The sequence below is a fragment of the Ischnura elegans genome, chromosome 12 (genome assembly GCF_921293095.1).
Source record: "Ischnura elegans chromosome 12, ioIscEleg1.1, whole genome shotgun sequence".
Classification (NCBI taxonomy): domain Eukaryota; kingdom Metazoa; phylum Arthropoda; class Insecta; order Odonata; family Coenagrionidae; genus Ischnura; species Ischnura elegans.
Window position 1 is genome coordinate 85,965,733 of NC_060257.1, and position 144,179 is coordinate 86,109,911.

A 144,179-nucleotide genomic window follows, 5' to 3' on the forward strand; every position below is an offset into this window, starting at 1 on the left:
TACCCTACAAAGAGGACATCGAAACGAACTGCAAAAACCTGAAATGATCCTGAACTACAACTCAACCAAGGGAGGTGTCGATTCTGTGAACCATAAGGTTGTAAATTACTCCCCTTCAAGACGAACACGAAGGTGGCCTCTATCACAATTTCTCCGGTTTATTTATATAGCTACTGTTAGCGGCCACGTGATTTCTGTAGCTAAGAATTTTGAAAAAAAATCCATCGAAGACCAAGAATGGAGTTCATGGAAGCTCTCGCATTTAGCCTTGCAGATAAACATTTCAAGTCCAGGGTGAAAAAAGGTAATCTTCCAGCAGACACATAGGCTTTTCTAGCAATGAGACTTGGGAAAATTCCTGAATTATCTGCTTCTGCATATGAACGTCAATGTAGGGCGGGTCATTGTTTTACACGTGGAAAATATAAAAATTATAATACGGTAAGTATACGAATGTTTTCTATTAATATGCAATAATCATTCCATCTGCGTCAAAAAATGTCATTTCAGAGGCAGTGATGGCCAATAAGGATGAAAAAATTGAAAAATTAATTTTGCTTGTATAGTTTGTTATTTTTAAAATTTTAATTATTGCATTAACGATTTAGCATATACATTTCCTTTTTTGTGTGTGTTTTTTTGACTTTATTCCAGATTTCCTTTTGTCTAGATTGCCGTCTGCAATTCCTTTAGAAAAATTAGTCGAGGCATTTTTCAAGAAATTTGCATATATTATATTATTTGCATTATGTGATATTTTAGTTTATAAATGAATGGGAAAAATATTTTAAGTGCTTTTATTTATTAGAAGTTACCCAAATACGTTAAAATACCCTCAAATTTGAATTTATACTTGGGAAAATCAAAAATGTAAAAGTGCGGCAAAAACCCCGCTAGCGTGCACTGGCGCTATACTTGCAGGCGCGTGCACCTAAGGGTTAAATTAACCCCAATCCTTTTGAGAACATGAAGAAAATGATAAATGCTGAGAGTTGTCAAAACTGGCATTTTTATGTGAGAGTAGTTGGTTAAATCTATTCAAAATTAATATTAAAATAAAATAAAGTAATTAAAATAGATTCATATCGGAATAGAATCTAATATTATCAAATAATTAAAATAGAATTTTAAACCTATGGCCGAAAAATTACAGCTCTATCAATAATGACTAATGTGATAAGGTGGTGATGCAGAATACCCTTTCTGGAAAGTCAAAAAATGAAGGCTACATGAATCGAAGCCCCTGTGGTGTCATTCCCCTTATAGAAGAAGAGTGACCAATCCTTATTTTTATCTGGAGAAGAAGCAAGTAAAATACGCACCATTATCGTGAGTCAACAATCCTAAGATTGATTCGACACAGCTTTCTATTCCGCTCTCCCATCTGCTAACATTTTCATAGTGTTGCATGTATTCTCTTTTACATCTTTTATAACCTCCTTTTTTATTCGGTGTCGTCCCTTGCTCTTCTTCCCTTCCACCTGTCCTTCTACGATTGTTTTCATTAGGCTATCATGCCTAATAACATGGCCAACTAAGTTGTCAAGTCTTTTGCTTAAGGTTTTTATGAGGCTTCTCTTTTCTTCCACCGTTTTTAGCACTTCCTCGTTTCTTACACGGTCCATTATGCCTTCATCAATCTTCGGTAGCAACACATTTCGAATGTTTCCACTCGTGACTTCTCGACGTCCAAGCCTTGCTCCCATATTGCATTGTTTATTTTGTGCAAAGCATCAAGAGGCATTGTCACCAAGGTGTATTCGAGTCACTGAGCGGCTTTCGTGCAGCGTAGCGCACGAGGTCTATAAGTATACATCTGCTTGGATTCCCATAGGGCAGATATGGGTTCAGATATCGCAGATGGCAGATTTTTCCGCCGCATGCAGGTCCTTGAAAATATGCCAGCTGGGTGGCGTTTTAAGCTAGGATCGAGTGTTGGTTGGATGACACACCCATCGCCGCCTTTATGCCATATGCTGGAGTATGTCCATCCTTCCATAACGTTCCATGTTCCAATCACTCATTTTTATCACATTACAGAGGGGACGCATCTCATAAGTCAAGGAATTTCACATCTTAATTCCCCTCCTCCGAGTATTGATCCCTTTTCCCTATCCCCGAAAGTCTTTACTAACCTGTCTCTATCTTACCTCTCTGAACATCAATAACAACACTTCCCATTTCTTACCACTGCTACAATTTTCCTTTAGCTTTATGTACTTGTGTTCTTTAATTTCGAGGTTTTGATTCTCGTTTTATTTTATGTACTTGATTCTCGGCATATTTTAGGTTGATGTGACTCCCGTAACATTATATGTATTTTGTTTCTTGTTATACATTATTTATTATCTTATTATTGCGCCACTGTAAATTGGCAATAATTGCTGTATGTGGGTTTTGAAATAAATAAATTCCGTCGCAGTGACTGCAATACTCTTCTGATTTACAGGTATACGGGGGTTGCTCAATTAGTAGTGCCCCACATTTTTTAGCCATTGATATACACAGATCAATGTCCTTGTTGGTGATTCACGTTCGATGTTTGTTCTCTGCGCTCGTTAAGTTTGTCACCGTTCAAGCAGAAGAAGGAACCGTTGTGCGGAGTCAAAATTGCGTCTATACACGACTCTTTTTAAAAGCAGCGTGCTGTTAATGAATTATTGTGTACAGAAGAAGGCATTGTGGTAAACATCTGCAAACGTTTGTGTGCAGTGTACGGCAATGCTGCAGCTAGTAGGAGTACTGCTGGGAATGGACAAAGAAAATTACAGCCTCGAGAGATGCAGAAACAGAGCTCTTGATCAGCCACGCTTGCCCTACAAGACAAGAGCTACCAGCGTCGTCTCACAGTTATTGTTATGACTGAGGTTGGAAAGGATTAAAATTTTACCGCTTGCCAGTAATACGTCGCGTTTAGTTAAATCGCTTTTTCTTGCATTGCATTTGTATTTAAAAATAATTTACGCGCCTGACCCAGGATAGGAACATCATGGTAAAAAGAATCAAAATTAAAAAGGCATTTACGTAAATTACTTTTATCTTCGATGGTTCCTTCGCCGTCCTCGGCAGTTAGAACTGAAGTCTCTAGTGGTGTAGGTATTATCATATCTTATGGCTTTATTTCTATGAATTTTATTACATCTTCCCTGAAAAGTGTCCGGAATTGCGTAAGTTCAACGACTGAAACAAGTCCTCTATCATGTTTAGTTCCTTTTACTATGTTTTGCTTAGCATTGGACCTTTGCGAGTATAAACGACGTCGACAATGAGTTAAAACAATAATGTTTCTTGTGTGTCCAGACCCTGTTAATTTATATTCCTCCTCTTTTCTTCTTCTTACTCATTATGCTCAAGTCAATTTTCTACTGTAAAATGCAGTAGTGGACACCCTTTCCTACGTCCAACTTATGTATTTGCTCACATTTATACTTCATGTACACCGTTAATAGTAAATTTGTCTTCTTTAATGCAGATTTTTCAAAATTAAGTTCCACTTTCCAAACCTGGTAACACTCACTCGTCTATTCTTTGTATCTTCATGGAGATAATATGTGCTATCTCCATGCAATCTGTAGACCATACATAAAAATTATATGCGCTTCCATTTAGCTCCATATCATATTATTAGGAAAAACATTTAAGCAAAGAGAAATGTACAGATTTTAACACAATCATATTTTATATTTTTTACATCGTGCACAACAATTATTTAATTTATTTGAAAAATTTGTACAAATCTTTTTTCCTTGAGGACTTATCATGTGAAAATAATTAAGAACTTAATCACTTAATATGGGTTTCAATTTTAATTAAATGATTGGTACTAAGGATGAAATTCGCTAAGAGAAAACCATTTAGCTTAGCCGATATTCGAACCCGGTATGCTACTAATTACACTATCGAGCCATCTTCTTCTAAAGCGAATGCAAGGCTGACCGAAAATCGGAATAACCGTGTTCGAATCCCGGCTATGCCAAATGATTTTTAATCGACAATTTCATCATCAGCGCAACAATGCGAGACAGAATTCAAAGTTATTTCTTTCATGCAGTGTGCAATGTCGTCCCTCGTGGTAAAAAGTGAAGTAAAAACAAAATTATGGTGGAGTGTTGGTTGAGAATCAATCCATTATATTTTGTGTAAATAAGTTTTCAGCGGTAATGTTTCCTTAGAATGTGGAGAAAACTGGTACTTAGGATGGAATATTTAAATTACTCGAATGATTCTTAAATTTTTTTCTCATCCATTTTCACTTCAGCATCATCCTTAAAAGCTGAATAGGGAAGGATTTCCCGAAACGAGTGCATCGTGGCTTCGGATAAAGGCTTTCCGTTTGGCATACTTTGAGGGATGTTGAATTGAATCGAGATTCCCATCGGAATCTTTCCGCGATACCCTTTCGACGCTAATGAGCCTTCACTTGCATCGCCAAATCACGCGCTTTCCTATAAAACGTGACCTCTTCAACCCGTTTCAGTCACTCCCTTCATTTTTTCCTTCTTTCTCTGGTCTCAGCGAAGGTAGGTTGAAGACTGCGTGCTTCAAAAGAAATACAATCCGGGTGTATTGTTGTAAAAAAACTATGCCTTCACAGGCGACACCCCTCGTGGTAAAAAGTGAAAATTAGAGTGAAAACAAAATTATGGTGCAGTGTTAATTGAGAATTAATCCTTTATATTTTGATTTAACACGTTAACTAAAACTGTTTACCTAAGTAACAGCATTTCTTTGTTTTCACTTTAAAATTGCTGTATTCCGTGGATGTGGAGTAAAGTCGTCGTCTGTCAAAATGAACTTCGTGGGTTCGAGTCCCGCCTGGGCAAGTTGCCCCCATCTAGGGCTTGGTTTTTTATGATCGTCCAAAGTTGTTATGAGTCACATTCCCTCATTTTAAAGACATTGAATACGCTAAAGCCAACTTTTTTTTTAGAGGTATCGTGAAACAGCATATGGAATGATAAATATTTGTTGGTACTGCCCACTTTCAACTCTAAACACCAGAAAGCCCGGCTGGGTCAATCTCACCCAAAAAAGAATATTTATGTTGATTATTTTGAAAGGAAGGAAACATTTAGACTCACATTTTAGTTTGGTTTACCACCGTGCAAAATTTAGGCCTGATAGTATTATTATTTTTTTTTCTCATCACTTATACCTGCCATGCCCGGATGGCTCATTTTGACCCAGACTATCAAATCCATTTGAAGACTTTCTAATTTTCCAATTGTATTCTATGTAACGGTGTGATTTGTTGTCAAAATGTTATTGTAATTTTTTTAACCTGATACCATTGAAATTCATTGTACCTCCCAAACCAATCGGATGAAAAGTGATAGGTATTCACAAATTTATGAAAGCTAGTTTCCCATAACACCAAAGAAATTAAAAAATCAACTGATTTGGGCGTTACTTGGTGGAACGATGAAATATTCATGGTGAAACAAAAACACAGTACTATTCCACAAAATTTATTTAAGCTGTCTACTAGTTTCAACATTTACACCGTCATTATCAAGACTAACTGAGCAATAGCGTACAACGCCCACCCTTATTTATCCAACAATAGTGTGAGGGAAGGAGGAGGAGGGGGGAACTAAATGATGAGGAGCATTGTTGGTTGGATTGGAGGGTCAAAAACCAGTCCAAGCTTTTCTACTTTGTGTTTTGACCCTCCAATCCAACCAAAAGTGCTCAACCAACAATGCTCCTCCTCATTTAGTTCCCCCCTCCTCCTCCTTCCCTCACACTATTGTTGGATAAATAAGGCTGGGCGTTGTTCGCTATTGCTCAGTTAGTCTTGATAATGACGGTGTAAACGTTGAAAATAGTAGACAGCTAATAATAAAAATGTTTGGAAAAATGTTTCACTAGTCTTGAAAATGGTACAGTGTAACCGAAACTAGTCGGCAATAAAGTGTGTGTTTTTGTAGAATAAGCTAAGAAATTTCCTTCCAAACATTAAATATGGAATTCTACAAAGTAAAGGCCTCAACAATTCAGTGCATAATAATAAAAAGTTTGTGGAATAGTACTGTGTTTTTGTTTCACCATGAACCAAAGAAATTGTTGAACAACTACAATTTTAATATTTTTCGTCCAATTAAATTTTCTACTACCCACCCAAATGCTTTATAAACAATATTAATAAATAAACTGGGAAGGAATTAAGTATTTTGAGTGAAATATGCAAAAATGGTCACGTGTTTCGATTGCTATACAATCAAAATCAGCTCAGTACCAGATGATGATCGTAAGGCAATTGAAACACGTGTTATGACCTTTTAAATAAAATAAGTGGGCAGTAAAATATCTTTGTTTATTAGTACGATGTATTTGTTTATCACTTGAATGCGCTGTTTTTGGAGCGATTAAGATTAAAATAAATATTACGGTGGTGATTCCGAAGATTAGTTTAACGCAGCTCCACACCCTGATCTCCTGCAATCTAACGCTTCATACTATCGTATTTAATCTCTTTTACTTCCCGAATAGACGGTTCCACGTAACGCTTTCTTGAGCTTGCTTTGCCTTTCTCCTTATCCATTTTGTCCTTCCCAGATTGTCTCCATCTGGCCCTCAGACCTCATTACGTTGCCGATTAAGTTGTTGCGTTATCTTCTTAGCGTTTTTAGGAATCTTCTCTTGTTTCCAACTCGTCTTTGGACTTCCTCGATGCTCACTTGGTTGATCCTTTTTATCTTCGTCATTTATCGATGGAACAGTGCTAGAGGGTAGAATGTGAGGTAAACGAGGAAGAGGTAGGAAGAGAATTGGATTTTTAGGTAGAACAAAGGGGAGTAGTCCTCACAGTGAACTGATGAGGGACATACATGAAGGAGGGGAGCCATAATGCTTCATAATTACCCCATAGAATTACTACGAAATAAAGCGTGCAAAGGGGAAAGGCAGACTTACGTGAGGGGCTGAGTGAATGCTGAAGGCTCATTTCATAAACAAAAAATATTTGTAAGATCCATCACAACCGTGTAAGTTCGTATTTAACTCATAAGTTGATAAAATGGATCAGAAAATTATAATATGCTACTATTTTCTAACCGATAGATTCGGAATGTTTTTTTCCACGATCAATAAGAGATCATAACGGCAGCGTTAGAATTCATAAATAGATTAGATGACTTGATTTGTAGCCTACTAACTAATGTACACCTTAATGCATGTTTCTGAATTTTCTTATTATTTACAACAGCATATTTTGTGTGTTCTACCTTTATTGGCAGATTACTTTAATGAGTAGTCGGCAAGTTTTGGCTTTGAATGAATACGGTAGCATAATTTGTTATGCTGGTAACGTAACGCATAAGGCGTGACGTTTTTTGGGCCGTGTGATGTGCATGCGTGAATCCTATTGCATGCTGACATTTGATCACGCCCTACCAAACACTCTAGAGGTGACTCGTATTATGTCGATGTAGAGACCTACCTTATTAGGTAGAAAACTCCGTTACCACGAGCGAGGAATGTGAGACCTAAGATGAAGGTGGTTGGTGAAAAACTTGAACAGGTAGAGCATTTCAAATATTTAGGCAGTACGTTATAGAAAAACGGTATGGACATTAGGAAGAGAATTGCATTAGCAAAGGAGGCGGTCATGAACAGGAAGGAGCTTCTGAGAGGATCGTTATGTAAGAGTTTAAAGAAAAGGTTAGTGAAGAGTTTGATCTGGAGTGTATCGCTTTACGGTGCGGAAACGTGGTCACTGAGGAAAGAAGACGAGAGAAGGTTGGAGGCATTCGAGATGTGGGTATGGAGAAGAATGGAGAGGGTGAAATGGACTGAGAGGAAAAGGAACGACGAAGTGCTGGATATGGTTGGCGAGGAGAGGCAGATTTTAGATGAGATACGGAGGAGACAGAATGTATGGATGGAGCGAATACTTAGTGGGGAGGGGATGTTGAAAATGGTGTTAGAGGGTAGAATGTTAGGGAAACGAAGGGGGGGGGGAGGAAAAGAATAGGATTTTTAGATAGATTGAAAGGGAGTAGGCCTTACAGTGAATTGAAGAAGGTAGCGTTGGAAGGAAAGGGAGGCTCCCAGATCACTTCTTTAGTACTCCATGGAAACCCACCTTAATCGGCAGAATACTGTAATAATCTCCCCCGAGAATGTTTTGAGTGGAATAAAATTTCTCCTGTAGCGATCCGATGGTCAAAGTGAAAGCCGGATCAATTGAATTCATCCGATGGTCATCCTGAGTACATATTGCAGTCAACGCTATTTTCAATGGAGATACTGCAGTAGCATTCGGCATGGAGCTCAGCATATTATTCACCTTTACACCTCCTGAAGGCCTTTCTCGTTCCAAACCGAGTGCCTTAAAATCAGTCTTCATTGGATGTGTGCAAACCATCCTTGAATATTGCTCTCCCATTTGGTAAACTGCTTCCCCCACCACACTAAAATTAATCAACCGTCCACTCAATTTCTTCTTAGCAATAGTTCAACATCGCATACCTCACCTCAAATTCTCTTCACGTGCCGAAATACTTCATTCACTAGGATTATTACACCCCAACCACCGCAGATTGACATTAGACATCAAATTTCTTTACCGCATCATGAATGGTTCCCTCAGAGGCAGTGATCTCCTAACATTATTTTCACTACGCATTCCAGCTCGCAAAACCCGCAATACTGAAGCTCTACACCAGCCCAATTTCCGTCTGGCAATATCTAATAAATCCCTCTTTTACCGCTAACCTTCTATTTTCAATTCACTCTCCAATACTTTTTCTTCTCTTGACACCTTTGCCTCCCGCACCAATTTTAACAACCAAGTGAAAAGACTATCTTTTTGGCACGGACCTTTTGTATGCATTGAATATGTTGATAATGGTTTCTATTTATGATAATATTTTTTTAATACATGTTTATTAATTATATTTACATAATTTATTTTGTTTATAAACCCAATGTGAAGGCCTTAGTGCTGTTTTTGGTGCCATATAAATAAATAAATAGATATATCCATTAACATGGACAAGTTAATGTATAAATTAATGAACGATAGTAATTATATTATACCACCCAAGGTAGGTGTTCATGGAGCATTTCATTGCGACAAGAAGATGCTGCCTCTGCCATCTCCGTTGCTTATTTCTTCTCATTGTGAGTGAAAGAATCTGCTTGTAAGTGAATGTGTTAACGTAAACAAAGTGATCATTGTAGTAAATTTAGTCGTTTAAAAATCATTGTTAACTTTTCCTTGTGTCATCTGCATCAATTGCGTTGATGTTAAGAACGCATTTTTATAAATATTTTGCGGAAGTAACAAAGAGTTTTTTAAATTGATAATTCGAAAAAAATATCACTACTTTGGATTCGAGCCCTACCAGAACTTCACCGCAACTAACGCACCTGTATTTCGCCTACTCGGCTACGGAGCCACGTATTAAGGAGACGTATACGGTGATACCAGATATGAATCCAGAGAGAGGAAAAGCTTCGCGTCGTACTGCGAAAGAAAACACTGCGACGACCCCATGTGGGTGTGGACGTGAATTTCTTAAGTGCATTTCATCTGCTATTTTTCCCCTTGAGTTTGACTCCCGTTTTGCTACCCCGGTCGAATCCCTGTCCGCCCTTGTCGGCTCTTAGTGGCGTGAAAACAAAGTTTGCAGCTCGCCTCACGGGCCAACCTTCCAAATTTCCACCGACTATGCCCCGTCAGTAAAACGGGACACGGGGAGTGTGTACGTTTCATTGAAGACCGTTGAAGGTTTGCAAGGGGCATTTGGCCCATCACCCCTGGCTGCCTCCCCTCTTAGCTGAAGCTTCCCTCTTCAAGTGATTAATACATCTCCTTGCTACCACGCAAGCAGGCTGAGGGTGTGAAGACATCAGCTATTGAGAAAGAAAAGGAAATACACCTTCGAAGTTCCGCCTGGCATTTATTCAACTCCTTCATAGTTCGGGGGAAAAACGAATTCCTATACTTCTCCGCTCGGAAAAATATCTCTCTTAATTAATCATTTCTGCCGGAACTGGAAACATACTGGGGTTCTAATATAATGTTCAGAAAAATTATCATTAGAGCGATCGCTTTTCGCGACGGGAAAAGTCATCGCGGTAGTGATCACTTTCGCGACGAAAAAAAATGATAGTGTGATTCAGGATTGGTAAGCCTAGCGTTGAGCCTCCGAGTCCATAGCGGCTCCCAGACTAATTCGCTTAGCACTTGGGTGACGCTTTCCGTACCTACTCCCGTATAAGATAATTAGGTACTTCGGTCTTTCATATACTTTTCTTCAGCGGTTCGTTTCTGCTAAAAAATAACATATTTTGCATCAAGACTTTTCATTTTATTTAATAATTTCTTTTCAACAAACAGTAACTCCTTAATAACGAAGCCGTAATCTCCATTAAAATGTGCATATAGGATTTTAGTTCGAATTTAGTAACAATGAGATCAACTCGGAATGATTTTTGTTGTCACTTGAAATCAAAAGTCAGGTAGTCTCTGGTGAAGCCACGAAGAAAACTCATTTTGGAAAATGGATGAGGTTATCAGTAAAATCACTCAAGCCACTCACTTAAGTCACCTTTAACATACCTGTATAAACCAACCTCATATAGCAGATAATCATTAATTGCAGTCGCTTCGCTGCTATCCAATGTCTTGCTACCTGTATAAACGACAGCCATTGAGTCATTATTGTAACAAAAAAGAATAAAATAGCAAATAATAAAAATAACAAATTTAGCAAATTATTATTTGTAGAAATAATATATATTTCCAAAAACAAAAATAGTTGCAGTAAAATCCAGACGTCGATAATTTAAGCAAAATTAATTAATTAATAAATATTAATTGGTAACTATAACTGCGATGGTGGTTGGCGTAACATGGTGAAACTCCTTCATGATGCACAAAAGTTAAGATGATACGCTGTATCGAAACCGGTCGCAATATATTTTATTTTGTGAAACAGCTAAGTGTTTTCTTAACCTTTGTGCATCGGTAACTATAACTGTATTACATTAATTACCATCCATAAACAAATCCAATTCATTTTAGGAATTTATGTCAAAATTCTGGAATCTTCTTTTTAATTATTTACTAATTCATATTTATTTTTCTATTTTATTTTATGATTGTAAAAAACATTGTTAATAACTTTTATGCTTTTCATGTATCAAAATTATGCACTCATATTACTTAATTCATAACCATTATGAAATGTTTAAATATATCTAAACGTTGGCATAAATTTGTATTCAAAATTCTTCAAGACCTTCACTCCAAGACGCTGAATCAACATTACATGACATGACATGGAGTTCAAGAGAAAGGAAAAAGTCAATTTATAAAAAATAACAATGAGTGAACCAGGGCCTGCATGAGATCTGAGGAAACCCAAGGTGGAACAAATCTTAGTTTATTTCACCGTCGCCGTTTCAGGCAAGGATAAAGAAAAAATTGAGCTTCTAGTTGTTTGTCAGTCGCTTGTGGCCTCGTTGAGAAGTCGATCGATTTGGGCGGCGCGCTCTGAGTCACCCCGCATCCAGCTCTCTGGTTGCCTGAAGTTGAGTTGAAGTCGAATGGGGAGGTGTGTTGGATTGTAGGGACCGTTTGGACACCTTCAGTGAACAGGCGTCCCGCGTACCAGTGAGGGTGGGTTTGAGTCAGTGTCGCTTTGAAGACGGTGGAAGAAGGTGCAGTCGGGGTGTTGTGTGCGTGCTGCGTGTTCGTTCGCGTCCAGATTATCGAGTCGATCTTGAAGTGTAGTATTGCGAGTCTGTATTCGGTTACCTCCATTATATTATCGTAATGCACTCAAAGCATTCTACGCTACGCTGAAATTTCGCGGCTTTTATTGGATCTCGAGTTCCCAGCTGTTTTGGCTGTCTACTGAGAGTTTCTTGACTGTTTGTAGTTTCAGGCGTTAAACATTCTCGATGTGATCATGGCATGGATTCTACGGCTTGGCAAAGCATTCTTTGAGGCTCTCCTTGGAATTTTTTTGTGCGTTGACGTACTTCAAACAACACTGCGGAATTCAGCATATCCCATGGACAGATCATCCCATCTTCGTGGGCACCTCCAAGTGGCGGTAAGTGTTCTTCATATCATGATTTTATCTTTATCGGGCTGTTGCACTCTTTTCCTCATGTTCTCGGTGCTTTCAACGGATTATGCGGACGAAAAATATCGATGAGTAGCTGGACTCGTTTAACAATTTTTCCATCCTGCATGGTTTTTGTGAAATTGCTGCTCGATCCTTAGGTTAATGTTGCTAAATCTTACCAGCCCTAAGCGGTCACATTTGATCTCCAGGTTGTGCGGTGCCGAAAAATTCGGACTAAGTTGGGAAATTTACTGAGAGTTTCGTTCAATTGAGATTGACGATAAATCAATTTTGCATGATTATAATAGACCATCTCACTGTGTTAAAAATCAGATGATGTTAAATCTACCTTATTAATAGAAATGATGCCTCATATCACGCCTCACTTGAACATACACTTATCGCTACGTACTCCTATCCAAAATTCAGTCTCTGGAAGCTGTCTGTCCTCGCCCCACATGTCCGGCACTTCGTGAACTGTAGAATAGAATCGTCATCATCATCTACGTCTATATCTACATACTACCCCGCAAGCCACGTAAAAGGCGTGTGGCAGGAGGTGTTGGGACACCAGCCGTTTACACATAAAAAGAGAATTACGATTACCATTCATTAAAGTCCTTTACCGTTCGGTGAAAAACGAATTCCCATATTAATCCATTCGGCTAAATATCTCTCTTAATGCATCGCTTCCCTCAATGATGCTCGTATCGTCATCGTCATTAGTCAATCATCCTAAGATTTGTTTGACGCAGCTCTCCATTCCTCTCTCCTGTCCGATAGCCTTTTCATAGTGACTGATTTCTTCTCTTTAGCGTTCTTTAAAACCTATTCTATGTAACTCATTGGGGACCGTCCCTTGCCCTTCTTTCCTTCCACCTGTCCTTCTACGATTGTTTTTATTCCTTGTCCTTTATAATAGTCCTTTATAATGCTCTTGGCATCACCCTTGTAGCAAATAAAAATTTCAAAGAAGTACTTGGCTTAGAAATAAAGCAATCGCTAAGTGGAAATGAAAACATAAATAAACGGTTTGTGCATGAAAATGGAGCATTGGACGGCAATTAACCGTTCAAATTATACGAATCGATGCGTGGGAAATAGGACCTGTCCTAACTTGGGTCTTTCATAATTACAAGTCCGTTGATATCGTTCACGCGAATTTACAAGAACTCGTGCTATTAAAGGAATCGCCTTTTGAGGCCTTATGAAGAATAGTATTTTCACCAGGTTTACGTCTTCCGTGAACTATGAAGATGGTTTAAGGTACCTAAGGCAAATATGATATGGATACCTTATTTATTTTCTCATAATTTATTTTAAATCATATTTTTTTAATTTTAAATATCGTCTGCATCAGAAAAATTTCATTTTTTTATTTTTTGGTATTCTCATCGCCATAAAGTATATGAATGTTGATTTCAATTACTATAGGTATTATGCTTTTTAAAGCTTCAAGGCAAGGAAAAATGTTTAGAGGCCACGTCCCATTTGTCTTTTTACACCTGATAGTGATTGTATCGCCATTGTGACATAACTTCTTCATTAACATTATATCTTCTTATTTCCTTAAGGCATTTACAATCTGTTTCTCAATTTGTTCGTGTGGCATACCTCTCCGCTTACGTTATAGTGGCTTTGCTTGGCAGGTATCACTTATATCGGGATAAATCTCATACTTTTGTACTGAATGTTATTCATAACCTTTTATGTATGTGGAGAGCTAAATTCCTAGTCTTTATTATATTATTTCCATAATAAATTGTTAGCAAATTATTTGAAGTAGTTTAAAAAAGTAACTGGAAGAAATATGTGATTTTTTCATGATGGAGAAAAACTGGTTCTAGGAATGTAACTTCGCGTGCATTAGGAAATGACAGAGAAACACTTTTTGTTTAATTTACATTCTATGAGTATTTTGAATGGAAAATTTGCAATTGCTGGAAAAAAGCAGTCCTCGTATGTCACAGAAAATAATAGCAAGATAATTGATTGTGGATATTCTTGCGACCCTTCATATAATTTTCCGACCTCTGCTGATATAGGCTGCTAAATAGTGATACTTCGAGTGGCACGGCGATTTATGTCAATTTGACATGCAATACTTATTCATTTACCAGCTGCCTTCATAAGAAACGTTTGAATGGTCAGCTTTTTCCATGGCTTCATTTGATGGGCGTTGTCGGGAGGCATTAATAAGATGGCAGGCAAAAAAGATGCTGATAAGTTTTAGCTGTCGTGGACGTAATAGCGTAGAAATCCTTTGGGCGCTGATTTCTAGATCAAAAAGAAGCTAAGGTAGCAGTATTGAAAAGGGGTACGGCCGAGGTAATTTGACTTATATTCATCGATAAAAATGTAAATAACCAATGGATGTGAGTCAGTTGATGTTTGCGTCCATCTGTCGTATGTGATCACGGCGATTGTAATTTATAATCTAGGTTTAAAGCAAATTATGTGATTCATGCGTGAAGTTCTGAGAAGCGTGCAAGACCCTTACGTTAAAATGTATTGATTCACTTAGAAACCCTTTACGGATACGATGGTCGTAAACGCAATGTTTTGGCCCCTCCTTGAAGATTGTCTATCGTCATGCCGTTGTACTGAATGCTGGTGTTTAATCAGAAGTTATGGATTGTAATTGGTTGTTGGAATTTCTCTTTAATGATTGTGGACAGTCGACGGCTATCGAAGACCATGAGCTTTCCAACTAGTTGAGCATCATCCACTAATATCTGATGTATAAAATAAAACCATCGGCAATCGATTGAGCTTCAGCTATCGACGAATACCGGCTGTAGGCCGCTCGCAAGTGAATCAGCAATCATGAAGCGATGTATTTACCATAGGTAGTTGATTTTTATCACCGGCAAATAATCGAAAATCAAGAGTAGCTGGTTGATTATTACTTTTGGTGGTGCAACCCACTGAAGTGATAACAATTGAGTGCTGGTCGCTACGCACCGCGCATATGAGCAGTTTAAACCAGGCTAAAGCTCGCTCTCAACCTTCAATTGCAAAATAGCTAAATTGGGTCTCATTTTCGAAAGTTTGGCATTTTTTGCATAGGAAAATATTGATATCCTCTGACAGGTAAACTCATAATATGCGAGATTCGGCAATCCTATTGTTGATACTCACTAAAAACTCTCGTTTGATGATGCCCTCTCTTTGCATGGTACCTCGTAGATGAAGGTATCATTGCAGCGGAACGCTGTAGATACTTCTCAAGATGTCTCATTCGCAATTTCTTGTGTTGCAACTGCGGTCAGCATCTCGGAAACAAATTGAGATGTATTCACGTGACCGTGGTAACCCGAAGCCGAAGTCGTTAGCCGAAGTTAGTAATATACAGAAAACAATTCCATGTCACTGCAAATAACTTTACTTTATTTATTTATATCACAACAAAAACAGCACTAAGGTGGGGTTTTACAGTTTCACACAAAAACAGCACATTGGGTTTATAAACAAAATATTTTTTCAATTGGTTCATAAAATTGGTGCGGGAGGCAAAGAGGTCAAGAGAGGAAGAAGTATTGGAGATTGAATTGAAAATAGAAGGTAAGCGGTAAAAGAGGGATATATGAGATATTGCCAGACGGAAATTGGGCTGGTGTAGAGATTCAGTATTGTGGGTTTTGCGAGCTGGAATGCGGAGTGAAATGGATGTTAGGAGATCGCTGGATCCGAAGGACCCATTCATGATGCAGTGAAGAAATATGATGTTGGATGACAATTGGCGGTGGTTGGAGTGTTGAGTCTATCCTAGTGAATGAAGTATTTCGGCACGTGAAGAGAATCTGAGGTGAGGTATGCGATGTCGAACTATTGCTAAGAAGAAATTAAGTGGACGGTTGATTAATTTTGGTGTGGTGGGAGAAGCAGTTGACCAAATGGGAGAGCAATATTCAAGGATGGGTTGCACACATCCAATGAAGACTGATTTTAAGGCACTCAGTTCGGATATCTCGCTCAGACGATATAGGGTCCCAACCACTGCCATAGCCTTGTTGGCAATGGTTTTTATATGTTCGTAAAAGGTTAATTTTTGGCTAAAAGTGACGCTTAAATCGGAGTGGGATAAGACAGAGGGAATGGGGTGATTATTTAAAGAATAAGTGGAGGTGATAGTGCTCTTCTTCAGCGAGAAATACATCGCAGTGGATTTTCCAGGATTCACACACAACTACCATCTATTGCACCATTTCTCTAGCGATTGAAGAGCAGTTTGTAAAATCAGGGAATCAGCCGCGTGGTTAACCCTTTTTCACTTACCTTTCTTGAAAAATTAGTGTGGGTTCATAAATCAAGGAGGTGATCCACCTCATAATCATTGTAGCTTCTTTTCCGATCCATTTTCACTCTCAGTTACTCGTAATGACCATATCATACTTCCTCTTCGCTGGTTGCGGCCGCGCCAGCAGTGCTGACCACGGTTGAGAGGCAGCCTTACGAAATAATGATATCACGGTAACCGACGCTCGTTAAAGCGATGGTCAAGGGCTACCGCAGTACGTTCGTCACGGTTATGACTGGGGTTGTGTGAGCAGGGCATTATCATTCCATTGTTCACAGATGATTGGCAAAACCACTTTGTTGATCCCCTAAATAGTCGAAGAATTTCTCATCTTCAGATTATAAAACCACTTGTCTGTTTCTACACACTTTTATTTAAACCGACCATGGTTTCGGCAACTCGTCATTACCTTCATAAAGACACGAGTTGCCGAAACCATGGTCGGTTTAAGTAAAAGTGTGTGGAAACAGACAAGTGGTTTTACTAAGCTGAATATCAAAGATTTCCACCGTTTCACGCCGGGTATTGTGTCTTTTAATTTCTCATCGATTTTAGATTTGATATTCTATTCATCGGAAAAAGTATTGGTCTGGATAATATTGAAATAAAAAATAATCTTGGCTTGCAATTGATTTGATTATTAATTCAAACACCCATAATCTTTTTTGTTGTGATAATTTATATTTTTCTGGTATCGTGCACTGATGCTGGTATTTTAGATACTTTTCTGCGCATTAATTTGCTTTGTGTTTAGATAATTTTGTTTGTCTCTGCTGCCATATCTATCTGCCGGGGGGATCGGGCAGGTGTGATCCTACTTCCAGTGCTGACTTCCAACAAGACTCTCATGTCCAGCTTCAAATCCCGGCGGTGACAGAAATTTTTCAGAGACTGCCCGATCCCTGATTGAAATTTGTGTGGAGAACATTTCAAGCGCAACACTCCGTCCGTCGGATGGGACGTTAAGTCGTGGTCCCCTCGGCGCCATTCGTTAAGAGCAGGCCAATGCCGACGTCGGGTTTCTCTCCACCCTTCCTTCCATACCCTTCCCTCATGGCGCAAATGGCCTCAGGTGTTGGTCGCTTCCTCCAATTACTATACCATGCCATGGTATAGTAATTGGAGTAACGCAACAATGAGAGCGCTCTCCTGGGGTGCCTTATTCCATTCTACAATACAATTCCTTCGCTTATTATATGATACTACTATTATTCAAGTTATTACCGATAAAGGTAGGCTTCCATTGAATATAAAAAACATAAATGTATGCATATTATTAGGGGTATTTAAATCAACTTTTCTATTTATACAATTATATATGACTAAAGGTGTCACCTATCCGTAGTGAAATTATTTAATTAAATGTGCACGCTATATTTTTGCAGATAAAATACTAATTAGTTATACGCATATAGAAGGGTCCGGTAGGAAAAAAATGTTGGAAACCGCTGATATAAAGTCATATGAGTGGTTTCATATCCAGGAAAACTTCCATTGAATACTTAATAAGCATTTCGACAGTCTCTACTATCTTTCATTCTATTTAAAAATCCTGTTCTCTTATTACTCTTCCCTTGCTAAATTAACATTATCTCCTCTAACACTGTTTTCAATATCTCCTCCCCGATAAGTACTCGCTCCATCCATACCTTCTCTCTCCAACATATCTCATATGAAAGCTACCTCTCCTCACCCACCATCTCCAGCACTTCTTCGTTCCTCCTTCTCTCCGTCCACTTCACCTTCTCCATTCCTCTCCACACCCACATCATCTTCTCTCGTCCTCCTTCCTAAGACAGCGCTACACTCAAAATGTATTCTACGCACTGTGCAAATGAATTACATAAAGCAGTGGTTCCCAACCGGTTGTGCGCGTACCCTTTAAGGGGTACTCCTTGGGGATACGCGACGAACCAGTCGGCGATACACCGAAAATAATCGGTACCTAATGGTGTACGCTATAAGCTATGAATCAATTAACCAGGAAATATGTATGCATATTATGAGGGGTATTTAAAACAACTTTTATATTTATACAATTATCTATGACTAAAGGTGTCACGTACCCGTAGTGAAATTATGTAATTATGTAATTAGATGTGCACGTTATATTTTTGGAGATAAAATACTAATTAGCTATACGCATAAAGGGAGGTCCGGGAGGAAAAAAGGTTGGGAACCGCTGATATAAAGTCATATGAGTGGTTTGGAAGCCAAGGGGTACAAGTGATTTATTTTTTCTATACACAGTTAGGTAGAGAAATTAGGTATAGAAAACAAACGAGATCAATTAGATATTTGATATATATAGTGCATTTTATTTTCCACTCGATGTCAGCACAGAACTGAGACTCCTATCCCTTAGGGCCGTATTCTTACTCGACCCAACATATCCGTCCCTACATAACAAAAGGCCCCTACATGCGTTTCTCAGTCGACCCTAGATAAGTGGTGGGGGATGATTCCGTCGTCAAGTTCTCTAAGATAACGTAGATGATGGCGCAGAGCCAGTTTTCCACTCTCGTTGCGTAATTAGGCCTAGCTGTGAAACTAAGAAAAGACGTCCGATAATTTTCGGGCGCATTGTTAGGGCAACGGCTCAAGGTAAATAAACAATCGGTGTCGTCCGCCACGTCGTCTCGGTACCTTAATTATCGCTACAAATACTCTCATATCGAGCCAAAAGTAGAACCCTATTGCCTTTAAATTACTTAAAAAGCGGTCTGTGCAAGATAGTTAAAGTCCGTAGCAAATATGATCATTGACGTGGGAATTTACGTTTCATCATCAAGGTTCGTCATTCGCTTTTACCTTCCGTAGTTAAGTTTATTATATGGTAAATAGTGGCATGAAAATTTGTTTTCTATGGTTATACGTAAACGAAGTTTCCGTTTCCCAAAAGTATACCAAGTGCCAAACGTGAAAAATATTGTTATATATTCGTAGAAACAAGGTGCTTGTATACCGCTATATTTTTCTTATAAGTTCAGTCAATTTTATATTTTACTTGGTGGCTATAAATTTGTAGCATTATTACCTTTTCGCTGTGTTACTGTACATTTTAAAATGGTTTGTGCGAGTCGTCTCCCTTTATATCCATTGTAACGTAGATTCTTTAATCGAAGTGATCAGCAGACGATATTTGTCCGCCATGTTTTTGTAGGGTGCAGGGCTGGTTCGGGTACCCTGCATCAAGTAGAGCCTGTTTAGATCCAAAAACGGCCATATGTAGGGCGAGATCGGTGTATGCAGGGGCTGATGACATATCCAGGGTCGGTTGGCCCTACAGGGTCGACTAAGAATACAGGCCTTACTTCTACTCACTTTTATCTCTTGGCAACCAATTTTTGCGTATTTCTTCAAACAATTAACTTTACCTAACTCTGCTGAGAAAAAATTCACTTGCACCCCTTGGCTTCTTAACCCCTCATAAATGCTAACATTATAAATTGGCTCTCACAAACTTGCAAACTTCCCACGGTCCCCGCTCGTGGCCGATCAACCCTTTCTTATGTGTGCAACACCACCGGCCCTTCTCTTTCGATCCCAACCGGAACTCTTCGTCAGTAAGACCGACCCTTCCCACCTCATCATTGAGCTCCTTCCTTTTCTCTTCCCTATCTCTCTCTGCGTCTTATCCCGTCACAATCTCCGCCCGACTCCTCCACTGCTTCAGTTCATCCTCCCTCCGAGGTCACAACCCCCTTCGCTCCGATCGGACCCCTTCGCACTCCTTACTAAATGCTTCTATATCTCTCAGCTGGCTTTCTCTCACCGTGACTATATCTCCCTTTCTCTCCATGCACCCTTATAATAATATTAGTAATAAAATGCCTTTGTTCGGGTGAGATTGAGACTAAGAAGTCCCCTCTTCCACCTAACCCCTCGTTAGCGTCAATGCAAACATATAAAAAAATGGTAGACAAACGTTTATAATGCAAACGATATACAATATACACTATTTGTGAAATGTCAAAAATATAAACAACTATATGTGAAAATTTCGTGTAAGAAAGATTTCTGTTTGTGGGAAAAAACGTGAGGATAAGGGTGTAGTATCCTTCAGCGAAAAAACCCACTGCAGGAAAACGCCCACACAAGAAGGGGGGCGTGAAAAACCTGCGATAACTATTCCTTATGAGGCCATATCACACTCTTCTTCATCTGCTCTTTCTCCATTACGTTAATATACCTAAAAATACGTTGTGATAATAAAGTTTTTCAGGTTACATAAATTTTAATCATGCAAGATTTACCTGCTTTTCAAATTTTGCGTCGGCATTTTCTCATATGAGGGCTGGGATGCCGACTTACAAAAAATATTGGGGGGGCCCAAACCGGTGATCTAGCCCCGGCAAATTTTATGAGTAGTGAGTTTTAAGTTTTTAAGCATTTTAGAAGAGTCATATGATCAACATTAGAACCTTGATAACTGGAATCTCGATATCTGGACACTCCGGGGAAAATCGACAAGCCTGACAAATTTTTTCCTCACGCCCATAACGGATTTTTGAGGGTGTTTGGGTCACCTCAGGCCCCATGGAGTCGGCGCCACTGTATGAGGGGGGTGAAAAGCCAAGGGGTACAAGTGGTTTTATACCTAAACCGAATTAAGGACAGAAATTATGTAAGTACGGAGAAAAAACGATGCCTACTGGATATTTAGTAGCGCAATTGATTTCCACTCGAAATCAGTGCAGAAGAGTGACTCACTCGTATCCCTTGGCAACCAAGTGTTTGTGTATTTCCTGTATCAATTTCTGTGCCTAAGTCTGTATAGAAAAACCACTTGTACCCCTTGACACTCCCCCGTGTTTATCTTTGTATATTTGATAAATCAGGTTAAAGGGGTAGGCTACTGAGTAGAGTGCTTGGGTGCTTGACGAAGGACAAGTCCGGGTTCAAATCCCGGGTTAAGCCCCCAAACGAAGATAATCATCTAGCCCTTTACCGTGAATGTGTGGTATTCGCGCGACTGTGGCCTAATCCGGTGTAAGCTCCGATCTCACATATCCTAATCAACCTTCGGGTTGGATAACTGAGTGATGTGATGGAGGATACTATTAGTAAAGTGGCATTCTGTGTTTCCTTCGAAATATTAAGCAATAACTAGGGATGGTCGGATCAGATACCTCGGATCTAAATATCCGCGGATATTGCCCTTCATCGGATATACATCGGATCCAAACTGGCGGAAGACATCGGACCTGGATCCGAAATTTTGAATAATAGCTTCAGTGAATGCAACGCCTCATAAGAGTGGAAAGAGTTCCGATTCTATCTTCGAATGCGCCGTCGCATGCGACTCTTGTCCTACTCATGAACCGTTTTGTTTGAAAGCTCTCGCAGAGGTTATGTAGCAGAATTTCAGCCGTGGAAAATGAAAATAGCAAAATACGACTGGCACATAGTGTGACTCTTCCCAGGAGATTGAGCAATCATCGACAGGAATTTGAAAATGTATTTGGATCCGAAAATATCCGATCCAAAGGATCCTGCTCCGAAAATCACGGATCCGATCCGAATCTGGATCCGAAAAGAAATCCTGGATCCGTCCATCCCTATTGATAACATAAGCTTTGAACGGGTACTACTTCTCTGGAATAGACGAAATACCACCGGTCTAGAACTAGGTGTGAGCCCTCTTAATCCTCTTTCTCCATCGATTATATTTTTATCGGTAAATGACCATCGAGTTGGACATTTATGGTCGGAATGACAATGGATGTTCATGGCATTCGGTATGGATACAGGCCATGCCGAATATAATTCATCGATGCACCTTCCAAAGGTATTTCCGCACGTTACGCACATTCCCAAGGACGAGTTGATATTTGAATAGGATACTATCCTTCATCAAAGGAAACGAAAGTCATTGATAGCGATTCGTTAGCCACCATTAGTGTATTCATAATATACAAATTATTTGGTTTTAGAAATCCCAGTTTAGACGAATGGCAATGGTCACTTTTAACCACATTTGAAAAAGGCCTGATCGGCGTCCATGCGATTCCAATTCACGTGACGTCACAGGGACCTAGTTTCTATACGAGCAGATAGGAGTTTTACATCGTCAGAGATTATAAATGCATGCATGAGGCACAGATCTCAGGGAAATATCTCTTAATAATAATCACCTATTAAAACTGCCTATGGTCGGAAAGTTTCCTTCGCTTCATAAGGTATTAATAACCCTTATTTAAGCCTAGCGCTACCTGCTAGCAGGGAACTCTGCTACCTGCTGGCTGCCTGCGTCGTATCAGCGCTCAAAGCCTCACCCTAAGGTCACCTCTCATGGCGACAGCGGGAACCAGAATGACGTCACACGGGGTTTTCCCAGCATTTATACTTGAGCGTCGCGTTTTCGCGCGCTTGAAAATTTTCGCTTTTCAATTAATCGCGAATAATAGATATCGTCATTTAAAAAATCTAAAATCGTGAAATACGTACTCCAGGAGTAATAATCTTTCATTTTGGCAATAAAAAAATAAAAGGAAACCACCCTATTCATGAACGATAAAATATGTTTAAGTATACTACTTTTCAAGGGAGGTTTGCATGACCCCAGCCTGCCTACCCTGCCAATTTGCAGATCTCTCTCCACACCTCAATACGGCCTACTTCCTTTCATTCAGTCTATAAATATAATTCTCTTCCTTCTTTTACGTAACTTAATTTCCTTAAACGCTGTATTTAGAATACCCTCCACCCTCAGTACTCGTTCTAGCCAAACCTTCATTCTCCCCCGTTTCATATTCATAAGTAATAAAACGAAGAGGTAAAGAACAAATGAAATATAATAAATTTTACAATACACTCCTTCTAAAGGTAATTTTATTAACCTTGAAATAGTTAAAGATAAGCCTTAGAAAATAAAAGAAAAAAGTCAACTATGACTTCCAAGCATCAATAAATCTTCCCTCCTATGACACGTTTTTATTTGCTTGTCGCGCCTACATTAAAAAATAAAGAATCAAATGGGAATTTTAAACTATTTTCATTCAACTAGTTTTGCCTTTACTTTTTAGAATTTCGCCATGATGGAAGTGCTTAATTTTTTCAAAAGGTCCAGCGAAACTATTTATTACCCGAACCGGTTCTGCGCTTGCAGCGATCATTTTCCAAGGTGTAACCCCCGAGTCTGAAACGGCTCTGTAAGAATTGAAACTGGTTGATTTATACCATTTATTGAAATTTTGACGAAATTTTTAGCACTCCCGTCTTAGATAATTTTGCTTTGGAGTTGTGTATAATCTTAGATTATAAGGAAAATTATTATATTTGATCTTAGCTGCTCCCAAAATTATGACTGAAGGCCTGATGACACGGTACATTAACACGTTCAAGTTAATGTACGTTTGCACGAACGATGATTTTGGTGGACCGGAACGGAACATGTACGAATGCATTAACCAAATTATAACTCGCTCTATTTTCCGTTCATGCATTCGCACAAGTTGGGTGGTTACACGGTACATTTTCGTGTTCATTCACTCGTTCATACATTTAGACATATTTACCCGTACGTGTTAATTTATCGTGTAACCAGACCTTTAAAGTGTGTATTACGATACGTAGAAATAAATTTTATGAAGCGGGCCGAAGTTCCAAAAGCGTTGGTGTCCATAATACAATTGCCCATTGATTGTAAGATGTAATTGTTCCATTCTTAAAGGAATGAAACCATGAGGAAAGCATGATTAATATTCATAACCGTACAAGAAGGATAGTAGATATTTTTTTAACACTAGAATGCCCGGGTGGGTCAATCTGACCCAAAACAGAATATTTATACTGATTATTTTGAAAGGAAGAAAAATTTTAGAGTCATATTTCACGACTTTTAACTATTTAGTTTGGTTTACTACTGTGGAAAACTTAGGCCTGATATTATAATTTGTTCTATTTTGTTCTCATCACTTACATCTGCCATGCCCGGATGGCTGGTTTTGACCCAGACTATCAAATACATTTGAAGCCTTTCTAATTTTCCAATTGTATTCTATGTAACGGTGTGATTTGTTGTCAAAATGTTATTGTAATTTTTTTCATCCTGATACCATTGAAATTCATTTTACCTCCCAAACCCATCGGATGAAAAGTGATAGGGATTCACAAATTTGTGGAAGGTAGTTTCCCATAACACCAGAGAAATTGTAGAACAACTACAATTTCAATACTTTTATCCTAATTAAATTTTCTACTACCCTCCCAAATGCTTTATAAACAATATTAATGAATAAACTGGTAAGGAATGAAGTATTTTGAATAAAATATGCAAATCTGGTCATATTGGGTCAAAATGACCCATTCGGGGAAAATAGGGTGTAAGGATTGGTCGGGAATGCTAAAGTTAAAATAAAAGAATCGGTATTGATTTAATTAGGGGTTTTAAAAGGACACATATGTGGAAATACATCATTCTCTACGTTGCACGTTCTATTACAGCACCATCAAAATTCCTATTGGAGGTAATAATAGCGCTATGATTCGCGATGTGATCGCCAGAGCTGCTATGCAGGTTGTGCTAAAAGCATTAGCATACGCTAGCACTCCTTCCCACAGCCTACGTATAACTTAGCATCTTGATCTCGGTTATAAGTTGGCTACTTGTCGCCTTTACGGCGTTCTGATGTGAATCTACCGAGGATATCGGCCTTAGCAATGGAGATCGTTGCAGAGATACCGCGATGAATGAAATTTGATGGATAACTTCCTTCCTCCTTATCTACCCTCGAGTTTCGCAGCTTGAAAGGCCTGAGGAATAGAAGCATGACCCAACGTTAGGGTCGAAACGGCCCCAAAGATATCATGAAATCGCCAGAATGACATTCAGCAACTGAAAATGAAGCATTACCTTCGTCATAATTCATTGAAGCTTCATTGAATTCATTCATTGAAGCGTTGTTCAATGCAGCCTATAAATTCTATGAAGACACTTTAGATGGGGAATATGGTGGTGTCCACTCCATCAAACTGAAATGCATAAACCTGAAAAAGGATCATTACTGTTGCATGACTCAGAATCGTTTTAGTTGGTAGATAACAACCGCTGGGCAGGAGCTAAGAGGGATGGTGCCATCGCAGTGGTCTAATGAATAGTTTTCGTGTCAAAGCACTATGCTACTCATTATAAGGTGGAAGTTATGTGTGGCTAGCTAAGGCGTTATACCTACTATGAGGCATTGCTTGGGAATGCATTTGGAAGTAATTTTAGGAACATTTTAATTGAAAAGCGAAACGTTTCAGCCAATATTTAGGAAACCATGTGGTGATAAGATCTCAAATCAATTTGATTGATAATGGAACAATGAGGTTCCTAAATATTGGCTTAAATCTTTCATATTTCATCAAAAAATCTGTTAATTCTGTAAGGTAACAACAAAAATGTATTCGGATGGAGAGATTGGAAAAGATAATTCAGTAATTCATTTTATTAATTCCTCTGGATAATCCATACAATTGGAAACTGAGCGAATAGCCTGTTCAGCGAACAATGAAATTGTAAAACTCTTGATTTCATTAAAATTACCTTAAGTAGCTAGTATTCATAAAATAAAATGTGAAAAAACTTGTGATGTAAAAGTACTTGCTGTTGTATTTGTGTATTCTGCAAAGAACCATGAATATATGTATTTTTTGTGGACGAAGTATTACTTTGCCTGCAGACCTGTGGCACTAATTAGTGCTTATCAAAAGCTTTAAGTTTCTGTGGCATGAAAAGCTTTTGTTGCCTAATTTGCAGTTTCTTCCTTAACAATAATTTGAGGACATTGTGTAAATTTATAGAAATAAGAAGTCATCCCAGAAATTAATGGGTATATTTTATGCGTCTGTCTGGGATAGGATGTAATAGATTTTGTTTTCATAGTAAAGGCACGTAAATATTCGTCAGTATTTGTGGCCACATGGCCTGGTTGAGTGCAAAATTACGGCGAAATTTAAGATCTAGAAATATTGCTCGATTTTTGACGAATTTGCTACTTTTTTTAAACGGAAGATATCATCCTCTTAGACTAGGCTCATCAATTTTAATTGTGGAGAATATTTCCTATTGGACCTTCGATAATGACAAATGGATTCAAAATTCAAAAACTATCTCGCTATAATACATAATAGTTGAAAATTTCAAGCTCTATTTCTAGCGCCCTACATTCAAGCTGTGGGATATCACCTTCTTCTAGGAAACCTTTCAATTGGAGCTAAAGATAAAGTTATAGATCGGATCTTTGGCAATGGTAAATGGGTACAAGAAGCATAGCGTTAGCGGAACCACGTTTTGTGTTTGTAGAGTTGTTGGACGATAGCATAATGGGATGGATAAAAAAATCCCGGCACGCGTGAATATATAATGTGAGATAAATAACCCGACGAGAGAATGAGTCGAGCAGAAATATTTGCTCGACTATCGGATGGAAGGGCGAAGAGAAACGACGAACTTGCGCAAAGCTAACTTGTCCTCTGCTCGTCTTATCTGCAGCTGACCATCTGTAGCCACCTTTTTTCTCTCTCTGTCTCTCTCTATCTATCTTTGTCTCTCTTCCACACCTAGCAACGCGCTGGCCTTATTACCATACATCTGTTCATTCCGTCCATCCTATTCCAGTTTTCTTATCAGCTCTTTTAAGGAAGTTCGGGCGCGGTGAAAGTAACAAGAATTTGACGAAGCTTTGGTCACATAATCTTTGAAAGGTGCACTTTCAATGATCCAAAGGAAAAAGAATTCCCATTAGCCGTTTTTGATGAATTTGACGGTAAAATTAGGCTATTTTTAGCGAAGCTGTTTGAAAATAAATGATCAAATAAGAAAGATTTTTGCGAAAAACTGCACTGGCAACATCGCATGGTATCAACAGCGAAAAACGAAAACCACTGCTCTGTCTTCGCCTAAATTATAATTAGTGATGGGTCGATTCCAAAATTTTATCGATACCGATCCCGATTCCGATTCCGATTCTGACATTTCGATTCCGATTCTACCGATACAGATTCCATCGATTCTGACACCATAAGCTCCAAGAAAAATAGGCAACAAGACAACCACTTAAAAAAATATTACTCAGTGAAAGAATCAGTTGACAAAAGCATCTTTCATATCATCACTATGTAATTAAAATATAATAGCTAAATTTCAAAACAGAGCTTTTCAAATCACTGTTGGAAACGCGGTCGTATATAAATTTGTACTTTCAAAAACTACTGGAATCGGAATCGATTTTTCAACTTGGCAAGTACTCATTTTCGATTTCGGTTCTTGGTCGAGAATCGAGGAATCGAAGAATCGAGGAATCGAACCGACTCATCACTAATTATAATATATAATATGATATAACTTTATTCCATTTATATTCGAATATATTGCATTAGAAATCACTTAAATAGTTGTGGAATATATAGGTACCCCTTATTGAATAGTTTTGGGGCCACCATCTTACACTTTTTTTACAGGTCTGGTGCAAACATACATGAAAAGTAAATTTATTCCTTTCCATTCAGTGATTTGTTATTTTACCAATTGCATTCACTTGTGATATGTCAAAAATGTACACAAGGATAGCTATCATTCTTACATAAACGCATAATTACATGCATACAATTACGCAGATATATTTGATTTCCCGGCTTTAACATACGTCTTACGTATGTATTTAAAAATAAAAACTTTTATTCATGGTTTAACACTTCAAGTCAAGGTGTGTCGTCAACAGCTCAGTGTGCAAAGGTTGGAAGCGTTGTTGATACTTGCTAAGCTGGCTGCTGTAAAAACCTTTAAAGAAATCATTTTTGACGTTTGATGGGGAGCAGAATTACATTTTATTCCTAATTATGTCTACTTTTGTTTAAATTTTTTTGGTCACTCATATCCATAAATAATAGATATCCCAAGTATATCACTTGACTTCAGCCAATGCAGCTCTTACTACCTTAATTTGCTCACCCTTTCTCCCTTCTCTCCGGCACCCCTCCACACAACATTCATCCTCAAACGTGTCCCTTCGTGCTTAAGCCAAAAACGTCGTATGAACACAAATCCTTATAACTCGCGTTGTTCCTAACCTTGTTAATTTACTATATTTGGCAAATAAATAACTATTATTATCGCAGTCAAACCAGGAAAAAAGATAATTGTAGGGCTTTGACACACACGTTGATGTAAGTCAAAAATCAATTATTTTTCAATAATTAAATAACAATTTGCGAAAATTTTGAAAGTATTGAGGGCTCCCAATATGTGCTGCTACCTGGCGTTTCCAAGTGTAACTATATGTTGTGGATTACACGCTTGTATGTATTTATAGGTAGATACAATATTTTGGAGACGATATCTTAAAATCAACAAAAATTGACTTACACCAATATGTTTCTCAGCCCTCCAATTATTTCGGCGGAGTGACTTATATTAAAGCTAAGGAGAATGGTAATAACTATTCAGACGAGGACATAGACGAATTTTTAGGGGTGGGGGATACGTGCCGCCCCCCAGATACTTAAAAGATGGACCAAATTTTTTACACGACTATCATTAGGTTTTCGTTTTGTGTATTACTTAGCCTCAGTCATATACGTTCATATTAGTTGCCTTCATATTAAAATAAAGAGAATATTTCATACAGTAATTGTTGTATCTTTTTTATCTCAAGTATGAGAGTATCGTTGCTTTTCAGACCCTTATCCCGCCCTGAAAAAATCCTGGATCAGTCCCTGAACGAGGAAGTAGGTATCATGCTCCAGATTCATGCACTGCGTCTTATCTGCGACGCGACGTAATTTATGCTTTAATGTCTATTATACGAAGGAAGAGTCGTTCTCTTCCATTACTGGTGTTTATCAGCTATCAAAATCCGATTAGAAACATCAAAAAGAACACTTGCATGGGTGAGGATTACTATTGAAAGGCTGTTGATTCACTCTGAGAATTCACTTCGCTGCTGATCGAGAGGCAAGGGGTTCAAATGAATTTTCAAAGACCTGGACTGCCTACTCTGAATGCGTGAAATTCAGTCGCATGAGGCTTAGTTCGAGTTGAGCTCTACCCTATGCAAACCAACCTTCGTGTTTAATGTTATCTCATCTACCGTGGAGTTTTTGACCAGTTGATCTCCGGGTTCTCGCCGCGTTGTTCACTGTTGTTAAAAATTATTTTACATTCTACATATTCTTGTATATTCTCGTGGAAATAAACGTTATTGGACTGAACTAAACCTGTTAATTTTTTTGATTCTTTCGTGATTTCGGGATAATATCTTTTTTATTTGTGGGGTTCTTCGGGTTTAATCACTGAGTAAACATTGTAGGTTCGAAGATTTTCCCGGCGTTGATAAAAAAAATTTCAACAGGGATCAAGGCTACAGCCTCCAAATCGCATGGAAAAGGATGCTCCGACCACCAACAATGAGAGATGGACAACCGACCAATGAGAGAGCAGCAGTGGGATGAGGAGCTGCCGCCGCGTACATAAGGCGAGAAATGTTATGCCTATAAAAAGCGGAAAATTTTCCGAGTTACCTCACCTTCGACCTGAAGACGCTGACTGCAATGTTAGCGAAACTGTTGTCGCCGAAACACAACGGACGCGGTGAAAACCCGAAGAGAATGCAGAGATCAACTGAGTAAACATTATTTGGATATCATGATCGTTCGTAAAGTAGGTCCTCTTGTTTTAGGCACATATTTCATTCTTTCCTCTCCAGGCCTCTGACACTGCCCCCACAGAGCAGCTTTTTTTAACGAGCGCAATCAAAGGCCAACGCAGCGTGGATGTTTCGACAGCCTTTTGAATTATTGCACTGGCCGTAAATCTCATTGGGCCTTCCCTTCGCCGTCGATATATCTACATACAATGAGTTCCGCTCAAACTCCCTTTCGCTCGCGTGCTATTTGCTTTACTACGGGGGACGTTTTTATTTTTTTATATTTTAATTATATCGTTCGGCGGCACCCACAGCTGTATCCCAACATCCACGTAGTCGACCTCGCTTGGAAGTTCGAAAGCTGCGCGAAAGATGGCGTGCTGCAAGGAATTTCACCGCAGGGACTGGCCAGGAAGAGAATTATCAGGGAACGTCGTCATAGTCTTCATTATTGTTTTTTCCATTGCTTTTTTGCTGGTTTAAGATGAGGTACGGGTTACACCAAACACTCTCGTCTTTTTATTACGAGTTTAAAAGTTTTCTGACAGTTCGACATGTACTTAAAATTGCTGTTTTTTATGGTAGTGAACAAGGTTTTAGGTAATATGATAATTCAGAGACAATGCATTTGGCGAGGCACTTCACCTGAGGCAGAAACAATAATTGGTATGAAGTACATTTTTTCTTTATGTATTAATCACTATTACTCTTATAACTTTCGAGTTTATGCACTTTTTAGCTGTATTAAACCAGCTGGAATTCACCTATCATGAGGGCAAATTAGGAAATAACAAAAAAAAATCCCTCTGCCCATCCTCCTGCCCTCCTTTTAAAATTTCCAATTACAAATCTTACGGCTAAGCGCTACACTTCAGTCTGCTGTTTCATCTCCCATTTCAGATGACGATCCCAAAATGACGCGTCGTATTGCAGGATAGGTCTAGCGAATGCTTTTTGTACGCGAAGTTTTTAATGTTGCTGCCGCTCTTCACCCTATGCCGGTGCGATTGAAACGGATGAATTTTTAGTGGCTTTCGGGGTCGTATGTTGATACTGTCGTATATCTGTCGCAATTTTAATCACTCTTTGCTTCACCTTGTCGGCAAGACAGTAACTGATACAGAAAAAACTCAAAGGGGGGGGGGGACGCAAAAGATATTCTGCGCTACACATACTTTTATCTTAATAAGAAATAATCAAGTTACATGCTGAGATTATTTTATTTTAACTGATTATACGCATATTCAAGGCAATGCTATGTTATGATTGAAAAAAGTTATAATTGTGGTTCTGCAATGTTCGGCAATGCGGGCAGCCCTTCAAGGGGCACCTTCCCCTTGAAATAGCTCCTCATGAAATGAGTTTATACTAACGGTAAAACTTTCCGGATTCTTTACGAAACTTTTTTTTAGGAAATTTCATCTAAAAGAAAAATATTTTTCCTGACTGCAATCCGAGCCGTAATCTTCCAAATTTGAAGGTTTTATGCGTAAAGTGTGATTTTGCTGAATCTGGGAGTAAATCCAGATTTAGGCAAACCGTTTTACATCCCGGAGTTTTCGCATTTTTAAGGTACCTGTTATTGCCAACTATGTTTACCAACCTTAATTTGTTTCATTTTATGATTGTGTGATTCTAAAATACTTTCAGAATCCATATATGGGCTCCTGAAAGTAGAATATAGCGTAGCAAGATTTTTCACTTTTATAGCAAACTAAATCTATTGCGAGGTAAATATTCAGGTCTCTTTGAAAACTACCTTCTTTGCCCTCTCGTAAATCCAAGAATATATCCATGTTTATTTTTATTGTAAATTCTTTATGAAGAAGTCAATACTTCCAAAGCTCCCAAGTTTATTTTCCCGTGTGAGTGTTTCTTTTTTTGTGTTTCTAAGTTTTGTGATATTGATTTGAACTATTTATATTACGTGCTACGTGCATCTCACTTTTCCAAAACATTGTGTATATATATTTAGCATTATATTATAAGCATTTCTCCTTCGTATAATGGAAGGATTTCTACAAATGTGTAGACGGACTATTGAGACTTGTATAGCTGTCGAAAGGTGCCTTAGTTTCCATGCTTGATGACGGTGAATTTTCATAATTACGAGGGCAATGTTTAGGAAAAATATTTCTTTCGATTGGATTCAGATTGGTGTTCCGGAGGGCGTGACTTGAAGGTGATGCACGCCCGTGCTCATTGTCTTAGAGCGCTTTCGCGTTCACCGACACCTCTCGATGCGTCTTTGCGTGCATTCCTGCGCCTCCTATCTGATCCCGCTCATCGCCGATACAATACTCGCCGGAAGATGTCCGTAGGTGTCCGGACTGTTTACCATTAACACGTGCGCGCCGCTGCGTTCGTTTCTCTTCGTGGTAGCCATAATCATGCGCGTGTACGGCTTACTTGGGTGAAGAATTAATCTTTGCCCACTCGAAAGAGGGTGGCAAAGAACGAATGAAATATGCTCTGATCTGTCCTTTTACGTTCCCTATCTTCCACAATGTGGTCAATTTACTCTGCTGGGATACATGTGAGAGGTGAATTCATAGTCGTTGCCTCAGGGATGCTAAAGCAACTGGTCCAGCCCTTGCGTCGATAACGAATGGACTAGCTGCATTTCAGTCTCCACAGACGCCTTACCGCCACCTATATTCATGCATTTGCTCCTAGGCGACACAAGATGACCACAATGTTCTATTTGTTTCTATAAAGATATTGGTTAGATAAGGATTTGTTCAATTTATAATTTTTGGGGCTACTTTTTCAAATTAGAACGACTTATTAGGCACAAACATCTATATTTTAACGACATATGACGATAATAACAAAGTTAAGTTGAAAATTTAGCTCCTTTTACTGTAAATAAGCGTTCTCGTCAGTGAAGTTACATTTTTAAGCAATTAATTATATAGTGCTCTTATATGATTGTTCATTAGATCATGACTTACCCGTCCGCGAATCCAATAAAGCTCAATTGCGATGTACACGAACTCATTAGAAATCCCATCATCAAATGAAATTAATTTTCAAATAATACCATCACCATTTTCATTTGATATGTTTAAGAATACACCCCAGCTCTGGCGTTTGGAAAGGTAAGGAATTATGGGTTGTGAGTGTAGAGGAATACTTAGTATAATAATAGTTTAGAATAATCGTAGACTAGCCTGCTATAAATTTCTAAATCTTGAAATTATTTGTCATAGAAAAAAAGAAGTGCAAAATGTAATGTAGTCCTTTCGCATTCAATTAATTTCAGTGGAATATCATTTAATTAATTATTTTCATTTGAAATATTTCAGGATGCATTCCTGACGTTGTAGAAATGTTTGAACGTAGCACTTCGAAACCTGCTCTTCATCTTATTGTACTAAGACGGGTGGGTGAGGAAACAAATGGCTGTATTATGCCTCCTGCTAACCTTTTACACTCAAAGCGTTCTTCTTATGGTCAACATATCGTAGTACGTTTGTGGAAGTCATGGAGATGTAGCATCGTCAAGCAAGAGCTTTTGAGTCCAGAATAGATCCCTTACGTTGAAAGTAATTGTTAAGGCAGGAATTTTAAACGCTACTCCTTATTGTGTCTTGAACCTGGCTGAATATGCATATTTTCCAGCTTTTTATGTAAGAACTTCAAGAGATGAAACGCTCCCGTAAATATCGGTATATCATTGATTGTAAATACCGGTCTAAAAGTAATACTTATCTTTTGAGCATGATTTAGAGATAATTTTCTATCAATTAATGCGTTACTTGAGCATAAAATCGTTGGTGATGCATCTCCTGCCGAGATTGTGGTAGCATATGGAAACTAATAGGGGTTGCATATCCCTTTGGGTAGCGATGCTTAATCTCCGACGACTTAAACAGGCAGAAGAAGAAGGGGAACGAATGAATTATGATCGGAGACAGCATTTACGCCATTAGTCTGACCTTGCGTATTATATGGTCAATTAAACTATCTGGGAATGGGCAAAAAGATGTATTTTATGGGAAAATAGATTATTTACCGTTGTTGCTAAGGAGTTCAGCCCCTGGTTGGTTCCTTCAATTACAGATACATTTAAAAAAATTGCATTGTTGACCGCTACCCCTTATCCATGCCGTGCGCTGGCTAAAGATTCATATTCTCCCATTTATTTCCTAATGCTGTAGGAGAAAATTTCTTGTTTATGAATTGGTCTAGAAATAATTGACTTTTGATAATTATGGTGTGGAACTTATTTAAAAAATATTTTGTGTGATTTTAATCAGGCAATCGTGAAATTCATCTACTATAAGGGCGTAGGGACCAGCTAATGGATGAATCATGGGTTGAAGGAAATTAATAGATGAAATACTCGTGTATGCCGCTAGTTTTTTTGCAGATAAAAATTGCCCTCTCCCCAAAATGATAACAACGTAATTTTCAAAGATGACGATTACTGATTTTGGCTTGATTATCACGGTCTAAAAATAATTTGCCGGCCTAGGTGGCGGCGGGGTAGAGTGACCTGCCCAATAAGAGGTCGCGGGTTCGAGCCTGGGGAGGTTTCCCCGATTCAGGGCATGGTTGTTCGTGTACGTTTAATTGCTAACTTTGTTGCATACCGTGATGTAAAATGGCCGATATGAGCTGTATTTGGTGGTTTGAGATTAAAATAAAGTAAATGCACATCTCTTAGCAAATTCCGTAGAATTAATATTCGTCAAGGGCAGGGGTTTCCAAAATACGACCCGCGGGCCGGATCCGGCCCGGGCACTCGTTTCAAGTAGCGCGCGATTCTCGCTCGTTTAACTCTGTGAAACGCCGCTAGGATCATTGCAGCCCTGTACTGCACGTCAAAGTCACCTTCAACTGTTCGTAAATAAGAAATATGCCACCGACTTCAGTAGACGTTGACATCGAATACTTCAGTCATCGGCAAATTTGCTATCCGGCCCGCGGGGCGATTCGGAAATTGGAATTCAGAACCGTGGCCCTAGTGGCCTAGAAAATTGGGGACCCCTGGTCTAGGAGATAACCTCCATCTTAGACGTAAAACTTTGTCCATGAAGCGATTTCTCCAAGTTTTGAAATAAGGAAAAGTCGCTGGAGGCCATATCTGGCGAATACGGTGAATTCTGTAATAATTAAAATAATGCTGTTGGGTATTGCAACTGAGTGCGCAATCTTGCATCGTCTTGTTGAAGGAAGAGCATTTTCTGTTTCGGACGGTAATAAGGACGCTTTTATTGATTTCTACGATCAACCGGTCCATTAACGATGCATAATACTCTCCTGTTATCGTTTTTCCCTTTCCCGAGTAATCGATGTGAGTTGTTCCGAATACATCCCAAAATATCATAGCCATGGCCTGACCATGGTCTAAGGTGTCATTTTAATTACATACTAGAGTTCAGTTATCTCACGTCAGGAGTAGAGGGCGGATATCTAAGGGCTGCTCATTCCTTGAGTAGCTTCTATGAACATGGCTCTTAATCTCTGTCGACTCGAACGGGTGGCAGACGGAAAGAAGTGAATGAATTATGCTTTGGGTTTGCCTTTTACGATCACGGCTTCCACATTATGGTCATTTCACGCCGCACTGGAGGAAGGGAGAGATGTATTGGTGTAATTCTTCGCCTCGCCTTTTGTAAATGAATCGGCTTCCATCATTCCCTGGTTTGTCTGTCGCTGCGCTATTCATAGGCGCGGATGAAACCCGATATCCCTCGCGTCTTTTGTTCTCCCGACCCTTTCGAGGTATTCTCCCGCTGCGATGTGACTCAATCTCGCGCCTCGCGCTCCTCAACTTTTTTTTCTCCTCATTTAGCAGCTCTCTACGAGAAAGCCGATCGTTCTCGAATTTGCACCTGCCTGTTTCTCTTTTTTTTTCCTCCTCTTTATAAAATCCACCGCCATCAGCCGCAGCGCCCGCCTCCCATGTGAGCACTTATGGCTTCGAGTTTCACAGTCTTCTCATCTCGTCTGCATTAATTTTCCCCTCCCCGCCGCTAGATTCTTCGAGGGCAGCACCGGCGGTGGATTTCCCTTTGTGTGTGATAACGCGCAGGTGTCCACGTGGTCTGGTGGATGCTTAGGAATGCAGCTCAAGATGCATACCCTCTTTCTTGAGTACCTGAGGGAGCTAAAGTGTCTACCATTGGGGTGGTTTCCTATTATTTTTTATTGCCTGAATCGAAAGATTATAACTACTGTTCTACGCATTTCACACTTTTAGATTTTTTAATGACAATATCTATTTTTCGCGATTAAATGAAAAGTGAAAATTTTTAAGCGCGCGAAAACGCGACGGCTAAGTATGAATTCTGGGAAAACTCCGTGTGACGTCGTTCTGGTTCCCGCTGCCGCCGAGTGAGATGACCTTGGGGTGAGATTATGTGAGCCACCGCGATGCTGGCTGCTAGCAGGTAGCAGAGTACCCTGCTAGCAGGTAGCGCTTGGCTTAAATAAGGATCATTAATACCTTATCAAACCAAGGAAAATTTCCGACCATAGGATGTTTTAATGGGTGATTATTAAGAGATGTTTCCCTGAGCTCTGTGCCTCATGCATGCCTTGGTAATCTCAGAAAATGTAAAACTCCTAACTACTCGTATAGAAACTAAGTCCTTGTGACGTCACGTGGAGTGGCATCGTATGGGCGCCAATCTGGCCTTTTTCAAATGCGGTTAAAATTGATCATTGCCATTTGTCTAAAATGGGATCGGTAAAACTAAATAATTTCTGTATTATGAATACACTAATGTTGGATAACGAATCGCCATCAATGTCTTTCGTTTTCTTTGATGAAGGGAACTACCCTATTTATCGTCTTTTACTGTAACTCTTGAAGAATGGCCTTTTTCACCTAATTTTAGTAACGTACATAAATAGTTAATGAGAATTATGATATGATAAAATAGGATTTCGGGGGGATTGGGTTGGTGTGGTGGCTACGGTGTTGGCTTCCCTCCCCGTGGGTTTGGGCTCATATCTAGGCGGTGGCAGAGAATATTCAAAGACTGCCTAATACCTGCTTGCATGTTGTGAGGAGGAAATTTCAACCCATGGTCCCCTTGGCGCCTTTCGTCAAGAGCAGGCTAATGCCTACGCTGGGTTTCTCTCCACCCTGCCTTACCTAACCTTCTCTCATGGCGCAAATGACCTCAGATATCGGTCGCTTCCTCCAAATGCCACACCAAAATAAGATTTCTGTTAAGGGGAGGAGGATAACATTAAGGAGATGACGTGATAACTTAGTTTTTGGCCCCATTATGAGGTATAATGGCCTAATGAAGACAATCGTAGAGGAATAAGTGGATGGGAAGAAGGGCAAGGTACGGCCCTGAATGAGTTACACTGAATAGGCTATAAAGGATAATAATATTGTAATATTGAAGAAATACGTCGTTATGAAAAGGCTATCGGATAGTAGAGAGGAATGGAGAGCTGCGTCAGACCAATCATAGGATTGTTGATTTATAATGATCATTGATATCTACATATACATACTACCCATTTAACCACCTTAATAGGCGACTGGAGTGAGGTGTTATAAAACTTTAAAAGAATTAGTTAATGACATGTGAAGTGAGTTGTTAGAGCAACAACTGATAACGTATACAAGGATTATTAAAATGAAGGTCGCTTTGTGAGAGATTTGGCTGTCTGAGTTCGACCTAGTCCTTTCTTTTTTGGAGAAATGTGAATTTCTATGCGTATACATTCCGGAAAATATCTTCGACTTCATCGTTTCCTTTTTTTCCGTCACAACTGGAAATAGTCCAGTCAATGGTCAACAGCTGTGCTAATAAAAAAATCATTGTTTCACTGTCATTGTTTCGCTATGCAGAAGTATCAATAGGTATGTATTAAAAATCTTCTATATTATTTCTACTGTATAGATACCTTTTTCTCAACTTATACGCAACCAAACTCTACAAATGAGGTACCAAAATGCACAGAATTTATCAGAGAACATGCGACGGCATATCTTACTTCCTAAATATTGCTATTGTTTCCTAAAATTGGTTTTCAAATAATTTAGAAAAAACAAAAAAAGCAAGATTAAAAGCAAAAACCGGTAAATATTCCTGACATTAACGGCGCATAAACTGATACATTTGTTCATTTGCAACAATATCTCGCATTCTTTAAATAACTTTTATCAAAATGCGGCTGATTCCACATTCAAGTCTCCTGTTCATACGTAAGTATGAGCCATCATATGCGTTTAACAGAGGATAGTGTAATTACTTCCAATGTTGTGTTTAAAGAGGTCCTCTGACCTCAATTTGTACATGAACATTCCAATTATATTTGTTCATAAGACCCTGCCTTTTTTCTCTGCATTTTAAAATTAGAAACGCGCCTATCCCTCTGAGGACCTGCATTGAAAAGAGCGCGGGAAGCCCGCATGGGAGCGGGCGCATCAGGCTCGTAACTAAAAAATGAACAACAGCAAGAAAAATTTATTTTTTAATAATCTGTCTTATCTTATTTAGCCTCACAGGCTAGAAAAGTTCGCATTAAAGGCCTTTTTTCGCGGGGATCCATCAAACAGCAATATTGAGTGTTCATATCTAGCTGTGCCTTTGAAGTGAATAACCTATCCCGGCGTCACCTGAATCCGCGACCTTCTGCTTGACTGGCGAGGACTTTACCACCACGCCAATGATTATCGAAAGAACTTAATCGTTTTGAGCATTTTTCTGCAATATTGACACATTTAAATGTATTCACTTTAGCATCTACCCTAAAATTCTCGGAAAAAAATGCGGAAATAATAGTAACCAATAGATTATTTTTAAGGAGTTAATAAGTACCTACTCTTAGCCCCCTAATATGACCATTCCCCTTCTTGCGCGTTACAGTACACAAGTTTCGACGGAGGAGAAAGACGTCTCGACAGCTTAACAGGCTACAACATTCGTCCGGATTTCGGGGGGTATGGGTTCTAAGGAAAAGTCCCGATGTAAGGCAATTTTTTTTCAGAGGAATTTTCCCACTAGTAAGAATGACTCATTTCAATGCTTATTTTAATGCTTAATGCACTGAATGGTAACGATACTGCTCTTATTTCTATCCATAATTTTTCAAATTGGGCTTTGTTTGAATTACTATTCCGTTTCCAGTGTTGAATTCATCGCAATTTCATTGATTTCAATTTTAGGGTTCCAAAGTCTGGGATGGCAGTGAAAAAGTTGTTAACATGCTCACTAAAATGAAATGCAAGCAGTTCCCGTTAATCATTTTTAAAATGGAAAGTGACGGAGTGATGAATACGGCATTAAATATTGCACAAAGCCGCCTCCAAAATAAATTGCTTTAACGCCATGTTTTCGGATTTGGTCGACCCAAATTCAAGTGTTATAGGATCGTGATGCGAGGAGTCACGACGTCTTACTATTTGGTGCACGGAATGCGGTTTTTCTTTCAACTTCCTCAGTCACCCTTCTTGTGAGTCGACACGATTGTTGACGCCTAGAAACGAATAACGCTGTGTTCTCAACGCCATGTTTTTCTTTAATCTTTTTTCCATGATTGAAAAATAGTTTCAAATTTCTTTCGCAATCACGTGAAATGCGATCAAAAATGAAATAAGCTAAAGAATGAGTTCCGTTGTTTTATTTATTTATTTTTTTAAAGATTTTCTCATTTTCGGCATTTTGAGACTTGAAGCAAGTTACCTAGTTCTAGCCTATTCGAGACTCAAATCACCGATGGCGGCGCTGAAGGCAGTGACGTAATACCAACATGGCCAACGCATCGAGGATATTATTGTGATGGTAACATAGGCGTAATAGGATGAATCGTCGAGCCACTGTAAAAATTAATGTAGAAAATATAAGGAAGATTTTTCGAAGTTTTAAGGAGGTATTTCGATTCCAAGAGGCAGCGACAAATAGCAATTAAGATTAAGGAATAATTAAATTATAGCTGAAATATCCACTACTATCTCACGGAGTTTACTGAAAGGGTTCTTGAAGACCAGAAATGCATTACTCCGATTAAAAATATTACTCTTAGCAGGATAGAAAAGAAGAAGTGCAATACGTCGGTCACCCCAAGTGCATTAAAAAAACAAATAAGCGTCCCAGTAAATGATGAATTGTAGCAATGAATGGCAACTATAAGGCATTTTACATGAGTATGAGTGCTTAAAATATATTGCTTACAAACTTATGATAGCTAATTACCCAAATTATAATTAGAAAAATCAGTAAATTCCCAGAATTACCAATGATTTGTCAACGTGGTTTCCTTAGGGAATTGCTTGGTATCCTTAGAGCTCTATTTCCGAATTCGGCCAATAGTTGGCGTATTGCTTTTCTGGATTCTCGAATACGTTGCTTTATGCCATAATGATTCCCATCCAAACTCGCCTAGCATATTGGAATCCCTGCGTGTTTTATCTTAACAACTCCTCACGAATCTGGCCGCTCTACGCTCTACTGTTTTGACTTCAGATATTAGTCCTACTTCATAAGGGTCGCACACGTTTAATGCAGCATATTCGAGGTAAGGGATGTCGCTTGACCATTTCCATTCTTCGAGAACTTGCATCACGGGCGGCCTTTTTTTTCTTCGTCTTTCCATTCGCCCTCATCACCTGTGGGATTACTCCGGGAGGGAGACCATCCCACGTGCGTTCGTGCTTTGCTTTCCCCATCTTTGCGCTTCTCAATGGCGTTTCCTTGCGGTACATAACTCCCATTTCCCTCGGTCGCATCGCGCGCACACTTTAAGGCTCCATTACGGCGGCTGGGTGCTCGATTTCTTCGCCATCCGCACCTTCCGCATTCCCAGACTGACGGAAACACGTGGATCACCCCTCCTCTCACCTGCCTGTCGGGAATCGGTCCCATGGAAACGTGGACGGCTCGCGGAGTAAATATAAACAAGAGCGATTTTCTTCCATTGCGCATGCGTCTAAGGTTTGAGGCATTTTCGAAAGCGGCGGTAACCATGGTATCAATATTTCCCATTCGTTGGTAAACGGTGTAATCAAGAAAATTAAATGATATCAATATTTTAATCTTGCTATATTGGCCGAACGGGATGACATTAGAAGGCAAGAGTGAAAGAACGCGAAACATTTTGGAAGAATAAGGATGATTCGTCAGCCTACGCCTGGCACCTGTTGGAGATGGGGCACCAAAGCAACTTCGAATCAGTAAAAATCAGTATCAGGAAAAATAGGTAATATTAAAATATTTCTAGAAAATTTGCTTTTCCTAGGTGATGATGACTTTTTGGAATTGTCGCTTTAATTATTTAAATTCATAACGAGCTTGTAAAGATACTTTAATATTTAAGATATCTTGATATTTTTTTACATTTTTGACTTTCATTTTTCGGTTACTAAACACTATTTCTTTAAGGTTAACGTGTCAACCAGCTAGTTTTAATAAACTATTTCATACATTTCTACGCGAATTTTATCATATTTCATCCTCGTGTTTCATTCTGTAAATTTAATTCCAGAACTTTGTGATTTCAATTGAAATGTGTATTTTTTGCATAGTTGTCACCGCTCTTTAAGTAGGAACAGCGATCAAAATTTCTTTGAGACATCTCTTCATTCCAGCGAGAAAGTCCCCTCCGTCGTTGGTATTCTTGACGATATTCTTTGTATCTAACCAACAGAGTTTATTTGAATTTCAGTGGAATGTAGCTACGATGAGCTCCCTATCTCATTTTAGTGCAACTTCATTCATGCTCATGAAACTCATGCTGAATTGCTCCAGCTGGGAAAGTTGGACATGCCATAATAACTATCCGGTATTCTTCATTAAAACGTCATATGCATTCAGGACCGAGTGAAATCTATGAGAACGTTTGGAGTAAATGGTGGATCAAAGGCTTCCGTCCTCATAAATTTTGTGAAACGCGGTTGAAGTTTATGGCGCAAACTCGGTTCACGATCTCTTCTACATGTGCATGGCACATACAACCTGTCATGTCCTTCGCTGAATTTTCCCACGACTTCGACTCATGTTAGAGCAAGAAATAAAATCAAATTGAGAACAGGTTACGTTTCAAGTTTACATGTTTTTCATGGGAAACACTCATTTTTAGTGTTTACTTATGATCGAGCATTTACGACCCAATGAAGGGCATGCACACTGGCCTGAATGGATGCATATCTGATGTACGTAACTTCTTTCCTAAGTGGTGGAGAGAGTATTGAAAAAATGTAATCGGGCTCAATTACACTGTCAAAGTTTTATATTCAAAGAGTGGTGCAGTTTCAGTAATTAATAGGAAGATAAAAACCAAATTTCAGGATGTTGTATTATTTTGTGGGTACATCAAAAGCGTTGTTTATAAACAAAAAATTCGCAACCAAAACCAGTTAAAGAACTGAATGAATGAAGCAATGACCAACATTAACTAAAGAATCTAAAATAAAGTTTGGACAAAATTTGAGTTCCTTTTGGCCATTTTTAGAACAACTAATGGCGCACACATTGAAATTTAATAATTACGCAAAAAACCTGCTTGAGACGGCAAATTCTTAAAATAAAAAAACACAGTGTTAGTAATTCAGTTTCAATTCAAATCGCAGAACCACACCATTATTTAATGATAAGCCTATTGTTGCCAAGAGGCGGTAAAAGTGATTACACCAGCTCTCTCTGTATATAAAAGCATTGATTCCAAAAATTGACTTATGCTCGTACCCCTGTTTATTGAACTCATTTCCGTCCAAAAGATTTCTGCTTGCGATTGTAAAGATATTGAGGTACGTATCTCCCATGGTCAATCTAAGTAATCCAGTGAAATACTCTGATGATACATCTACCTACTCGTTTCTTTCGAATACCTGGAGCCATTTCGCTACACTGTGTGATAACGAGGTCAAATTCTAATGTGGTTCATTGCTACGAGTGACTTTGATAGAAAAGATGAATCTTCAGGGCAAACAATTTTTGACGAAAGAATGCTATAAGCCATTTCATGTTTACATTTATGATTCTTCCACGTAATTTACAGATACTTAGTAGGCGTCCATACTGAATTTCCGTTTCGCATCCAAAATAATAAGCGGATTTAGTAATTGTTAACTTCAGCAACATATTGGTGACAATTCAACTGCAAAAAAGAGTGCGAATTTTATTCGGATGTAATATTTCTCCAACGTTTTCTCTATGATCGGAATTGTGGGATGTAACCATATGGCTACGGCTTGCGGAAATGAGTTAATTTATATACTACAATCAATGATTTGCATAAGGTTATTGCTGACTAAGTCACCGATCACCAGTAAGTTCCTACCCTATTTCCTTTCCTTAATAATGTTTCTCTCCTACTCTGGTTCGGTCAGGTGGCTCCAGCATCCCTCGCAGCCATTTCTCAACCGAGAGACTCCACCCACCGTAATTTCCCTTCCTCTTCGGAAGATCTTTATCTCTCGAGGTCTTCGACCGGCTTCTCTTCATTCGTTGGTTTTGCATAGTGCTTCAATCCCTCCGCTGGTAATGCAAACGCGGTGATGGAGACATGGGCTAGAAATCACGGTGGTGGTTAAACAGTTGTTGTTTATTTTTTCGGTTCTCGTCTCTCGATCAGAATTGAGGATGATCGATTGATTACTTTACTGAGATCATATCTGCCGCGGACATTAGTATGCTCTGTTGACTTTTGTTTTAATGAGCCCTGCTTGTTGCGCGTGGAGCGGTAGCCAAGTGGAAGAGGTTGATTTATGTCCAACGATTATTTAAATTAATTCTCGACGTATTTTAATATTTTTATTCCCGTCACGATGCTAAGTATGAGTTCCTCCATCTGATCGCGTGCTTTTGCATCCGCATTTAAGTGGGGACATCTGTTTTTGGAACCTATAGGGACATTACTTATAGGCTGTATTTGTTTTAGCGAACGAATGGTCAAGAGAATAATAAGAAACAATGTGCGATTTGATCATTTTTAACAGATAGCGTTGAAGTCTTAAAAAAAAGTTCGCGGTTATTTACGGAAAGATGGCAGTTATTTTAAGGGAAATCTGCCTCACTTGAAAAAGAATCTTGGGAATCAGAAGAAGAAAAGGATTGAAATGATTTTTAAAAAACAGAAAGTTTTTTTTAACATTTTTATTTTTTATATGAATTTGTTCTTTCCCGATGCATAATACTAATGTAAACTACTTGGGCTTTCCACCGGATAACCTGCTTGTAGGCCGACGATTGTATAGCTAACTCCGCTATGAGGACGATGGCAGACGTAGCTATCGAAACTTACCTTAGCTATCTTACCTACCCGGTGGAAAACCCGAGAAGATTTCAATTTTTAATTGTCCTTGCTGTATTCTTTAACAAGTATGATTTATCTATGTGTGGTTGTTGTACTAGTGGAAACATATTTCTCTGCTTCGTTCTTAAAAAACTGATGTTAATCACATGAAAAAGATAAACTTTGGTTTTTAAAAATGTCTTCTAAAAAATGCTCGAAATATGCACCTGTTGTTGAGAGTCGGAGATGACGGCCCCGAAGTGGGCATTTTCATTCTCTTTCAACCAGGGATGGCGAGTGAAACGCAAGGAAAATGCTTCGTTTCGACCCGGAGCGATAGGAAAACACGAGGCCTAGGCTTATTTTCCTTCCCGCACGATGAGGAAATCACCAAGGAGATTAGTTTCGACCCGGGACGAAACTTTACTCCCAGGAACGAAACTAAATTAATCGAAACTCCGCTGCTCATTGTTAAGTTTCGATCCCAGAAGTTAGAGTTGAGGGGGAGAAGAGGAAATAGTTTCGACGCATTTCAAGAAGGATTGTAGAGAGGTTAAAGCATTTAGCTTCGTCATATTGAGACCGAATACTACGTTGCGCATTATGAGTGGAAACCGTTCACCGTTCTCCTGTTAGAGGTAAAGATATGAGTGCCCCATGCATCTAATGGCGGTACGCCGAACCCCTACTTCATTCAACCGTACTTCGCACTCGGTGTGTGGGTCGGAGCTAAACTGCTCGAAGGTGAAGCAAGTGGTCCCTCCGGTGCGAAACATTATCGGCGTATCGTTGGAATCGTTTTGACATTAATATTGCGTTCCAATCCTTTCTCACCTATCAAAATCTTCTATTTTCGTTTCTATTACGTAACCTAACTAGTTATTTTCCTCTTGTCTTGACCTCTATTTTATAATGATTTTAAGTTCTTGGAGTCTTTCTTCTTTTTATTTATTTTTTCGATTATATTATTGTAAAAAAATATATTGCTTGCAACCTTTTATTTATGAATCAATATTGTACGATCACTTTCTTCGTTTAAAGCCCTGAGGATGGTTTAAAATAAACCGAAACGTATGCAAATCACTTTTGAATTATTTAGCCTGAACTCCAACACCTTAAGATCATTATTAAACCTAACTGGCATCCAAGCTTCATTCTCCGGGAGATGAAAAGCTTATGTTTTACTTTTAGTGTAGCTAATAGTTTTTTGGAAGAACTTTTTTTCATTCTACAGGGTGTTTCAGAAGGTAGTCAACAATTGAGGGGTTGAGGGGCCAAGGGGTACAAGTGATTTCTTTTTTCTATGCTCAATTAGACACAGAAATTAGTTATAGGAAAAAAACGAGATCCACTAGATATTTAGTAGTGAATAGGATACTTTCCTTCATCAAAGAAAAGGAAAGACATTGATTGCGATTCGTTACCCACCATAAGTGTATTCATAATATACAAATTATTTGGTTTTACAAATCCCAGTTCAGACGAATGGCAATGGTCAATTATAACCGCATTTGAAAAAGGCCAGATTGGCGCCCATGCCATGCCACTCCACGTGACGTCACAGGGACCTAGTTTCTATACGAGTAGATATGAGTTTTACATCGTCTGAGATTACCAATGCATGCATGAGGCACAGAGCTCAGGGAAACATGTCTTAATAATCACCTATTAAAACTGCCTAAGGTCGGAAAGTTTCCCTCGTTTGATAAGGTATTAATAATCCTTATTCAAGCCAAGCGCTACCTACTAGCAGGGTACTCTGCTACCTGCTAGCAGCCAGCATCGTAGCGGCGCACAATATCCTCGACCCAAGGTCACCTCCTTCCATCAAGAATATAACATAAAATGTCGAAAAGGCGGGATACCCAAAAAAAACCGTTTAAATTATAACTGCAAAGTGTATCCAAACATTTTTGGCGTTGCCATAGCACAGTAACTAAGGAGTTGCACCCCCATGTTTATAGGACAAAAATATGCTCAAAATTGTCTCCCCAATCAATTCCTGAAATATTGCAGACTATTCCTCAAACACCCTGTATTTTATTTTTATTATGAATGAGGAGATAATCGAAAAGCCATAACTGAAGAAATATGGGGCTTCGACTGATATTTTCTACTGTGGGCGTGATCTTCATGTTGACTAGAATCGTAACCAGATGTTCTACCCTAATGCTTTTCGACGAGTTGTGGCGGCACTAAATTTTCAATTCTCATTTCAGGCTCCTCAAGCAACGCAACGTTAACGTCAAAAAGCCCTCGTGGTAACGCAGCTACGTGGGAGGCTGCGCAGGTGCTGCCATCTATCCAGCTGTGCGGAACCCCGCGGTGAGTACCGCCTCCGAAATATATATATTCTCCCGCTCGATGGAATAGTTATTACTCGGTGGCTGTCAGTCCAGATACTGGTGGTCGAAATATAGCCTCAGAGATTGCTTCCTTAGAAAGAGTTATGTGTGCTGTGGAGTCAATAGCTCCGAATTTTATGGGATATTAATTGTTCGATCACTCATCGGTCATCAACTTGTACAACATATGTAGCCGGAACGAATAGGATATAGAGAGTATATTTTTATAGGGCATTTAGGGTTTGGCGGCGACGCTGTGTGAAATCTCCGACAAGATCTTTAACATGCCTTTTACGGCCCTAGCGAAAATATCTGTGGGAAATCGGTGAGTAAAATTGAAGTACTAGGCGATGGGTGCTCGGGAAAAAAGGGCATTTATTTTTCGTTAGCTGAAAATATAAACTTTATGTTTGTAATGTTTTTTTAAGTCTACAATTTAAGTGGTAAGCTAAAGAGGATTATGACGAATATTTCTCGGGTGTTCAGCCAGGTTAATGCTTTCATGTAAGCCGACGTTTCGGGAAACGACTTGTCTCTCAACCTTAAGGCCGTGCTACTTTATGGATGCCCAATTTTTAAAAGTAACACAGCCTTGAGGATGAGAGACAAGTCGTCTCCCGAAACGTCGGCTTATACACAAGTATTAATCTGGCTGAGAACCCGAGAAATATGCGTCACAAGTATTCACCAGGAAAAATTGAAATCGTATAAAGAGGATTAATCTCACTTGATCACTGGTTTGACAACTTGGCGAATTTATTGCAATTTAAAATGTACGATGTCATTTAAAGTGTTCAGGGTACATATAACGGGCAATCGTCTACGTAAGTCTTACACAAAAATGACAATTTACCGTGGGGAAACTATTGGATGGACTTCACTACGGTAAACCATTGGATCCTTCTTAGAGCTGATGGAACCCCTACTAAAAATGCTGGGTTATTACCAAATTCACACTTCTGTGGCGGTTTCCGGGAATGCTACTTCCCCGCTAGTGACCACCAAAGCCCACGCGCGCAATCCAGATGTTATTCTTTTTGCGAGGCCGCCTACAAATTTTGCCCTTAACAGCTCTGCGTTGCGAAAACAAATGAAAGGCAAAAAGCGTCGGCTCCTAAAAATCGGCCTAATCATCTTATGATTTCGAGACAAACGCACAATACATATGTTGTTTTGTGCATTTTTACGAAGTTTCATTTCTTAAATATTCTTCTTAACTGTAAATAGCATTTGAAGTCAATATGGCTACCATAAAGTCGATAATAATGGATGTATTGATGGCCCTTGCCTATGCATTATTATGATCTTTGAATATTATTTCCTAACTCGCAATATTCGAACCTAATTACAAACACTCAGTGAGCATGAGTAACGTGGAATGTTATCAGGATTATTTACTTATGATAACAGTTGTTCAAACAGATTGTCATTGTCATATTATCTAAAAAGCTTGAACTGAGCAGATCATGAGGGCACAATTATTAGATATTAATTGGAATTTAAACGACCGTAGTCACCAGCAAGGAGGTCTCACACTGTATTTAGCTTGTGATATCATTGATGGGTATATGCTATGCTAATCTATGCTCCTCAATGATTGCAATCTAATTTAGGGTTTACATTTTTCTTATGTTTAGGAAAGATACGAAATATCTATGCTTAACACTTCAAAATAATGGTAAATAATGAAATAAACAGCATTTGTCACTCCCATTAGATCTAATCTTGCATATACCTAAGCTTCCCATAAAAAAACACGAATTCGAAATCGTCGGCGTACTGCCGCCTTCACGCAAAGAAAACTCCACAGGTTCAATTTTACTGCGACGACGCAGCCAGCTGGAGACGTGACGTCATCAATTCTCAAAGAGGGGCTCTGATTGGCTCGCTAGCCGCGGCGTCAACGCAACGCCGAACTGTGAAGGCACCCTTATTCTTTGCGAGGCTGCAGTGACCTCGCTAAGATAATCTGGGTTGAAACTTCAAGTCCTTCGCAGAGCTAACAACCTCAATTTGTATTCTCAATCACACTCACTCAAACCCTTTACTCACAGATACAGGAGGACACTTATTTCCCTTACAGAGAGCTTTGTCAATAGTTACACGAAAACACAATAGGGTAGTTTCCTTCGTCAAAGAAAACGAAAGGTATTGATTGCGTTTCCTTACCCACCATTAGTGTATTCATAATATACAAATTATTTGGTTTTAGAAACACCGGCTTAGACGAATGGCAATGGTCAATTTTAACCACATTTGAAAAAGGCCAGATTGGCGCCCATGCCATGCCACTCCACGTGACGTCAAAGGGACCTAGTTTCTATACGAGTAGATAGGAGTTCTACATTGTCTGAGATTACCAATGCGTGCATGAGGCACAGACTTCAGGAAAACATCTCTTAATAATCACCTATTAAAACTGCCTAAGGTCGGAAAGTTTCCTTCGTTTGATAAGGTATTAATAATCCATAATTAAGCCAAGCGCTGCCTACTAGCTGGGTACTCTGATACCTGCTAGCAGCCTGCATCGTATCAGTGCTCAAAGCCTCGCCCCTAGGTCACCTCATTTTGCGGCCGTGGGAACCACAATGACGTCACACGGGCTTTTCCCGGCATTCATACTTAGCCGTCGCGTTTTCGCGCGCTGAAAATTTTCACTTTTCATTTAATGGCAAAAAATAGATATCGTCATTTAAAAATCTGAAAATATGAAATACGTACTCCAGGAGTAATAATCTTTCGATTTAGGCAATAAAAAATAATTGGAAACCACCCTAATAGGGTGTTTTTACACAAAATGACGAGCGCCAGAATCGGATGCTCGTATTTATTCAGCGAGCTGAAGGAAAGGAATTCACTCGCAATACCATGATTTGAGTGCAACAATGGTAAATATTGAAAACGGTCTATTAGACGTTTATTGAAGATATTTAGATGACAGTACTTTTCTTTGAAATTAGTTATGCGAGGGTAAATGCAAAAATGATACGGTCGGTTAAGCGGAAATGATTCTTGTTCTTCCTGTGGTCTTAATCTACAGAATTGTAGTCTGCAATGGACTCGTACTCTAACGCAGGGTTGCAGCTAGGAATTAATGCTAGGAGGGGGGGTTTAGGTGCAACTAATACCGGGGAGAGTGAGGGTATGGAATACCCACCAGGATAAGCGGTTAAGGAGCGAAATTAATTAATTGCGGAATTTTAAGATAAATGGTTCAAAATGGGGAGTTTTACGGCTTTCTGAGGGATATTTTATTAATTCTTACACTATTCTATTAGTAATATCAATCCAATCAAGTGAATTGGATTAAACTTAAAAATTTCTCTGAGCTTTGGGGGGGGGTTTATCCCCCAAACCCCCCCCCCCTTGCCGCGCCACTGCTCTAACACCTACATCTTCATAATACCCTGCGAGTCGCCTCTAGGGTGTTTGGCAGGGGGTGACAAATCACCAACATGCAGCATGCAAGAGGACCGCCACATTTATACCGCACGGTCATAGAAATATTACGCATACTAGCAAAAATATACAACTTATTCATTAAAAAAACTGATGGTTAGTCATTCCTAGAGCAAATACATGCATAGTTAGGACTATGAAAAAGATGCAATGAGTGATCCTAGCGAGCGACGCCATTAATCCTATCAATTGAGACTATCCTTAATAGTTCGAGGGATGAATGATATTTTAAATATTCTGTTTTGCAGTCTATTTCTTTTATTTTATTCTCATGATCACGTCTACTATAATACGATGGTATACTAAGGATGTTATTCACGTCGTCTGAGAAAAAAATCTTCTTCGAATTTCCCAAGTACAAATAATGCCTATACTTCGATCTACGCTCCTGTAAAGATTCCCATCCTAATTCGTGTAACATACTGGAAACGCTGCACTTTTTGTCGTAACATGTCCATCTATTTCCATTCTCTCTCGCGATTTGACCCAGTAAACCTATCCCACCCTCCCCTATCGCACCCTCCCCTATCGCGTCCAAACCCCCTCTTTCCACAACACCTATCTCCAAATTCCCACCCTTGGCTTCTCAACCACACTCCCTCCCTTATCGCAGTCTCCTCTCTCTCCCGACCAATCAAATCACTCGCCTTTTCAGCGCTGGGTGTGGCGTGGCCAAGCATCCCTTCGTTCTCCCTTCCCCAAACATCGCTGCCTGTGCAGCCACCATTTCTCCGCGAGGCCCCTTCACACCCTAAAGGCAATGAGATGGATGTCACCCTCTGGGTAAACCGAAACGCGATGGGATGAAGTCGCTCTGGTCTATTTTCTAGGGACCCTTTTATCAGACCTTGTTGTATCTGCAATTGGATCTTTATTCGGATCGTCAATCGTTATATTTTCTCAGACCAGTCTCTTTGTTCCACGAATGGCTCGGGAAATATTTGATAATCCTCCATATTTTTCATTTGTATCTCGCTCATTTGCTTTTGAAAAATTACCCACTCCGAAGCTCTAATAAGGGGATATAACTTTATTTTCGAAGCTTTTTCTCAGGAGTTGACCGTAACATGGTTTATAATTAGTGGAACTTACCTTACAAAGAAACCTAAATGCATACTTTTATTCCTGATATCTGATTTATGCTGTTTTCGTTGTATGCATTTTATCTGTCCATTTTATCAGACAGCAAAAATTCTATGACTGAGGCATCTTTGTCATTTTTTTATAACTATTTCAGGTTAGATAACAGGGATAAATGATTTGTCATCCCATAATATTATTAAGACATCTTCCGAAACGTTAGCGAGGGAAAAACTTATCATATTCCTCTGAGCAAACATTGAAATACCAGACTGATACAAAAAAGGATATTTTTTGCCTAAACGGGTATTCCTTACATTACGTTACGCGAACAGGTCAAGTGGACTGCGCGGTGTCAAAAAGCAAGTTTCTCCACTTCTTCTGGCCACACACTTCCGCCCAATCATTCCGGACTTCCATTCGCTGAAGACCGTGTATCATGTTATCCATTTACCTTTTCGTCGGTCTCATGAAGGCGTTGAAATTCAAGCTGGCCAATTATACAAACGTTTTATGCTTACTAACGCGTGAGTATGGCGATAATTAATGTCGCATTAACTCCGGGAAATATAGAAAATGTATTTTCCACTATGAAGTTTAGGACAGGTGATTAGATTCTTCGAGATTTTAGTGCGTACTACTTGTAAAACTCACAGGACCGGTCCCATAGCGCGAGGGATGATATGTTTAAAGACATTTCAATGCTAATTTATCCGTGAAAGGCAACTGCACAGAAATATTGGATAGAAAATGAAGGCAGGGAAAAGTAAAGCATTTAGAGGAATGAAACAGCTCTTAATAATTTTGGAACGAATTACTCGGATATTTGAATGGAGTGAATACAGATACCATATGTAATATTGTTGACTCTTATTTAACCTTTTCGTGAGTGCTTTCGTTACTCCAGATTATGTTAATATTGTGTAAGTTTTTTATTTTGTCCCTTTGATATTTTTGTATTTGAGCTCATATTATTGAAACTAGTCAACGATTAAAGGTTAAGTTGCAGAAAGCAAATTTTGATATTTTTCCTAACTTAAAATAAAATACTACAAAGTTAAGGCTTCAAAAATTCAGTGAATCAACTTATTTATTATTTGGAATTTGAGGAATCACTGTAGGTGAACATAGAAGCATTCAGAATAATCTGTGAAACCAATTTACATTCAATTGAAAGGGCCTCAGGCCGTTTCTTTCTGGCCGCAGGGAACTTCCTTGCAAGCTTTTCGATGGGTAATTATATCGTTAACGAATCAGCCTTGAAAAGCGCCGCAGTGACTCGACCACTTCTCTCTTTCAGTGACGAGAAGGGAATAGGATGTGAATGCCTTTCGATCGAAGGCAAACGTTCTCGAATTCCATTCAGTAACATTTTTCCATTAATAACGTTCTTATCGGTTCTCCCTTTTGTTAACTCGCCGATGGCGGGGAATTTTACTCGCCCGTTAACTCGACTCGTCTGTCGTGGTCACGAAAATTCAATCAGTGCTCGACCCCAATTATCCCATAAAGAATTACGGTCGTGCCGCCTAATGAGGATAAGATTATCCATCCTCTCATCGGCTCGGGCATTATATAAGGCGGATCGTGATCTCTACGTCAATGCTAACCGATTAACGGGAATGGAGAATATTCTCTCTCTTCGTAAGGCTAAAGAAATCACGTTATTATTCTACATAGCCCATTGGAGTTCCAATTATAGAATGTCTGTTTAACAAAGCTGAGATTTATCGTCGCGCTGACGACTGTCTTCATTCCGAAGGATCGCTCATCGCTCCATTCATTGACGGAGCGTGACCAATCATGCGATGCATTTCCTCAAGTATTTCCGTAATCGTGCGAAAAGGGACGATTTTTCTCTCGACGAGGCGATGCCTATACCTACGCTCCGTAAGTAGAAAACCAATCGGGTGAATTACCCAGCCGCTACGAACAGGTCCGTTAGTTTCGTTCAGGATTTTACGACCACTTTGAGGTAAACATCGCGAAGCGTCTGAAAACCTGGACGTGTATCCGTAGACTTACGAGACTCGCTCAATGCGACGTTCGATGTATTGGAGGATGGAAGGTATCGCTTGAGTGTATTTCCATGTCGGTTTTGAAAATTCAGCCAGCGATCATTTGGCCTTGAGGGAAAGCTGTAAATCAATCCCTATAAGTGATTAATAAAAAAAGGATAGGCATTTATAATTCAATATGTTATCTTCTGCAAGGAGCTTCCGATGCTCTTTGCATGTATCTCAGGCTTGAACCGAGCTACTGGAATTGACGTTTTCGCCGGCTTTACGGCTGTTATGTCAATCTAAGCTTCTTTTCGATTTATGATATGGTTTCTGTTTAGTTAATTAATTAATATCACGATAGATTAAATGTTAAGTCTACAACCAATTGTCAATTGCTCTACATTTAGCCCTGGAGGGATATGAATTCATTCGCATGGACTTAAGATTTTAGTCATTGTATTGCAATGAATACTTACGTGCAAAGAGAGTATTTCATTTAAATGTTGGAATCGATGTGCACCATGATTTTTTTAAATGTATTGTCTGTAAAATTTAATGTAATGTCCTAAAAAGACTGTTATCCCGCAATGAGTTGACACTATACAGGGTTTATTGCGACATCAAGCGGGCTAAATTTTGTCGTCCAACCAATTGTGCAACATTGTTAATTTAAAAAGAGTTTTTAAGTTCTTTGCGTTCCTTATCGTCAAAAGTATGGGTAAGCAGGGTTTCATTAGAGGGGTGAGTATCATTTTTTATCTTACAAGGGACTTATTTGATCTTGAAACATAGGCAATAGTGGACCATTTCCCCTTGTTAGCAGCACCAATCCATGCTACTTCTTGCATAAATTGCGTTTGAAATCACATACGATTATTACTTTTTCAACTGGATAGTTCATTTTTTCAACAATTTTCTTCGACACTCGTATTAAAATACTAGTACCCAGGTATTAAAATAATTAGGCTGGGAACTTCAAGAAGTAGAAGGCTGCGCGCTGGACTTAGACTGCTTGAACAATGAAAATACGCATATGTTCTAGACGGACAGGGATTGCATAATATTTGATACCTAATATATTTATAGATCCGGCAGTAAAATGATTTAAGAGGGATATTTTTTGCCAAACGGATAGTTCTAAGAATTCGTATTTCCCCCGAACAATTAAGAACTTTAATATATGCTAAGTGGAACTTGGTTCCATTCATTCCAAGCATTCCCTTTTTATTTGTGAACGGCTAGTTTTCTAACATTCCCCGGCACTCACCTTATGATGTGACTTGCGGGGTTGGAAGTAGATAGTTCGCCATGTCAACGATCCGTATTGTCCGTCGGATTAGATATGCCTCCAGAGTGTTTGCTTTGCTTCCTGATTCTATCTTTCTTCCTTAAATTTTACCACCTGCGGGTACCTGTTTTTATTTTTAGCCTGAAGGTTTTAAGGTGGTAGCTTCGTCACCTCCTCTGACGCTATTAAAGTCAGCTCATGTTGCCTGCGATATATTTTGATGATCCCTCCCGGAGATACGGTTAGTTATGTGGGCAGTATGCTGTTCAGCTTCCTCGTTGCCCACCACCTCCACCTACTGTACCATATATGCTTCATTGACTATAAAATAATATTGCTTGGTGATCAAGTACTAATATGCAAACTTTTCTGACCGAGGGCCTAGGACGTCACATATTACTCCAATCCCAACTGAGCCACCGAGTTCTTCGCTCTAATAAAAATAATTTTTGGTTTCAAATATAAGATAAACGTCTTGGGTGGAACCATTGTCTCTTATCAACATGGCTTACTTTGAGGTAAGATTTCAGGTTCTCTTTTTGATAGGGACCTTGTAATTTCTCTCTTTAATAAAATTTGCGGAATACAAATGCGATCATTGTTAATTGCGCCTTGTTAGTCAATAGGTTGAACACGTAGGAAGTGCAGTATCTTTTGTGATATTAGAATCAAAGTTCGCGAGATATGTATTGCAAGCACGTAGCCAGATATTGTCTAATGGGGGAGCTTCAGGGGTATGTGAGGTATGACGTTTATGTCCAAGTCGCTCATTGGAAAAACCTTGCATGTAATAAATCAGCTATATTGATGGCTAAGTTTTAACAACACATATCTCAAATTGGGCAGGTTTGACACAGATATCTCAAACAAAGTGTAATAACACTAAAAAAATAAAATATAAGGAAATAACACTCTTTGCTAGACAATGAATGCTTCTTTATCAGTTTTACGAACTTTTGGTTTTTAATGTCAGTCTAAAATCAAAAATATTAATCGTTTTTTGCTCTACCAAAAAGTTGCTAATTATGAGATACGTGTTGCTAGAACTTAGCCATCGATATATTGCTTTTTTGCAATGCTTAGAGATAAATTCATCGTTTTATATTGGCGGGCTTCATGAAAAGATTTAATTACATCGAGAAATAGAGTGAATAAGAATACGTACATCTGTAATTGCAGGTAGAAAGGGTATAATTGCGGGGTTGGGGGGAGACTGTAGCTATGGTGGGCATGGGGGTTGAAGTCTGTAGCTATTCTTCAGGCCCGAGTTGAAATATAAGTCGGGGTGCATTGAACTAGAAGTTTCTGTTGCTAGCGCTTCGTCGGCACCTCCGGCACAATTATTGTCAGTCAACGAATCCCACGATACATTTTTAACGAGCCACGATGAGTTACGGAGTGGTGTTGAGGGAATCTGCTGCGGAACTTTCTCGTTGCCCGTCACCTACGCCTAATTCTCCATAGGAGAAGTAATTTGAGCGTAGTATGTACGCAGTATGTAGAACGAATGGGTATTCTCCCACGGCGTGGATGCATTCACGAAAAATCCTTCAACATTTTGTCAGCAATGGGGCTAGTCAGCACTATTAAAGATTATTATTTTCTTTGTGTTTCCATCTTTCCATCGATATCTTCTAAAAGACATCTTACCTCAAATTGGAGTATTCAAATATTTCATGAATTATTTCCATCCCTGTGAAGGTCCTTTTTTCTCTATGAAGCCATTTACTAAAAGATCGTAAGCTTTCCCGGTGAATACTATAAATGAAATTTTCTCGGTTTTGACGCCGGGTAGGGCTGTATTAGGTCAAGGTTTCGATGAGAAACTCTTCATTGCTCAAACTCTTCTTAAATTCTCATCAACTCTTCATTACGGATGACGACGATGGAATTTCTCAACGAAACGTTGGCATTAAATAGTCTTACTCGGTGCCAAACCCGAGAAAATTTTATCACGTTATATATTATATTACATTATATTGTATATCATATCATATTATATTATACGAGGGACGTTTTTTTCAACCTCCGACAGCTTAGCAAAAACACCATACAAGCAACAGGCGGGTACTGCGTAAGTAGGGCAATTACACGTCCTCCGCACCACACGCTCAAGTCATTTCTGACCGTAAGTTGTTAGTTTAAGGTTAGCAGCCATCTCATTAATTACACGATTATTTTATATTATATTATATCTGTTCATTGAAGAGGGATAGAAATCTCGGAAGGCAGCAATGCCGGAGTAATTCGAAACATGCTTCATGCTAGCCTGCATTCACCGGTAAAATGCAATAAAAAATAATTTACAAATGTATTCCTCCTCTTCCAATATACAAAGCACTCCACTTTCGTAGCGATGAGTGCACATAAACTCCCATCATTCCCGTTGCAGCCCACGGAGAAGCTGGCAATTGGAGAACGTGGGGGCGGGGGGAAGGAATATTTTTCTCCCGACTGTCTTGTCTTCCCTCGCTCACGATGCGATCCGTGAAGAATCGTTATGATTTGTTTGTCTTGGGAGAGCGGCGGCTGGGGAGGCGGGGATTTCGTATTAGCGGAAGAAACGGAGTTTTTCTCGGGTGGGAAAACAGCCGCGGTGGGCGCGCGATATTATTATGATTTTCGAGCCGATATATATCTTCGTTAAGTGCTGAAAAAGATCGAGCGTGCAGCGTGGTCGTCATTTTTTCTTTTAAAGCGCTCGCTCCGTTACCTTTCCTTCTGTCTCGGCTTGAGCGGTTTTCTCGGCTCTTCCTCGCTTTGGCCGTCGTGAGCCTTCGCTCCCATTTCGCAATTAGCATGCACCCTGCAGCGTGGGGTCGGACGCCCCGAAGTGATTTTTTATTTTTATTTCACTCTCCCCTGAGTTGATGCTGTGTGTCTTTTGTTTCCGTATTTTGATGGTGAAAGCTGTGCACCTCTTTGCTTTTCAAGGGGAAATCTTCGCACCGTAGCCATTGGCGAAACGAAGGGGTTAACCCCTTCAGTATAACCCAATGTTACTTCTAAGCAACATCAAAAATGTTTCAACTCTCAGCTATATTTAGGAGATATCTTAACTAAACATTATTTAGTAGAGTAAATTTTAATGACGAAATATTTAGCTGCCAGGATAATAATCATTGAGTGTAAAATTTTCAAGTTTTCAAAATGAAAAATCTTGAAATTTGATTTCTCCCAGAAACAGCTCTGGGTTTGAAAGGGTTAAAAGTAGGGATGGACGGATCCAGGATTTCTTTCGGATCCGGATTCGGATCGGATCCTTGATTGTCGGAGCCGGATCTTTCGGATCGGATATTTTCGGATCAAAATGCATTTTCATATTCCTGCTATTAAACGAAATAATTATTCAAGTTCATTCGGGGTACATACAATAAAATGATTGCTTTTTAGATTTTCATGCACATTTTAATATTTTTATAAATTAAAAACCATTTTTATAGGCTTTCATGTTGTTTTTTAAAAACATCTTTAAATGCTCAGGACCTAAACTGTTACGCTTGGGTTTGGAAATGAAAATAGGACAAATCTTCGGATAAACCACTGACCAGTGACGTAGCGAGAGGGGGAAGTCCGGACCCCCCCGAAATATAAAAACACAATGACTTTCCTTCATAAAAGGAAACAAAATTTTGAAAAATTCTTAAAAAAATAGCTTTCTCTGGTAAATAAAGTTTTTTTTTCGATTATGAAGGGTGTTAAAATTAGTTTGAAACCTACTTTGTACCCTGTTGTTTAAAAATTTTCCCTCCTGGTTTTGGAACTCCCCCTAACGAAATTCCTGGTTACCCGCCATCGACTGAATTCAAATTTTTCCTCACGCACGTATCCCCCGAATTTTGTCACTTTCTCATCGCATGCCGACTTGTGTTTCACCCGAAAATGCTTCGGTATGGTGAGGCGGATTTAGCAATTCCGTTGCATTCACTGAAGCTAATAAGTATTTAAAATTTCGGATCCAGATCCGATGTCTTCCGCGACTTTGGATCCGATGTATCCGATGAAGGGCAATCCGAGGATATTTGGATCCGAGGTATCCGATCCGACCATCCCTAGTTAAAAGTTATAAAAATACTTCCCCTATTAAATAGTATTTTGAAAACGCATAATGAACCCCGTGTACGCCGTCATGCTCCCGGTTCCTTAGTAATATACACCAAGGATGAAGTTCGTCATGAAAAAAAATATGGGTGACTTAACCGGGATTCGAACCAGTAACTCGTGACCATCAATCAGGAGATCCGGGTTCGAATGCCGGTTAAGACCAATTTTTTCTTCATGGCAAGCTTCAGCCTTGGTGTATGTAATTCAAGTATTTTATTGGGCATAGTATTTTTCCAGCGAATAGATTCCATTCATGAGAAAATGCGTTTATAATTTATGCTGATCGTACGAAGGTAATTTTTCGGAGTAATATATGATTCTTTTAAGGATCAATCCTTGAGATTTAAAAAGGGTACCTAGATGGGAATAACTCCGATATACATTATATATATGCTCATATTTACCGTGGGAAAAAGTAGAATGCCAATTCAAATGAAACACCATCTGACCGCAAAAAAATATTAATCACTCCATTTCAATCTATCTCAGTATCTTCAAGCAAAGTTTCTACGTTAAAAAAGAGTTAGATATTATTTTTTATGCTTTCTTTTGTCGGTGCTTGAGATCACTAAACACAATTATATCTGCAGTTTTTCCGTCGTATGTTAGACTCAAGAATTCCATTACTTCTCCTTACGTACTGTCGATAATTGCTTAATTTGCGATCAGCTAAGTAAATCTCGCAAAGCTTATTATTGCGTCGGAAATATTTGCTATATTTGAGATTCATTTCTGTTACATTATTTGCTTTCCATCCTCATAGAATGTATTATTAGAATTATTTTACGCGAATTTCATCTTCTCTCTTTCATATATACCGTCAACCGAATACATCGTCATAAATACTATATGTTCATACTGGGTTTAAATTGAATGCCTCTCTGACGCTACGGACACATCCTAATATTCTGTTTAACTGATCGTTGCTGTATTGCTGTATTGCTCTCTACCAACAAAAGTTTTAACATAGCTCCCGGTTCAGTACGTTCATAACATATTTGCAGACACATGTCATTACTTTATTGTGCTCTTATGCTAAATTTTATGACATTGAAATTATACTTTGAGTAAAGACTGCAAGAACAAAACTAATCCTATACGTAATGGTATTCCCACAGTATATATATCTATAACGAAGTATTAAGGGTACGGTGCATAGGCATCATAAGAAAATTAACTTCGGGAATATATGGTGAGCTGAAATTACTTCCACTTAAGCTGATGCGTTTGCCAATGAAATGGCGTCAGTAATTACCTCCGCAGTGTGTAGTATATTTTAGAAATCAACTGAGTGCATTCCGAAATTTTAATCTTTCTCCCGCAGTAATAGAGGTGCTTCTGAATCTATTTCACGCGGAATGACTTTTGTAGTTCGAATAGTGATTTGTGTTAGCGGATACCTAAGCATGTATTTAAGGGATTTAAGCTGGTATATGATAATATATTGAATCCTTAAATGAAAAAATATCTCTAACAGTAAGAAGTTATTTTCTATAGGCCATTTCTCAAAGAAATACCGCGATCAATTAAGTGGATAAGTGTAATCTTCAGGACTTAAATTTTATGATTTTTCCTAGGATAAATGTGGTCCATGTGTAGGTAAAAAGTAACTGTGTGAATATTAATGAGTGTTCATATCCGTTCGCTGTTGACCCGAAAAACAAAGTCCTCTCCGATGATTCCTTCAATTTATTTTGTTCATTTCACGTAAATTTGACCTTGCGAGTATCTTGGGTCACTAATTTTGGCCTTCGACAAATCGCCTTCATATGATTAGAAAAAGAAAATCTGAAAGTCTTTTTGGGATGCATGCAACGGTTTACAAGGTATTGCAAAACTGATTCTTACGAAAGCTTCTTCGTTTTAGAGGTTCTATCTTCAGATACAAGAGAGATGGACAAGCATGCATTGACTAATTTGTGATGTGGTTAAATCTACATATCGTACGATAACATACAGATTTATATAATGCTATCGTGCATTTATTTATAAATTTCCTTTAACCCTTATTCGCTTTCTTACTAATGGATCAAAAAGGATCAAATTCTGCTCTTTCAAAAAAGCATGCAGTCTTGTAGGAATGTCTATGAAAAAAATAACTATTACAATAAAAGACTCGTTCATTTATTGTCGGTGATGAAGTCATTTCATTGATTTGTTTCATAAAATGATGAGTGCTGTATATTTTTCTTTAAATAGGTGTCTTCTTGAAGCAATACTACTGCATATCGATGACTTTGATACAATTAGAACTCTTGTTAATGTTGATTTCGAATCACTGCATAACGACGACTTAGAACTTTTCCTCAGAGTTAAATTTGAACTGTAGCATCTTTCGCTGCTGTTTTCAGCAATATTTAAACTAACCTACTTGTGAATTTATATTGGAACCGTCTTAGTATAAATATTTTTTGTTTTTAATTATCAATGATGAATTTTACATTCATTTTGATTTAAATATTTTTGTTGCCTGCTACTGCCTTGAACACTTTTTTCAGAGCTGAGTTTGAGCAATTTCTTTTTGATCGCTTATTTATTGCAGGCATTAGACATTATTTAAATCGCATTTGCTTACAGAGTGAATGGATTACTATAATAGAAAAAGGGTGGCACTTTGCATACCGTTTAGGACTTAATTTTCTCTGCTTGTCTAAGCATCTAATTTATTGATGGAGATTATTGATGATGCCTGAAGTTGTTTGAATCGCCGAATAGAATCGCGGACGTTCATTAGATTTTGTAATTCTCGTTGACTAGAGGCCGAGAAGCTTCATCTTGATTGGTGCTGCTATCTAGCGTATCATTTATGAACGCTTGAATCTCGTCTCGCGTCAACTTTCTCTCACTTTATGAACTGGAGGCACTGGGAATGGTGGCGATCTTTATACTATGAATCCAAAATTTTAACAAAAGGAGTTTTCAATCTCTATCTCCTGCTGTAATCCTGCGTTTTGCACAAATAGATAAAGGATTCCTGCTAGCTATGATTGGCTTTTGTTCTTAATTTGCGCCTGAAGATGATAATAATTAATTGAAGCCCGGGTCGCGCTCTGATAAAAAATAAGTGGTATAAGTAATTGTCTGATATCCAGGAAAACATATAAAGCATGCATTGACTAATTTGTAATGTGGTTAAATCTATATATCGTACGATAACATACAGATTTATATAATGTTATCGTGCAATTTATTTATAAGTCTCCTATAACCTTTATTCGCATTCTTACTAATGGATCAAAAATGATCAAAGTATCCTCTTCCAAAAAAGCATGTAGTCTTGTAGGAATGTCTATGAAAAAGTCTACAGTGTGTTTTTGCGTTTTTCACAAATACATAAGGGATTCCTGTAAGTAATGCTTGGCTAATGGTATCATTTCTGCATATTTACCTATAGTAACGGTGTCTCTCCAACTTAATCCTCACTGTCACAGCTATGTATTCTGCTAAGTAAAAGGAGGAAATCGGAGTTAATTCATTAGTGTTTCCGCTGTTCTTGTTCACGTGTGAGAATTAAATATTTCAAGAGGCCACCGATAGTGTCTGAATAGTGTTTATTTAAGAAAAACTGTTTAGTTTTACGTTATACACCGCGGTCATTGATATGATTGAATTTTGGTCCAGGTTTTTAGGCCCACTTTGCAATGCCTATCCTTCATAACCATGGGAAGAGTAAGAAAATATCACATTGTTTCGTAGGGTATTTTCTAATCACACTAATAATGCCTCATTATGTAGTTAATCATTAATTAGAACTTGAAAATATCGATCAATGCAGTTTCAGGTACAAAACGAATGACATAACTTAGGAGGAACTATATGTCTAGAATTTTACGAAAGATTTAACGCCAGTATAATAATGCTGCGCTTAATTTTTCCTATTTTCTTTTCGGCCCATTCCCGTAAATTTCATGCCTGTGGCTAAAATATAAGTTAAATTTACGCCCTCTGTCATGAGTCATTACCACTCCAATTACCCTGTGAATATCGCACCTTTAGGACAGGTGGGCCAGTCCCATTCCTTACTGGGCCACCTCGCACATCGAGGTCTTTGTCTGGCGTTTTCGGAGGATTCATACGGCATTTGAACGTGAAACCACTCGATCAGCAGCCTAGCATTCTACCCTCTGAGCTACCATGTTCCCCTCTGGTATTACATACAAAGTGATCTTTTAGCACTCAATATGTGGTTTTCGGCAAATCATATGCTGTTAAGTGAAAAAACGAAATATATCATGTTTAGTATGAGTGAATCTATCTCAAACAAAAATAAAGTATACTATCATTGTGCCAGTTGTATAAAAGATAATGTTACTTCCTATGAAAAATGTATTTCGATCGAACAGGTTAGTTACATAAAATATTTAGGCATATACTTTGACCAAAATTGTAATAAATAAATTAAAATCAGAAATGATTTCTATTGCCAGAAAATTCTACTTCCTCAGATACATATGCCCTGATCAGTGTTAATAATGGTATATTATGCTCTTGTTAATTCAAGATTGCAATTCGGAATAACCTGCTGGGGTGGAGCATATCTTACCAACATTAAACCATTGATAGTGGCGCAAAAAAGGGTTATAACGCGATCGTATAGGAAAAGCCACTCATTCCCTCTTTTCAGAAAATTAGATAACTTCCCATTAAGGCATCTATTTATTTATTAAGTCCTTAGAGTTTTCTATAACCGTAGCGGTGAAAAGGCCAGACCACAAACTTATTACATCAGCTCTTGGAGGAACTTTAATACACCCAGGCCGACGACTGAAATATATAGACAATCATATCAATACTTGGGGCCAAAATGATTTAGTTTGTTGCCAAAAAATGTGGCAAAAAAGGAGAAGAGATGGGGTTTTACATCCGCAATTAAAAAATGGCTTATGCAGTATGAGGAAGTAGATTTTCTGCTAAGAAAGGTGGTATAAAACGTTTTCAAATAAAGGTTTATTGTATGTAATTCTTATGCGATATGTGAGAAAATTAGTTATACATGTGTAAATTACTGTAAATTCACAATCGAATGCAATTGTTAAGAAAACAAATCACTCAATTAAACGAAATAAATGCATTTTTTATCTGTTTTAGCACCAGTCATGTTCTAAACAGTGTATGATGGTAGCCCCAAAACTATTCCACAAAGGGGTACCCATATATTCCACAATTATTACAGTTTTTTTCGATGTAATGTATTTGAATATGAGTGGAATAAAATTATATTATTATTATTATTATTATTATATTACTATATTCATGCGTAATTTCCATCGAAATATGAAACCAAAAGGGTCAATTATTTTCTTGAATGGACGTGATGTGAGCGATAGGTTTTGTCAGGAAGATGGTTTACAAATAACTTTAATTTTTAATTGGGTTGGCCGGCAGACTTAAATGGTTCGGGGGATACTGCTCTATATGGCTCGGTAAGCCTTGCGGAAGAAATAGGTTGAAGTTTGAATCACCTGAAAAGTTTTTAAACTAAAAGATTAGCAAGGTGTGATGGGCAACTCTTAAGGAAAGCCGTATCACGTCTTCAGAAGCATCTTCCACTTTCTCTCAAGTAATGAATCCTCGCGCCACGAGAGAAAATGATTGTTATCGTCGCACTGACCCAGTTCCGGATTTTTATTCCTCATCGTGATCTGATCGTGAACGATAATTTTTTTGGTCCTTTCGGCGAGTGGACGATTGCTATCGGAAAAAGTGGTTGAAATATTTCTTTGCTTGTTATATAATCAATCTATATTCGTCTATATCGTCTACCTCTATTCGTCTATTACATAATATTCGTCTATAACATATAAATTACCGATCATCTGGACATCATCTTCCTTCAGTCACCTCTCAGAAGGATTTAGGGGTTATTTTTGACTCTAAGCTGCTCTTTCGTGAGCACATCAAATCCATTTCCACCCGCGCTATGCCTTTGGTGGGTATGATGTATCGCCACAGTGAGGTGTTGGATTTAATTGCTCTACGCACCTTATTCTTTTCCTTTGTCTCTCCGGTCCTGGAATACTGCAGCCAAATCTGGTCTACGGCCCCACCTTCTTCATTAAAGCTCCTAGAACGTCCTTTGAATTTTTTTCTTTCTCTTGTCCGCTACCACCAATTGCCTTTTCGTAACTTCTCCCTCAATGAGATTAGATCCTCTTTTGGCATTGCTACTTCAGCTGATCGCCGTATCCTCAATGACCGGAGACTCTTCTTAAATATCATTAATGGCAAATACAGATCATCTGACCTTCTTTCTTTTTTCCGCTTCGTGTTCCTTCGCGCACGACGAGGTCGAGTGACCTATTTCATTGTTTCACCCCCCGCCTTTCTGTCTCTAAACGTTCTTTTCTATTCAGACTTCCTTCTTCCATTAACTCCTATGCCAAATGTGTTCCAAATTTTGATCCTTTTTTTCATCCCTCATCCATCTTGCACCATCACTATCGTAAAGCTCCCCCTATTCCTCACACCTACCGATGAAATTTACTATTCTTTGTCATTTATTTGTAAATACTGTTGAATATTTTTTCTTCTTTATTGGTTACGTTGCTTAATATTATTAAATTGTTTCTCCTGTTATTGTGGTCCTCTGTAATTGGCCTCGTACTGTTTTTGGACTGGATTAAATAAATAAGTATTTAATCTATCTATTCTCGTAATATGGTCGTTCATTTGCTGCACTACAACCTTAGATTGGTGTCCTGAAGCCATCCATGTCTACCTTTAAGTCTTTAACGCCCGTCATTCACCGTTAAATTTGTAAATCATGTTTTTAAATCGAATACTTATATGTAAATGAGCCTTTTTAGGGAAATTCTGATTGCAGAGATGGAAAAATAAGGTTTGTGTCATGATCTACGAAATAGCGCATTTTGTTTTCCAATGGCATTATGTCTCAGGTCTCAGGTGGGCACTGTTGTCATACGCGTAGGCATAGGAATCCGAAATAAAGCGAAATTGGGACTTTTCGTTTGAGACATCTCTCCAGTTCTGAGTACCTACTTCAGTTGCCGATGTGGAGGATCCAATTTTATCAGATATGATGTTTTTTTCCGGGTTTTATGTAATAAATGGCGTGTTAGTTATGTACCTTAGAGTACAATCCGGAAAAACAAATGAAAACTATTGATGAGGCTTTTCTTGATCGTGCCATGTAAATGTGGGTGAAACTGGGTCAATTCAGCTTAATAAAACCACTTGTCTTTCAACTCTCTTAAAAAAAAAAAACTTAAAGCATGTAAGCTACGCAATACTAAGCAAACTTCATTACATATTTGCCTAAAGCAGAAATGTGTCGTTAGAAAGGTGCGGTTAAATAACATACGGATGATAAAAGACAGCAGTATATCAATTCAATCGCATAATTGCAACACACTATGAAAAAATAACGGCAAAAAAACAAATATTTAAAGGAATAAAAATTAATGCCGAGGCGATTTAAAAATTAGGATAAAAAAGGGTAGCAGTCTGTTTCGTCTCATGCATAAAAAAAGATACGGACAGGCCTCGCACGGAGATTTATTTTTTTCAAATAAAATCGTTCCGCTAATTAGAGAAAGCGTTTCGACATCTTCCAATTAAGCTACAGGTATGTAATTTGAAAACAGGATTAATATGGAAAACACTATCATTAAGATTTTCAATAGATTAATCGATAAAACGGCCACGGAGGTCCTCAAAGAATTCTAGAGCGGTCCGATTTTATCGTCCATAGAGGGCAAAAAGTTATGTGAGCAAGAAGGCAATTTAAAAACATTCTGGTACCAAGTGTTGGAAATATAGAAGTAACCCATTTAGATGTACACAAAAAATGGACCGTGAGGCAAAAACGAAGAGTTTTAAGATTATCAAACGAAATAATGCTCATTACGATGGACACATCCCATTTAGTTGCGCAAAAGTTGCTGATAAAGGTGGATACCACGATGTGGGAAGAGCATTATACGGAAAGCGGACTGAATAAATTACAAAGGGAGGCTGCGCGTTTTGTCAAAAACAGATACGGGCGTACAGACAGTGTTACCCAGATGTTAAGCGAATTAGGCTGGGAGCCATTGGAGACTCAGAGGCTGCGCGCTAGGCTTAGATTGTTTGAACAATTGAGAATGGATATCTTTAAGAGTGACACAGAGAACATAATATTAGAGCCACACTATATTTCCAGGTCCGATAGAAGCGATAAATTAAGAGAGATGTTTTGCCGAACGGATAGATATGGGAATTCGTTTTCCCCCGAACTATAAAGGACTTTAATAAACGCTAGTCCCAACCTCGTTAGAGCACTTCATTTTTTTTTCTAGCTGTAAATGGCTGGTGTCCTAACACCCCCTGCCACACGCCTTTTACGCGGCTTGCGGGGTATCATGTAGATGTAGATGTAGATGAAGGGATGCAATATCAGTACGGAGGTAATATACTGTATAAAAAGTGGTTGAAATTACAGCTCACATAAGTTGCGATGCAAACACAAGAGGTATTCCGTAGATAATTAATTTCAATTTGTGTTTCCATCTCCATAAATTTTCCAGAAACTTACGAGCTATTATCATGAATATAAACTGAATTTTCACGTTGACAGCAGCGGAGAAGTCAGGAATGGAAGCATTCGAAATGTGATGCTACCGAAAAATGACGAAGATAAAATGGACCGACCGATTAAGTAATGATAAGCTGAAAAGACTGGGAGAATTGAGAAATCTTCTAAATATCTTAGGGACAACTTGGTTGGTCACATTATGAGGCATGATGGTCTGATGAAGACAATCGTTGAAAGACAGGTGGAAGGGAAGAAGGGTAAGGGACGGCCCCGAATGAGTTACATGGGACAGGTTATAAAGGATGCAAAAGAAAAGAAATTCGTCGCTATGAAAATTTTAGCGGAAAGGAATGGAGAGCTGCGTCAAACCAATCTTAGGATTTGTTGACTAATGATGATGATGATAAAATACATGCTTGCACGAAATTACGTCGCTTTTGTTTGAACATACGTTTCCAAAGCATTGTTAACAGAAGAGTTAAATTGATTTCCCAAAGAAATCAATTGTTCAGGAGAACACTGGCATAGCTGACCCAACACTCAGCAATCAACCTACCATAGTAACCAAATCCTTCTTGGGGGAGGAAAGGTGGAAATTAAGACAACTTGCTTTTTAGTCAAACTGAAATCTCTACATAAAATCACGGAAGTACTGGAACTGCGGCAAAAAACTGCTCGTGAGCGTTGGGGAAAAATGGAGCTATCGAAACTTGGTTAAGACTAACCTTCACTCATCGAAAATTGGACTAGTACTTGGAATTGGACCTCCCTACACTCATCAATAAAAGTATTCATCAGTCCCATTTCACCGAAAACTAATTAGAATATTTTACGCCACATTCGGTCTGTGTTTCAGAGAGGCTTAATCAACTAGCAGCTTGAGCAAATATTATTCTGTGCTTCCAGCGGTGTAATTGAAGATAACCGTAATACTTGACCTAGTTTAAAAGATACACTGTCCGGCGTGATGCTGTGGAAATCTTTGATATTCAGCTTAGAAAAATTACTTGTCTGTTTCCACACATTTTTATCTAAACCGGCCATGGTTTCGGCAACTGTCCTTGATACCAAAAATGAACGTCCATGATATGTCCAAAACGACCTCGATAATGGCACCAGTTGGCGCCTTTGTTGCTAATATAATTGACACAGTTAATCCATATTAATTTTCTCAGTGATGCGAACGTAACTCTTTCGTAATCTTCGCTAGCGTGTGAAATCGTGAGATCATAAAAATCATAAAGTGACGTCAGGCATTCAAGATATTCTTTTGATATTTATCATAATGGTTCGAAAACACTTAATGACTGCGGTTGCTATGTTTTGATTGTGAAATTAGCTATCCATATTCTCAGAAAAAAAGATGCGCTAATCACAGCGTGTTATGTCATCTGCGAATTTTGGTGATTGATATCGATTTATTCTCAGTTATGTAAATATTTAGGGTGAAATATAGAATTTACCACCATTCCATTAAAGATACCTTATCAGCGATAGATAATGTAATCTATCTGCTTTATATACTATTTTTCCAAAATGGAGAAGATGAGTCAATAATTTACGTGTTGTCGTTCATGTTAGCTATCGCTTTCTCAGATCATCTGTTTCTTCTTGATTTTTATTTTGCCATATTTCTTCCAAACTCTTTAACTTTTCCTGCCATGTTCTCACTGTATAGCTTCGATCAATGACTTCGTTTTTGTTAGTTTTTTCCAATTGCGGAAGATTTGGAACCTAATATCATCTTCCATCAGCACTTAAAAATCATTAAATTATGCTCAAATCTTCAAACGGTGATTTTTGATGTTGGATGCCATGTAAGAACGTAAATTTTTCGTAATTTCGAGTAGTGCAAAAAGTAATAATGCAAAGTCATATTTGAAATGGAGCAGATATATTTTAGAAGTAGCGAAGAATTGAGAAGAGTGTGATTTATTTACTTTTTCGTCTTCACTGGGTTTCCATATATTTCATCATGGCAAGTCACGTTCATTTCCTTTAAAGATTGTCAGCCATTTTTGTCTTTGGTACGTCATATGTTCCACGAGGACACTCGAACAATCACTTTATCATTCACCGTTGTATCAAAAAAATCTTTGAAATGGGTCAAAAATGAATATATTTTGAAAGCAGCGTTAACTTTTTTAATAGGAAAAATAGTATGTGATTCATTTCCTATTTCCTCTTCACCGGGCTAAGGTTTCCATTAAAATTTCATCCTGGCAAGTCACGTTGTTTTTCCTTAAAGATCGTCAACCATGTATGCCCATGGTGGGTACGTCATGCTCGCCCTGAAGAGCTTCGAACAATGACTTAGTTATCCGTTGTCCGTGCACTTTTTTCTTTTACATATTCCCGATGAGGCGAAGACGCACTCGCGACGGCGTAAATTACGCCTATTCTCTCTCTTTGAGTCCGCGACAGCTTTTCTCCCACACAGTCTCCGGAGCAGTTACCCCCTCCGCCGAGAGATGGAGCGAAGGAGGGGAGTGTGGGGGAGAAATATGCGTTATGTATGCATGCATGTAATATCGAGATGGGAAGGAGGATTTATGACAGCATGCGGTCACATATTTTGGCGCCGCATTGAAGCGAGCGAGGGTTTTTTGCCAAGGTTTCTTCCGCGTGTGGGAGGCGTGATCTCATGTGTGGACGTGCTCAACTCTTTTTGACGCCGTCTCCCCCGTACGTTCGGATTTTTTTTTCCTCTCTCTCTCTTCTTCCTCGAGACGTTTTCTTCTCATTCCACCAAACTCGCTTCATTCCGCTGCAGGGCCGGCGCTCCCCTTTTAAAAGCCCTGACACAACTTCTTCTACTCCTTCCAACTCCCTTCTCTGGACCATCGTATCTCAACCCGGAAGTTTTCTTTCCGATATGCTGCGCTGGCTCTGAGACGGATCGGCTTCGGAGGATAATTATAAGGATGATTAACAAAGGTCTTTTAATATCCTGTACTCTAGAATGCCCGACTGGGTCAAATTGACCCAATAGAGAATATTTATGTTGATAATTTTTGAGCGATGAAAATTTTTAGCCTCACATTCCTTGACTCTTAATTACTTTAATGGATTTACCTCTGTGCAAAATTTGGGTCTGAAATTATTATTTTTTCAACCTGGAAAATGAAACCTTTTTCAAATGGAAAGGTTGTTTTTAATTTATTTCAGTAGGTACTATTGTTTAATTGGAGTAGTGTTAACTTGTTTTCTGTCTTCTTAACTATGACTCTTCAATTTTAAGTGACAATTTTGCAATCGAAGGTATGTAATTCAATTTTTTATCCATGGGAAAATAACGGGCGCGTAAAATAAATAAGCCACTATGGATTTTTGTATCATAAATGTTATTGCAAACTTGTTTTAAACATGATGCCATTGAAATTAATTGTAGCTCCCAAATCCTTCAAAGAAAAAGAGATTGACTTTCACAAATTTGTGGGAAATAGTTTCCCATAATTCCTTAGGAACTGTTGAAAAATTAATATTTTTATGTTTTTCGTCATTCTATTTTTTCTAATTTCTCTCCAGATACTTTCTAAATAATATGAATGAAAAATCTGTGAAGAAATACAGTTTTTGAGGTAAATATGTAACCCTAGTCATCTCGGGTAAAATTGACCCACTTGGGCATAATAGGGTGTATGGTTTGGTCGGGCATGCTACTGTTAAGCAGAAGACGGGAAAATTTATTTCCCCAAATTATGAGGCATGATGGCCTGATGTTAATAATCCCAAAAGGACAGTGTGAACGAAACCCTTGGGGCGGGCTCGCGGGTTACACTCCTGGGGCAGGGTCTATAAGCGCGAGCTTTTTACCTCTGCACCCAGAAGGGGGAGGACAGGAAGGAGAAGGGAAGGCGGCGCCGCCCGCGATGGGAGCCCGACGACGCGACACCTCCTGGGCTACACAAACAACCGTGCTCTGCACCGCGGAAACCTACCCAGGCAGGACTTGAACCCGCGACCTCTTTTTTGGCAGGGGAGAGTGTTACCCTTCCGCCACCGAGGCTGGCAAAAAGTTTTAGGATGGAGGGCGCACCGGGGTGTCCCGGTGCAGGTCCAGCACGGCCCTGGTCCCAGCACAAAAATAATTTCCATGATGAGTTTTGAGGATCTTGCTCTGGGCCAATACCATCGCATAACGCATGAGTCGTTCTGGGCTTGCGAAACTCGAGACTGACCCCTCAAAAGCGAGTCAAGTCATAAAGAAATGGGTTAAAATAAAATTTTTGGCGCCAGTGGTCTGTATTAATTTTGAAATCAACTCCCTCAGTGCTTATCTTGAAACGTTTTCTTTCGCAGCGAGAATTGTTAGTATCGGAGGTTTTCGGGTATAGCTGCGTATTACCAGAGAGGAGTATTACGCTTTCTCGATATTACGCTTTGTTAAGCGAGATTCCGCGGCCATTACAGGTCGCATCATTATGCGATGAATTTGATCATTAGGGTTATGACTTTTTTGTAACCCTATGTTTCTGTGCTATGAATTGATTAACATTTGTTCAAAAGTAAAGATAAATACCTCATTTCTATTTAGTTTTTGAGAAAGGTCACCCACAACCCAAAAAAAACTATTTTTACCTTTATAACGTGTGAGGTGAAGAAATCATTTAGCAGCAGTTTTTTAATTTAAATTACAAATGAAATTATAATGATGCAGTTTTATAACACTTATGTAGTAACGCACATCTGTCCAGTGGCGGAGCGAGGGGAGAGCTCCGAGGGGTCCGGACCAACCCCCCCCCCACCGAAATACAAAACACAATTATTTCCCTTCATAAAAGAAAACAAAATATTGGAAAATCACGAATTTACAAAAGATTTCTTAGACGAATGAAGTTTTTTTGATTATAAAAAGTGTTAAAAGTAGTTTAAAACCCTCTGCTTTGAATCCTTATTTTCAAAAATTCCCCCCCCCCCTGGTTTCGGACCCCCCTCCGAAAGTAATTCATAGCTACCCCACTGGATCTGCCCAACTGTATAGATAAATCTTCAAATTTTGAGAAGCGGGGCTCTTTTTTCTGGTAAAAGAATAAATGACAAAAGAGCTGGTATTGCTCGGGAATTCCACCTGGCGTTAATTAAATTGGGTATTTTCTGAAACTTTACTTCAGGAAATCTTCCAGTTTCTTCATAAAAACGGAAAACCCGAGGTTAATGGAATGGGCATTTCATATCATCACGTCACCCCGATGATTCAGTAATCTATTCTTTACCATTGTTGAAATTTATTTTTAGCTGCTCATAATTATTTACTAGTTTCGGAATACATGGATATTCAATGTTGGGAGATGTCTCGTTTTCTCCAATTTTATTATCCATTAATAAGCGAAGGACTCGATCAAGAATATGGTGCTGACAGGAAATGAATTGTGGCTTTTCTAGTTTTTTTTTCAGCAATTATTGAATAACAACTCCATTCCTTCTTTCAGTATTCACATTTTTAGTGTCCGAAACAATCATCTTTACACTTCTCAATGAAATTTTCCATTTTTTTCCATTCCAATATAGTTGCGAATCCGTTTACGTAAATGATGGAAGAAGTAACTTATGCAGTCAGTGGTTACAACACCTTTTAAGTCTTATCAAAATCGTCGAATTCAATGCTTTATTAGTTGATGCAGCCTCAACTGACGTCCCATACCGGTCATTTCTCAAAAATTTATCCCTTACTACCTACTCATCCTCTTATTTGAATTTTGTATTTTTACCCGGAATTTTTTCTTTCTGCCGCGCTGCAAAGATCTCATGATCTCGCATCTCAAGATCTCATTATTTGTTTTCAAGCATTAAGTGAGTAAAGATTTTCGTATCGTATTTGCTTGTTTACAGTAGCTTTTCATTTGATAGCCTTCCGGGCTTTCTTCCGTGTTTGTCCATTTTTCTGGACAATATTTCGCCAAGGCTCCAGTTGTATTGTAAAATCTCCGCGGCCTACTGTCCAAATCTCCTAGGAAGCCTACATGTAAAATTCCAATCCATAGACCTAATTAATTTTGCTATATACTTACTTTTTGTAAAATTTTTACGTTACTGGACCATTCATCGGTAAACTATTTACGTTTTTCTGCATTGAACCCTCATCTTAATGTTTTAAGGCAGCATTTCCTTAAAAAGCGACGCACTTGAATATTCTTAAGGCATGGAACTTCTCCATATTTTCGCATCTTAGCCTTGTACACATGCCTCGAGGAAGAGCCGTGCCAAGTCGCGGGCGTCCATGACACATAAATAATAACAATCGCCTCCTCCTATAGTCGGTGATGCATTTGGAGCTGGAGGGCGCAGTGTGCGACAAACGCCCTCTACACCCCCCTCCCATCACCTCAAGAGAATGCTCGAACGAGACCTCCACCTGCCCACACCCTCTCCCCTCCCCCCTTCCCATGATGCCCTCACTCAGCCAATAACTGACGTGCGCCGTGCGTGTGCGATTCCGCCGTCGAAGGGTTTTTTTTTCAAGGCTCAGTGGGATTGCGTGGAATAGGGGGAGACTGGAGAGGGAGTAACTGTCCCCGTAAAGACTTCTTGTTTACACGACTTCGACCCTTAGGTCCGTCCATCACAAAATAAACATCACCCGCTTATATCTCGCGCGCAAAGTGGTAAGCTCTTCTTTTCTGCGTCTTCTCCTCTCCTACTATGAGCACACATCTTTTCAGCTTGATCGGATTTATATTCTCGTGATTACCTCCTGTAAAACGCTAGATTGCAATCTATAAGGATCATTGATCGTCGTAATTACGGGTAGTAATTAGGGATGGACGGATCCAGGATTTTTATCGGATCCGGATTCGGATCGGATATTTTCGGATCCAAATGCATTTTCAAATTCCTGATGCTGAGATTTCCCCGATGATTGTTCAATCTCTTGGGAAGAGTCACGCTATGTGCCAGTCGTATTTTGCCTTTTTTATTTTCCACGACAGAAATTCCCCTTAGTAACCTCTGCGAGAGTTTTCTAACAAAACGGTTCATGAGTAGGACAAGAATCGCATGCGACGGCGCATTCGAAGAGAGAATCGGAACTCTTTCCGCATGCATTCACTGAAGCTATTATTTAAAAATTCGCATCCAGATCCGATGTCTTCCACGACTTTGGATCCGATGTATCCGATGAAGGGATCCAAATATCCGCGGATATTTGGATCCGAAGTATCCGGTCCGACCATCCCAAGTAGTATTTATTTAAAAAAATTTCTTCATTTACGATAATATTATTTGACATATTCATCAAATATAACTCTTTTATTTATTTTTCATTGCAAGTGAGCAAATTTTTACCATTCAGTTCGCAAAAAAAATTAAAATTATCTGATGTCACGTCGCTCCAGTTTCCCCTGCTATAACCTGATCACTCGCCACTCACTATGGCAGATATGTTGTTTATTTCCATTCAAAATGTAATTAAGAATGTCAAATTCATGCATCTGCTAACTAATACATCGAAATGGTTATACGTAATATATTTTAGTGATTTCCCAGGTAAAACACTCGTTACTGCTACAAATAAAATAAAACCCCAAACTCGTCATTTATGACTGGTGTTATTTTCTTTTAGGTATACAGGCGATAGCAATCCTTTTCTCTGTGAAAAATGAAATTATATTTTAACGGAATTCGTGCAATAAAAAAATCAATAAAAGTCAGCAAAAATTAAGACGGCAGAAAAAAATCTAGGCAATTTAATTAAGAAGAGATTACCCATCAAAATGAAGGGTCTGGTCCTTCTAGTGTTAAAACGTAACCAATAAGCTTCCAATTTTCTAGGCGTGTCCAGTTGCGGAAAAAATTAACGCAATGCAAAATGGCGTCGGAATGCGATCAGCTCAGGAACAAAACGTTCGTCTTCCAAAAATCTTTTCTCGTAATATTCTCACACATCCGGGAATTTTCAAACTTCATACCCCTTGAACAGGGGAAGTATGCGTCTCAGTATGGTAAGGCGTAAAAGACCTAAATAAGAGTTTTTCCTCCGATTTTCCAGAATTATGATTTCGCCCACCTCCCACCTAGAATGGAGTTAACTCTCTACGGGAAATCCTTGAACATAGCCGACATATTGGGAATTGAAACTGCTTGAGAACGCAATTGTTTCTGTGGGGGAGTGGTTAAAGTACCACGCAACGGATCAGAGGTTCTTAGGATAATACCTTGGTCGCCGATGGTTGTGTGATGATCACAAAAAGTGGACATTTTTCTGATCTTGAAAACTTCGCACAACTTAATATGAAATCCGTAATATGTCACATGACCATTCAATTCTTGAGCCCTTATTTCTTGAAACATCTTACCTTGCAAAAACATTTTGGCAGTTGACGTTGGGGTGAAATATGATCACTTTTTGCATAGTTTTGTGGGAAAATTACGGAGAAAATTTTTTGGATGACGGACGGCTTCAAATATTTCATGAACTGGACGCATTCGAACACAAATGAGGTTTGCGGTAATTTCATCCGCCATTGTGCTGAAAATGACGATTTATTTATTTTGTGAAATCTTGGCCCATAAATAATAACTTTTTTTTAACTCTTAACAATTTAAAATCTATCTATGCATGGAAACAACGACAGGAATACAGAGGCAAATAAATGCACCCTGTGCAGACCACGAATACAATAGAGACTATTCACTTCAACAATAATGTCAATATGATACACGAGTAGTACTATAACGTAGAGATGCAGATTTTTGCGGGCTTCAATCCGACTTGGTCCATTTCTTCGGTCAAAAGATCTATCCGGTTTCTTTAGTTCCCTGCATTACTTACACAACTTTATTTAGCCCTTAATCAACAGACATCACAGAAAATATTGTTGGTATTTGTGGAAATTTTAGGAAAGTCGAGGAAAAACTCTTGCATGATGCAAGTTGACTTGAAACAACGCGTCCTTAATATGCGATGCGGACATTAACTTTTCACGGTATTTCCATTTTCTCCGAGAAAAAAGAAATGCTTGAACTGCCTTCGTCTTTATTTTGTCAAATTTTTACTAAATTTTTTATCGTTTTTATCTTCCCATTTTTGACTTCGTTTTTCTATCATTTTCACTTTAATATTTCCAGTTATTACTTTATTCAACCCCTCTAATTCACAAAATGCTTTATCTTTTTATAATTTTTTTTACCTGAATTTCCACGAAAGTGTATTTCTTCTTTTTTATGAATAGTTTCGTCTGTATTTTTCCCTTATTTTTTAACCGTCTCCCGTTCCACCAGCGTCATCGTGAGAGTAAAACCATTTCCCACACCTCCACGCGTGTCATTCCGTGGTATCGGCGCTCATAAAGCGGAGACCCCACCACTGTCACTTTGCGCGCGCGCTCACGGGTCTTCGCTTTCTCGGGGGCATATGCACGTGTAATCGTGGTCATATCTGAGTGTCGGGGCGTGCGGGATTGAAGCCATGCCATTCCTTACCTCCTCCTCCACCGCCGCACACTCGAGTCGTCTGTGGTTACACTTCATCTACCCGCTGCGGGCGATTCCACTTCCGACGGTGACAGTCTGGTTATCCAGCACAAGATGGCGGGACGAGTAACAATGATGGGTCATTTAGCACGTTTTTTAGGTCACAAAACACACATTTTATGGTTTTTAAGCAGCACGTGCGTCGTGAAGTCCTTGGCATGAATTTCAAGCACAGAGGCAGTTATCACTATGTATAAGCGCGCACAATTACCGTTCTTATCAACGACGATGATATGAATTGATGATTTTTACAAGATGGAGGCAGTTGTTAAGATAATGGGTAAATTAGAAAATAATTTAGTAGTGGTGTGTACCTGAATCAATTAAGGGTCACATAGGCATCAGTGTAGAAAACCATTTATGTCGTAAATTTCATCACACAAGCATTTATTCAACGTAATGTTTCTTATAAAATTTGTAATTTCTGCCTTAGGTTGAAAAATAAAGTAGAACTATTTAGCAAAGGCAATTAAGCAATAAATTCGCATTGCAAATAAATGCGAAATATTACGTGCACCTATTTAAATTGTTTTTGTTGGTTCAATCCGTTATTAAACGACGTGTAATGTTTTTAAGCTTTCATTTCGTCTCTATGGATTATGAAATTGGAGTCTTTTTGATCACTTCGTCGCTGTTGCGATTTGCGAGTCGTCTGCGGTTACGCTTTAAGAATCCGCTGCGGGCGTTACCTCTCCCGCCGGTGACAGTCTTGTTATCTTGCCCAAGATGAGGGTAGTGGAAACAATAATGGACCACGAAGCTTGTACTTTATAGTTTTCTTGTACCCTACGTCGTAAAGTACAAGGACTGGATATCAAACTGTTGAAGTATAGTTACCACAATGCTCATTGATAATATGATAATTAGGACATGACATATTTTGATAATTTACTCAAGATTGCGGGGGTGAAAAATAGTGATGGGATTCCATATCCGGGATATCCATTCTCTGCCCTTTTTATTGTTTTTTGTCGCCTGACGACCACATAAAAAAAGTATTTCCGGGCATATTTGTAGAGAAATTGCACTCGGAAATCTAAATTTTTATATAGGTCATAACATCGATCTTAATACATGTATTAGAAAACATTGGTTAAGGCTTCATTATATTTGTCGCTTTTACAAAAACTGCTGGTAAAATTTTTGTTAAATATCCAATTATTAAGATTAAAATTCAACTTAGGCATTTCACTTGACTACTTTAGCGAACGAAAGAAGGCGTGGAATATGGACAGTAAGCCTTGAGGTAAATGTCTATGTTAATGATCCCATTCAAAATTTATATTTTAGTTTCCATATGATTACAAATTGTACTTTTTGATTTGGTTTGATTGATTAGGTTGCATTTATTCAAAGTGCTTATATTGTTTTTTGCCAGAAGTGGAAATATGCCGAGTGGATGTGACAAAAATAAATATAATTTTAGGAGTGAGTCATTCATTTACAGTAGCAAACAGACCTAGGTTAACATTACATAAATGCTGTTTTCTTTACATGGGGCCAAAGTTCTTTAATTTTCTGCCCGCTAAAATAAAATAAAATAAATCCTCAAATGTAATGTTAGGACTTGCTAAAGACTGGCTTTTCTCGCAAGAAATAGCTGAAACTTTTTTTTTGACGTTATTTATTTTAAAACACTCATTGTACATTTACTGCATTATTATTTTTTTATTGGCATACACTTTTGTTATTTGATGGTGGCTCAATTCTGGTCCTATGACCTTGGAGACCACCTAAAGCTCCATCTCTATTTTATTTTTGTAATTGGATATAAAAAGTAAATGTAGGAGTAAATAAAGTATTATTATTATTTTACATAATGGGTGCCACAATTAATGGCTATAATTGAAAATTACTTTTTTATCTCTCGGCGTATCCTTCATCTGTTGTCATATTTTATTTTCTGCATGCGCGATGAAGACATTGCAACGTGCTCCTTACCACTCACGGTTGCCAGGCATCTTTATTTATTTTTTAGCCAGGAGTGGAAGGTTTTAAAGAGATGGGCCAGTGACACATGCGCCTTGTTTTTTCTCACCTCTCCCGATAGTTTTTTCTCCGTTTTATCTTCCACATATACCGCATACCATCCACGTTGATGTTTCCGAGAGCTTCCAAGTATTGTCTCAGAGGCATTGGGTTACCTTCTCGAGATGTCGGGCGTCATTACTCCATCATAATCGTTGTCATCTTAGCATGCAAATGCAAACGAGGGAGAGACGGAGGTGGTGATATGGGTGGTGTATGCGTTATTAAGAGATCACGGTGTCAGGAGCTTCGTGTCGCGCTTGGTGCAAATGCGTGCGAGGAAAAATTCCACTCTTAGGTGGAAAAAAAATTAGAAGTTTCCCGGATATCAGACAATTACTTATACCACTTATTTTTTATCGGAGCGCGACCCGGGTTTCAATGATTTATCATCATCTTCAGGCGCAAAATATGAAAACTTATGCCACTCTAAGGAGACTGATCATTAAATGCAAGGATCAGATAGACCAATTGGATAGGTGTGGAGTATATTCATTGAAATGTAACGATTGCAATGGTGTATACGTGGGACAGACTGCAAGAAGTTTTGAAATCAGGTAGAAAGAACATTTAAGTGCTTACAAACATAACAAATATGAGAAAAGTACTTTTGCTAAACACTTAATAGGCAACTGCCATAAGAGCGATTTTAAAATGAATATTTTAAAATTTTGCAATGACTGCCGTGAACTGGACTCTAGGGAGCAGTTAGAAATTTTGAAAAAATTTGAAAGTCAGGACAGTACTCTTAAAAATGAATACTTTTTTCCCCTATTCTGGCGTCCGTTTTAAAATTCATTAAGTAACTAGGTAATAATACTATTATAAACAAATCATAATTTGTGCCTGAAGATGATGATAATTCATTGAAATCCGGATCGCGCTCCGATAAAAATAAGTGGTATAAGTAAATGTCTGATATCTAGGAAACTTTTAATTGAATACCACAAGGTAAAGCAAGAGTTAGTGAATTTTGGAAAAAAAAAATAGGTTTAGGTACTCTAACACAATGCGCTGCACGCGATGTCGAGTCAATTTTCCTTCAGTCGAGTCGTTAAATTTGCTTCTAAATCGACCTCATGATGTGAAAAAATGGACGTGGAACATTTCGAAAGAAGGCGATCCTATTTCTCGGAAAAAATTGCGTAGCATTAGCCGGTTCATGGCTTCGATGGGGTAGCTTATCCTGTTCGTGACTTTTATTTCTGAAACTGGCTCACGAAAGTGATGAGCTACCGGATGGGTGACTCAAGAATTCTTGAAGTGCTTTGAAGATCGCTCGTTTTCTGAGGATGTAAAGGAATACGACTTGCTAGTTGCAAAAGGTTTGAAGGTGAAATTCTTTTCTGATGATTTGAAACGTTGCGAAATTTTTCGCGCGTCCTCATTGAAAATTGCTGGCAAATCCGGATGAAAACTTCCATATCGTTGATTAATATGAGACAAAATTACTGCAGAGAAACATTGGTCTTGAATAGTTTGAAAATATACGGTTTTTTTCCTTAAAATTTACTATTCCATCTACCCATTAATGAATCCTAATGAATGACGTACTATGGGATTGAAACTATTCGAAATCTTCCTTTTCTCGTGTTCAGTAATTTGCATAGTCTTTCTTGATTTCTTCCTACTCATTGTCAATTTGAGTTTATCTCGTATCATTGATTGCATCTTTGGCTAAGTGTGCTACGTGTGCTGAATCTGATGGATTTTAATCATCCCAAGGATGAAATTCCTCATGAAAATGTAATTGGCTTCGTCTAGATTCAAAACCGTATTTCTTAATTTCCCGTCAGGTATGCTACCAGTTACACCACAAATCTATTTTATTTCAGGTAATATCTCAGGCTAGGTTTTACCGAAAAATGTGTTGATGTTAAAAGTCCACACTATGGCTAAGACAAAGGGCATGCTTACTAAGCCAATGTCGGTGAAATAAACCCAACTTTGCCGCTATCCTATGGCGGAAATATTTTATAGCACTTCATAAAAAACTTAAATGTATTTTTTGCTGAATTTTTTTCTCAGAAATTTCAGTAAAAAATCTTTACTGCCCGTGATGGTGTAGACTTTGAAAAAAATAGAGGCCTTATTTTTCCGTTTTCCAACATTCCATTACTGCTCGATTTTAGGAGTATCACTACTTAACTATATCGCTTATATTGAAACTTGAAGTTAATTTCGACATTCGCAGCTTCCGTGGAATTGCTATCAAGCATTCTTTGCCCGGTAGGGCTGTAGGTGTGGTTCATACCGTAGCCACCGAGAGACAAGGCCTGAGCAACCAGCCGTGACGTCACGACGAGAAGGGTTAGATTATTGCCACTCGTCGTTCGCTTGAACGATCCCAACTGGAGTGAACGTAATTATTTCTAATTAGATAGTAGAATTCCTTCGCATTTACTTTGCTACGTTAAAATATTTACCACACATATTTCAGGTTTACTTTATTCAGCTCTTAACGTCCTTATATATTTACGATTGCAAACTAAACCACCGAAAGTAAGCAAACGCAATGCTCGAACTTCTTGTTCAATAACACATTTTTGCTGCGGGGAATCCTTTGAAAAGCAACAGCTCATTAGTTTTCTCCAAATATATGATAAGTTATTCCACGAGACGTTAATAATACGTTTTAAAATCTGATCGGAATGAAGTAGCTGGCAAAGGCTTTAACCAAAATTCCCAGTATTTCACTCCAGTTGCTTTAGACATCTCACTTACTTGACGAGCTCCTCTCCGAAATTGATTATCTGGATACCATGGACCTGTTTAAAAATAAAAGTCATAGGGGAGTGGAGGTGATGCATAAATAAGGATGTCAACAGTTGCGTATTAAAATGTTTATTATTATCATCAAAACTCGAGTGTAATTGTACACATCACAGAGGACATTCTCAAATGCGACTGCACACATTTCCCTGGTACTTTTACTTTTAAGCAGAAGTTGAGAGATAGAGAGAGAGAGAGAAGAATTGCACTAAATATCTACATATCTGTGGAATAGTCAGGCTTGTTAACAGATTTCAAGGACAGGTGTTCGCCATTAAAGTAATAACAGGGATCACTGTCTGGCATGACAGATTTTCAGTAATCAGAGGAATGACTAAGGAGTCACTGCTATATCTACCACAAGAGGCAGATCAAAACATTTGGGAGAAAGTCTCACCTCAGATTCCAACATTATAAACATTCTTGCGTAAGCTAAACTTCCCTAGTTTTAAAATTGGAACTTTTTCAAAATTAACACTAACATTGCGTGCCTAGTTTGCCACAACAGAGAGCTAAATTCAAGGTATGGAGTTGAGGATAATGTGTTCGGAACAAGTATGCAGTCATGCTTATGAACCACTGTCCAAACATTTCACAAATCAAGAAACTGAACTTTTCTCCAAGATTCACTAAGCTTGAAATAATATTCTGTCGGTCGTATGTCTCCTTCACCCTAATGCTTTCCTCCACCGCCTCTTCCAATGCAGAAAATTCCTTCACCTTTCTTCGTTTGCCTGGGCTCTCCCGTATGCTTGCCTGAGAAGACAGGTAGATGGGGTAATAGGGAAGTTAGGATGTCACAGCGTCTCAGTCGTGACCATTTCAATGGTGCGGAAAGTAATCTCGCTGTCCTCTCATCATACTTCCCTAATTCACGAATTATGCCATGAGGAGCAAAATTCTTTTCACACACACCTGTAAAAGTAATGCAATTCGCTATTTAGGTCTCACAATCAGTACAACAATCAAATTAAATATTTTACATATTTAAGCTCATATAAAGAGTAATCCCTTACTTCCCATTACATGATATTTTGAATGACTATTAATTTATTTTAAATCATTTTCAATTCTTTAGACTACTCTATTTTTCTATTCTACCCCTCATGCCTTTAATTTTTAACCTTGAGAAAACTGAGGCGTGTATAGGGATACCAATGACTACAATATTTATTTCGGAGGCTTCCGCGGTGAGTTATTTGGTGATTGGTTTTCGGGTTCATTCAGCATTGACTCATATTTTGCGGACGACAGTTTCGGGCGCGTTCCAGCTCCCGTCTTCGGGTACAAATGATAATCAATGATAATGTCCAATCATTTGGAACCGAAGACGGGAGCTAGAACACGCCCGAAACTGCCGTCCTCAAAATATGAGACCACGCGGAATGAACCCGAAAAACAATCACCGACAACAAGATTTATTTAACTATGAATAATCGAGAATTATGGCTTACAGGAATCAATAAGAATTGATTCACCAAATAAGAGTCACGAATAAATAAAATTTGACGAATTGCCCAAATTTTTAACTAGAAAGCAATAACTTTTCTATCGCTGCGATCAATACAATAAGCCTTCCAATAAAAAAAGCTATTAATAAAAGCTACTCTAGCCGGTTGGATTTTTTATACCACGACCGTGCTTCTTTTATTTATAATTAATTAAGTAAGTACTTGAATATTTGGCCAGCTAGACTAAATTTGCACTCTTTGACTCCACCAAACAATAAAATTAAAATAATTTACACACTTCCAAGTACAGGAAATCTTGGACTGCTGTCAATTAAATTAAAAGAAATTCTAATTTTTTTTAAGTAGTAAGTGAATGCCGTTATTCAACTCCTCATCTCTTTAATTATAACCCACAAGATTAATTGTAAATATTTATATTAAATCATGAAAATATTTCATTCACATCAAACGGTGACATAAAAACAAAGATCTTTTATTCACTTGAGTAATTTCACTGTGCTACCTTTACTTATTACCATATTAAGAACCTTTCAGTAATAGCTTAAAGCAATATCAATCTGAATTAAATGATTTACTTCGATCCACCGAATGGGATTCATGACTAAATTAAACATGCCGAATTACCTATTTAACAATGAATAACTTTTCCACCACTGCAATCATTACCAAAAGACTTCCAATAACTAAGGCAGGAACGTTTAATAAATGTTTAATCACTCAGGAGACTTTAAAAGTATCCATCGATTCATGCCCTTCAAATTTAAACTCGGCAATTTCATCGAAATGATAGTAGGCATCTTTAACAAAACCAAAAATTATTTTGAACACACTTTCATCAATACCTCTATAATTATACGATACGTACCTTATTGTTCTTTGTTGGCTCAAGTTCTTCTCTCATAATGGCACGAATGGATTTTTCTCAAACTTCTGGATCGCTCGGGAAATTGAAAACAGACACCTTGGGCCCCGTCTTGTAATTTCCTCGGCAGTCAGAAACACTGCGGTAGTTACACTAATTGCACAACTTTTTACACTTTAGTAGAACTTCAGTAACATCCACTGCTACCGTATAACGAACCACTGCTAAAAACCTCTTTAATTTCTTCAAACTATAGTTTTATTTTCACGTCTCACTCATTGAAGCGACTTCTGTTTACCACTTCGACAATGCCACTATCCTTCCATCAACAACTCCCTAACAACATTTGTAACCCCACTCGTCCTGACGTCACCGACCTTCTCTGCTCGCTTGCGTAGGCCTTGTCTCTCGGTGGCTACGTTCATACCCGTTTATTCCTCTCCGTCCGATCTCTGATTGCATTGTAATATCATCAAATTTTAATCCACTGTTGCGATTCTTGAAAATTGATAAGTGAGGGACTGCATGTAAATGGGTTTCGCCTAAATAGAACACCTATTTCTAGCAGTCTATTAAATTCATTCATTGAGAATCTTAAATCGCTGTACATTGAGTAACGTCAGTGGATCCAAAAAAATTTACAATATTCTTAAATCTTTCTTTTGCAGGAAATAACTCACTTTTTCCATATGTCTTTCATATCTCCCTTTGTAACTGATTCCTTCTACCTCTAATTTTCGTTGTTCATATGTTCAGTAGATGCACATTGCTCTGCTCATGTGAATGCATTGTCATTTTTTCGTATCTATTACCTATTTACTTTTGTAATTGGCTCCGAATATAAGTGTCGCCCGTACTTTTTTCCTCTTTAAGACTTTCAATTAACTCATAATTGATTTATATACGGTGCCATTTATCTCTTGTTGTTAATTATTGTTTCTGTAACTTCGCCAAGTTTAATGAATTTTTTGTCTTTGCTTGCGGACAAGTGTGCTTCCAAAAGTCTTCTCCACATCTAGGACAAATACCTTTGTTTGAGAATATTGTAGATAAGTTTTCTGTGGTAAGTCTTCAAAATTGTTTGATTCCGAAGTTCAAATGATTTTTTTTAACATAACATTATTATCGTGAACTGCAAAATTAATTTTACTCCGAATACTAGTGCATCCAGCAGTATGAATAACAAAAATTATTTTTAAAATATCATAATAAAAAGAGTGTGTCTTCTTTATAGGGAAAACAGTAAATTTCGCTTTGATAATTAATAATTCTCAGCATTTTTCTCTAGTTTATTAATATTCTAAGGGTAGGGTTGAAGTCATTGCTATATATCATTTATGTAGCTCGTAGACCAGGTCATAACTCTTGCGATATTAATGGCTATGAAAAATCGTTGAATGCAATTCAAAGGTATCAGCTTCCTAGTCCGACTTTATTTGATGTTGAAACCAGCATGTATGTATCTCTCGTCTGTGATAGAAGGATCGAAACAGTATTTGAAGTGCTTCCTCGAATGAATTCTTTTTCTTGTGCTGAATTGAAACTGGTCTGGTCGGGAGACCGTGAATGATATCCCTTTACCAAATATGGATTGCGCTATAGCAGTATTGGATTGTATTTGACGGCTCCATGGTGGTACTCCAGAAATTGAAAGGTACAAGACCTGCATTTCCTTTTTAGATGAACAATGGTTCGCTTACAATGAGGCGGAGGGCTAGCACACTTGGTGTTGTCATTTCTATAACATACTGCATCGCCGTTATTCTTGATCACGGGACCGTGTTTTGAGTCAATAGGCTGCCAATTCTTCCCTCTTGGGACATTCATAACGCCGTCACTGCTATTGATCATTTGGCGATCGAACCGCGGTCTGCAATGCAAAAATATCCTCCTCTTTCAAGCAAGCACGAGTCAGCGGCGCGCGGTCGACAATATTCATATTTTTTTCCCCCAACATTTCATCCACAGTCTTATCCCTCGACAAACTGGGCCATTACTATCTGGCGATATCTTTCTCCATGTAGTCAGGCCTTTCCATCACCGCCGCTGCGGCGCGCGGCGAATCTCATTTCTCTTTGAGAGCTTCGGATCAGCGCAGAGTTCCTAATCCCTGAGGCAATACTAGAGGGGGGGGGGTTGGAATGTGCACTGTTCTTAACACCATTGCGGTCCCGAGGTTGAGCGCGACCGCCTCCTCTTATCGCTCCCTCGGATCGGCGAGGCATTTTTTGTTCTCTCCACTTGTTGCGAGCTTTGAAGCTGCGCGAGAAAACCCTGGTAGACAGTGGTTGCACTTCAATGCAGTCGGTCCGAGGGGATTATAGTCTATTCACTTTATGTCTGCGGGTGAGCTTTCGTGAGAGTCCGAACACAGTCGGATGGCTTCGCTGTTGGGGGAGGGGTAGTACCGAGAGAGAAAGAGAGAGGAGGAGCGAACATAAGGTTGCCAAATTTACATAGCCGCCCTTATTAGTCACTGAAAACGTGCGAGTCATATGTGACCGCAGATATTTTGGTCCCGGCGCCGAGACAATAACTTACTCATTTGAAAGGCATTGGGGATAATCTTTTCACAGTATCCCATGACATTGTTAGCGACCGCGCTGAATGAGGCACTGTTGGTGGAAGGCGTACTTAGGCACATACAAGGAGAACGCGTGAGGTTTGGCAACATTGCTCCACGAGCAGATTAACAGTTATGCTCACTGAGGCCACGTCTACTGTTTGCTGAATGGCAAAGGCAGAGTCACATGTCGAGAAACTTTCCCTCCCCTCATCTCCACTTGCTTTTGCCACACCAGCTCACCCGCAGAGATAAAATGAACAGAGTATAGACACACATGGGCGCAGCTAGGAATTAAGGCTAGGGGGGGTTTCAGGCGGAACTAATAGTGGAGGGTCTGGGGGCATGGCATACCTGCCAGGGTAAGCGGGTGGTGCGAGGGCCCTCCGCCAGAAAAAAAATTTAGATACAGTAGAACCTCGCATAACGACCACAATCCGTTCCAGAAAGCTGGTCGTTATCCGAAACAATTTTCCCCATTAGAAATGAAGGAAATAAGGTTTAAATAAGGATTATTAATAACCTACCAAACGAGGGAAACTTTCCGACCTTAGGCAGTTATAACAGGTGATCATTAAGAGACGTTTCCCTAAGGTCTGTGCCTAATGCATGTTTTGGTAATATCATACGATGTAAAACTCCTATCTACTCGTATAGAAACTAGGTCCCTGTGACGCCACGCGGAGTGGCATCGTATGCGCGCCAATCTGGCCTTTTTCAAATGCGGTTAAAATCGACCATTGCCATTCGTCTAAACTGGGATTTCTAAAACCAAATAATTTGTATATTATAAATGCACTAATGGTGGGTAAAGAATCGCAATCAATGCCTTTCGTTTTCTTTGATGAAGGAAACTACCCTATTGGCACTTATTGAAATCACAGTTGTGAACGGAAACGTACGGAATAAGGATGGAAAAAGGACGGTGGAAATTACCGTTTGATTCCGAAAATGATGGGTCAAGCGATCACATTTTTGGCTCTTAAAAACCTATCGCTCTGAGGGACGGAAAAAATGACCGTGTGACTCAGGCTTTAGGTCCGTATTAATAGTCGTTCCCCTGAGAGTCTCCTAGGGGATCCCTTCTTAGGATGTCTTAAGTCTTTACGCAAATTATCATGGCTGAAGTATGGAGGATCGACTGCATAGGTTTGTGCTTTTATTTATCGTTTGGGGGAAGGAACGTCTATACCTATCCATTATGCAAAATATCTCTATTATTTAATCTTTTTTGCGGTACATGTAATGGGAAAGATACTTTTTAGTCCTTGAAGTGCTTGGGTTACTTAGAATTCTTAATTAATTTCTATTTCTTTTTTTTCTTCTCTTCTATTTAATTAGCTCGTAGAGGTTGTATTCCTTTGAGAAACGTGGCTTTATTGGATACCCACCACATGGAGTCAACAGCCTAAATACCCATTGCCGCGTGCCGGTTTTAAAATAGTTCTTTCCTGCGTCACTCTGAAAGATATGTACTCATAATTGCTCATGAAATCTAAGCCTAATTGGTAGCGTTCGAGTCTCTAGCGGCTCCAAACCAAATTTTTACAGTACCTGAGCAACTGACTTGGTTCGCTGGTTGTACTTTTTGGCGAATTTTTTCCATTTTCCTTTGCTTATTATTTAGCTCAAAGATTAAATATTTCTATGTATACCGAGCTTTTGAGGAGTTGTCTGGCGGGTGTGAGCATCTTTCTGTCGATGTTTGAGCTGAAGACTTCCCAGCTACGCATTTGGTGAATCCTGGCTTCAATGGGCTCTGTCACAAATATTTCTTACAATTGTCCAACTCAATTGGTGTAATGTTATCATAACTTCTAGACATTTAATTTAAGTCTTGCCACCTGCTATTGCTCTACTTTTCTGCTTAAATTTAATTTCGTTAACTTACATTAATCGGTCTTTATTAGACAAACTTTTATATTGAAAGCATGGTTACCTTCAAATTAGAACATACAAATAGGTACACCGGGTCCTTGCAAAACTGAAATTCCGAATTTTTTTCTGAATTATTCGGTACCGAGAATTTTCCTTGAATTATTCTTTAATTCCTGAAAATGCATTTGAAAATATCAGTTAAAGGAGTTCTTACTTCCTGTACAAAGTCAACGGTGTAGGTGATGATAGTAAAATAATTTGATGCACAAGGAAGACTTTTTCTTTGAGACAGTCGAATTCTTAGTTGTAAAAGTTACCCCAGTGATTTATTTAGTTTCTGGTTTTTGTAAGACGTCCATTGTTATTCGTCCCATTCATTTTTTCTCCAGCAGTTAGTTTCCACCCCCGCCCTGCAAAACGCAAGTTTGTTCGTACAGCTACTCCTAGGTCTTCTTAAAGTTACTCTACGGTCTCGTAAATCAATTTCTGTCCATTACGCTACGCGTTGAAAAGCCCAGTTTTGCCTTTGATTTCAGTTATTGCTATCTCTAATTTTGCTACTGTTGAATGGGTGTTATTGTACGGGTACATCTCGTGTAGTGAATATTCTACTTCAAACTTGCAAAAGGATCGTATTGCTTAGCATGGAAACGGCAATATACATAAACTGATTTTTAAAATTTCATCATTAAGAGCATATAGTTCTATGTTTGAATTGCATTTTTACTTTTTTGAGCAACTTATAGAGCAGGATTGCTCATTATAAATTCTTAAACAACCTGCATATCAGAGTTTTACTACTACAGGGTGGGGCAGAATGGACTCCCTGATTTGACGGGTGAATTGTGAAAAAACTAACAAAGATAGTTTTAAAACGTGTATATCTCCCAAAGCTACATTCAATGCCATTTTATATCTTCTGATATTCCAACGATGACATCTGTAATTGCCTACTTAAGAGCTTCCAAGGTCCTTGGTCGAACTTTATAAACCTCAGCTTTGAGATATCCCCAAAGAAAAAAGTCGCATGAACTCAAATCCGGGAAGCGAGGGGGCCACGGAACATCGCCTCGTAATGAGATCAGGCGGCCGGGAAACTGTCTTTGCAGGACTTGGCGTGAACGAAGGGCGGTATGAGCCGTGGCACTGTCCTGTTGAAACCAAAAGGCTTATGTGTCATATTGCTGACCATACTCTTCCATTTTAGGTTGAAAAAAGTTCTCCAGCATTTCACGATAACGCTCAGAAATAACAGTTAAACCTCGAGATTAAAAAAAGTGAGGTCCAATAATGCCTATGGAGGACACGGCGCACCAAACTGTCACTTTGGGGCTATGAAGAGGTCTTTGGTGAAGTTCATGAGGATTTTTAGTCGCCCAGTACCGAAAATTTTGCTTATTAATTGTGCAGGAGAGGTTTAAATGCGCTTCATCGCTAGACCACAGAATAGCGTCGGGTTGCACAGAGGTTAAAATTGCATTGCAAGCATCCGTACATTTCAGTCTTGTGGACTCAATTCTTGAACGACCATCATCTTGCAGGGGTGTAAGTGAAGGTCAGTGTCTAAAATTCGCCTTGCTGTTCTGGACGATATTCCAAGGGCAGCAGCATGTTTCCGCGCAGAGCGCGATGGGTACTGCTCAATGGACGCTCTCACTGCCACGATGTTTTCAGGTGTCCTAACACTTTTAGGTCGCCCTGCTGGTTTTCTAGGAAGTGCAGATCCTGTCACCCACACACTAGTGATCCATTTCCTAATGGTTTTTGCATCAGGAACCTTGTTATGACGAGGCAAACCAAACTGCCTTCGAAAAGCCCTCTGCGTCGCCAATACATCATTATTGTTTATAAAGAACGTTTCTATGACAAAGCCTTGATGCTCACCAGACCACTTCATGGCGATTACTAAAAAATGGCATTGCTTCCCCCACCAAACGACAATACTCCCACCCCGCTAACACACCTGTGCACTCTACAGTGATTGTCTGAAACTAGGGAGTCCATTCTGCCCCACCCTGTATATTATACGCTATGATATTGAAAAGTATACTTTCAATGTGTTCTATTTCCTCGTCATATGTAAATTCATAGGTGGGAGAGTGGCTATTTAAATAAAATTCGTATTTTCTAATACTTTAAAGGTATCGTAATGACATAATAAATACTTATGGCATTCTTCTATGATCCATTGGTGATAGAATTAGTTATAGATACCACTTCATAAGCTATACTGAGCAAGACTTTTATTACGTCTTCCTCCCCACGATATTTGCTCAACAGGGGCCTACTACAACGGCAGACAATAAATATTGTTTTTCCTGTGTGCATTCATTGAGTCAATCACCGGAGCTCTGGTAAATATCCATCGTATTGTAGATCCTAGCTTCGCACTCGTCATAAATTACGCTAGCGTTGCTGTGTGTATCTCCGAAAGTAAAGGAGAGTCAAACGTTTCTCCAAGATAATATACGATTTTTATTATTATTACAGTACTCTACCGATTAAGGTAGGTTTCCATGGAGTACTAAAGAAGTGATTTGGGAGCCTCCCTTTCCTTCCAGCGCTACCTTCTTCAAATGGACTCCTCCCTTTCCATCTATCAAAAAATCCTATTCTTTTCCTTCTCTTCCCTCGTTTCCCTAACATTCTACCCTCTAACACCATAACATGCATGAAAAAATTACTGTCATCAATAGCACAATGAACGTATCTCTGTGGATATGCCCCTTTGTGACTAGCCTGTCGTTCAGTTTTCTCGTAGATAATTTTTATTTGTATTCCGCTGATGTGTTGAGGTCACTGAAAATCCCTGCCTGCTCAGAAGGCTGAGCGCTGGCGAGGGATATTGAAGGTGTATTTTCTCCACACGTGAGCTCTCTTGAGCGTAGGGTCGTGACTTGAGGTTTCGTCTTCGAATCCAAGATGTGATTGTGTTTATCGCCCGTGTTCAGGAAGCAAAACCATCCAGTGGTGGCTTCGGAAGTGTTAGAAGAGCTCTCCACGCATTTTTCCGTTGAGGTTCAGCCATTCAATTTTCTTAAGGCTTCATCGCACGCCAGCAATTGAAAGGGAATATGGTTTGCTGAGGGAGAAGGGATGAAAATTGCGAAATTGTTGGCGGGAGGAGGGAAAATAATGGAGAAAAGTTGACTGTGGACGTTGGTATGGGAAGAGGTTTTGCTGGCGATAATACCCTCTTGGCCGGGGCAGGAAATCACATAGGATCGTAGGGCATTGTTGTTTTTCCGCAATAAGGCTTGAAATATTTTTTTCAACTAAAACAATATTTTCATTTAAATTATGCTCGTGTTATTTTTTTCGATCGCAAAAGTTAAAAAAGAATGATTGGAAAGTATATCGATGAATATTCTACAACGATTAGCATTTTTTCCTCGCTCGTGTAGTCTTATTTTTTTTAAAATAATAACGCCATACATATTTTACTCTCTCTAGCTTATTCTGATCAATAAGCATCAAAATCAGTACATATACGTTATGGAGAATTTCAAATGCAATTTTTATACAGTAAAGTGTAAAGTGCTACCGAAGAATAGGGTAGGCATTGATTGCAATTCGTTACCTGGACCTGATCTGGAATGTAGCACTTGGTGATGCAAAAACGTGGACACTGAGGAAGTAGGACGAGGAAAGAATAGACTTGGAAATGGAGAAAATGAAGTCGTCGGTGAGGAAAGGGAGCTAGTAAATGCTAGTAGTGAGGAGGGTAAGAAAATTATTTGAGGAGATACTTAGGAGACAATGGTTCTTGGATGGAGCAAGTGTTAAGCGGGGAAGTGTGTGAAGTAAACTATCTGATAGGGATGGTTGGCTGAGCGGGAAGGGTGGGCGAAAGAATGTGATTTAATGGTAGAATTGACGCTATTTTGGATTAATGAGGGAGGTTCAATTTTGGGGGCAAAAGGATGGGGTGGTTCTAAAATTGCTTAACACAAGCCCAAGCTGATTTAATGCATTTATAAATTACCATTATTTTAGTATGAATTATTGAGGTATGGCAATTTATAATATCATATTTTCCGGCGTTTTGGAAATCAATTTTTCATCTTTAAGGCTTATAAAATGAAAATATTAGGGGTACAATAAATACAAACGTAACCAATTACTAAATATTAATTTTACAGCGTAAAAACATGCAATAAAATGTTTAACCAATAGATTTCCATTCCATAAACATTTTTTTTATTTTGTGGAATACCTATTGTTTGGTTTGTTACTTATCTGCAATGTTAAAATATTTTATATTTTTTATATTTTATAAACCTCGAAAGTGGCTTTATATTACGGAGAACTTAAGAATGACCTAGCTTGTACTCGAGAAATATACTGCAGAATGACGGAACGCAATAAACTTGTAGAAATCTGCCATCCCTTTTTCATTAATTCAGGTTTCTTCCATTGTTCCTAATCGTCTTATACTGTATAGCACTTCGTGAACGTTCAAATCCATTCAATGGCGATGACGGTAAGAGTGCTCGGATGCGGCTGATCGTTTGCCGTATGGTTTAACCCGCACGCGCTGGGATCTTTCCTCCACCCCTTGGCGTTCGCGCACTCTCTCTCATAGGGCCGAAGCTAGATCTGCGCGTGAACATGGCAACCAGTCGCTCTCGGGAACGGGAAAAAGAAAACAAAAAAAAAACGCAACGCCGCGGGGCATGCGCACTGCGAGACTGAAATTATTGCGAATAGCGAAGGAGGTCAGTGATATTGGGAAACGCCGGGTGGATGACACGGTGATGCGGTGTTAGATTGGATTAAGTTGAGAGCCGCAGAGAATGCTTAAATACCGTAATTATAGGAAAGAATGAATCACGCGATCATTTTTTCTGTCTCTCAGAGTGTTTTAACTCCAGCGATAAGTTTTCTGGGACTAAAATAGTGATCGCTCGATCCGTCTTTTTCTGAATAATTCCCACCCTTCCTTTTTTCATCGCTTATTCCCTCGCTTTTCATGCCATTCAATTAAAAGCCAAGCGTGGCGTTACAATATTAAGCGGATTATTATAATTTTTATATAAGCGAGTTATTACTTCACTCATTTATTTTTAAATTCATTTTATTACAATTTTTGTTTAATAATAATTTCATATAATTCTATTCTAATTGTATTTTGCAATGATTTTTTGTTCACTTACTGTTTAAATATGTTATTAGAACACTTGTTTCTCCGTTGTTATTCCGTCACTTTTCGTGTTTACTAATGTCGTTCAATTAAAAGCCAAGCCTGGCGTTTAAATCTTAAGCGAAATTTTATAATTTTAATATGAGCGAGTTATTATTACACTCTTTTATTTTTAAATTTTATTTGATTAAACTTTTGTTAAATAAGAATTTCGTAAAATTGCATTCTTATTGTATTCTTTAATGGTTTTTTGTTCACATACTTTTTATTCATTTTATATACACTTGTTTCCTTGATGAATCACAGATGAGCTGCTTTTGATCATATCTATTTTGTTAAAATGTACTACCGAGAAATGTCTTATTTCCGTTGAATGGCAACCCTTGCAAAAGGTAGTATCATCTGGGGTGCCTAATTTCACAATTTCGTGTATCTGAGAGGTGGGAATGGTAAAAATGTAGTGTGTTCGAACTTCCCCACCGTAATTTTAGACTAGTCTTTCATTTATTTTAAATTTATTTTTGTGCTTCATGCACAATTTCACAGCCCAGAACTCCGTGAAGATCTGGTTCAACATTGCTATGTGCCTTAATAATATTATAGCCGTCTAGGGCATTATGTACACAGAAATTGAGACGCCATTATTTTTCTTCCTGAGCTAATAATATGAGGTGATGGTTAAATGACTGTATTCTGTTAATTGCGCAATAGTAAATATCGTATTATTTTCAATTGTGGGTGCAGCCTTACCCATCCTGACCTACCAAATTCTCACAGCTACTTTTCTCAATCACCCATTCTGACCCGCTCACTCTTAGGGTATTTTAACGTCTACTGCTTTTATGAATAAAATATGTAATTCATTAGCCTGAACAAGCGAGCTTGCAATTCGTATCCTTGCCTTTCATTTTTCATAAATACTTGCTTCGAGGCAGTTCGTTAAAACATGACTTCTAATTTGAAAATTCTTGATCTTATTAAAAACTCTAAATGAAATTTATGTTAACTACTCCATAGTTTAATAATGGTCTGTAGAATTAAGTGGTTTTATTTTATATCAAAGCATTCCATTACGTAGTAAAGAGAAATGTATTTTAAGAATAATGTAAGCCTTCAGAGAATAATTTTTGAATGAAGTTATATTTTCATATCATAGCATTAGATTGCTCCTCCTTCCTACGATATCTTTTCCCTTGGTTCCTCCTTTCGCATAATTGATTGAAATGCAGTAGTTACTGCAAGTGCATCCTTTCTTAGCGTGCATAGGATGCAAATTCGCTTCGGAAATGAATCAGAAGAAGTCTGCGCAGTATTTACTGCCCGTCACACCTACAGCCATACGCGCATTCGTGATGGTTATTTGCCGGCAGATTTTTATGAATTATAGTATGAATCATTGAGTTTGTAAAGAACCGGCGAACGATTCTCTCTTCGAAATGACTTCCGTTGTTAAGCTTTCATTTATTCTCTTACCATTCGGATTCTGAGATAAATCTAGATGTTCAAGCGCTGGTGACACTTGAAATTGAATCAGATACTCAGGAATCGTCTCCACTGTTGCTGCTATTTGCCTTGCAGTGGATGCGCAAGAAATGCCTCAGTGGATGGCCACTGAACATGCATCCACGTACGCTAATGGATAACTGATGGGAAAATTAATTGAATATCTCGCCCGACCGTTTTTAACCAACTGCCATCCTGGGAAATGGCAATGAAATACTGCGAACATTTATATTTTTTCCCAATCCATTGGATTCCATACTTACTAAATCGCTCGTCGAGTAAATGTAGCAGCTTGATCTTATTTTTTGGAAAAAATTCTACGCTATCTGTAGATCTAAGGTTGCCTTGTATCTTTTGGAAAAAATACCTAATATAATTATTATTATTACTGTTACCACAAAAATACAAAAATCAGTCATCCTGGACACCTGTCATATTGTCTGACGGTTCCTTCCAATAGAATAATTACTGAACTAATAACAAAACATAGTTCAACTTGACCTGGTCCGTTCACTATGAACAGACCTTGCAAGATAGCAAGAGGGAAAAAGAAAATAATAATAATAATAATAATGATAATAGTAATAGTAACAATAATGAATAATCGCTGATTCACTATTAATAGGTCTCTCGTAGCAGCATGGTTTGATTTGGGTGTTGGTGTTCTTCTATTTTTTTGCCATTACATGAATATGAAATTTCATGTCGAGGAAAAGGTACGCATTGAATATTTTTTGGTGAAAATATTTCTCGATCTGTGATTATCCATTTTTTCATCTTGGCATCAAAAGCGTCTCTTGGTTAAATGCGATGCATATATATCTCGGGTTACATGCATTCCTCTCGCAGAGGGACACGTGAATTGGGTTCGCCGTAGCGAATGATACTAATTAATTTCCGCATTGAAGCAAGTGTTTTGTCCCTTTGACTATTCACAAATGCAATTTCCAATCCGCGCTCCCCGTGTTACAGTCCAGGAAAGATTTATAAAACCAGGAAAGGGTTCTCCGGAAACGAGCGGTCTTTCTTTTAAAACGGTTTTTCGTCTTAAATCCTCTCCCTGCGTGATTTAACCGCGTCCTGTGCTATAGGGTAGTTTGTGGAAGGAAGGAAGAGCAAAAAGAAGGAGCATTGGAAGCATTTAATTCACCTCTATTCCGCTCTGTCGGCTTCCCTGATGAAATACGACCCTGACCGTTTACGATGAGGTTCGGCGCCTCCTCCACTGCCTCCCCGTGTGAGTAACTCCATCTGGGGAGCATGTCGCCACAGCGGCGGCGTACCGATGTCCGGTACTTCCGACGATGCATCCCATGAGATATGCGCACGCGAGCAAGAATATGCACTTCATCTTTTCTCCGCGATTAAGCGCGCGGAGCTCATCGGCGACTGCGGAAGCCACACCTGTCCCTGTTTCTTAACATTACCCTGGACTAGAGTTATAGAACAGGTAAAGTTGTGAATCAAAAGGAATCTGAGATGGGATTCTATCCCATTAGCCCTTTGATGATAAAAAAACTGAATGAATAATTAGGAGTAGCTTAATAATAGTATATGCATGGATTGCCATGTGAACATGTTCTCCGGGAATGGAAACAGGGGCCTTTTCGTTTTCCGGGCCACTGACCAGGCCACTACGCTATACATGTTCATGAATTCACATGGAAAATGTACCGAGGTCCATGGTACTTGATGTTATAATGGTACAAAGGTCAATGGACCAATGTAGGTAATAGATGCTAGAATGGTGCATGGCACAACAATCGTATAATAGGGTGGTTTCCTATTACTTTTTTATGGCCCAAATCGAAAGATAATTACTCCTGGAGTACGTATTTCACGCTTTTATATTTTGAAATGACGATATCTATTTTTCGCCATTAAATGAAAAGTGAACATTTCCGAACGTGCGAACACGCGACGGGTAAGTATGAATGCTGAGAAAACCCCGTGTGACGTCATTTTGGTTCCCGCTGTCGCCGTGTGAGGTGACCTTGAGGCGAGGCATGAGCGCTGATACGACGCAGGCTGCTAGCCGGTAGCAGAGTACCCTGATAGCAGGTAGCGCTTGGCTTAAATAAGGATTATTACTACCTCATCAAACGAAGGAAACTTTCCGAGCTTAGGCAATTTTAATAAGTGATTATTAAGAGATGTTTCCCTGAGCTCTATGACTCATGCATGCATTGGTAATCTCAGGCGATGTAAAACTCCTATCCTCTCGTGTAGAAACTAGGTCCCTGTGACGTCACGTGGAGTGGCATCGCATGGGCGCCAATCTGGCCTTTTTCAAATGAGGTTAAAATTGACCATTGCCATTCGTCTGAACTGGGATTTCAAAAACCAAATGATTTGTATATTATGAATACACTAATGGTGGGTAACGAGTCGCAATCAATGCCTTTCGTTTTCTTTGATGAAGGAAACTACCCTATTGTGTATGCGTAATATGCTGATTACTCTTCATCATTTCAACGGTATTAATACTTACTTATAGTATATTTTTCGCGAATCATCCTCTGCTTGTCTCTCCTCTCTTAGTATCGCAGAAAGACCATTATTAAGCGATTTTGCAAAGCATTGCTGGCAAAAAATGTGTCATTCAGTTTTTAAAATAAGTGGGACCAAACAAGACGTGATGCAATTCAAATGTTGGGCTGAAATTTAGAGGGAAACGGACACAGCTGTAAAAACACCAGAGAGTCCTATGCGTAAACGTCTTATTTACAAGGAGGGCATCTATGAATACGGAAGAGCTAATAAGAGGTACGTTATGTAAGAGTGTTTAGAAAGGGGTAATTAAGATTCTGAAGTAGAGGTGTGCGCTTAATGGCAGGGAGCCGTGAACGCCGAGGAAAGGACCAATGGAAGAGGTGTTTTTGGGATGTGGTAAACGGAAATTTCAGCGCAAGTTGTCGAGCTGTCAATAAAAATAAATTGATAAGGAGAATGTTTGCTTTATATAATTCTGAGTAGACAACGTACTCTCACTGCACGAAAGCTTGTCTCTGTTCATTTTGTCTCCACATTATTTGATATGTTAAATTATTTCTAGTGCATTTACTCCTCTTTCGTTTGCCTATAAAATGTTGGTGAGACTCTAAACGATGTCTGCTTTTACAAGAAAACAATGGAAAAGCGGAAATGATTATTATGGTGCGAGAAACGTCAGGAAAATTCGGAATTTTTTTTTGCCTCCGGTTAAGATCAATCCCTGCTTTCCCGGCGACTAGACTTAGTAATGCTTTTTCGGGTTTCCTGCCGGGTGAAAGTTTTCATTTTCTCCAGCGCTTCGAGGTCTGACACGTTCCTCATCATAAAGGAATGATGCTGGTGGCATGATGATTGGACTGCGCTGGTGCGCATCTGTTGCGATATTCAGCCGTGGCTGCTAATCGCACGTTGGTCTTGTTTGGGTACTTGTGCGTGTTTTGGATTAGGGCGTATTATATAATTCTTATATTAGTGTAATGTTTTATGATTTGTGCTGTTCTCTGATGGATGTCTTGGTATTATAGTGTTCTTCTTTGATCAGGTGCAAGTTACAAAATCTGGTGAATCGAAAAGACAAGTTGACGCACTATTTCGAGATTTTAAGAAAGCTTTCGACACTGTACCTCACAACAAACTTTTATACAAATTACAGTCATGCGGATTAAACGAAACAGTTGTGATTTGGATACGCGACTTTCTCAGAGATCGTAAACAAAAAGTTGCTCTTGACGGAAGTAGCTCTGATGTTGTAAAAGTTACATCAGGTGTTCCACAAGGAAGCGTAATCGGCCCCCTGTTATTCATTATATACATCAATGATCTCTGCTCCCGCATTAGCAGTAAAATACATTTATTTGCTGACGATGCTGTCATCTATCGCGAAATTAGTGATCACTCTGACTAAGAAATTATATCATCTGACTTAAACAACGTTCATTTGTGGAGCCAGGGGTGGGGACTCGAACTTAATCTGAGCAAATGCATGACGGTACATTTCTTACCGAGTTCGTCCAACTCTAACCATGTTTATGCAGTGGATGGCATTAACATAAAGGCAACAGACGAAGTGAAGTACCTGGGAGTTGCGATAACCTCGAATCTCACGTGGGGAACACATATAAAGAATATTTGCGGCATAGCCCTGAAGAAATGAGGATTCGTCAAGCGTATTGTGGGAAAGGTGCTATTTCGCTCTCGTCCGACCGCACCTTGAATATGCAGCGAGCGTATGGGATCTGGTGTAGAAAGACGTAATCCGCGAACTGAATAAAATACAAAGGAAGGCTGCACGTTTCGTCAAAAACTGCTACGGGTGTACTGACGGTCTTACCCAGATATTAAGCGAATTAGGCTTGGAGCCGTTGGAGACTCGGAGGCTGCGCGCTAGGCTTAGATTGCTTGAACAATTGAGAATAGATATCTTTAAGAGCGACACAGAGAACATAATATTAGAGCCACACTATATTTCCAGGTCCGATAGAAGCGATAAATTAAGAGAGATGTTTTGCCGAACGGATAGATAGGGGAATTCGTTTTTCCCCCAAACCATAAAGGACTTTAATAAGCGCTAGTCCCAACCACGTTAGAGCACTTCATTTTTTTTTTAGCTGTAAACGGCTGGTGTCCTAACACCCCCTGCCACGCGGGTTTTAGGCGGCTTGCGGGGTATTATGTAGATGTAGATGTAGAAGTGTTCTTCATTGTGTTGGGAGTGGCGTTAAGCGAATGGGGTATTTCGGTCTGCGATGTTTGAAGTGAGGGTTGGGTTCGTAATTCCAGATGTGGTGTAGCAGGGTGTTGTTAATGTTTGTGAGGGATTTTTCGAATCTGTCTTTAATGTCTGTGAGGTGTTGGTCGAGGGGAGGGATTTTTAAGCCGTTCTAGATACTTTCGTTCCTGACGAACCAGGGAGCATTTACCATGCATCTCACAAGTTTATTTTGTGCAGTGCACAATTTCCTCAAGTTCGTGTAGTTGGTATTTGCCCAGGCGGGGTATCCGTAGGTAATAAGGGGTCGTATTATGGAGAGGTAGAGCGTTCTCTTGGTGTTTAAGTTAAGCTTGCTTCTCCTGTTGAGCAGTGAATTAAGTGCAGATATAGCAGGTTGTGTTTTCTTGGTAGCATACTTGATGTGGGCGTTTCATGAGGGAATGATGCTGGTGGCATGACCTGTATTTATACTTGTATCGCAGTTGTGGTCTCTACCCATTGGCCGATTTTCTCGGCCGCATTCTACGCATTCTCCGGCGTACTGGTGCAATGTTGTTTCTTCGCATTATTTGTCGCACCGTGGGTGCATTGCTTCTGTCCCAGCGAAACAAGATCACCCCAAACAGCCAGTTAACATTTGATTAGTAATGTGCGCATTTGTCCCTGTTGTGGGTCTAGTGTTATGTTCGTGTTAGCAGAAGCTTAAAATTAGCAAATTTTTACGTGAATGAGGAAATGAGTAAATTTTCACGTTCAGATAAAAACAGATACTTTGCTGTAAATATTAGTCGTCATATTATTTATTTTTTAGACGTATTTAATTTTTGTCTTTTTTATATTTTTAGTTGTTTTAATTTTTTTTATTCAAGAAGAAATTTTTATCATTTTCTATATTTTTTCTTATTTCGTACATTTCTCTTTTTCCCGATTCTGAAATTTTGCACATTTTCGCGAACGCATTTATTTTAAGAGGATAACGTTGGATAGCGATGACAAGAAATGACTAGCCCTTCATATTTAATCATTGGAGGACGAAAAATCGGCCCAAACCGATCGGAAGAGACCACAACAGTGAAACGAGTATTAATTCCGGCCACTGTCTTGGTAACATCATCATTGCTTGCATGGCGAAGAACGTATTGGACCTCGAAGCGTTGGAGAAAGTGGACTCTCTCACCCGGATGGACACCCCAGTATAGTTAATTGATTGTTTTCCACCATTTTATATCTGTAAATCTACATCTAATTACTACAAGCCCCGTAAGCCAACGCAATAGGCCAATGGCGGTGGTTGTTAGGACACCACTCGTTTACATATTAGAAGTAAATGCTCAAGCAAGGTTACGGGTAGCATTTATTAAATGTGTGTCAACATATAAGGACCTAGGCATTATCACTGACGATAAATTAAATTTATCTCCGCACATACATATTTCTCCCATCAAGTCTTAAGCAATGTCCCTCTGAGGCCTCCTCTACCGTTTCACTGAAATCAAGGACCCCTAAGCACTTCGAACTTTTTTTTCCTCTATCATTCTTCCAATTCTTACCTACTCTTGTCCCATCTGGTCTATCTCTTCACAAACAACCTCTCATCCCTGAACTGTGTCAGCTATTTCTTTGCCAACATAGTAAAAAATAGAGTACCGCATTTAGGCAACATGTCCACTAATGCTTTTCTCACCTTCCTCTTCATCCCTAATCTCACTACCCATAGCCTCACAGCTGATTTATAACTTATTTATAAGAATCTCAATTCGACCGTCGACTGCCCTGCATTGCTCTCTTTTATCAATTTTAAAGTTCCACCCCGCCCTACCCGTTCTCATCCCCTAATCCACATGCCCATTCCTAGACACCCACTCACTAAACGTTCGTTTTTCTACCGCATTACTCCTGTGTTGAACTCACTCCCTCCACACATCGACCCCTTTGCACTTCCATTGAAAGCCTTCATAAGCCTTTCCCTACCCTATCTGTCACCAAAGTAGGCTGTACCTGCAGATTCTTGTTGTCCTTTTGTTTTCGTAAATTTAATTATTGTTTTCTTCTTGTTATATTGCGTCTTCGTCCTCTTATTAATGTATTGTTACCTGGCCACTATAAAATGGCAACTATATGCTGTATGCGATTTTCTTTATTTAAAATAAAAATAAATAAAATAAAAATTTAACTCCTTTATGGTTCGGGGAAAAAACGAATTCCCATATCTATCCGTTCGGAAAATGTCTTTCTAAGTTTATCGCTTTTATTGCCCATCGAAGTATTGTGGGACTTTAATATGATGTTCTTCGTGTCGCTCCTATAGATATCCATTCTCAATTGTTTAAGCAATCTAAGCCTATCGCGCAGCCCCCGAGTCTCCAGCGGCTCCCAGCTTTATTCGCTTAACATAGGTGACGCTATCTGCACGCCCGTTGCCGGTATTGTTGGTTCATTTCTTCACAGTACATCTATATCTACACAATATCCCGTAAGCCGCCTAAGAGGCGTGTGGCAGGGGGTGCTAGGGCACCAGCCGTTTACAGCTAAAAAAAATGGAGTGCTATAACGAAGTTGGGACTAGCGTTTATTAAAGTCCTTTATGGTTCGGGGGAAAAACGAATTCCCATATCTATCCATTCGGCAAAACATCTCTCTTAATTTATCGCTTCTATCGGACCTGGAAATAAAGTGTGGCTCTAATATTATGTTCTCTGTGTCGCTCTTAAAGATATCCATTCTCAATTGTTCAAGCAATCTAAGCTTAGCGCGCAGCCTCCTGCTCAAAATACAAATAATTCAATTCTTAGTTTATTTTTTATGAGAAATGAACAAATATTTATTTGGAAAACTGACTGGATAAACAATTGTATGACCGCTGTCCCTTACCGCTAAGAGGGTTCATAAAAGACGAGGGGTCCGGGTACCTGCTCCCGGATTTCGAGGGTTAATCCTAAACCCCGAAGCGTTGGGTCCCGAGACAAAGACGACGTAAGCCCGCAACCGTCCTAAAAGGGGAACGGGCACATGGAATGTCCGCGCCGAAGGCGCGTCTGAGTAAACTGTACCGGTGAGTCAACCTCACCACAACCAGTCAGACAGAAATTACAATAATATCGTGACGTGCGCATAGGTTCTGTTGTTGTGTGAAATGTTGTTTGTGTGAATAAGAAACTTAACAACTATGAACATGGCATTGAAAATTGACATTAAATATATTTATATTATTAAATGATATTTTGAATTGAACTATTTATACACACACATTTTTTTTAAATAATTATTATTGTTTATTATTTTTTTCCTAAGATACTTTTGGATTATATCTTATTATTGTTTATTTCTTTTATTTATTTATTTTTTTGGACTGCATTTCTTTTACTATTTAATCCTTTTATCAACATTTTTTTTAAATGGTCTTTTTTCTGTTTTGTATCTTTTTTTATCTATGATTTTATGTGTTTTTTATTTATTTTTTTTCTATCTTTTTTTTATATATTTTTTTCCTCATTTGAACCACACAATAACCACATTTAATTAATTGAATATTGACTCAAGACAGTAAAAATAAAACTGAAAAATAGTATAATCTAAACCTATGGAAGAAGGAAAGATATAGAAAAGACTCATAGACGAGTGATTTGTAGAGGCAGTGTGTATCTGGTTGGGATACTTGGATCGTAGTCCCAAATGTCTTTAATTAGTGTATTACCTGTGCCCTTCAGCCTGGACTTAAAGTTATGAACGAGATGATTAATAAAATTATTAATCGAAGGGAGATTGTGCGCTGCACGGACATGATTTATATTGGTTAATTGGCCTATATTCAGAAGCGCACGGATTGTTTTATTTTCAAATTGGCTTAATTTATTCCTGATAGAAATATCTTTGGCAAAGATCTCGCTTGCATATAGCACCACCGGACGGATGATAGTTTTGTACAGACGAATTCTAGCGGAATGGGAGAGAGGACTGGAAGAAGTTGACAGACACGAGACAGCTTTTCGTGTCGCAATGCCTTTCCCGAGGCAGTACTTTAGATGGGGCTTATACGTCAATTTGCCGTCCTAAAAGGGGAAAAGCTAGAAAACGTATATATACAGCTTTCGATCTCCTGGCCAGGAAAGTTTCACACGTAAATATACGGCTCTCGTCTCCCGGGTCAGGAAACGTCCACTTGTATATATACGTCTTTAGTAGGGAAAAAGTTAAAGTATTTTATGGTTCGGGGGAAAAACGAGTTCCCGTATCTATCCGTTAGGCAATAATGTTACTAGAGCGTCGCAGGTAGGGATCTTTTGACCCTTTTCTGTCAAGAGGAGCGTGAGGTTAGTTCGATGAAAGTTTTCATATTTTTCCACCCCAGAGGCAGACTCACCAGATTGCTTCTCTAATGATATTCATGTATATCGCTTCGTGCTCGCCCTTGCGTACTCCTCGTCGCTGATGATCCACAGGGCGTCGTCGTGAGAAATATATGCCAATAGATGTTCCTGAGTTGGTTCTGGGTTAACTAGTGCTTGACGGCTAATGGAGGAGCCGATGCGGGCTGAGTGCTCTGAAAAGAGAGGTCGCCATCTCGCATCGGTTGGACGTCTCTCCTTTCCATCGTGAGCCTATTTTTTTCTCGGAACATCCGTTTGGATACGAACCAACAGTTTATCCACTTCTCCATCGCCACAGTTTTCTTAACCCCCGTCCTCTTTCGTCATTACTCTCACTCACTCACAATATCCACTCATAAGCAATACGTTTCGATCCCGAAGCTTCGTTTGCAAAATCTATAGTTCGAAACAAATAATTGTTTTGATTTTCGAAGAAAAAAAAATTACTACTCCGATCCTGGGTTTTTAACTAAACATAGTCATTGCCATTTGTAGTTAAAAAAAGTCATTAGTACATTTAGTTGAAACCAAGGGTAGGATCAATAAAAAAAAGGTTTGAGGAACATAGCAAGGTGATTTCTTTCGAACAATAGGTACGTGGTTTTTTATTTTTTTATTTGTTGAATTATTAAAAAACAGCCAAAACGGCCTTTACATTGAATAGAAAACATAAAACCTGCAGCTTCAACAAATATAATCTATAAAAAAGCTATAAAAGGGATATAATAAAAGAAAAAAAAGGGATTCAGAAGATGGCTTTTCGAAGGTGCCTCCAAGGAAAGCCTGAACACTTGATATATACTCGTTAACAAACTCTTAAGTAGTTTTTTTTAGCTGTTTGATTCTTCATTTGGTTTTAGTAAGTGCACATTGAATGAACATCACTAATTTTCCGGAAGTCGCTTGGAAATCAAGGAAAGAAGCCTTCGAAATGTGTTGCTTCAGAATAATGAACAGGATCAAATTGATCGACTGAGTTAGTGAAGAGGAAGTCCTAAGAAGATTAGGATAGCAGAGAAGCCTTATGAATACCTCGTATAGACGGGATAACCTTATAGGTCCCATTTTGAAACAGAATGGCTTGATGAAGATAATCTTCGAGGGACAAGTGAATGGCAAGAACGGAAAACGAAGATCTCGAATTAAATGTATGAAGCACGCGGAGAAGGATGTGAAAGAGAAAAAAGACGCTCCCACATGGCGCAATGACCGAAATTTTTGTTGGGTATAATAGTATTCCGCGATTTCTCGATACATCTTATTAATCTAAGGTAGGGGTCTCCAAGTAATGTCGGTGTTCTGGCACTCGGTGACCATTTATCTGCAGAAAAAGATACAGATATCTCAGTACAGCTCAACAGAAGCTCATACAGTCAAAATCGGCAGCCTATCCGCTTCTTTGGACAATGAATATATGAATTATTTAGTATTAATCAAATGATTTAAACAAAATATATTTATTTTGATAATTTTTAATCGGGACCTCTTGTATATGATCAGCCAAAATTCTGTATGATAGTTTGTGCGTCCCTTTCGGTCAATACGTTCATGTGAGATGATTTGCTGATAGGAGAATTGATTGGAGAGCTGCGTCAAACCAATGTTAGGATTGTCGACCAGTGAATGAAAATAATCCTCAGAAGAAAAATCATTAGGGACAATTTCAGAACAAAATATATTTTTTGGTAAATTTTTATTTCGACCTCGAGTTTATGGTCGGTCACCATTCTTCTGTTTAACGCGTTCCGAAGGGACGGAAATTTGGAGACCCTTCAAAAAGTACGAAAATTCAACACGGGAAAAATCATTTGCCCCTCAATTTACTACTGCTTTTAAGCCTCCACCAATTCCCTTTTTGTGGCGTTTCTTATTTCCTCTTTTTCATCCTAATATTGATTCTATATTCCTTTAACTTAAAACTAGGGATGGTTGGATCGGATAACTCGGATCCAAACATCCACGGATATTGCCCCTTCATCGAATAAATCGGATCCAAAGTCGCGGAAGACATCGGATCTGGATCCGAAATTTTAAATTATAGCTTCAGTGAATGCAACGCCCCATAAGGGTGGAAAGAGTTCCGATTCTCTCTTCGAATGCGCCGTCGCATGCTATTCTTGTCCTACTCATGAACCGATTTGTTTGAAAGCACTCGCAGAGGTTACGTAGGAGAATTTCAGCCGTGGAAAACAAAAAAGGCAAAATACGACTGGCATATAGTGTGACTCTTCCCAAGAGATTGAACAATCATCGGGGGAATCTCAGCGTCAGGAATTTGAAAATGCATTTGGATCCGAAAATATCCGATCCGAAAGATCCGGGTCCGAAAATCAAGGATCCGATCCGAATCCGGATCCGACAAAAATCCTGGATCCGTCCATCCCTAGTTGAAACTTTTTAAAACAATTTAAGAAATAGTCCGTATGTTCTAGAATTATGATTAAAGATTTACGCCTAAAATGGTGAACGATCCCTTTCGTGATAGTGGATTGCGCTGCGACTTAGTCGAATGAGAGTAATCCTAGCTGGAGGAGAAACATTTTTACGGCATGACATTTTTGTAGAGCCTACTTTAGTAGATTCTCTTTCAATCTTTAAAGGTATCCCGAGGAAAGTGAAATTTAAATCGTTATTTGAGCGAGGAATGTGAGACTCAATATAAAAGTAGGTGGGGAAAAGCTTGAGCCGGTAAAGCAATTTTACTATTTGGGAAGCACATTAGAGGAAAACGGACACAGTAGCAAGGACATCAGGGAGCGAATTGCGCTAGCAAAGGAGGCATTCATGAGTAGGATGGAGCTTCTGAGAGGATCGTTATGTAAGAGCTTAAAGAAAAGGTTAGCGAAGAGCTTAGTCTGGAGTGTAGCTCTCTACGGTGCGGAAACGTGGACACTGAGGAAAGACGACGAGAGAAGATTGGAGGCATTCGAGATGTGGGTATGGAGAAGAATGGAGAGGGTGAAATGGACGGAGAGGAAAAGGAACGACGAAGTGCTGGATATGGTGGGTGAGGAGAGGCAGCTTTTAGTTGAGATACGGAGGAGACAATGTATGGATGGAGGGAGTGCTTAGCGGGGAGGGGAAGTTGAAAATGGTGTTAGAGGGTAGAATGTTAGGGAAACAAGGGAGGGGAAGGAAAAGAATAGGATTTTTAGATGGATGGAAAGGGAGTAGGCCTTACAGTGAATTGAAGAAGGTAGTGCTGGAAGGACAGGGAGGCTCCCAGATAACTTCTTTGTTACTCCATGGAAACCTACCTCATTCGGTAGAATACTTTAACAATAATAAAACCCTCTAAGTTGGTCTTGATTGAGCCTTATTTGATTTCCAACACAATGTCGCCTTAGAAGCAATAACTTCCGCGCTAATATACCCTAGGACATTTTCTTCCACCTCCGCCTTACTTCGTAATTGCGTAACGGAAACAAGCGAATCATCTCACGCGAGTGTGGAGAACCGCAGCGTGATTAAAAAGAAAGCCGGTCGATTGCCCCTCACGAGGCGCGAACTCGAGACGGTGTTTTTAAAAAGCCTGTTGCTCGAATTCTATTATAATAATTGTAATCATTAGGAAGAAGGCAATGAAAGGTTATCTTGAGAAATTGTTTGGCAAAATTAGTTGTCAAAATTAGAAGAAGTATATGTGTCGTTTCAGAAAATTATTCCCGTACTACATTGAAATAATCATTTCACTCCAGGCAAGAGATTGTATTGTACTTGAAATTGCCGTTTCCTTTGAAGCTTATGCCTACGGTGTTTATATCAGGATGAGGAATATTTCAGTAGTTTTACTTAGACCATTATCCTCATGGCTTTCCACCGCTTCCTTTTCGAATAAATTCTCAACGCGGCTTTGTAATTTAGCGAGGCTCCCTTCCTTTGGAGATAACTCGACTCCGGAGTTCAGTGGAGATCTCTTATCAGCCTCACTACATTCAGTTACGTTAGCCTTTCACCTGTCCAAGGCGTGTGCACCGCTGACCCCCGGTGCGATCTGTGTGGCCCAAGATTTGCGCACCTCCTTTCCCGGAAGTGGTGGGGTATGGGTCTGTCCGCGAGCAATTCGTTCAGCCGAGCAAAGCATCGTCCCCTCCCGCGCGGGAAAAGTAGCACTGGGGAAAAACATGCCTTTGTTCAGAGGTGGACTATGGGCGCCCTTGAAATGTGAGAGTTTTCTCTTGATTTGTGATCTCCCGCGATTCGTATTGTGCCTACTGTCCTTGGCTCCACTACATTCTCTCGAGAAGTCGGGAAGTTGTGCGATTCCCCAAGATGGATGCAGTCTGGGCTATAGCTCGGCCAAATTTGGTGCGACCATTGCTAACTCCGCGGTGAATGGATAGCGTAAAAGGGGGATGTTCGTGGGGAATGAACTTCCCTCTGAAATAAGGGGAGGAGTTTAGAGGAATCCTCACGAATTGACCGCCTTGGTAGTAAATCCAACGTCGAGGCCGAATTTTATTTGCGTTTACAAAATGAGAATGGCTTTTATCGCTCTCGTCTTTTAGAGTCACGTGAACGTAAGAAAAAGATATAAAATCGTTTTTAGTAAAATATTTTAAGCACTCTAAAATCTTCTTCCCAGTAAAATATATAAAAATGTGTGTAATATTTCACAGAATGGAAATAGTCATAAAGTAAAAAAAAATCAGGGATTTTCAGTTCATGCGACGATCCGAAAGAATCTCCGGTGACAAATAATTCCGATTATTTTTGCGATTATTATCATGAATGTATTTTAGCATTTATACTCAATCATGGCACACAATCAGCTATGAATTTAAATTAAATGAAATCATAAATTTATTTACTGTGCATTGGTTCGTTACTTATGGATACTTTTTCATTTGTTTTCATTTCTTGGTTTTAGCTGGTTCTTAATCTTTTGAGTATGCAATAAGTGTGGAGTTGGAATGAATTTTTCACCAGTACTTTTGTATGAGGGACGATGAATGTCTCATACTGACATTGGTCTTCGAAGCTCGTTGATAGGGATATCTATTTTGCAAAATGTTTGCCATACTGATGGTGTAATAGGCGTAAAATTAATGTCCAAAGATTTTGGCTATGAGTAAGCAATATGAAGTTTATAACGAATAAATACTTTTTCTTTGGAAGTTGAAGAGATAATGTCCACTATAATATCAAGTATGTTTTCCGTACCTAAGAGGAAACATGAGCTAATATTGAATGAGAGTAGGTATTCCGCGGCGTATTAGTTGTTAGGAATTGATAATTATCTTGTGATTTGATTATTTAAGTTGGTTTTCTGTTGGAGAATAGATGACAATTTGCCATGCATAGATGAGTAATCTGATAATGTGTTGGAATTCACTTACGAAAGTTAGAAGTGGAACAATTGAGGCACGTGTTGGAAGAAATGAGACCTTGACGATGATTTTGAAAAAAAAAGATGTGTTTCAACGATGCGCAATGTCACCAGCGCTATTTAGTTTTGCATGGGAATGGGGTGGTATGGAAATTATAATACTCTTATAGATGCGTTGGCTCTTATATACATCCGGCATGCTGTTCTCCTGTCTCTTGACTGTCTCTTTCATGTGAATTAGGTGAAAATCATTTTTTTAAATCAATCAAGGTAATGAACCCCACTAAAAAATATAAGAGATTTATTGGAGTTTAAATATCAATCTTCCAATTTTTTATTCATTTATATTGATTTGTTAGACTTTCTTTGAAGACCTCATAAAATTAAGTTTTCCTACATATCAGACAATTACTTATACCACTTATTTCTATCATAGCGCGACCCGGGTTTCAATGAATTATCAGCATCTTCAGGCGCACATCATTGAAACCCAGGTCGCGCTCTGATAAAAAATAAGTGGTATAAGTAATTGTCTGATATCCAGGAAAACTTATATAGGAATACCACAATGTAAATCAAGATTTAGTGGTTTTTTTCTCATCACATTAACTTAAGAAAGTGTCATGCTCTTTTTTATTTCTTTTAAGATTTTGCCCAAGAACTTACCACTGGTGGAATAAAAATTTTTCAAATGTAGGTGCGCATTTTTTTCTCTTTTATACTCTTGATAATTTTTCCTGTATAATTTATTCGGAGACAACCTTTTCATCTCATTCTCCTGTCTTTCGACGACTGTGTACGCGTCCATATCACTGTTCTAAAAATACAATCCATTGGTTATTCCACAGCCAAATTTTTTTAAATACCCTACAATTTTTTTCTCATTGGAGGAATATGCATGTACTTTGAATGACTCACATCACTATTATTTTTTAATACACGTTATCATTCTGTTTCTTTTTCTGAATTAAATTTGTATTTTTTATTTTTTTTTCATTCCTAAAAGTTTTGTTTGATTTGTCACCATCATGATAGGGATAAAAACAAAGGATTTTTGTTCCATAAGCCATATTGAGATGTAAGAAGCAAAGAAAAATAATAGTGTCCAGTGATATTGAAGATTTGATGATGGCTTTGATACGTTAAGGACTCCGTTTAATTGTTTTCCCGTCATGTGGTCATTTGAGGATTGTCTAAGCCAAGCTGTTCGGCCCGCGGAGGGCTTTCATCCGGCCCGCGCACTCGTTTCAAGTAGCACGCGATTCTCACTCGTTTAACTCTGTGAGACGCCGCTAGGAGCATTGCAGCGCTGTAATGCACGTCAAAGTCGCCTTCAACTGTTCGTAAATAATAAACACGTCACCGGATTCTTTAGCAGACGTTGGTATCGAATACTTCAGTCATCGGCAAATTTGCTACCCGGCCCGCGGGGCGATTCGGAACTTGGAATGTGGCCCACGTGGCCTAGTAAATTGGAGACCCCTTGTCTAAGCGATTACATTAACATTCTAAAAATGCATTTCCATTCAGTTTTCGGCAGATAAAATTTCGAAAAGGATCCCATTTCGTAGACCTTATGTACACTAATATTGATTCGTGAAACTTGATCCGTCAAATCGCGGAGCACCTGCCTTTGTTTTTTTCAGCTTCAGGTGTTTTTGTTGATGAAGAAAGAGGGCGTGAATTGGGGCAGGCACGTGTCCAACGGTAGATATCTTAATAGCGATTAACTCGCGCTGAAATCTGCACGGAAGCTCACTCAAGCCTTACACGCAGTGTTAAGAGGGTCAGGCCACGGAGACCAGGTTAGCCACGGACGTGGAATCGAAGCGAGAGATTAGACGCGTTTTTTGCACGCTGCCGTGCGCGTTTGTTTCTCACTACTAAGGCGGATGCTGCTGCCGTCTTCTTACTCGTGGTGGGGATGGACTCATCTGTGGGGCTTCGCACGAAGAATAATTACCGCATGCCGTGCCAGAAGTTGCGTTCGGACTCGCGTTGAAATATACGCAGTGTCTCCCTCTTCTAATTACCATGTTATTCTTTGAATTAAAAGGAAACCTGACTTTCTATTCCTCTCGTCGGAAGCTGTTGCGCGCGCGTGTGAAAAATATTCATGAAATTCTTCATCCGTCTTTTTCCTTAGGATGACACGAATATCCATCATAATTATTCTCGCGAGGTTCGCCGAAGTGTTAGGGTGTAATATGAAGGTAGACAGGCGCTTTGAGGTCGTTTCTATTTCTGCTACCCTCCTATTTGATTATTCCGGTTGGGCTGAGTTTACGACGAAGTCACCCTAAGGAAAAGCTTGAGGAAAAAAAACTAGCTTCACTCGGCTATCGAGATGTTTGAGCTACTTTGATTACTATTGCCGGCTTTACAATAATTTATACTATTTTTAGATGAATATCGACTAACACTTTGATATGCGTGACTTTAATTGGTTTCCATTTGATGAAAAATGGTCTACATCCTTTGAGGAAGTTCGAGCGCCTTTTTAAAAGTTGCAAGAATTTGATGAAACTTTACTAACATATTTTTTGAAAGACGTAATTTCAATAGTCCAAAGAAAAAGGGATTCCCATCCATCTATCACCTGAAATTGACCGGGTTATATACCTGTGGTTGGTCCAGCTGCCGGTGTATATATATATATACCATCTCTTCAGCGGCGTTGAATAAACGCAAAGTGCGTATGCGGGACAAAAATGACGATTCAAGTGTAAAGGGACCAGTGTAGCCTTTCCAGTGTTAGTGAAGGAGAATTAGAAAGACGGGCATCTATTGAGCGCGTGCAAAAGCACTCTAAAATTATGAAGACTAAACCTAGACGACATCGGAAGCCGGGAAGCCTGATTGGCCCAAAAAATGACATTACCAGAATAATATTTTTTACATGATTTTTCACAATTATTTAGTTTCTTGCGTGCATTAGGATGCATTTTGTTCATTTTTATTTATTTTTTGCACATATTTTATCAATTTTATCATTTTTTGGTTTTGAACAATTTTATATATTTTTTTGTTTTAAGTATTTTCATTTTTTAAAAACCACAATAAACACGTTTGACAATAAAATTACTAATGATTTTGAAAGAAAAGACAGGAAAGAGTTCGGTTTTACCGTTTTTGAGGTATTTGACAGTAAAAAAAGGTAAATTTCATACGGGCTCTTAAGGAGAAATACGTTTTTTTCGAGCTATCAAAGCTGTTGAGACGTTGTTGAAATGGCATTCCTTGGAAGCAAAATTTTGTGGAAAATCTAAATATGTACGGGGAAGCATTAGGTCATTATGAAATAATGAGGATATTTGCGAACATGCCTGGAACTGCCAAGTTGACTTTGGTAGCAGCATTGCAAAACGAAGAGCACTACAACGACTTCGCCTAAATTACGCAATTTGTATTTAGTTTCCCGGCTGTTACATATGTCTGAAATATCTTTTGCTGATAAATAAATATTTTTATTTAGGTTTTACCGCTTAGATTGTATATATTAAGCGAATGTGTGAGTCGTCAGCAGCTCAGTAGGCGGAGGGTGGAAGCAATGTTGAACTTAGTCAAGTTGAATACTCTAAATACTTGTAAAAAATCATTTTTGACGTTTGCATTGGGCTGAGGTGCAAAATTGCACTCAACTGTCATTCCTAATTGTGTTTCCTTTTGTTTAATTTTTTCGCCGTCCCATTTGCGTAAATGATAGTTATCACGAGTGCGTCATTTCACTTCAGCCAATGCCGTCTTTGTTGCCATCTTGTAAATATGAATCTGATATCGAGGAAATTATTATTGCCCTGTCATTAATATTTTGTGTCCACCACATTGTTTGTACAGACAATTAGAATGCTTGCTCATCGAACAGTTCTTCATGTGGTTTACGTGATCCTCCATAACGTGCACTGATTTAATGAACGAAGCTACGAAATTTCAATTTTTAATGAATGAGTAGAAACCTTCTTTAAAAAATTGAATATTAGAATAGAAACCTTAGCACTAACATGCACGACCAATCCTTGCACCCTATTATGCCCGAGTGGGTCAATTTGATCCAATATGTCCATGTTTGCATATTTTACTCAAAATACTTAATTCCTTCCCAGTTTATTTATTAATGTTGTTTATAAAGCATTTGGGAGGGTAGTAGAAAATGAAATTAGACGAAAAATATTAAAATTGTAGTTGTTAAACAATATCTATGGTGTTATGGGAACTAGCTTCCACAAATTTATGAATACCTATCACTTTTCCTCTGTTGGGTTTCGGAGGTACAATGAATTTCAATGTTATCAGGTTTTAAAAAATTACTGTAACATTTTGACAAAAAAAATCAGCATAAATCACACCGTTATATTGAATACAAAGGTACAGTAGAGAGGTTTCATATGGATTTCATAGTCTGGGTCAAAATGAGCCATCCGGTCATGGCAGGTGTAAGCGATGAAAAAAAATAATAATATCAGGCCTAACTTTTGCACAGTGGTTAACCAAACTAAATAGTTAAACGTCATAAAATATGAGTCTAAAACTTATCTTTCTTTCCAAAGTAATCAACATAAATATTCTATTTCGGGTCAAATTGACCCAGCCGGGCATTCTAGTGGAAAAAGAGAAGTGTTGGCTATGACATGGCTCACCAAGTCGTGAATGCTTACGGAAGTACGAGTAGTTGTAGTTCGAGAAAGTGTTTTCCTCCCAATTTATTGTGGCAACAGGACTTGGGTGCGACGGGGTTTGCGTTCGGGACGGCTAAATGCAGTGAGCATGGAAGAGGAATGAAGGAGCAAGTGGGCCGTGAAGGGAAACCGTGGCTACGCATACAGATGAAAGAAGCACACTCCGCTGGTTTGGTCTCATTGAGAGAAATGATCTTGCGCGGGTGGCGGAGCCAATTTATTTTAAACGACTTCTGCTGCTCAAATGTAATGGAGAAGGGATCGAACCGAAGAAACTGTTACTCAGACTCTTAAAAGAGAAAGAGATTATCCGCGAAACAGCTTAAAGTTGCTAATCTATTTTACGCATTAAAATTAAAAAATAAGAACTTTATGCTTTCACATGAATATTTATTAACAAATCTACACGACCATGGTTACAAAGTTAGACGTCACCTGATGATGACGTCTAACGTTGAAACCACGGTCGCGTAAATTTGTGAATAAATATTCGTGTGAAAGCATAAAGTTCTTCTTTTTAATTTTAATAATGAATCGCTTTCACAAAGCTACGCATCACACAAACTATTTTACGCACCGTATGTTATCGAATGTTCCTCAATATCTTTAAGACAGCCAAAAATGTTTCTCAAAAGGTTAAGCATGAAAACTATTCCAAACTTGTAAAACCGACTATCTAAAACTTGCGCTATGCCTACATTTATGTTGCAAAAAAGATACCAATTCATTGCACGGGTAACAGTGCAATTTTTGACTCTGAGTATTTTAACCTAATGCCTGGGTTTGCACGATATGTATTGGTAAAGAGTGTTATTTTCTTGGGGGAAAGAATAATTATGAGGATCATATGTCATGGTTTTCAATATTCTGCCTCTCAGAAACCCCACTTGGCCGTTGAATTAAATTTGGAAGTCGAGCCATCTGTCGATTTGGTGTCATCTTGTAAATATGAATCGATGTTGAGGACATTATAATTGCCCTGTCATTTACATCTTGTTTCTACCGCATTGAATTTACCGACTGCTGGAATGCTAGCTCAATGAACAATTCTTCAGGTTTTTTGCGCTATTATCCATTGCGGACGCTGATTTAATCAATGAAGCCATCGAAATTTTAAATTTTAACAAATCAATAGAAATCTTCTAAAAAAAATTTGAATATCAGAATTATAGGACATTAGTTCGCATACTCAGATAAAAGTCCATAATATCGCTCAGTTACCTTAATTTTTTGCGTATCCATTATGGCTTTCTAGAATATTTCATACGAATGCACAAAGAGGGAATATTTATGCAAATGCACCAGTTTGTGCATCTACTGATTTCTTCACATTTTTTAATGGAAAAGAGCAACGGCTACGTTAATAATTAAGTCTACTTCTATCCTCTTATATATAAAATTCTCGTGTCACGGATTTTTGTAGACAAACTCCTTCGAAACGACTGGACCGATTCCTATGACATTTGGTGGGTATGTTCAATAGCACTGAGAATATGTAAACTATTTTTCATTCTTCTCGAGGGCCTATGAGGTCCTGGGATGGGCCCTGGGTCATTTCCATAAGAAAAACATGTCCGACGTCACTATAAATAGGCTAGCAGTTAGGAGTGCTGCGACAAAGCAATCTTAGGATTGTCGACTTATAATGACAATGGCATCTTAGAAAATACAAAGCCAAAATTTTGATACCTTCAAATACTGGAAAGTTTTTCTAGGGATAGATGGATCCAGGATTCCTTTCGGATCCGGATTCGGATCTGATCCTTGATTTTCGGAGCCGGATCTTTCGGATCGGATATTTTCGGATCCAAATGCATTTTCAAATTCCTGCTATTTAACGAAGTAATTATTCAAGTTTATTCTGGGTACATACAATCCAAGGAATGCTTTTTAGATTTTCATACAAATTTTAATATTTTTATAAATTAAAAACCATTTTTATAGGCTTTCAAGTTGTTTTTCAAATACTTCTTTACATGCTCAGGACCAAAACTCTTACGCTTGGGTTTGGAAATGAAAATAGGAAAAATCTTCGGATAAACCACTGACCAGTGGCGTAGCGCGAGGAGGAAGTCCGGGGGGTCCGGTACCCCCGAAATATAAAAACACAATGACTTTCATTCATAAAATGAAACAAAATATTGAAAAATCATGAATTTACAATACATTTCTTTGAAAAAGGAAGTTTTTTTCGATTATGAAGGGTGTTAAAATTAGTTTGAAACCCTCTACTTTGTGCTCTGTTGTATAAAATCCCCCCCCCTGGTTTTGGACCCCCCACTAACGAAATTCCTGCTTACCCCCCATCGACTGAATTCAAATTTGCCTCATTTACGTTTCCCCCGAATTTTGCCAGTTTCTCATCGCATGCCGACTTGCGTTTCACCCAAAAATGCTTCAGTATGGTGAGGTGGATTTAGCACTTCCGTTGCATTCACTGAAGCTATTATTAAATTTCGAATCCAGATCCGATGTCTTCCGCGATTTTGGATCCGATGTATTCGTTGAAGGGCAATATCCGCGGATACCTGGATCCGAGGTATCCGATCCGACCATCCCTAGTTTCTTCTATATATTGCCATTAATTTATCGGTGGTGTTTCAAGTTTTAAACTAGATATACGTCATTAAAAAAAGACAATCGAGCGGTGGTGATGCGGCCTCTTAAAAGCGAGCGATATGCACTCTGCGGACAAAAATAGAATCATCTTCGTTCCGAGAAGACCTCGGGAGCCAGGGTGAGTGGGGGGAAAAAGAATGGTTTTTGAATAGAATGGGAGGGTGGATTCGAGTGCGTGCATTCCCTCGTGTTTTATGTCGTTGCATTTAGTTCCAGGCGGTGGTTGTGCGAGTCTGTTGGGGCCCCGGGGTGGGTGGCTTGCCTCGTGGCGCGGGTCGTGATGACTGGGAGGAGTGGTAGGAGGTCGTCCCCATCTCGTTGTGGGATGCGTGGGAGGCAGGACGGGCCCTGAACTACGATCGACGCGGATAATCTCATTCGGATGCGACTAAGCGGGGCCGCCAGAGAGTTATGGCAAATGAAAAGCCGGGGAGGGGATGGGGGAGAACGTAAAGTCCCCGAGTTAAATAGGGTCGTCATGTTGCCCGGAGAGTTTAACGCATGCGGGAGTGCTCCAAGCAAGTGGACTGCATAGATAAAGGCCCAATACCATCTCAATGAAGGTTGATTTGTGTTGCCGCTTCGGTCGCATTTTAATCGGCTTTCAAAAATATCCGCGGCGCGGTGAAGAGTGCAATGCGATCCACTAATTTCCCAATATTTCGCATTTTAATGTTTTTAATTGAAAAGAATAGCATTGAAAAGTAAGGAATTTGATGGATCACATCATTATGTATATAAATTTCGGTTAACACCCTTAATTATGTCTCATTTACCCGTGAAACTCGTATCACTTTGTCCGTCAGCGACGCGAGCAGCGACTTTTGTAAACCCATTTAAATGCGCGGTGGGTGACAACACTTTTAGAGACAGACTTGAGGGATCCTGAGCCTGAGACAGACCAGGTGGTGAAAACAAAAAATAATGAAAATATATAATTAAATACCCAAATTTATTGGAAGACATGCAAAAATGTGGTAATGCCTCTGAGACGATGGAGCACATCACAAGGAGATGCACTAGCTTATCCCAAAAAGAATATCTGCACCGTCACAACCAAATATGTAACATCATCCAACAGAAATTTGCTCTCAAGTATAAACTCATAGACAGTGCAGTTCCTTATTATAAATACAAACCTAAAACCATCCTTGAAAACGATCACTGTAAGATTTATTATGACCACTCAATTATCACCGATAAAACAGTCCATAGCAATAGACCTGATCTAGTAGTGAAAGGTAAAATTCACAATGAAAAGTACTTGATAGACATTACCGTACCTAATTCGCTTAACATCACGACAGCCTGCACCAACAAAATGAAAAAGTATGAGAACCTAAAGATGAAATTAAGAGATTGTGGAAATCAGATAAAGTACGCATAATACCAATAATTATCTCTGCCACCGGAGTAGTGCCTCATTCACTCCATCAAGGTCTTAAAACTATTGGACTGCCGAAAAACTTATTCATTACAATACGAAAAGCAGCAATTTTAAATACACGTCGGATTGTCAGAAAATTCTTCAACACAGAGTAAAACGACGGGAGTGCTTGGTGATACCCGTACCTCGCCTAAAACCAGCAAAAATGCTGTAAAAAATTAAAAAAAAATAATAATAATAAGTTAATTGTTACTCCATGCAAAAAATTGCATTTCGATAGAAAGTGTGGAATAATTCTTGAACAGTCTTGAAAGAGTCTCTAAGGCTGTTGAATGCTTTTACTTAGAGATACATATAGCTCGTGTAGTGATATCATTACAATCTCTTAACAATGCAAGTGCGTTCCTTAAAGCTAGTAGCTAAATCCCTGGCCAATATTTATAATACAAGTTCAATTTTGCTCTTGGAAAAAGTTAACCAAGGATATATTTGCATTTTGATCTTATTTATTTCTCTTTACTTCCACGAACACAGTAAAATATTGGCCTTTACATCTCTAAATATTTTTAGGTATTAACAACGAATGGCTATCATTAAAAACCATGCCCTAAATAGGGTCTCTAACCTGTGGTCGTTGGGTTGGCAGGCTGGGACTTCCGGCTAACCATGAGTATTATTAGAATTCTAATACTTCTCGCTCTTCGTGAATGTGGAGTAATATCATCATCTCTGGTCAACAATCCCAAGATTGGTTTCACGCAGCTCTCCACGAAATTCTCCTGTCAACTACTATTTTTACACCTAGGTACGTTTTTCTCCCCTATAACATTTTTCTTTGCCTGTTACATATATATTATTCGAGCTATCCCTTTGCCGTCCTTGCCTGTTACTTGTCACTCGACGACTTTCTACGTCAGGCCGTCTTATTCTAAGTTTAAAGGGAATTAAATTCACAATCGAAACTTACAGTATATACAGGGTGTCCAATTTATCTCGACCACTCGAAATAACTCTTTGTCCAGATGCAAATTCGAAAATTTGTCAAGCAGATGTTCATTAGCCGTCAGGGGGACATTAATCAGCATGACTGCCTTCCTTGTAGCCTTGTTATTCACAAAGATATGAACAGCGGTATGAATTTTTTAAATGGCACCCTATATTTTTTTACCCGGCAATTCAACGGACAATGGTTGACTGGATGACTGCTGTGCATTTTACTATGTTTTCATTTGTTCACTGTCAACGTCAGCAAGTGGAGTAGTTCCAATACCCGCGTACCTGCACTAAGCGCTAGAGAGTCTGTCATTTTTCATAATACTGTTTATGTTAATGGTCCACTGTGCTACATTTTTTAATAAGTCGTTAGGAAAGGAAATGATTTGCCAAATAAAAAGTATAGGGTACCATTTAAAAAAGACACACCGCTGTTCATATATTTGTAAATAACAAAGCTACAAGGAAGGCAATCATGCTGATTAATGTCCCCCTGACGGCTAATGAACATTAGCTTGACACTTTTTTGAATTTGCATCTGGGCAAAAAGTTATTTCGGGTGGTCAAGATAAATGGGATACCCTGTACATAAATCCTTTTTTTCAGAATCAGCCAAAAATGCCACTGTGTAATTTCGCATTTAGCCATTTCAATATTAGTCGCATGCGCCGACAGTGGAAATCCCTCATGTCCTAGTTACCTCCACCAAATGTTTTCATTTCACTTAATTCCTGATGCTTCTCCTTTTCTGTGAACGTATGAGGCGAGTAGTTAAAATTTCCAATAGAAATAATCAGCATGAAAACAAACTCTATCGTCACAGTCAGCCAATTAGATGCTACTTCATAAGAATGAGGTAGTTTCCTTCATCAAAGAAAACGAAAGGCATTGATTGCGATTCGTTACCCACCATTAGTGTATTCATAATATACAAATTATTTGGTTTTACAAATCCCAGTTTAGACGAATGGCAATGGTCAATTTTCACCGCATTTGAAAAAGTCCATATTGGCGCCCATGCGATCCCACTCCACGTGACGTCATTGGGACCTAGTTTCTATAAAAGTAGTCAGTAGTTTTACATCGTCTGAGATTACCAATGCATGCATGAGGTAGAGAGCTCAGGGAAACATGTCTTAATAATCACCAATTAAAACTGCCTATGGTCGGAAAGTTTCCTGCGTTTGATAAGGTATTAATTTTTAAGCCAAGCGCTACCTGCTAGCAGCCTGCATCGCAGCGGCGCACATATCATCCACCCAAGGTCACCTCATACGGCGACAGCTGGAACCAGAAATACGTCACGTGGACTTTTTCAAGCACTCCTATTTAGCCGTCGCGTTTTTACGCGCTTGAAAACTTTCACTTTTCGTTTAATCGTGAAAAATAGATATCGTCATTGAAAAATCTATAAGCGTGAAATGCGTTCTCCAGGAATAATAATCTATCGATTTAGGCAATAAAAAAATAATAGGATACCACCCTGTTGCTTTTCCAAGGCTTAGCGATTGGACCAACCGTAAATGCAATGGAATCGCCTCTAAGCGGCGCGATCAGCTGTTGACTTGGCACAGCTGGGTCGGTGATCGTAGCGTGTGAAGTCGGCATTCAGAGTGGAAGAAGAGTTGGAGGATGAGGTAAGGACAGACGTCTCTCGCTTTACCGTTCTCTCTCGTCATGGGTCAACGAAAAGCTAGAAACAGGATCTAATTGAACTAGTCAGGGGTTTTCATGGAAACATGGGTGTTTTCCTTTGTCCGGTTCAATAGACTCTAATGCTGAGTGAAAGGTTTTCGGCCACCGTTGACTTCTCCTCAGAATTGATCGTTATCTCCCACAGGGTGTGTGCACCTACCGTCTTATTGTTGAGTCAAAAGAGATTTTACCCCATCAGATATACTTCCCAATATTATTTTCTCGTTCTGATAAATCAGCATAGAGATTTATTCATCAATTTGATAGATAAATACCTCATACGTGAGACTTCCTTTCTTCAAATAAATGTTTGCTTATTGTTTTAAAAGCATCGGAGAAAAATATTTTTCCTGTGTGTATCTATATTGCAAGCAGTTTTACAAATGTCATAAATTATTTAACAGCTCAGTTTTCATCAGTAGAAGATTCTTGGTTTTAATAAAAATAGTATGTACCGCAAAGTGTAAAAATATCTAATTTTAGCAGCTGTTTACCTCGTCGATGCCAAAAATTAGCATTTTGTGGCTTAAACCTTTTTATACACACGCATTACGTGTCCAAAAGAAATAATAAAATTATAAAGCTATTGTTTTCATCAACTGTGTTTTTGTTTATGTTTCGGGTCCTCAGTTAATTTTCGTAGGTATACCACTTGAAGTACTACATACACACTTCTTGCACTGTATTCTATTTGTACATTTTCACTTTCATATTTTAAAATTCAATGCCAGGGAATTCTATTAATTTTTAAAACTAACATGACCATTCATATTAGTTATGGAATTCATTGCTCGAATTTGCAAGCCGTAGGTATATCCTCACTCATTGGAATTTTAATCTCTCTTATACATGCAAATTATTCCTTACAATATAAAATATATATTTATTTTTTAAAGATTTCTTTCATTTTTGTTCAATTTAATTTGCAAGATATAAAAATCACAACCACTCGACATCCTTATAAACTGGTATTTTTTATTCCCAGCTTATAAACTGTTTAGACATGAAGTGAGGACATTACAAACGCGCATCGGAAGATTAAAAAAAGGCCACTTTGTTCCTATTTTCTTCTGCATTACTTGCGCGGTATTACATTTTGCCAAGCATTAAGTGGAAACGATTTCGAAACCGTAAATCCTTGTCATGAAAAGAAGGTCTCTATTCGATTTAATACGAGCATCACGAGAACCCAGAATGAATTTTAATGCACTGTAATGCGTGAGTGCTGGAATCCACTTTCTTCTCATTCAATTTCACGCCAATACCCTCCAAATATTCCTTCCAGGAAAGGGCCAATACCATTCTCTCGTGTTCTTGCGAAAACTGGGATATTTAGTTTTTTTTAACCTACTGCAATTTTTATTGGAAAATTAATTCGCCTGGCGTAAAGGAATATTCAATACTTTAGGAGGACTTGAGTAAATTTTAGGATGAGGAATAAATGCCTTTGTAATAGTATTTAGCGTGCAATTTCCCCTTTTTATGGCACATTAGAAACTATTATTTTCTGTAGGACTGTGGACTAGGTGTACGTAATGACTATATTGTGTGACGGGAATTTAAACGCTACTCCGACAATTTCATCAGGCTATCTACCTCATTAGGTGTACGTATGAATAGGGACATCGGTTGGGTATATACCCTCTGAGGATGACGTTTTGGTATTAAGTGTTGCGAATGACCTAAGTAAGAGTCCACACTGTGTTATACATGATTTATGAGCTTAGGCCAAGAACCATGATTTTAATGTTTAAATAATACATTTTACCGAACTTGAAAAAATGTTACTTATGTATGATATTAGCTCCTCTCTAAAACTTTGTTATATGGAACCAGTACTTACGACATTTTTTACACCTTGCCTGTAAAATTTAGTTTTTTTCAGCCCATTTCGGATTACGATTATCGTATAAGTCATATGTACTCCGTCTCTTCATTTACTTTTTTTCAACTTTACCGCTCCGATGCAGGGTATTTGAGGCATTTACAGCGAGAGAATATGAAGAATAACAACATAGATCGATAAAAAACACGAAAAATATTAATTAAAGTAAAACTTTGTGTGTTGCTTTGAAAAAAACTGACTCAATTTGCGTTATCGAAAATAATTCGGAATAATGATAAAAACAACTAAGAATCGCCAGCATCGATTTAAAAAATTTTAATCTCTCCAAACACATCGCCTTCAAGGTTTTTACGGCGTGCATGACACCTTATGACGATCACGAACAAAGATGCCCGGATAGAGGCAACTTACCCACGTATTACTCGAACCCGCGACCTCCGGTTTTGCAGGCGAGGAATATTTCCCCGCCGCCACCGAGATGATGCCATGATATATCTTGCATTTTTTATGGTATCTTATTATGATTTTTAGAAATTAGAACGTAGGTATTCTAAGACACAAGCAAAGATGTCTATGGTGTTTTGCTAATACGGCCAAATAATCGTAAACATAAGGTCCGTACAATTATATGAAAAAAAAATTCAAATATTTTCTTAAAGCGGGGAGGTTTCACGGAGAATATTCCCCAACAGGTTCATGCAGTGAAACAATCATGCGCGATATGCAATTTCCCATTGTCTTTTGATACGGTTCAGGAGTCGCACCCACCCCGTTCGTATCTTGTTCTGGGCGTGTACGTCTGCAAATCTTGATTCCATCAATCATTTTCCCTCATCCTTGGTTGATCTTTTTAGCGGAAACAATGACTGTTTAATATGTACGACTAAAAAATATATATTTACCCTCTAGAGGGGTGTTCCGATTATCGTAAAAATTATCCCTTGGTGAAAATTTTATTTTGTATGGTGAAAAAAATTAGTTTTAAACTCGAAACAAGTCTCATAAGATCTTATTCATCTCGTATACTCCTAGAAATCTCTTACAATGTTTGTAACTGCATGGATCTGCAAGCTAAATTGAAAAATGCATTAATGGAACGCAGCGTGCAATGAACAAGCCTACTCAATACCCACAGCTTCTTAAATACGAACGTAATATAAGCATAAATAATAAATTGAGTTTTTTTTCTTTTTCTCGACCTTTTTACAATCTTTTTGGAATGAATATATTATATGTTTTCTTATAAACTTTCAGATAGTAAATTATATTAAAATAAGTCATATTCATTGCAAAAAAAAAGGCCCTGAAAAAAAGTAGAAAATACACAGAAACGTTGACAAAGAATGTGTTATTTAAGTCTTCAATACGTAAACTCCAAGACAATAATCAACAGCATAAATAATATATTCACTGGGATTAGTAATCATGTGCAGTTTCCATCTGATGTCTTGGTCGTCTGCTTGTACCGAAAAATTGTAAACAAAGATCCGCCATGCTAAAATTGTGTCGGTAGGCTGCAACATCACCTGAGCTTTTCTCGAAATAGTCTGTCAAGGTATCATGGCACACAAACTTGCGTGCTGCAAATTTCTTGTATATTCATTCCTTAATCGATTTTCTTCCTTGATTATTTCGTTCACCTGAGGTTAATTGGTGGCTTTTCAACTTTTTCAGACAAAACGGTTTCTTGTGAAGGGCACCGGTGTGAAATATAATTTCATTTAGCTGTACTATCACCTGCATCTGGGTCTATTTCATCCCATCAAATGCACATCTGACTATTATTTAACTCATTCTATCAGAAAAATTAGTAAAACTTATCATTGTTCACCGTAATTTGGTAAAAAAAATTGAGAAATAACATTGTCTCCCCATTTTAACGTCTGCCAACTGCCTCGACTGCTGTTGGCGGCACCACAGCGGCCAAAGTTGGAACTTGAATTACTTGCACAGTCATTGATAACATATTCGAGATGGGATATTACCGTCATCGTGTAGGGTTCTTGGTCGATGTAACGGTCAGTGGGGATATCCATATTTTACTCTCATCACTTCCACATATTTATTGAAGCAGTCATGATTTTCGTGATGAGTTCAGGATATCGCGACAAGGTGTGAGTATAAACGATAATGTCATATTTAGTAACGGAATGATGATTCGCAGAATATCTGCATTGATATGTATTTCAATCAAATCATGTCGTAGAAATTAAGAAATAACTCTTGCAGCATGTCGTGTTTTTTAAGTGCTGAATACCTTATGGGGGATGGAAAAGTATCCCTCGTGATCGTTCAAGGATGCTCGTTTTTTTCATTTACTATCAACCCATCGTCGTCATCTTTTCTTCAGCGTCCGCGTGATGAAATGGGGGCGCGAATCGCATTCCTGTTTTACCACTGAGCCAAATTTTTCATTCACATATGATCACCGTTTCACGAACTTTTACACCATTGTGATACCTTGTGTACTCATGTGTCAAAATGTTCACGATGAGAAGTATTGGATTTATAACTTGGCGTGAAGTGCCTTATTGACGTGCATAATTTTAACGGGTTTCGGAGGTCATTTTTACGATTTTGGTCTTGTATGCTCTAATATCATGGTAACTTCGACAAAACCTTCTCAATTCAAGGCCTTTTGGCCGAAGGCCAAATGAGTGATGTCATTTTTTTAAATGCTCCTTATTAATGAAGATATAGCGTCTAATGTGTAGATCTGGGCGCCGCTACGGCGGGAGGCCATAGTTGCACCTTCACTCAGAAAGTTTCTTTTTTCTTAAATAAAATACTATCTATACCATATTCTTTTAACTTTTAGGACAGGGTTCATACTTTAATAGCAGGCATATATTGAAAAGTCTCTGCTGCATACACCCTGAAAATTAGAAGACGATAGAGTAAGTTTAAATCAGTGTTTTCCAAAACATAAACTGGTAAAAAACTACACTCTACGCTCCCAAATCGTTTGCATTAAAATAAAAATCATAATGATAGCCGAAATAACCAAATGAGAAACAATTAGCTCAAAATTAAATCAAGTAAAATTATAAGATGGCCTGATTCGTTCACGGACTTATTCTCGTTTTATTCACACTGATCCTCACAGCCGAAGAACTCAGTGTTGTGAAGCTGTGGCAACCGACAATTGAGATTTAACCGCTTCTTGATCTTCCTTTGTGCGAAAAAATATTATCTACCAACCACAAAAAATGTAAAAAATGAAAGGGAATCGAAGTAAAACGGCATCGTCGAAATAGACTTTAATATTTACATATGCATAAATTATAAGTGTATAAAAAGTGTAAAATTGTTTAATTTCATAAAGCCGTTAATAATCTTATTAAATTTTTAAAACTTTAAAATGGCACATTGCATGCTTGTTTGCCTTACCTTTTTCCACAGATATGACGTTTAATGTGAACAGCTTTTCTTAAAATTTCAGTGTTTTAATATTGAAAAAAATTGTAAATTGCTGCATGTTTTACAGAAATACTATGGGGTTTTCAAATGAAGACGCTTTGCTCCCTTTGGTCCGAATTGAAGACCCAAAGGGCCTGCTTGTGGTCGAATTATTGTGAAATAACTCTTATATAAACTGAAGTTAAATTCAAATAACCATCCGTTATTTTATTATTATTTTGCGACAGCGTGTTAATGTTACTACTCATAAATGATGAAATCATGTTATGGAGCAGAAAATGGATGCTTTTTTAAAATTGCAATTAAAGTTTTTTTGTGAATGAACCCAAGTTATGATCGTGCCTGATCTGCATACTTAATATTTGTTCTAAACTAAGCTGCCAATTAATGCTTCAGCGGCTGTCTGATCAATTTCAGCGTTCACTTTCCGCTTTTACCCAAGAGAATTTCTGTTTTACTCTTGCAAAGAAAGTTTTTGCTCCATCGTTTATCGATGATTCGGTTGATTTAAAAAAATAATAATTTCGGAAAACGCATTTTAGTAATGGTACTTCTGGACTAGGAGTGAAGCTCTCAAATGGCTTGGGTAATTATGAAATATGAATTGCAAACCTGGTTGAGATTGACATGGAAAATTTCATCTCTTGGTAATGCGTTGTTATTCCTCATGGGAAAGACGGGATACAGTGAATATGCAGTGTTATTGCGAAGGTATTCTCGAATCTACTTCATAAAAGGGTAAAATGCATGTCAACGAGAGATTAGCCAGTATAATAAGTTAAATTCCTTCCGAGGTTCTCTGCTGTTGACCTGTCATTCTCGTACATCTTAATTACGAGAGGACGTCTTAAAGAGCGTGGAATCACTACTTAGGAATATGCTAAGGATGAAATGCATCCTGCCAGCGATGAAACAACGTGATTCAAATAAAAATTCTGATGCACGCCTTTTAAATAGGAAGCAATGAGTGGATTTCAAGTGGGATTACATGCCTCTAAACAGTGGATTATGCAAATGAAGCAAAACTGTATCGTTTGTCGACACGTGGAGTGGAGTGGGGCTATTCCGCCAGAGATGTCTTCATTTCCCTGCGCTTGCACTGTCCAAGAAAAAAAGAAATATTCAAACGGCTCCCGGATCTCGTATGCTGTAGTCGTCAATTAGTGTTAGACGGACTTAGCGGATCATTTATTTTTAACAGGGATGGACGGATCCAGGATTTTTTTCGGATCCGGGTTCAGATCGGATCCTAAATTTTCGGAACCGGATCGGATATTTTCGGATCCAAATGCATTTTCAAATTCCTGAAACTGAGATTCCCCCGATGATTTTTCAATATCTTGGGAAGAGTCACACTACGTGCCAATCGTATTTTGCCTTTTGTTATTTTCCACGGTTGAAATTCTCCTACGAAACCTCTGCGAGTGCTTTCAAACAAAACGGTTCATGAGTAGGACAAGAATCGCATACGACGGCGCGTTCCAAGATAGAATCAGAACTCTTTCCACCCTTATGGGGCGTTGCATTCACTGATGGTATTATTTAAAATTTCGGATTCAGATCCGATGTCTTCCGCGACTTCGGATCCGATGTATCCGATCCGACCATCCCTAATTTTTAATTCTTTCATTTTCACAATACAAACAGCAGCAAACGGATCATTAATAGCGATATATTGAGGTCATCCTTGCTAAACCCTTTTTTTATTATTTTGGATGGTAGAGTGAGAAATGACACAAATTTAATTTTTATTGCTATCTATTTAAAAATTGCAAATAAATATTTCATCATCTTTCCTTTTCTACACAAACAATTATTTACACAGACAACGGTACACATGCGCCAATTTGAACTAAATTTTTTCTTTTGTCAACTGCCTGGTTGTGGTGAGTTTTGTTCTCACCGGTACAGCAATAGTATACGCGCCTTCGGCGCTGACAATTAGTGTAGTCCGGTAAAAGGTGACGAAAATAGGAAGGGGTATAAGGACCGTGTGATTAAGGACAATGACGGGCTGAGTGATCACATTTTTGGGTTCCTGAAAATGCTACCTCACGAGCCATTGCTCTGAGGAGCGGAAAATATGATCCAGTGATTCAGGCTTTAAGATGTCGTTGAAAGAATGAATATAGTTTATTTGTATCCTGAGTTATACCATAAGAGCAGGCACAAAATGCGTACAACAATTTCTGCTGAAAAATAAAGATTAAAACTTACCTGGCACAATAGGGTGGCTTCCTATTATTTTTTATTGCCTAAATCGAAATATTTTTACTCATGGAGTACGCATTTCACGCTCTTAGATTTTCGAATGAAGATATCTATTTTTCGCGATCAAACGAAAAGTGAAAATTTTCAAGCGCGCCAAAAACGCGACGGCTAAGTAGGAATGCTGGGAAAACTCCGTGTGACGTATTTCTGGTTCGAGCTGTCGCCCTGTGAGGTGACGTTGGGGCGAGACTTTGAGCGCTGATACGACGCAGGTGGCATAGTACCCTGCTAGCAGGTAGCGCTTGGCTTAAATAAGGATTATTATTACCTTATTAAACGAAGGATACTTTCCGACCTTAGGCAGTTTTAATAGGTGATTATTAAGACATATTTCCCTGAGCTCTGTGCCTCATGCATGCATTGGTAATCTCAGACGATGTAAAACTCCTGACTACTTGTATCGAAATTAGGTCCCTGTGACGTCACGTGGGGTGGAATCGTATGGGCGCCAATCTGGCCTTTTTCAAATGAGGATAAAATTTACCATTGCCATTCGTCTAAACTGGGATTTCTAGAACCAAATAATTTGTATATTATGAATACACTAATGGTGGATAAGGAATCTCAATCAATGCATTTCGTTTCCTTTGATGAAGGAAACTACCCTATTAACCATAGAACATGAAATTCAGACGTATCAAATCGGTAGATATGCCCAGGACTAAGGAGATTTATATTAGCATTTTTCCGATGTATATGTATATAGTTAGGCAATCTCCCTCCTATCCATTGCACAAGTTGCATAATTTTCGCCATCCTTTCCTTTTTGAAATTGAAATGGGCGGGTTGATTCCAACTCCTTTTTTTTAAGTTATGTCTCGCTCGATTTTCATCTCGAAAGAAATCCCTTTTCCCCGACACGTCCAGACCACAAATGCCATCTTGGCGGTTCACCCCGAGCGGCGGCATGTACCTATCTGACTGCAGGGGCGGTCTGGGGCGATTGGGGGTCCTCGATTGGGGCCCTCCACATCAGGGTATTTTGGGGTCCTCCCCTGGAAAATTATAGGGAATTGCATGCCCGGAAATTGATTTTGACGCTTTTCTGTCTTAACATTAAAAAGAAGAGCTTTGTGCTTTCACATTAATATTTATTCACTCGCTCGATTATCGTCTCTGCTCTCTCGTATTAACGAGAAAGCACAAAGATTTTCTTTTTAATGTTAATTATGAATTGCTTTCACCAAGTTTCGCCTCAAACAATCTGCATTTCTGTCTCTTAAAAACTAGATAAATTAATAAAAAATGGCAATGATTATAGTAAAATGACAAATATTAAGGTTCTACTATCAAGAATTTAATTCTTGCAAGAGAATTGAAATCTAAAAAAAAAACTCTATAATAACCTTCAGAAAAACAAACCTTTCAGAGAAATACGATCTCTTTTATCTTGTGACCCCTTTGTTATATTTATTTTTTCAAAAAATCCTTTCACAAGTATTCTAAATGAATCAATTTATGAAATCGTGGAATTTTATATTTAACAAAAATACTGTGGTTCAAATAATCTGGATTTATTTTATTACACCTTTCATGTACGCTTCACGATGAATGTGAGCGTTGTGGGGGTCCCCCTAAGCTCGCGGCCCTCGGCGATTGCCGACCAGCCGACCTGTCGCCAGACTGCTCCTGTCTGGCTGCCTTCCTCGCCGAGGTCTGACCGCGTGGATTCGCGTGCACCTTCCTTCGCGCTCTTCGCGGGTGGAAAGGGTTTTAAGTCATGTGCACTCGACGTCACCCGACGACACGTTGTAATTAAAAGCGGTCTTGAGTGAACGAGATAGAATCCTAAGGAAAAATGACACGCCTACCTTTCCGCTGTCGACAGCGCGCACTGGTCTAAACGAAGGAAATGGTATTGCTCTGTCGATGGTATCGTTTTTATTTGGTAGCTCAACCGTTCGTTCACCAAATTCATTATGAGGGGATGAGAAACTAAGGGATACAATTGATTCTTTTCAAATAGAGTAAGGCGCAGAAATTAAGTAAATAAGACAAACGAGAACAACTGGATATTTGATACTCAGAGGACGGGAGTTCCGTGCTACCTAGAAGGACAGCAACGGGTCATTTGACCCCTAAAATTTATTTGGGAATAAAGCGCCTAATTTTACACTTATTTATTTAAATATAGACTAAAACGAAGAAAGTGAAAAAGTTCCTAAATTAAAAAAAAATATTTTAATGAGAGAAAAGTTCTCTAGAATCCTAAAAAATGGGTCAAATGACCCCTGCCGTCCTTCTATTGGTAAATTTTAATAGTGCAATTTACTTTCCACTTGATGTCAGCACAGAACAGAGACTCACTTGTATCCCTTGGCCACCATTTTCCGCATATTCCTTCCATCAATTTGTGCACCTAACTCTGGTTAGAAAAAAAAACATGTACCACTTGGCTTGTCACTCCCTCATAAATCGTGAACCCATAAATTATAAATAACACATTTTGCATGTGACGCAAATTTCCTTTTGAAATTTTTTAAAATTTTACATCTCTGTTAAAATGTTTTATTGGGTATTTTTTGCATTGACAAATTAATTTCTAATGCGTGGTCACTTTGGTATTCAAAGCACCAGTCATCTTTGTATACGGTAGGCCTGGAAAATGTAAAATAATCTACCGAAACATTGACAAATATGTTTTTTAATAAATTACTGAAACCTAAAGAGTTAATACATAAATATGAAAAAGTGGCCGAGAACGAAATAAATATTCGTTTGCAAGAAACTGATTTGCTCGCACTTAATAGGTTTATGTAATGATTTGTTCAGTTACTCTTTTTATTAATGTAATCCTTAGTTTCAGATAAATTTACGTGGGGCCTTTTCCAAATCACCCGGATGTCACGTAAAAACTATGCTGAAAAAAGATGTTGGAAACTTTATCAGCACCATTCTTTGCTACACATGCTGATTACTTGATCAATTATGACGAATTTCTTTAAGGCTTAATGGAAGCTTTCTTAACCTTGCATATTACGTGGCTCGATGTGTCAGAAGTTATTTATATTAGTTAAATAAGAATTTGAAATATTTTCAATTTAATCCAACGGAAATATTGTTATGTATAACTTAAGTAATAAAACACACTTTAAGTTTCCTATCAAAGGCTAACTTTATATCATTTAAGGTAGAGATTACCCAAAATTAGGTAATGATGCGTGAATGATCAGTTAGATGAATGATGAATTAAAAGCTTTGGGTAGGAAGGTCAGTTCATTTTCTCGGTAAGGTTTTTAATGGGGGGGGGGGGGTCTGGGTATTTAAACCAGGTCCGAAGAAAAACTATCCATTACTAGGCTACCAAGTCCTCCCCTAGTAAATAGACCGTAGCCAGGTATATGTGTGTAGTATGCGAATGAATGACAAAAAAGCAACGCCTTACGACTTTTACATCAAGTCATAACCATCCCTCCTAACGCGCACCTAAATTATTTTAGTGCCCCCGCAAAGTTTAACGGCTTGTCTCTTGACACCCCACGCCGATTTAGATGGCCTGCGGGGTAGCATGCTGATATATGTAGGTGAACCATGCTGCTACGAGGAGCTTTCATTTCATATCCAGATGTTTAGGCACATTTTTCATCAGTCTTTCAGCTAACTGATGCAACATAAATGGAAAGATAGATCAAATATATTTGATCTAGGTATTTATCTCGTCTTACGTATCATAATACTCTGTAATTCAAGACAAAACTTATGGAATCTTACGGGTTAAATGTGAACTCTTGAGGTTTACTCTAGTTATTGTCGCAAAATTAGATAAATATTCCAGCCCGAAGAAAATTTCCGTTTTTTAAATGTAGTCTCCAAAAATATATACCGAAGAAGACTCGTATATATTGAAAAAAGAAACTAACGGAACATTACGTGGAAAGTATAACATTTCAGCGATAGCATGAGGTTTCCTAATTTCGCACTGGGATGATGTTGAAATCTTAGAATAGATAAAAAAATAGGGATTATCGACATCGACAGAGTAAACCAGGAAATAATGGGCAAAATTCTGCAGCACGATATTCTTGATGCGTCAGGCTCGCTCACTGCGGTGAAAACATTAGTTTTCAGTGGCGGATCCAGGATAGGGACAAGGAGGGGCGCTGAGTTGGGGGTAGGTACCTCCCAGCAGTAGTGGGGATCGGAAAAAGATTACCAGTCTATCTAGTGTAAATTGTATATCCAAGGGGGGGAGCTATTGCCCCTTTGGCCACCCCTCACAGATCCACCACTGTTAGTTTTCATATGAGAAATTAAATCATAAATTTCCTTTTAATTTAAATGTAATACTCACAAAGAATGAATATGAGTATTTTTATAAAATTACTTTATGAGTGGCTGGTTTTACCTTGATCACTGGTCAACTATCCCAAAATTGATTTGAGCAGCTCTCCAAATAATTGTCCTATCAGCTAATCTTTTCACACCAAAATATTTCTTACCTTTCACATCATTCTTTACTTGTTCCATATATTTTGTTCGAGGTCTTACTTTTCCGTTCTTGCCTTCCACTTGTCCCTCGACGATTGTCTTCATCAGGCCATCATGTCTCAATATGTGATCTATAAGGTTGTTCCGTCTTCTTGTTAAAGTTTCCATGAGGCTAAATAACTTTTTTTGTCAATTCCCAGCAGAGGATTTCCAAATTTGGCATTTCAGTCTTAGTTTCAACATTTCGTGAGCCCTTAGTCTCGTTGGGTTCTCTTTTCATATGTAAATTCGGAGAAAACCAGGGGATTTATTTCCTCTGGAGTATGATAATACGCTATCATTCAAGACTGAGCTTATGGTATTTTCTTGCCAGAAAATGAACTCTTGAGGTTTATGCCAATTATAGTAATATACTTGCCGACGTATCAGTTATTTATTATCTATTTTCAAGGCTTGTTAATGGAGGAGTAATAGCAAACGATGAAAATGGAACATACAGCCTTATGGTCGGCGAATATGCTGTTTATAGATGGCGAAAACCTTAAAAGTTCATATTTCAATATAAAAATAGGTGAAGAAATCAATCAACACTTAAAGAATCATTTTGATTGAAAAAGCTGTAATGGAGGTATAAAAATATATCGTACTTTGACCAAAATTTTGCATTCGATTCTCAAAGAACTACACTCGAAGACACTATTTAACGTTAAGCGCACTATTTGAGCGCTGATACGATGCAGCCTACTAGCAGGTAGCAGAGTACCCTGCTAGCAGGTAGTGCTTGGCTTAAATAGGGATTATTAATACCCTATCAAACGAAGAAAACTTTCCGACCTTAGTCAGTTTTAATAGGTGATTATTAAGACATGTTTCCCTGAGCTCTGTGCCTCATGCATGCATTGGCAATCTCAAACGATGTAAAACTCCTATCTACTCGTATAGAAACTAGGTACCTGTGACGTCACGTGGAGTGGCATCGCATGGGCGCCAATCTGGACTTTTTCAAATGAGGTTAAAATTGACCATTGCCATTCGTCTGAGCTGGAATTTCTAGAACCGAATAATTTGTATATAATGAATACACTAATGGTGGGTAACGAATCGTAATCAATGCCTTTCGTTTTCTTTGATGAAAGAAACTACCCTTTTGGAGATATTAAAGTTTTCGGAATATTTTCTAGCCAATACACCCTTTACGTCTGATTTAAAGGTGTTGACTTGGACTTAAAATATACGCGAGCATGGATGGAGCAGTGGACTTGAGCGTTGTCTGCAGATGAGAATCCGGTGCGCGCGGGAAAACATGTTAATTTATCGTCTCATGGGCGAGGGGACACGCATTGCTTTAGCGGTCGTTCTGCTCGGAGGAGAAATAAGGCCGTACTTTTCCCTTTCACGCTTCTTTAAACATCTGCCGTGCGAGAACGCGGGAGTGGCCGACGACCAACGTCGAGAAATTCTTTGCGATTTTTATTTCAGATTTGCTACGACGTGACGGAGCTATGCTGTTGGCGTTAAACCTATCCAGTGAGGTTGTGTTTACGGCTCTCATCATAAATTGATCTTTTTTTTTCTTTCTCATGACCTCAATTTTGATCGTTGTCTTGGAAAGAAGAATTAAATGCAAAATTTTTGCCAACGCATAGGAATATATTTTTATGCCCCTGTCAGGGATATTAATGAATATTATCGCATTAGTTTTATACTAAAGGCACGAAAGAATAGTAGAACGATTTTTTTTCGATAATTAAATTTGAAAAAATCATTTTAAATCAATTAACAAGAAGAGACAATAATTTTGGCGTAAATTTTTTGCAATAACGGTTAGTCGTTTATTGATTGTAATTAAGCTAAAAGAAATCACAGTTTCCGATCAATTTTGATTAATTAAATTAAAAGAACTTCGCGCTAACGGCGGAAATCATCGTCGCGGTCTGCCGGGGTCGAGAAAAAGGAACCTGTCGCCTTTACCCTTGATTTGTGAAATTCATTCCCCAATTGCTTATTCCAGAATGAATCCGAGCCAGCCTTTTGGTTGAAATTCGGTGTAAGTGAAGAATACACCAAAGGATGAAGTACCACATGAAAAAATATTTGACTTAGCCGGGATTTAGCCGAGTGCTTTGAAATTCGTCGTCGCAGACCAGCGACGAAATAAGGGTTTTTCACCCCTACAGTGACTTAGTAAGCACGACCCTCACCACATGTGCCACAGTGTGGACTTGTGGCGTCAACATCTTGTTCGGTAAATCCCATCCCGAAGTTCGCTCTGATAAAATGGCTTGGTAGTGGAACTGGTTAACACGCCTGGTCGGCAATCGGGATATCCGGGTTCGAATCACTGCTAAGTCAAATCTTTTTTCATGGCGAACTTCATCCTTTGGTGTATTTAACTTTGCACCCGTGCGCGTGACTGCGTAAAAAGTCACTTGTTCCTTCAGTGCTTTAAGTGAAGAATGTTGGGATAGTAATGCTATCATTATATCTATTCTAATTTTGCTAATTCAAAATGAAAATAGATATCCATTATTCTAATTTACAAAAAGGTTCCATACTCAAGGTAAAGGAGCGTATTCTCTTTTCATCGTACTTAAATTTTCCTATAAGAATGAAAAAAGGTTCCCTGAAGCTTATTTCAATATAAGTCATAGTACGGTTTTTCCTGTAATGACCCATTCCCTTCCCATTGCTAGCTTGGATTGGTAGGCCTGTGTGAAGGGTGGTTTTTAGTCTTAACCCTCTGACATAAATTATGACTTTGAATTTAACGAACTCTGATTTTATCGTAATATCCGAGTTAAGAGCATAAGTTGCCCTCAGAAAATAGGACTTTGTACTTACAAAACCCAAACTAACAGGTTCGGACCTATATAATTACCATTCCTTGTTCTGTTCTTTCTGACCGCTGCAAATCTTGGAGCACCGCCGAATGTGATGTCCTCGTCCTCTGAGTCCAGTGACTAACTTTACTCCTGTTGACAGCAGATGCGCCATAGACTATGCACAAACGTTTTTGAATATTTTCTGCAGTATCTTTTCCCAGAGTTAAGGCGGTTTTACACGGTACACGGAATTGCGATATCCGACGTACGTGCGAAGGCGCAATCAAAATTGTGTCGTGTAAAGCGGTAAATTGTGAGAACACATGCGAGAATGCGTGGATGCGAGACGGCAAAATAGCCCCTGTTCTAATTTCGTTCTTGCATTCGCGCAATTCCGCACCATTTTAGAAATTAATGCAGCTCTAACCTGCGCAATTCCGTGCCCCGTGTAAAACGGCCTTACGAAGGCGCAATAAAAGTTGCATCGTGTAAAGCGGTGACTTGTTAGAACGCATGCGAGAATGCGTGGATGCGAGACGGCAAAATAGCCCCTGTTCTGATTTCGTTCATGCATTCGCGCAATTCCACACCATTTCAGAAATTAGTGCAGCTCTAACCTGCGCAATTCCGTGTCCCGTGTAAAACGGCCTTTAGAAATTCAATGAGGGCACGCTGATTATAACGTACATCGATTACAGATAGTTTTTTGAAACTGTCCTGCAGCTACCCTTACTGTAGGAAGAACCAGAAATTTTGCGAGTGCACCCGTGAATCTTCAGATAATGGATATGTGACTTTTCTCATTCGTACCATTTTTCGTCGGCTGAGAAAAAAACTGTGGTGAATTATTTCACTCTCACAAAACGGTTTTGACCGATTTTAACCCCGAGAAGAATTCACGCAAATGACTCGCCGAGAAAGAATTACATCATACTCGAAGGCGTATTCAGCGTTGCGCATAACGATTCCTGGACCACTCTGTGTGCACTTGGAGTCGGCGTATTGAGCTGCTCCCTGGGGATATCGGGGACAGCAGCAGCAGCGACAGCCAATGCCGCAAGAGAGGAGAAGCGCAGAGGGTGTTCGGCGCATCGTGGCCAACGCCTCTTCGGATGCGGCGACGCGGGCGGAGACGTAGCACCACGCAGGCGCCATAACCGGGGCCACTACTCATCCCCTCTGGCTTGGAGGGGGTGGGGAACGGGGGTGAGCGGCAGGGGTTGATGGGACAGCGAGAGTAGGGATGTGAACAGAGAGTGAATCGAAGCAAGAAGCTGGTTACTAATAAGAATAGGGTGGTTTCCCAATATCTTTTTATTGCCTAAATCGAAAGATTATTACTCCTAGAGTTCGTATTTCACGCTCTTAGATTTTTGAATGACGATACCTTTTTTTCGCGATTAATTGGAAAGTGAAAAATTTCAAGCACGCGAAAACACGACGGCCAAGTAGGAATGCTGGGAAAAGTCCGTGTGACGTATTTCTGGTTCCAGCTATCGCCGTGTGAGATGACCATAGGGCGAGGCTATGAGTGCTGATACGACGCTGGCTGCTAGCAGGTAGCAGAGTACCCTGCTAGCAGGTAGCGCTTGGTTTAAATAAGGATTATTATTACCCTATCAAGCCAAGGAACTTTCCGAACTTAGGTAATTTTAATTGGTGATTATTAAGAGATGTTTCCCTGAGCTCTGTACTTCATGCATGCATTGGTAATCTCTGACAATGTAAAACTCCTGACTACTTGTATCGAAATTAGGTCCCTGTGACGTCATGTGGAGTGGCATCGCATGGGCGACAATCTAGCCTTTTTCAAATGCGGTTAAAATTGACCATTGCCATTCGTCTAAACTGGGATTTCTAAAACCAAATAACTTGTATATTATGAGTACACTTATGGTGGGTAACGAATCGCAATCAATGCATTACGTTTTCTTTGATCAAGGAAATTACCCTATTCAGCCATTAAATCACTAATGATTTTGCTCTTTCCGGAGTATGATACAGGTGAAATCTTCTCGGGTTTTACGCCGGGCGAGTTTCTTGTGGGCCGACGTTCCGACGGCTGCATTTTCCATGGTCCTCAGGACAGAACAAGATTTCACCAGCAAAAATCATTTATTTCAACTTTGAGAATTCATAAAGGCAACAGCTACGATATCCGCGATGCACGTTGTGATGACATGAAAAGTGGAAGATTTTTTTTGAAGCCGATAAATTTATATATTCTCAAAAGATAAATGACTAGCGTATTTATCAGTCTTAGATGCATATTACTTAGGATTTAATTATTACGAAATGCTATTTGACAAATATATTTCTACTAAAATCCCGCGACGACAACACTCCTTTAAGGCCGTTTTACTAGGGGCATGGAATTGCGCAGAATAGAGCTGCATTCATTTCTAAAATGGTGTGGAATTGCGCGAATGAATAAACGAAATTAGAGCAGGGGCTATTTTGCCATCTCACATACATGCATTCTCCCATATGTTCTAGCAATTCACCGCTTTACACGACGCAAATTCGACTGCGCCTTCGTAGACACGTCAGATTGAGCAAGAAGGTGCCCATGTAAAACGGCCTTTACATTCATATGTTACAAACGAAACATAATAAATGGAGATTAGACATTCGAGAATAATTTTAAGGAAAGTCAGTAGGGTAAGAACTGTAAGTAAGTAGTTGTTACCCTTCAAAATGACGGGTCTGGTGTTAAGTTTTGTGTAGGTGTTTCTAAGTTTGCGAGGAGCATTTTCCAAACTATCCCGGTCTGTCTCCCCTTCCGAATCGGGCTTCCTTTTTCAATTCAAAACAAGACTTACTCCCTATTGATTATTATATTGATATCGAAGACTACTCATTGTACCTATTTATCCCATTCTCTTTCAATGAAATTCAATTTATTCAGTCATCATAATCATATGAATTATTCATGGATTTGTCAATATATTACATGTTTTACACTTCATATAAATAAAAATATTATGCACAATATTAAAACAATATGAAAAATACAATGCATACAATTTACAATTTTTTTTGATTAGCACATTTCAATTATACATTTAAATTAGTTTGCACTAGAAAATCATCTACACTATAGAATAATTGACATAAAAGTAGTTTTTTCACGGCACACTTGCATTTAAAGGAACTTTTGATATTTTTAATATAAGTAGGCAATTAAATTGTACATAAGTATTCCCTCATGACCTATCCCTTTAATTGTTTTATTTACTCTGTGCTGACTTACATGGAATGCATTTTGGCTTCTCATATTATGACTATGAAGGTCACTCTTTTTAATAAATATGTCTTGATTTTTGTTAATAAGAGACACTGTTTCAAGAATGTGTATGCAGGGAAGGGGTAAGATTTCTAGTTTAAAAAAAACAGGTTTGCTGGGAGCTCTTTTTTTAGAATTAGTTATTTTGCGAATACTTAATCGTTTTTTGCATTCAAAATAATTTTTGGAAGGAAGGTAGAGGAGCCCCAAAAGGGAAAACCATAATTGAGAAGTGACTGCACATAGCCAAAATATATAGTTCTCAACACCTGAATGCAAGTGATCTCCTTGAGTACACGGAATGCATAACATATTTGTGCCAGTTTTTGAGTTAATTTATTAATATGTTCTTCCCCCATATCCGCTTGCCTAAGTATTCTTTCCTCTGACATGGATATGCATAATCTACCATATGTCACTTCGTCAATGTCTTCACTTCTCTCCGTCCGTTTCACAGGTTAATGGTTTCTCCCGAGATTCGAACCCTAGATCCTTAAGTCAGAAGCCGAAATCTTTAGAGTCACTACTCGTAACACGGCACGGCTTGATGCGTATTTATCTATTTTTGTTTGTTTTTAACCCGAATTATTCTAAAGGGAGAGATACTTTAAGACTCTTTGCTCTCCTGAGTAGACTTTTCCTCCTCTTTTAAGGGGAGATAAGTTTTCTCTCTCAGCATTGTGTCGTATCAATTACGCGTGGAATTGAAAATATTTTCACAAAGCAAGGATAGCGACTTCTTCGTATTTGAGATATACAATAGCGTTAAATGTGCAGAATATATTGTGATGACAGATGATGATAGTCTTGCAGTGTGAATAGCTTATTCGAATTTCTTTTTAAATGTTGCTGGGGTTGCTGACTACCCTACCTATAATTCACTTGGTATTTATCTCTTGCGATTTTATCATTGCAGTAGAGAAGCATAATTTCCATAAAAAGTGTTTACGGAGATTGGGTGACCGATAAATGCCTACGCCTTATTTTTTCCTGTGAATATTGTGTTTAGTCTTAAGAATGTGAAAGATTTCATTTGCTGTGTTTTTTGTCAACACGTTTGGCAAAAAAACTCTTAATATTTGGCTTATGCCAATGATTTTTATCTTTGAGAGACATTCGTCCTCGAAGTTGTCCTTTCACTCTATTGTGCAAATCGTATTTAAACTCCAATGTAATTCATTATCGTGATTTGACATTAGCAATAAAATCGCAATGTGCTTTGGAGTAAACTTAATTTGTAAATCAAATGAGACAGACGATGACGCAATACTAGCGATCATTAAATTGAATGTCTTTATTAGTATATCGACAAATGCTTTACGAACGCGTGAGAAAAAGTTAAAAAGGAGCTTACAATTTTCAAATCCCTTGCCAACGGCTTAATATGGGATGAAATATCACCTTACCTATTCAAACTAATTATTGGGCTGAAGCACTGAGGGTCGTGGTTTTATTGATTATCAAATAGTGTATTCATAAGTAATCGCACTAATTAATCTTTCGCCATTTTCTTATAATATTTATTGTTTCCCAACGGATAGATATGAGAATCCGTTTCCCCCCTAAGCAATAATGGGCTGTAATAAGTGCTAGTTAGAATTCTGTAAATGCTGGACGGGACTTCGTATGAGCATTTCTTATTTGTTAACATTCAGTTTCCTAACACCCTCGCCTATTGTGGTGCTTGCGGGGTAGTATGTAGAGGTAATTGGAAATATCTTTCCATTAAATGTAATAGTCACGAATGAGGGGAAGCATCACGATTTTGATAACCAATCGTCTCAAGCTCAACCTGAAGAAGTTCATTTTATCGTAAATGAAAAGAAAAAAATTGTTATGCTCCACCAATTTATTGTCAGGCACAACTAGTTTCGACGCAGTAGCGTCATCTTTCGGTACCAATTGGAAATAAATTGGCGGTATATACCTACCTTTTCTTTTCATTTACGGTTAATAAAGTCTTTTTACTATTAGTTTACAACCCATTTCTTTCCATTCTCCTTAGTAATATTAAATTTAGGTGTTCCGATGGTGGCTTGAGATTTTAATTACTGCGTTGTCACCTTCATTGCTCTCGTTTATATTAAGGAGTCAACCCACATCCTCACTTGCGACTTTCGCCGAAGAGTACGTGATGTGGGATTTTTGCATGCCCTGCCGCCCGCGACGAGGCTATATAGGCGCGACTGTGGAACACTGACCCAGGTCGTGGGAAGCTTGATCGAATCGAGACGGTGCAGTTGTATTATGGGAGTGCACGAGGAAAGAGAAAAGTTCGCTCTGGGACGAGCATTTATCGGGCGCTCTCTTCGAATGAGGTTGATTTTCCGCCGGGGCAGTTAACGATCCATTCCATACGTGGCGTCAGTTGAGGGCCGTTTGAATGCAACGAGGAGAAGGGTCATTCGATAGAATGGAGACTTCGACTGGGATGTGACCAACATGAGAGGGTCATCATCCAAGATCGATATGATGTAAAAAAAAGATGACGATGGAAGAGACCATTTCGCTAAATTTGGGCAGTTGATGTTGGTAATGTGGTCATTACTTCGAGAAAAAAAATGGGTACATACTGGATGTTTGCTTCCATTCTGGGATAGATGTGTCCCTTCCAATCGAATCAAACGAGTCAATTGGAATGATTTATCCTCGCTTGCTTGGCGCATTTTCCAAGGTAGCAAAAATCAAAGAGAATACAATTTCTAGGGGTAAACTAGAAGTTGACTATTCTGGGCTGAGATTTGATTAGCGGACCTGGGTTCTGGGTAAAGTTTACGTATTTTTAACGTGCTAAAATATTTCCACGAACTTCAAACAATTTTTCATTGATTTTTTTTATATATGACTCAAGTTTATCACTGGTAAGCAGTGTTAATGGTGATTCAACGCAATTCTCCACTAACTTCTTTCATGGCCAGACATCTTTTAGCTTACTATTGTCTAATTCTAATTTACCTCACTTATTATGTATCAGAATAGAATGTGCACTCTCATAGAAAATTTGGAGAGTCGTGATGTATAGGGGAAAATGACTAAAGGCCTGCAAAACCATATTTGCCTTATAATGAACTTTTAACTGTATCTTATCCTTTCATTCATAGTATGTCTTCGATACATGAACATCCTTTTCCCAGATTTTCATACAGATGGTGAATATCAATCAAAAATTCATTTGTAGATCGTGAATTTAATTGATTGAAAGTGAATATTGGCCTTCAATTATTTTTATCTCGTGCAAAAATGAATTATTGGCGAAATGTATATTTTAAAAAAGTATGGGAATTCTATGTAGATATGTCGGGGAATTCCAGTTAAATATTTGAGTGGCTGCTCTGTCTAATAAAAATCTTTAAATACTCTCAACTACGCGGAACGTTTGATTTTTTTGCAGCACGGAAGTTTATGCTTATTCACGAAATTGATTTTTAATGACATGGTTTTCAGTAATCACGTACTCAAGGCGAAACTTTTAAGGTGAAAATAGTGTTCTCCCTTTTTGTAACTGAAATTGAACCACTTTCACTGTCTACTTGAACCACTTAGCGAGCCTACCGTTTTTCATTGTGTTAATTTTTTTAAGTCAGCCGTTTGTATTGATTGAGCTTACCTGTTACAAATATTCATCTTGCAATCCTACTTTTCTCGTATTCTGAATGCTGGCAGAACTAGCTAGGAAGTTCTCTGGAATAATTTTAAAAAGTATTATTCGTGCCATAATTTCGTATTTGGAACCTTCACTTGTTATTGCCTGCATTCCAATGAAACACTGCGTGAGAAATAAAGTGAGATCGAAATCAATGCGAGATCTCTTCCAATAATGTGTGGTAGTCAAGCATTACGCCTATTATTTTTCAAACACAGTAATTCAGGTGAAATACCCTGTCTAATAGCGCATTTTTACCGTGCTTTTAATCTTAATATTTCCTGTGACAGTATGTAAACTTGCTAAATTCATATTCTATCGTCACGCAAGAAAAGGCCGTTGAAGAGTGGGGCGATTTTAGTTGCGGAAACGTGGTCGTCTCAGGAGGAGGACGGGGTAATAATGAAGGTTTTCGAAGTGTGAGAATTGAGGAGAAAGGAGAAGGTAAAATGGACGGAGAGGAAAAAGATTGACGAAGTGGCAGGTTATCTATACATGGTAGGTTACGAGAGGTAGCTTCTTGAAGGGTTACAAAGGAGACAAGAGTGTTTGAATGGATGGAGCTCTATGCGGGGAGGGAATGATAATATATCCATACTAGATGGAAGAATACTTGGGCTAGTGGATACCAGGGAGGAAGGCATTGGGATTAGTGTGTTAAATGAAGGAAAGTAGGCCCTGTTGTGGCCCTGAATTGAAGAGGGAATTCCAATGCAGACTGACAAATTAGGGGAGACAGACCGTGATAGTTTGCAAAATGCTCCGCGCGAACTTGCAAACACTTGCTCAACACTTAACACTAGAAAGACCTCTACTCACTCGATTATATTGCCTAGAAATTTTTTCTTGCTGCCTTCATTTTTTCTGACTTCTGTTCATTTCTTATGGTTTGTATTCAATTCTTTGTGAAAAAAATTAAATAGTATTTAGAGTTATACCACCTGTCTACATGATAAGACCAACAGCCGTGAAAATGACGGGTTAGGCGTATCTGTTCTATTTGTAACGGTGACACGTGTTTTATTCAGGAAATCTTTACACTTTATTTCGTCTGGCCATTTTGATGCTTTAGGTGGCCCATTATGTACCAAACATTTTTTATTGCATTTTGAATGTAAATAATCAGCGTATCTGTCAGACTGAGTGGCGTGTGGGTAGGGGAAATAGGAGCCATGTCATCGCTCTCGATTTAAAATTTCATATGGTTATATAATTTGTAAAAAAGGACTCAGTTAAATTGATTAATGAAGAAAAAGGTTGTGTTTGATGAAGTTATCAATTAATTTTGGCATAAACGAAGAAATATTTAAATAATTATTAACCGTCAAAATGATTGGTAATGGTCCTTGTGGGTAGCCATATAACCCCGGTACTTCTAGAATATAATAATACCGAGTACCGTATTTAACCCATTAGTGAATATCGCCCGATAAATCGGACGCGCGTATTTAATTTGTTTCTGGGCTCCAGTTGACTGGCGCTACATTGTGATATTACGTTAAGTTCAAATGAATGTCTGTCTTCACCGCCACGCTAATATTTTAGTTGACTTCTTGAGTTTATCGACTTGAGAAGCATTTACGTGAAACATGGAATTGAAAGAATTTTCAGTCGCCCGCACGGGGTAAATTATTTTTTTATTGCAGTATTTTGCTCAATATGTTGATAACTGTTATCTCATTTTTCTTCTAAAGCTCTTTTTTAATTTCTATATTATCAAGTTTTCCTGTACTATTTTGAATCTGTAATCAACACTGAAAACTGACTGTCCGGCATATAGGACGGGCTGCATTATTTAACCTAATGATTGTAAAAATTTAAAAATTGCAGAAATAAGTTAAAATGAACCTTATTAGCAAGAATAATTACTTTCTAAATGAATATTTGACACAAATAGCTTTATGCACTAATGGGTAAAATCCGCTTAGGGGTTAAGAGAGAACGTTTCGAAACATAAGTGATA